The sequence below is a fragment of the Rattus rattus genome, chromosome 4 (assembly GCF_011064425.1).
Source record: "Rattus rattus isolate New Zealand chromosome 4, Rrattus_CSIRO_v1, whole genome shotgun sequence".
Taxonomy (NCBI): domain Eukaryota; kingdom Metazoa; phylum Chordata; class Mammalia; order Rodentia; family Muridae; genus Rattus; species Rattus rattus.
The window spans coordinates 2,865,766-2,993,352 of record NC_046157.1 but is presented as its reverse complement, the minus strand read 5'-3'; the positions used below and the strand labels follow the sequence as shown (position 1 = coordinate 2,993,352).

Here is a 127,587-nt window from a genome sequence, read left to right as displayed (position 1 = left end):
TAGATTATGGTCCTCAAGCTCATTGGAGATCTGCTAAGTATGACACTTAAAATGTCCGATGAAAACGCTTTCCATGATAGACAGAAATGCGCTCCTAATGGGAACCCTAAGTCTCTAAAGAAGAAACTGGAGCACTACTACACCACCTGCTGGACTGTAGTAATGCTAACCACTGGGGAAACTGGCCATGCCGTGCTTGAAGGCAGGGCTGTGCACACACAGTGGACACTGTTGGATTGACTGCCCTGCTCTGCCTTGTCTCAGCGGGTCAGCTTTCCCAGGTTCCTCCTCCACAGGAAAATCTCTCAGACCTTCTGGGTTTGGCAGCCAAAGACTGATGCAGCCCCCGTATAGCAGCAGAAGAGTGAATGTTGTCCTGTGTCACAGCCAAAGACCCATGACCGCAGCCACCAGTGAAGCCACCCAGCCCACTATGGGAGCCTAGGGCAACCATCTAGGTAGCAGGTCTCTGATGTTACTGGGTACTTAGGCTATTTGGATTATACTTCCTGCTATAATGTACCCTTTTCAGATCCGTTTGATAGCTAACAACAGCCAGCAAACTAGCTCTTCCCCAAGGCTTCGGCTGCCTGTTGAGTTCAATTCACAGGTAAAAGTCAGGCCCCAGACCCCCAGGCCTTACCTTTTCTACAGCTCCCAGGCCTCCTGCCAAGAAAGGCAAACACTGTTTACCCGGCTGATAGACTCCACTCTCAAAGAGATAAACCTACAAAACAGGTTTCAAAATTACTGTTTTTGCTCTTTCTTTAGAGGAATTTGATATGTGATGTCTGCTACCAGCAACCAGCCACCGGTATCTCAAGGTAAATGATTAGATAAAAGCAAAAAGGTTTCAAAGTCTATTGATTTTTTTTATAATATAAATTTCAGTACTGATTATAAACAGATAAGTTTCCCTGTCTGTTAGGATTTTGAATCTCGGCCCGTGCCCAGACAGAAAATACTAAGACACCATGGTTCCATGCGGAAGGTTTAATGAGAGAAGAGTAGGAGAGGAAGAATGGCTGGCCATGAGCACCTGAAGGGGGGAATGGGGGCAAGAACAGAGAAGAACAAAGAGGAAGAAGGGGAAGATAGGGTAAGGGGGAGTAAGACAGAAAGAGGGGGGTAAGAGGAGGAGGAGGGGGCAAGCAGCCCCTTTTATAGTGTCAGGCACAGCTGGCTGTTGCCAGGGAACTGTGGGGCGGAGCATACCTGGCTACTGTCGGGTAGCTGTGGGGGTGGAGCTTAAACAGAATACCAACACTGTCAACCAACAACCTAAGATTCCCTGCTTACTGCTAATTCCTGAGGGTGGGATTTCCCCCTCTCCATCCCATCTCCCCTTCCCTCTCTCCTTTGGTTTTGGGAGTCTCCTCTCCCAATTACCAGGATCATAGGTCTGGAAGTTTCAAGTGTACACCAAGACAAAGAGTTTTCCCCCAAGCTCTTCAACTTTACCTTCTGCCTCTAGTCTACAGTTGTCTTAGCAGACTTTCCATTGACTGTAGGTTGCAAACTGCTCCAAACATGTCAGCTCTGGGTGCTTCTGAGGGAATTTGTGACCAGCCTGACACTCTGTGACACAGACTGTCCCAAAGCTGTTGCACTTATACCATGTGGTCCCACAGAACACAGGAAGTGAGCAAAAGAGAAGTCCCCAGCCTGTGCTCCTCTCTTGGGAGTCACGACCGTCACTCTGCCCCTCCTCGTCCAAGGTAGGGATGCCCCAGTTTTAGCAGAGTAGTTATATAAGAGATTACATCAGTGCCCCTGTTTTAGTCAGGGTTTCTATTCCTGCACAAGCATCATGACCAAGAAGCAAGTTGGGGAGGAAAGGGTTTATTCAGCTTACACTTCCGAGTTGCTGTTCATCACCAAAGGAAGTCAGGACTGGAACTCAAGCAGGTCAGGAAGCAGGAGCTGATGCAGAGGCTGTAAGAAAAGCCCTCTGAGCTCACCGAGACACAGAGATGGAGATCGGAGATCGATGCAATAAGCAAGAGGTTTAATGATCCAGTACACTGGGGTGGCCCTGTAATCGGGACAGAGGTGACCCTGAAGAACAAAGGCCCACACCCTTTATACTGTTTCAGGGTATAGGCTTTAGGTTACAGCATGAGTTGGTTATTTCTCATTGGTGGCCGCCTATTGTCCTTTGAATTCATTGGAGGCCCTTGGTGGGGAAATATCTTTGACATGCAGAGGGTGTGGTGAGGGATCCCTGCTAAGGGCAGTTAGCTCATTTCCTGGAACAGAGTGTTATCCTAAATTCCACCCGGTGTCTGCCTAAGGCAGCCTTTGTCCTTAAGTTTGAATCTTACGGCCAAGGAGGGATGTTACTTACTGGCTTGCTTCCTCTGGCTTGCTTAGCTTTCTCTCTTGTAGAACCCAAGACCACCAACCCAGGAACTGCACCACCCACAATGGGCTGGGTCCTCCCCCCTTGATCACTAGTTGAGAAAATGCACAGCTGGGTCTCATGAAGGCATTTCCTCAATGGGACCTCCTTTCTTTGTATGATAACTTCAGCTTGTGTGAAGTTGACACACAAAACCAGCCAGTACAGCCCCTTTATCAGAAACACAAAGGCTGTAATGTTAGGTCTCAGACCAAGCCGGGTGAGGTCCCTGCTAACGTATCGAGACAGACTCTGGCCCCAGTTCCCAGCAGTTACTCACTAGTACCTGTTATCCTGACCAGCAGTCTCTCCAGCCAGAGGACTGTGCTCCCCTTTCCCCAGCTTCTGATTCCTTCATAATCCAGCCATTGTGGCTATGTGGTCTCTTGGTCTCTGAGTTCCAAGTACTGTCTTTGCTCTCTCTCTCTTCTCTTCCTCTCTTTCCTGCCTCTCCTCTAATGGTTGGGCTCGGCCTGTACCTTCCCGATGCCTCTGGATGTTCTTTCCCTCCTGTCTACAATAAACCTTCTCCTCACCCAACCCTGTCACAAGCAAGAAGGTAGATTCGTGGTTAGTATAACAAAAGTTATATTTTATTATGCCAAGGATCATCACACAATGTTCGAAATCTAAATTCCTAATGAAAGGTCAGCATAAACTGCATTTGTCTCCACTGAAGGAACAGGCCTGATTTAAAAAAAAAAAAAACAAAAAAAAAAAAAAAAAAAAAAAAGGAATAGATCATAAGTCCTAGAAACTAGGTCATAAGATGCCAGCTCTAGGAGCAAAATCCAGAACCAGGTCATAAAACCCTCTCCCAAAGAATAGCCTGGGGATAACCACAAAAGTGGGGAAATACCTTACCTCAGAGTGGGCCATCTGCACTACTGGTCAGCCCTATTTCATCTTTCATCGCATGGTTGAACGTTCATGACGTAGGAATGCAGACCACTGATCATCTGTGACCCCCTTAGTACCTACTAGTGAAATTTTAGATTACCTAATCCTTCTAAAGAGTTCCCCCTGTTCCCTATAAGAAGGCCTGCATGCCTTGGTCTGGGTTGCCAACAAACAACTAACAACTGGCTTAAGCCTGTCTTTCCAAGGCTGCTCACCTGTGCAACGTATCTTAGTTGAAGGTCAGGCCCAGTCTCTACCTGAAGTCTCTGATTCCAGAATCAGGATCCTGGGGGAGATCCTCTAGCTTCAGGGAAGGTCAAGGTGGATCTCTCTAGATGTGCAGGCAAAGCATTGCTCTCGTTCTCTGCTTATATTCTGCCCAGCGATTGACATGGCACAATCGAGTTCTAGAGCTACATTTGGTTATCTTTGATGTCCCTGGGCTCTGGTTATCAGGAACAGCCCTGGGTGCTGAGAGTTCCTGACTAAGCTAATTTTACATGTCTAAAAGGCATTTTTTTTCTATGCTCATCACTCACACATACATGAGCAGTCATGTCCTTTTTATTCCAATCACAGGGTGGAGGGTGAGAAAGAGCCGAGAGAGTCAGGAGGAGTCTGTAACAGGTACTTGCTCTACTGAGAGACGGTGGAGGCAAGCATGGGTTTTGGAATGTGAATAAGTGCTACACTTAGCCATTTGTCCTGAATGGACATCTAGCCTGTGCAAGACACTGGGTTTGATTTCTAGCACCACAAAGAGAAAGAAAAAAAAATCCCTCCTTCCCCGTTTTGAGACAGGATCTCCCTGTGTAGTCCTGGCTGTCCTGTGTGGGAGTATGTGTCACAGATCTCCAGGGAACCCAGGAATTGTTTGTCCAATGGGAAGATGTAAAACCTGTTATTCCACCAAGAAAGCTGGGGATTGGGGATGACGAATAAATAGTCTGCTCGTCTGCGTTATGTGCTGTCAGTTGGTCAGGCCACATCCAGCTCCTAAAACCAGAACTGGAAGTGGCTAGTAATCTAAATGACCCTTACAAGCAGGGGCTCCCTCGAGCTCCAACAACCAGGACCAGAGTTGACTAAAAGTCCAAATGACCTCTGTGCTGTCTGTATGACCAAAACCAGGTGAGAGCCTTCCCTAGGCCCTTAAGCTAGAATAGGTAACCTATCTGTAGACTCCATCTTCTTGAAGAATTGACGTGTACCTGGAGCTTCAATGTAATTACACTTCCTTGTACACCAGGGTGACAACGCCCATGCCGCCACAGTACCAGGAACCGGGCATAGGCCCTCAAGATTTAAGAAAAAACACATAATCGGTTCATTTGTGTTATGAGAATGCCAAAGTTTTACTGAGGTTCACTGAATATATACCCCAAGTCCACCGGGTGGAAAATTCCAGGGAGCATAGTGGAAAACCAAGTTTACACCCTCAGGAGAAAAACAGGAACAAAAAACAGGAACCGACTTGACAGTGTTACCGCCCAGGTGTACCGCCCAGGCCAAACAGAAAGGTCAGGATGTTCCTTTGTTAGGAACAGAAGGCTTCCACATGCATCAGCAGGGCTCAGCAGGGGTCAAACATTGATGGGGCCCAGGAGGGTCTGACACCAAGGAATGTATTGTATCAGGAAACTTGTCCCCAAAGTGTACTGTGTTGTAAATATACTGACAGTGAGTCATCAATCATCAGACCCCAAAGTCTGGATCCTGGTTGATGACGTCAGTCTGAACCGAGGTGACATGCTCACCTCCTCATGGTTTGCTTTTCTGCCTGAACACATGCAGAGACCCCATCTCAGTTCTGGAGCTTGCTATGGAGATCAGGCTGGCCTTCAACTCAGAGATTCTCCTGCCTCTGCCTCCAAAGTGCTGGGATTAAAGGAGTGCACCACCACATCAGTTATGCCATTTCTGTAAAAATAACCAGTGCTTTCAAGAACAACTAACTCTTCTGCGGGTTTCAGATCACTGCCGCTATTAAAGACTTGAGGCTGCACCTAGTAGCAGAATAGAACTACTAGCGGAAATGAAACCACAGTGTTAGCATTTCCTCTAGGCTCCACCCAACAGTTACCCGGTAACAGACTTGGCTCTCTATAAAAGACTGTTTGCCATCCCTCCCTCCCTCCCACCTTTCCTCCTTCCCTCCTTCCTTCCCTCTCTTTCTCTCTTCCCTTCCCTTCTCTTCTTTCTTCCCCTGTCCCTTCCTTCCATTCCTCCTTCTCTCTCCCCCTCTTCCTTCTCTTGCCTCCTCCCCCTTTTCCTCTCTCTCCATTTCTCCCTCTCTCCCTTACTCCCTCTCCTTTCCTCCCCCCAATCCCTGTCCTTCCCTTCCTCTTTTTCCCCCTCCCCCTCACCCCTACCCCTCCTCCCTCCTCACTCTATCTACTACTTCCTCTCTCTTCTCATGTGTCCTGGTTGGCCTCTTCCCTTCTTCTTCTCTTTCCCTCTCTTCTCTGTTCCCCTCCCTCCTCTGCCTCTACCCCCTCCCCCAGGTCCCAAATAAACTTCCTTTTATATTAGGCCTGTCACATGGCTTGATTGTTCAGGGGGACGCCTTGGTAGGGCCTGCCAAGGAACCTTCTCACACTGCCATTTTATAAAACACAACTACGGGTAGCTGCATTATTTCCTCTACAAACCCCCTGAGAATTCATTGATTTGAACAATAGCTGCTCAAGTAGCCCTGGTTACAATTCCGCTTTTGCTGGGCCAGGATACCTGGCTCAGAGATAACCAGGGCTCAAGCCCTTGGTACTGGTGCAATACAGCCTGTTCCCCACCCACTTCCCTGACTCTGTCTGTGGCGATCCATCGACCTCTCCTTCTTCTTCAGAAAAGTGTAAGAAGAGACTCCTACTTACGCCAGTGGGTTCTGGTATCCTCTGTTCAGATGTCACCTCTGTCAGGTCTTAACCTGTGGCTCCTTCACCATTTCTCACCCTGACATTTCTCAATTCTGTCAACTTGCCACTTTGGCTACGGGCTGTGTTGGTTCCCATGTGTTCTCTCTCTCTCTCTCTCTCTCTCTCTCTCTCTCTCTCTCTCTCTCTCTCTCTCTCTCCTCTCATGGCCCAGCCTATTCTTCTGATCATGTTCACTCGGGACCCTTACAGATGCTATCTACAATCAACTGTTTCCTTAGCCACACCTAGGAGTGGTCATATCCTCAGTTTCATTTACCCACCATGCTGTCCACTGAATGTTCTGCAGAGTCTTTGCCACATTGCCTGTGGCGTGAATAAATCTTGTGACCTCAAGGAACAATTGTGGAGACTTTTAGGAACACTCTCCTTTCCACTGTGTTGGAAGATGTTTTTGTGTACTGTGTATGTGAATGCTGGTTTCTATACTGGGAGATCTGGATGCAGTCCAGACTTGGTGTTGTCATACTTTGAAGCATTTCCTGACTCAGTAGTTTGTAAAACATTTGTTTTCCATTATCTTCTGATTGATCCATAAAGAGCTGATCAGCCTATGGCTGGGTGGGAAAGGACAAGGCGGGACTTCGTGCCCTGAGGGAGAGACAGAGGGAGTAGCCATAAGGATGTGAATGAAGGAGGAGGCCAGGGAGAGGCCAAGATGGCAGGTAATGGGACAAGTGGCTGGGAAGTGGGCCAGGCTAGCAAAGTTGAGTTAGAATAGATCGGAATCTACCCAAACACAGTGCGAGAGCCTTCGTGTCATTGTTCAGGAGTAAGGGCAGGCATGGAAAAGTCCCATAACCACTGTGACCTCAAGGTAGGCTTCCAGTTTACTGTTGCTTTCTTCCTTCCGGGCTAGGAAACGGGAGACGATCCTAGAGGCTCATGGATTGCTCAAAATTCATGCTTGACATTGGAAAAAACTGCCCTGAAAAATCTCCTAAATATTTGAAACCCTTTCTCCTTTCATTAACTTTCTTCCACACACACAAAACAAATCTGCATTAATTCATAGTTGTTGTTTTAACTTGTTTCTTTTGGTTTCGCAGTGGTAGTAGTTAAACCCAGAGCTTTATGAGTGGTCAGCAAATGCCCCATGATCTAACCATGCTCAAGCCCTCAGTCTGCTTCTTTGTTTCTTTCTTTTCTGCTTGCTTGCTTTGAGACAGGATCTTGCTCTTCAGCTTAGGGTAACCTGGATTACTTTCCTGAAGCTAGCCACCAAGGTCTAGTATCTTATGTGGCCACTTCCTCCTGCTGAGACTGACATCCAAAGTCCAGCCACTAAAAAGTACTGAAGTTCACCAATCAAAGCCTCCTTTGGTTCACCTAATTAACATGTCCAATTAAAATTAGACACCTCATCCTTTCACAGGGTTTCCCCCTTTACCTTTTTAAAGATTTATTTTTATTTTATTTATATCCACACCAGAAGAGGCATCGAATCCCATTACAGATGGTTGTGAGCCACCATGTGGTTGCTGGGAATTGAACTCAGGACCTCTGGAAGAGCAGTCAATGCTCTTAACCACTGAGCCATCTCTCCAGGCCCCCCTTTACCTTTATAAACATCATTTACCTATGGGCCAAGGCTGTCTCCTTTCTATCCAGAGGCAATCCTTTGTCCTCCTTAGAAACAAATATCCCTGCCCTCTTCCACCTTGTTCCCTTCCTCTTCTCCCTAGTCCTCTGTCTCCCATCTTTGTCTCTTATTCCCTGCCCTTTGTCTCTCTGGGGCAAATCGCCTTCACTGTTTGGAAAAACAACAACAACAACAACACGGACCTCCTTGCAGAAACAGAAGGATACAAAGGCAGGAGAGATTTCCAGGTTGCCATAAAATTGTTATTAAAACCATGGTTTGGGTTTTGGGATGGAAGTGAGAGCCAAAGCTTTGTTTTAAGTTTTAATTACTGTGCCCAAGACACCCAAGAAACAAAAGCTCCTCTAACCTGTAAGCCCCTGGTCCAAGGACAAATACTTCCCAAGGTCCTAGAGGCTGTCTTATATACGATAGCAAGGCACGTGTTTCTCCCCTAAACAAACTTGTTTGACCCAACCGCACTGAATATGCTTGATCACAGGTAGACTGGAGGAATGCAGGCAGGAAGTACATCAGGACGTATGCTCACTCATAGGTATGCAGGCAGGAAGTACATCGGGATGTATGCTCACTCATAGGTATGCAGGCAAGAAGTACATCAGGATGTATGCTCACTCATAGGTATGCAGGCAGGAAGTACATCGGGATGTATGCTCTCGAATTATCGGACCTGATAGGAAATAAGGCAGCCTTATGGGGTTGCCTTTTTAAGCCTCTGCAAAATGTGACTTGTTGCCATTCTGCCCAGTATTTAATTAAAGCTTGCTTCAAATGTGGCTCAAGATTGTGATACTGGTCTTATTCTCACCCAACGGATTAACGTATAGCTTAATTGTAAAGTCCTTGCTTAGCGTGTGTTTTAGGCAGGGTTCTTTAGAAAAGTATAAAGAATGAATCTCTATATGTACAGAAAGAGGATTCATTAGAATGATTTACAGGATGCAATTCCGCTAATCCAACAATGGCTGACTGTGAATGGGAGGTCTGAGAAGTCAGTAGTTGCTCAGTCCACAAAGCTGGATGTCTTTGGTCATCAGTAGATGCTAGAATCCTCAAGAAGCAGGCTCTGATGCCAGTGAAGAAATAGACAAGACAAAGGCAAGCAGGCAAAGTGCAAAAAGCTTCTTCTCCTATGTGTTTTTATAGGCTTCCAGCAGAGCGTATGGCCTAGACTACATTTGGATTAAAGCCCTAACTTTCCCCCAGCTCATAAGATCTGGATTAAAGAAAGGCCTATTTTCTTTTCTTTTTTTTTTTTTTTTTCTTTTTTTCGGAGCTGGGGACCAAACCCAGGGCCTTGCGGTTGCTAGGCAAGCGCTCTACCACTGAGCCAAATCCCCAACCCCTAAAAGGCCTATTTTCTTAACTCAAAGATCTAGATTAGAAGTGGATCTTCCGGGCTGGAGAGGTGGCTCAGTGGTTAAGAGTACTGGTTGCTCTTCCAGAGGTCCTGAGTTCAAATCCCAGCAACCACATGGTGGCTCACAACCATCTGTAATGAGATCCGATGCCCTCTTCTGGTGTCTCTGAAGACAGCTACAGTGTACTTATATATAATAAATAAATACATCTAAAAAAAAAAAAAAAAATAAGCAGTGGATCTTCTTGCTTCCAATGAAGTAAAATCTGTCCCAGATGTGCCCTCCATCTTTGGGTTTTAGTTACAGATGTAGCGACGTTCACAACTGCAAATAGTCATCACAGCATGTACAAGGTCCTGGGTTTGAACACCAGGACATGTGTATAAAAGTCATCTTTTAGGGGTTGGGGATTTGGCTCAGTGGTAGAGCGCTTGCCTAGCAACTGCAAGGCCCTGGGTTCGGTCCCCAGCTCCGAAAAAAAAAAAAAGTCATCTTTTACATCCATTGAAGTTGGCTATGTAAAGAAGTGCCATGATATAGTTCTTCACAAATTTTTAATTGTTTATTTAATATGTATGGGGAGTTTGCTTGACTGTACGCCTGTGCACCACCTATGGGCCTGGTGCCCATGGAGGCCAGAAGAGGGCTTTGGTCCTCTGATAATGACATTACCAATGCTTATGAGCTGCCATGTGGGTGGCTGGGAATTGACTCCAGTCCTCTGGAAAAGCAGCAGGTTCTCTTAATCACTGAACTACCTCCAGCCCCAGTGATAAAATTCATGTGCATATGCATCTGTATATATGTGTGTGTGTGTGTGTGTGTGTGTGTGTGTGTGTGTGTATAGAGAGAGGGAGAGGGAGAGGGAAAAGGAGAGAGAGAGAGTTGTATAAAGGTCTGCGTAGGTCTGTGTACTGGGATGCAGCCAGGGGGAATCCTTTGCCTGGCCCGCAGGATCAAAAGGTCTCGGGGCTTGGGTGTGGCCAGAATGATCAAAGTGTTACAGCTCTCCAAGGGGAAGCCAGAGAGCAAGGTGGGCTGCCAGGCCTCTTCCAGGGCAGCGACTGTCCGGACTCAGTGGCAAGTGGCAAGAAGCTGTGAGCAGCTAGGGGCCCCTGAGCAGAAAATGGCTGCAGTCGCTCATATACCCTGGGTTGAGGTTGAGTGAGGAAAGCTTCAGGAGAGAAAACTCTTCCGGGGAGCCGTACAGCTCGATGAGATTGCCACCTCAGATGATCTTTGGCGAAGTAACCTATGCACTTTATTTACTCCTTGTGGCTAGGACCCTATGAACATTTCAGGGTGGGTTGGGATCTAGAGGCAGAGATGGGTCTGAGATGTCGGGGACGCTTCATCTGCATGTGGAAGGACTTCAGGTGTTGTCCCTACTGTGACTGATTGTCACGGTCCTTTTAATGGGTGTCGTGGTCACCAGTTCCAGGACAGGAACCCGGTTGGAAGTAAACACATACTGTTCTCAGATATGCAAATTGCTGGGGTTCCTGAATCTACTTGACCTTACCAGGTCTTTCCGTCTGGTGGCACGGTCCACTGCCCCACAGATGTGCATGTGTTGTTTGTGCACGCATGTATGAACGTGCATTCCTTTATGTGTATACACGCCTGTGGAGGCCGGAGAAGGGTATTGGGTGTCTTCCTCTCTTGCCTTCTTCCTAACTCCACCGAGGCAAGGTCTCTCCATGAACTTGGAGCTAGAATTTGCTAGCGAGGTAGGCATCCCCCAAACCCCAGAAATCCTCATGTGCCCACCCCAAACAGCGCTGGCGTTAGAGGTAGCTATGCAGCCACACCCTCCTTGTTTCATCCAAGCTGGAGCTTACCCTCAGCTCCTCAGGACCGCACAGCAATCTCTCTTAATCAATAAGCCATCTCTCCAGCCCTACTGTATGAGAGAATGTTGTTAGCAACATTACAGTGAAAGTCTTCAGCTCATAATCTTGTTAACTTCTTGGGGAAACGCTTATGCTAAAATATTAGTTTTACAACACAGGATCCAAGTGACACCTATCCATGATTTTCTATCTCAGTGGTTCCCAACCTGTGGGTCTTAGCCCCTTAGGGGCTGCCTGAGATTATCAAAAAACACAGATATTTATATAACGACTCATAACAGTAGTAAAATTAGTTATGAAGTAGCAACAAAAACATGCTTCTGGTTGTGGTCATCACACACGAGGAATGACTTTAAAGGGTCCCAGCATTAGGAAGGTTGAGAACTGCTGTCTTCTCCAGACTCACATAGAAAAAAGGAGTGAAAATTCATTGTCCGGTAAACTACGCATCTCAGAGTTTCGCCAACATAAACCCCACAGTTTTTGGGCTGGAGAGATGACTCCCCCACTGCTGCTTTGCTGAGTATCCTGGTTCAGTTTCCAGCACCCACACAGGGACTCCTAACCATCTGTAATTCCACTTTCAGGGGATCTGATGCCTCTTCTGACCTCCTCAGGGACCAAGCACAAATGTGGCACACATACATAGAACACGCAAAACACTCATGTACCTTTAAACAAACAAATAAACAAACAAACAAGCAAGAACATAGTTCTCACTTCAGGGACAATAAGAGGCGAGATATTCTGGAGCCGTATATAAGCAACCATGGTCCTGACACTCAGACTTAGGGTTCCTGCAAATCCCACATTCCAACGGAGTAAAAATTCCGTGAATTTTTTTTTTTTATAGTAACTGAACAAGAAAATCAGGAATCCAAACATGTTTTTTTCTTTTTGTTTTTTTCATTTATTAATTATTTCATTCGTTTACATCTCAAATGATATCCCACTTCCTGGTTACCCCTCCACAAACCCCTCATCCTACATCCACCTTCTCCTCCCTCCCTTTTGCCTCTATGAGGGTGCTCCCCTCCCACACCCCATCAAAATGCTTCTTAAATATGCCAGTGGGTACATCAGGTAGGCAGATTACATCAGAGATGGAAACTTCTTCTACTAACTTCAGTTATTATCTGATGATACCATTTCTAGTTCTGGAACTTAGCAGTCTGTCACCCATATATTCCAAAGGCTTTACCTAATAGTCGCAGGATACTAAGTCACAAACAGATGTAAGTAATAAGTTACTACTCAAGGAGCCAAGATAGTCCAAGAGAATTTGGCTCCAGATCTGCAGCATTCCAACTCTTTATACTCACTGAAGTTCTAATTAGTCAGTCAGCCTTTGTAGAGTATTCAAGGCATGAACTGCTTCTTTCTAGGAATTTCTGTTCTTAGGCTCTGCCTCAGACTAGCTACTTTGTTTTCGAATGACAAGATACACAACCAAATCAAGGAAGGGCTTATTTTGGTCCACAGCCTAAGGATGTGGTCCATCATGGGAGAAGGCTTGGTGGCAGGAACACAAAGACTTATTACAATTGCACCAGTAGCCAGAAGGTGGAGAGAGGTGAGTGCTGGCACTCAGCTCTGTTTGTCTTTATTCAGTCCAGGACTCCAGCCTAGGGGATGGTGCCACCCACATTCTTCCTGGTTCTTCTCATCTCCATCACACCTTTCTATAGACTCCCTCAAAGACAATCCCAGGGGTTTGTCTCCTGGGTTTTTCTAAATCCTGTCTAACTGACAATTGAAAATTAACCTTAGGGCTGGAGAGGTGGCTTAGCGATTAAGAGCACTGACTGCTCTTCCAGAGGTCCTGAGTTCAATTCCCAGCAACCACATAGTGGCTCACAACCATTTCTAATGGGATCTGATGCCCTCTTCTGGTGTGTCTGAAGACAGCTACAGTGTACTCATATACATAAAATAAACAAATAAATCTTTAAAAAGATTAACTTTAGACAGCAGTTATCAGTATCACTACGCTGAGATCGATGCTCCCCTCGATCAAGGCTCAGGAGCCATTGAGGAAGAGGAGACAGAAAGAGTGTAAGAATGGGAGGATGGGGAAGAGTGCTGTGAAATGCTGTCAGATATGATGTGCCTATTGCACCCATGAACTTAGGGTATCTTGACCACTTGCACACAATCTACATGAATCAAGCCAGCCAATAACCAATGAGAGTTGTTAGGTGCTGACTGTTACTGGAGGAACCATTCTTCCGTGGGGGTGTCCCCACAGGTAGGTTGTGTAGGCATAATGTTATTGTGCACCTTATAAAAACATTCACCTGTCACTCAGAGGCTGATTAGAAGGCGAGACATCCAGTAGAGAGAGGAATTCTGGGAAAATAGTCAGGTGCAGGAGGTTTGCCCCAGACCGGAAGAAGACATACGAAACTGAGGACCAAGTAACCATCCGTATGGCATGAGATAGAATAAAATAAATGGGTAATTAAGATATGAGCTGGTGGGGTTGGGGATTTAGCTCAGTGGTAGAGCGCTTGCCTAGGAAGCTCAAGGCCCTGGGTTCGGGTCCCCAGCTCAAAAAAAAGAAAAAAAAAAAAAAAAAAAAAAAAAAAAAAAAAAAGATATGAGCTGGTTGAGGAACAAACAGAGCCAAAGCCATTGGCCTATGCATTTATTCATATATAGAGTTGTTATTTCTGGGTGGGTGGAAAAACACAGGTTACAAGGTTGCCCATGCTTCAGTGGATGGCACTATGCTGATGCTCATATGATTGGCACTAAGAGTTCGGACTTAGTAGGGTTTTTTTTGTTTTTTTTTAAGGAGCGGACATGTTTGGGGGACATTCAGGTGAATCTTAGGAAAGTTAAGGGAGGAAATGAGGGGCGGATGTGATCATACTTCACTGTACACTTCTATGAAATTCTCAGAATATTTTATAAAACGAGAAAATTTCATATTTGTGTGTATGTATATATGCCTGCATGTATGTCTGTGTACCATGTTCAAGCCTGATGTCCATGGAGGTCAAAAGAAGGTGTCCGATCCTCCAGGACTGGGGTTACTGACTGCCGTAAGCCGCTACATGTGAGTGCTGGGAACGTAACCTGTGTCTTCTGCAGGAGCAAAACGTGCATCTCTCCAGCCCCAGGAGAATAATTAAATTTTTATTTACAAATTTAGGGAACAGTGGTAGTGATGCATATAGACTCCCCATCCCCCTTGTTTTTAAATATTTCGATATAAAGTTTTACCACTTAGCTTGGCTATCCTGGAATTTGCTAAGTAGACCAAGCTACTCAGAGATTACAGGGATCTGCCTGCCTCTGAGTGCCCTGAGCCACCGTGACTGACTTCTTCCTTTCTCTTTTAAGACTAAGTTCCCTGTAGCACAAGCTGGCCACCAACTTGCTACATAGTTGAGGAGGTTCTTGAAATCGTGGTAGCTCCTGTCTCCATCCTGTGTGCCGGAGTTACAGATATACATCGGTGTGCTTAGTGTGCTTAGCTCAGCAGGCTCCTCTCTCCTGTGTAAGTGTATCTCATGTGAAATATCGAAATACGTGTTGGGGTTGGGGATTTAGCTCAGTGGTAGAGCGCTTGCCTAGCAAGCGCAAGGCCCCCGGGGAAAAAAAAGAAAAAAAAAAAAGAAATACGTGTTTAGTCAGGGTGAGGAGGTATAGGCAAGAGTTTCAAGATTTCCCAGGCGGCAGGTGTTTCATCTACCTATTATGGATTAAAAATAGCAGTCTGGGAACTGGAGAGATGGCTCAGCAGTAAGAGCCCTGGCTGCTCTTCGAGAGGTCTTAAGTTCAGTTCCCAGGAATCCTGTGGGCGCTCACAGCCATCTATAAAGGGATCTGATGCCCTCTTCTGGCTTGCAGGTGTACATGCAGACAGAGCACTTAGACATTAAAAAAAAGAAAAATGACTGCTCTTCCAGAAGACCCTGGTTTGATTCCCAGCACCCACACAATGGCCCGCAAACACCTATAACTTTAGTTCTAGAAGACCTAACACTCTTTTCTATCATCTGCAGGTGTACATACAGACTGCATACATGACACATGCAGACTAAATATTCGTACATACAGACAAACACTATTTAAAAAAATATATATCAGGGGGTTGGGGATTTGGCTCAGTGGTAGAGCACTTGCCTAGCAACCGCAAGGCCCTGGGTTCAGTCCCCAGCTCCGAAAAAAAGAAAAAAAATACCAGGATAGTGGAGAGATGGCTCAAAAAGTCAAACACATGCGTTAGTTACTCTTGCAGAGGTCCGGGGTTCATTTCCCAAAGCCCACATGGTGGTTCACAACCACACTGCCCTATATTTAGGGGATCCTGCACCCTCTTTTGACTTCCTTGGGCATCAGGCATTGAGGTCCCATGGCTGGGATAGGAGTTGTAGATGATCGTGAGCATCCTTGTTGGTGCTGGGAATCAAACCTGGGTCCTCCGGAAGGGCGTCTAGTGCTCTTAACCGTTGAGCAATTCCTACAGGTCCACAACAGATATATAAATGAACTTTGTAGCTGTTAAGAGAATTTGCTAAGCAGTCAACTGGTAGACAATAGAAACCAAAAACATACTGTCCCTTCAAAACAAAACATAAAGTCTTGTCTTTTAAGTCAATTCCCTTTTGTAAATGTTTCTAAGAGCAGAGTACTTGTTTTTTTTTCCCAGAACATTGTTCTTTTTTTTTTTTTAAGATTTATTTATTTTACGTATGTGAATACACTGTCTCTGTCTTCAGACACACCAGAAGAAGGCATCAGATCCCATTACAGATGGTTGTGAGCCGTCATGTAGTTGCTGAGAATTGAACTCAGGACCTCTGGAAGAAGTCAGTGCTCTTAACCGCTGAGCCATCTCTCCAGCCCCCAGAACATTGTTCTTAAGAGGGTATAGCACAGGGCCTGCACAGGTCTAAGCCAGATGGGGTTCCTTCAGTGAGAGGGGAAATAGACTGTGCTCTATCCCTAACGAGTGCTGCCAAAGGAAGAAATGTTTTCTGCAACAGAGTCTCACTGGGCACACAAACCACACTTAAGGGCAGGGCCTGTGCCCAGCAGAAGACGGCCACACAAATGAACTCAATGATACTTTGGGAAACCCTTTGTCTCATGCTTTGTTTTTTTAACTTTACAGGTCTTTTGCTCACACGGAATACTTCTACTTTTACCTTCTTTTCCTTGAGCTTTTTTTTTTTTTTTTTTTTTTAAAAGACTTATTTATTTATTATTTTATGTATGTGAATACACTGTCCTCAGACACACCAGAAGAGGGCATTGAGTCCCATTACAGATGGTTGTGAGCCACCATGTGGTTGCTGGGATTTGAACTCAGGACCTCTGGAAGAGCAGTCAGTGCTCTTAACCACTGAGCCATCTCTCCAGCCCCCATCCTTGAGCTTTTTCTTTGGCTAATTTTTTCTGTTTTTTTTTTTTTTTTTTTTGTTCATCCTCTTTGTTTTCAAAAAAAAAAAAAAGAGAAGAGAGAGGGAGGGAGAAAGGTGCAATTGGGTGGGAAGGATCTGGGAGGAGGTGGAGGAGGGGAACCATGATTAGAATATATTGTACTTAAAAATCGATTTCCAGGGCTGGAGAGATGGCTCAGAGGTTAAGAGCACCGGCTGCTCTTCCAGAGGTCCTGAGTTCAAGTCCCAGCAACCACATGGTGGCTCACAACCATCTGTAATGAGATCAGATGCCCTTTTCTGGTGTGTCTGAAGATAGCAACAGTGTACCAGCATAGTCACATACATGAAATAAATAAATAAATCTTTCAAAAATTGATTTTCGATTTTAAAAAGTAAAAAGTAAAAACCTCAAAAAGGTCCTGATGCTTTGAACAGAGGAATAGCTACTGCTTTACCTCAGTGTCTTCACGTCCTCCCGTCCACTGCCTTTAAACTGATGGATCTTATCTCATTAATTTACAAAACTCAGATTTCACGTTCGGGTGCGGGCTTCTAATTCTCTCTTATTCTTGGTCTAAGTCTGTGATCAAGGCAGACAGAACTCACCACACATGTTCAGAAGGTTCAGCAGTGACAATTGAACAGCTTATGTAACTGAGGCAGGATAGGAAGGTGGGGTCTAGTTGGAGCCTTTGCCAGTTGAGAAAGAATCAGTTCCAGCACAATTAGCAAGGACTTGGGGCCCTGCTCTCTCCTGCTGTGAGCCTGCAGTTGTCTAGGACTCTCACCAGAGACTCCCGTCTACAGGGAAAGGCCATGTGCTGAACTTCTTGGCAGACACGACTGCAGGCTTTCTTTTTTTTTTTTTTTTTTTTTTGGTTTTTTTTTTCAGAGTTGGGGACCGAACCCAGGGCCTTGCGCTTCCTAGGCAAGCGCTCTACCACGGAGCTAAATCCCCAACCCCGACTGCAGGCTTTCTTTAGCAGAGCATAATTTCATCCACCTCAGCCTCTGAGCCGCCCTATAATCCCACTTAGCAAAAAGAAAAGAAAAGGAATAACGAAGTTTCCCTTGCAGCCTTTTAAGATGTAACTTCAGAGACATTAAAATGATAAAAGCTGTCTTAGTTTTCCATTTACTTTGAAGGGAAATATCCTGACAAAAGCAATTTAAGGGAGGAGGAGTTTGTTCTGGCTCAAAGTCGGTGTCATTGGCCACGGCGAGGGAGCTACGGTGAAGCAGGGTGAGGCAGTTCCTCCTACTGCATCTGCAGTCAGGAAACAGAGAGCAGTAAATGCGCTCGCTCACTTTCTCCATTTTTCCAGCCCAAGATTTTAGCTCATGGAATTGTGCTGCCCACAGTTCATCTCCTGGGTAAGTCTTGATCCTGTCAAGTTGACAGTCAATGTTCACCCTCACAATGCTCACTGCTGAGGCAATTCATTTTAACTCTTTCTTGAAGAGCCCATACCACACTTGGCTATGTCTTACTTTCTCTTTGAGGTATTGCCCACCCACGCCCTGGAGTGTGGCTTACTTTCCTCTGAGTGCCTCTTTCTCTCCTAATGCTTGTGCTCAGGAGGGTTTTTAGTTCATTTAAAGGGTGGAGGATGACCGTGCTCCTAGGTAAGTAAACAGCACCTTCTACTGAGAAGGGCAGACTGACAAATTACTCATTGCTGGGAACCGAAGAGGGCGTTCAATAAGTGCATCCAGGTGAAGTGAGACTGCAGGGGAATGTGGGAATATTAAAGCCACATTATACAAACCAACAAAAGGGTGTAACTCCCTCCGTTGAACTCCGTAAAGTGGTGGACATGTAGCACCATGACAGCACCCCAGAACTACACAGGGATTCATCCATCTGATAATGAAGGCAGGGCACTCCTGCTTGTTCCTGGAGCTTCTATTCAATCTGGTCCCCCTCTGTTGGTGTAGCTCCTCATGCCTCTGCCCACCTGTTTGATAGTCTAGACTGCCTCTCTCTTGCAACTCTCCATCCGATGCTGTGTTTGTAGCTGATGACGCTCCTCAACCCCGATGTGCCCGAGGCCTGGCTTCTTTGCTTCTTCGCAGAAGTTTCTCAGAGTCTGTTATCTGTTCAGTAGACTCTCACATTTCTATAGCCCACGCCTGAAACATCCTGAACTCTGTTGTAGCCAAACTCATATTCATTCTGTAACCACATACATATGTATGTATGTATGTATGTATGTATGTATGTATGTATGTATGTATATGTATGTGTATATATTTTATTGGGTGCTGTGTGAAATGAGTACATTTTGGCAGTTAAGATTGGAACGAAAGAAGCTGCATTATCTGTGACTAGATTACCAAAGTAGGCAAGCTGCTGCCATTAAAACCACTGTGCCTTGTAAAATTATTATTATTAATTATTATTGTTATTATGTTTTTTTTTTTCAGAGCTGGGGACCGAACCCAGGGCCTTGCACTTCCTAGGCAAGCACTCTACCACTGAGCTAAATCCCCAACCCCGTTATTATGTTTTTTGAAATAGGGTTTTTCTGTGTAACAGTCCTAGCTGCCCTGGAACTCACTTTGTAGACCAAGCTGGTCTCGAACTCACAGAGATCAGGTTGTCTCTGCCTCCCAAGTGCTGAGATTAAAGGTGCACACTACCCAGATTGGTTTCTTTGTTGTTTTGTTTTGTTTTATTGGCAACTTAAGGTGAGAAGTGTTTTATTTTTAACTTTCTAAAGCTTGAAAATAATATAGCCTGGTTTAGATGAGTTTTCAGGCTGAATGCATTTGCACGCAGCTCAGTTTCTGCCTGACAAGGAATTCCCGGTACCCTAGGTGGGTGCCTATGTGCATCCATGAGTGGGAGTGGCAAGCAGACTACACTCTACTGGGAATGACTCTTCTCCCACTCCCTTGGTAAGGGTCTAACAAACGTAGGCATTTTTCCAGTCTTAGACAGCTAGTGTGAATCTGAATGTCACCCAAGAGGCATTCACCATGTACAAGAAGTCGTCCTTGATCTCCTCTCTCTCATACATCTTGGAGATAGGCTCACACATGCTCACCATGTCGTGTCAGGTCACTACGAGGAAGAAGGCTTGATTATTGTGAGCTGTAACTGTTTTCCATTTATCTTCATGAGCTTACCCATGTTGACATGGTTGGGTTGATTTTGTCATGGACCAGCAGCTGCCTGTCACCTTTGTAATGTTCTATGAACCTTGAAACCTCTGTGGGTGCAAGACGCCTTCCCCTCTTTGTGTGAAGCTTCGGCGCTGTGTGAAGGTCTCTGACCACATGGCTTGGGGATCTACGATTTGGATAAAGAACCTGCATTAACTTTGTCCAGCTGTCCTGCCAAATTCTGTCTCCCAAGGGCGGGGATTAAAGTTGTGCACCACTGTGCCTACACCACCATGCTTGGCCGTTTTGAATTTTCTTTTTAAGGTTTATATCATACTCAGTTTTTTAAAAAAGGCTTATTTATTTTATTTATATGAGTACACTGTAGCTGTCTTCAGATATACCAGAAGAGGGCAACAGATCCTCAAGGCCTCTGGAAGAAGTCAATGCTGTGAATGACTGAGCCATCTCTTCAGCCCCCACCCTCAGTTTTTAATTCATATGTATTTAAGACTTTCCCAAAAGTAAAAAAAAAAAAAAAAAAAAAAAAGTGCCTTCTTCTATAAAAATGAACACATGGAGGGTTGGAGATTTAGCTCAGTGGTTAGAGCGCTTGCCTAGCAAGCGCAAGGCCCTGGGTTCGATTCCCAGCTCGAAAAAAAAAAAAAAAAAAAAAAAAAAAAAAAAAAAAATGAACACATGGGATTTTTGTTTATTTATTTACTTATTTACTTATTTTGGGATTCTTTTTTGTGTGTTTTTTTGTTTTTGTTTGTTTGAGACAATGTAAACCAGTCTGCCTTGAACTCAGCAGAAATCTGCCTGCCTCTGTCTTCCAAGTGCTGGGACAAAGAAAGTTTTTCATTGAAGCCTTACATATAATTGGAAAAAACAAAAACTTACAAAATTGGTTAGTTACCTTATAATTGCTACTCTAAACTTAAGTCATATAAACATTGAAAGGTGAACTCAAGACACACAAGCACAGTGACAATTATCCACTTAGGTCAAAATGTCTTGTATTAAGAGGCGAACCACTAAGAAGTAAGGAATATAAACCACAGAGAAAGCATTAACAGAAATTGGCTTTTGCTTTTCTTTTAAATATGGAACTTACTGATTCAATGAGCAGAGATCGTAAGCCTAATGTTGACTGTTGGTGAAATACTAGTTTTATTTTGATGACTATACATATACATATGTACATGTACACTTAACATATTAGATACTAAAATACCAATGTTTTAATACCAAATTCATTTAAAATACCAAAAGATGTGTTATACAATAATCCCAACAACAAACTATGTATAGACTGGGGAGTGAGTGAGCGAGTGAGCGAGCAAATGTGTGTGCGCGCGAGCACGCGTGTGTGTGAGTGTGTGTGTGTGTGTGTGAGCGAGTGTGTGTGTGAGCGAGTGTGTGTGAGCGAGTGTGTGTGAGCGAGTGTGTGTGTGTGTGTGTGTGTGTGTGTGTGTGTGTGTGTGTGTCGCGCATGCGTATACAGACGCGAGACTCCATTTCCCACAATCCTCTCTGTACTTCCGGTGTGGCCCAGTAGCGGGATCGCTAGGCTTCCGCGTTCCGGGCCTGTCGCTGTGGTAGAGGCGGCAGCGGCGGCGGTGGCGGCGGCGGCGGCGGCGGCGGGGTGGCCGGTAGGGACTCGGGCTACAGGAGTAGGGCTCCGGGCATGGACGTTTCGGGGCAGGAGACCGACTGGCGTAGCGCCGCCTTTCGGCAGAAGCTGGTCAGCCAAATGTGAGTGTGGTCAGGGGCAAGAACCGGGTGGTCGGACCTTCCGGGCGGGGAGGGTGAGGCCGAGTTAGACCGGCTGTTGACCCTGGCGAGAACCTGCGGCGTCCGCTAGGGGCCGGATAGGTGCAAGGGTCCTCCCGTGGTCTTCCTGGCCTTTCTTGGCAGACAGGGACTGCTGGCTAGTTTTTCTGGGGTCGAACTCTGCAAACCCAGCAACCCCGGCTAGTGAGTCATCGTCCTGAGCCGCCTCGTCATTTGTGTGCTTGAGTGCAGATTTTTCTCTGCTTCGATTCGCACCGAATATAGAAAGAGAAAGAGGCAGCCAGAGATTTTACCCAGTGTAACGCGTGTCTTCTTTAAAAAAAAAAAAATAAGTAAACAAAACGAAAACCACACCAATGAGTTGGAGGAGGGTGGATAGAAGATAAAATTGGAAGATTGGTATGTGTTTGGGTTATAGGCAATGGGAACAGAGAAGAGTGCTCCCGTTTCTTCCACAAGGTGTGTCAACTTGGCCAAAGGGTAGCAGGAAATAGCTGTGGGAACTTAGGGAGTGAAGGGCCAGGGTGCCCTCTGCCCACGGAGCATTGCTGACTGTTTGTTTCGCTTAGCCGTTTTACTGAGTTTCCTGAAGTGTTTAGAAAATTGCCTGTGGCACAGCCTTTCCCCTGAGGGTTGGTACTATCAGTCGGTAGAGAAACACTACAGTTGTGTCAATGCTCAGTCATCTTTGTGGGTGCTAAAGTGTCGATTAGTTGAGTAGACTGGAGCAGCCTTGTAGAGTAGGTGACAGATTGAGCTCTAGAGAGAAAAGTAGGATGGTGATAGGCCACCGTTCCCAGCAGATGATTGTGAAAGCATCACGAAGGACTGCTGTAGGTGGAGAGTTTTGGATCTTTGAAGCAAAGTAGTCAAGGATACGTCATGGGGATGAGCAGATGCTGGCATGGTTAGTGATGGGCGTTTTGGCCAAACAACTGGTACCTAGAGTTTACATGTGGTCTGCCTTGAGGTTGTGCAGCATTAGTGTTGGGGAGGCCCCTGAGTCCCTGGAGATGAATTAGGGACCCAAGAGAGGCCAAATAAAGGCAATTTGGGAGTTTTTTTTTTTTTTTTTCTTCGGAGGGGTTGGTGGGAGTTCTGTCTTTTTTCACTTAGATTACTGTCTAGGGGTATGGTATCATTTGGTTGTAGAAGACTTAGTTAGCAGAGATCATAAAGACCAGCATTAGATGCTGGAACTTGAAAGAGGAAGACAGATTCCAGAGAAAGGGGAATGAATATGTGGACACATTGGTGACTAACTGGATGGAGGGGGTGGGGGTGGGGTGGAGCAAAGCTGTTTGGAAGGAAGCTGGGCTAAAGCAGAGAAGCCTCAGTAGGGCGGAAGGAGTGGGTATTGTGTCAGTGGTTTGGTACCACTACAGAATAGCCCTCGGACAGTTTTGCAGGCAGTTCAGCAAGCTAGTGTTTTTGTTTCTTAATTTTTTTTTAGGTTTATTTTATTTGTATGAGTGTTTTTGCTTGCCTATATATAAGTGCACCATGTATGTCTGGTGCTCTTAGAGGTCAGAAGAGGGTATAAGATTCCCCGGAACTGTAGCTACAGGGGGCTATGAACTCCCTTGTGAGTGCTGGGAATGAAACCCGGGTCTTCTGCAAGAGCAGCCTGTGAGTGCTTTTAACATCTGAGCCAAGTCTCCAGCCCACAAGGACAGTGTTGATATACTTGAGTTATCTCTAAGTGAAGGGCAAGGATTCTTTGGGAAAGCCCAGTATAGCGGATCTAGAAGAGCAAGTTGTCATCACAGACAGACAGGGAGGGAGGGCTGTAGAAGTATCTGCGGTCTGGAGGAAGACTGAAGTGTACTGGATCCACCATAATACAGCTGCCTCGTGAATACTAAGGTGCCTTGTATCTCTGTAAGGTACTGCTGCTTGTTTTTGCTGTAGTAACAAATCCCATGCATCTAGCATCTTAAAACTACACAGATTTATATTTGATCATTTCTTTGTGTCAGAGGCGCATGTAACATTTGATGAGTGTTAGTTCCAGGGCTGAAACCAAGATGCTAGCAATACACACTTTTCGATGGAACCTTTAGGGACAGAATCTACTTTCAATTCCATTCAAGTTGCTATTCAGATTCTACTTCTCACACTTGTCAGGCTGAGGAGTCCTCTTTCCTAGCCATTTGTCAGGGGCCAGGTTTTGTTCCTGGAGATGGACTGTATCTTGTGCTTTCTTTGTGGCCTATTTTAACATTGGCTGGTTCTTCTGACACTCTCTAAATTCAGCTAGAGAACATTTTGTGCATTTCACAGATCAGTTTGGAATAATGGAACATAATCTTATTGTCTGTATCTTTAATCACATCTATAAAGTCCTTTTTTGGGATATGGTGAAAGATGGTCAGAGGTTCTAGGGACTGGGGTGTGTGTATCTTTGAGGAGGAGGCAACATTTGTCTACTACATTTGGGTGAGCTCTTCAAAGGTTGCTGTCTAAGAGTAAAAGTTATCTTAGTTTGCTTTCTGTTGCTGTGAAAAATACCATGACCAAAAAGCAACTTGGGGAGGAAAGGGTTTATTTTATGTTACACTTTATCACCACCCCAACCCCATCAAGAAAAGCCAAGTCAGGGGTTGGGGATTTAGCTCAGTGGTAGAGCGCTTGCCTAGGAAGCGCCAAGGCCCTGGGTTGGTCCCCAGCTCAAAAAAAAAGAACCAAAAAAAAAAAAAAAAAAAAAAAAAGAAAAGCCAAGTCAGAAACTCAAGTAAGGCCCAAGGGGCTGGAGAGATGATTCAGTCCCTGGATAAGACCACTTGTAGCTCTTACAGAGTCACCAGGGTTCAATTCCAGGCACTTGCAAGGTGACTCACAGCCATCCATGACTCCTTTTCCAAGGGTTCCAAAGCCCTCATCTGACATCAGTGGGTAACAGGCATAAACTGGTGCAGTAAACATACAGGCAAAACCTTTGTGCTTGTAAAAAAGTAAATAAAAATCAGACAGCTGTGATAGTGCATGCTGTTAATCCCAGTACTTGGGAGGCAGAGACAGGCAGATCTCTGAATTTGAGGCCAGCCTGAATGGTCTACAGAGAGAGTTCCTGTACAGCCAGGACCCTGTCTCAAAACAAAACAAATTTATTTTGAGCAGACCCCAGACTGAGGACCTGAAGCAGAGGCTGTGGAGTGTGCTGCACGCTGGCTTGTTCTCCACGGCTTGCTCAGGAGTGCTTTTGGTTACAATCCAGGACCACCTACCCAGTGGTGGCACTGCCTACAGTGTGCTGGGCCTTCCATGTTGATTACTAATCAACAGAATTCAACGCAGGCTTCTCCTTGAGGTTCCATTCTTCCCAGATGACTGTCACCTTTGTCAAGAAGACATTTTAAAACTAACCAAGCTTATTGGGTGTTTTCCCTGCTTTGGTTTGCTTGTTTTCTCTCTAGGGTTTACTTTGCTGGTGACTTGATTTCCTGTGTTGGTAGAGTTTAAGAAGATTTATACTGGGCTAATCCACACATCTTTAGATTTCACATTACTTCCTCCAGTGATGATGCTGTTGTTTAAATTTGGCCATTTTAGGAGGCACTTTAGACCATAGTGACTTGTATTAGATGAGGAATAATGAAAGTCTAGGGCTGAGGAAGTAGCTCCCATGAAAGTCCTATGTAGTCCTCATGAAACCCTGTGTTCAGTTATTGAGGAGTGGGGAGCAGACCAAAACCCTGGGAAGGTTCTGGAACATTTCAGTGGAGAGGAAGCATCTTTCATTGAGGAAAAAGCAAGTTTGGCAATTCTGACTGGAGTTTAGCCTTCTTAGCCTTTCCTAGACTGCACAGATAGAGCAGTGTGCAGCCTGGTACCTCCATCAGGCAGTCCACTGCCCTGTGGTCCAGCTTCTTGGTCTTTCCACTTTAACTTTCATCAAAGCTCTTCCTTTGTTTCTTTGGTCTTACTTGCTGGAGGTTGAGGCCTTGCCTTGCCTGTGCTCAGCATGTGCTCTGCTACTGACCTGTACCTTTAGTCCCTGTTGTCTCTTTAAAACAACTGTCAGTGAGTATTTGGGGTATTGAGAAGACTGTGACCAAAGAATCTCTCCACCGTTGTCATGGGCAGATTTCTTTGTTTAGGTGTCTGCTTTGTTACCACTTGCTTTAGACCCTTCCCTGTCCTTCATCTACAGTGGGTCACCCCACTGTAATTCAGCCCTTTTTAGTTTCTCAGGGAATTCTAGTCCTCTGTAGTAGGAAGAGTATAGGAGGCAGTACTTTCCTGGGGTCACCTGATCAACCTCTCCTATTACAGTGACCATTATGTTGTGAAACTCCGGAATCTACCCCTTCTCATTGACTTTGTGACCTTGGGCTCTGCTTGACCTTTCTAATCTGGTACTGCATCTGTGAAATGGTACTTGTCTAGTTTGTCTCACAAGGATACTGGGAGGGACACTGAAGAGACTTGTGTGCGAGTTTCGTAGGGTCTGGGAACTGGGCAGAAAACTCTTTCCATGGTTGGTGAAGGTGGAATTCCTAAACCCAGGTAGTGGAATGCAGTGGCGTTTAAAGGAACCCAGAGGAGGAGAGTAGGTAGAAAAAGATTGATTGGTTTATACTGACTTTTAATGAAGCACCTGTACTTCTAGAGAACCACAGGAGAAACCATTCTTAGATCCTGCTGAGCAGGGTTTTGTGGAGGCTTCGGTTTTCCTTGAAGGATTTTTGGATTAATATTTGCATGTCTCTGGTTTTCAGGCTCTTGGAAAACAAGTATGCGTCTGTTCTGACTTGTCCAGGCCGAACATGGAGTGGGGTCACACCAAATACATAAGCAGGAAGCAAATGCAAGAGCACAATCAGTCACTTCTCAGCTTTTCTGGGTGTATGTGTAAGCCAGAAATTGATATTGTTCTCAATTTCTCTCTATCATTTTTTGAGACAAGAGTTCCACTAAATTGGTGCTCACTGATTCAGCTGGGTAGGTTGGCAGCAAGCCCCAGGGACCCTGTGTCCACCTTCCCAAGTCTGGAATTGCACACATGTGCACACAGCTTTGTGCCTCTCAGCACTGGATATCAAACTCAGGTCCTCATGCTTTGCAGCAAGGCCTTTACCAACTGAACCATCTCTCTAGCCCCTCCCCTTTCTTTCTTTTTTTTTTTTTCCGGAGCTGGGGACCGAACCCAGGGCCTTGCGCTTACTAGGGCAAGCGCTCTACCACTGAGCTAAATCCCAACCCTCCACTCCCCGTTTTTTTTTTTTTTTTTTCTTTTTTTTTTTCCGGAGCTGGGGACCGAACCCAGGGCCTTGCGCTTCCTAGGCAAGCGCTCTAACCACTGAGCTAAATCCCCAACCCCCCACTCCCCGTTCTTAATTCTCCTGTTATGCTGTTCTTTCTCCTCCCTCTAGCAAGGACTTTAATAAACTGAATATTGTTATTGAGAACATAAAAACAGATAGAATATATGCGAAATAATCATAAACTTTATGTCAAGGGGAAATGTCCCCTTCTGATGAATTCTAGGTCATCTTACTCTTGGGGCTTTTTATCTCTGGTGCTCTTTAATGCAGTGTGTTTCTAAACAGATACAGAAAGGAGTAGCTGCAGCTGGGGAAAGGCAGTCTGTATTTGTGTCCTGGTAAAGTGTCAGAGGGCCAAGCACAGCATGCTATGGGGCCAGGGCAGACAGGCACTTGTGGTAAATTTTGTCTGTCTGTCTGTCTCTCCCCCCAACATAAAAGTCTCACTATTCATGGTAGCTCATGTCTTTAATTCTAGCACTAGGGAGGCAGACCCAGGTGGATCTCTGTGAGTCTGAGGCCTGCCAGGTCTACCCAGTGAGCTTCAGGACAGCCAGAGATACATGGTACTAGAGGTTGGCCATGAACTCATGATCCTCCTGTCTTATCTCCCAAGTACATGCACCTCTTTTTTCCTTTATTTTATTTATTTATTTGTTTGTTTATTTATTTGGTCTTGAGACAGGATAGCACTGAGTAGAAAGGGTTATTTGAACTGGTCTTGTGATGCTAACTAAGGCTGTAGGCATGGGCAGCTAGCATGCTCAGGTGGGTGCACGTATTCCAGTTGTTAGATGAGGGGCAGGCCTAGAAGGAGGTCATAGCTGTTTGTAGTTAGTTCTCTCTATGGTACAAATGGATGCTTATTGGACCATACTATACTGAGGCAAATTACCTTTTAATATTTGGGAGAGCAAGCATGTGTTTGTTTTCATAGAACTGGGTAAAGGGAAGCTCAAAATTAATCCCAGCCAAGTGTAGAAGTTAGAGCTGGTCCTACTTCCCAGCCCCATACTCCCCAAAGTAAGACTCAGACTCAAATTATATTTACAGATAACCTTGGCCATAGAGCTAGGCTCTTCTCTGACTAGAGCATAACTTGAGATAACCCATTTTAATCTACATTCTGCCAGGTGGCTGGTTACCTGTACTGAGGTACTATGAGTCTGTCTTGTCATATCTTCCTGGCAAACCTCCTGTGCCTGCCACTGTCTCAGAATCTTTTCTGCTTGGCATTTGTTCCATCTCCTATTTCCAGCCTAAGCTATAGGCCAGATTTATTGTTGACAGGTGCCACATCCATACAGACAGAAGATATTCTCTCCACAGCCAAGCAAAGTGGAAGCCTTAGAAAAGAGCCTGCTGTTACTAAGCTTCCAATTTATAACTTTAGAAAGTCTCCATAGGCCTTAGAGACTGGAGAGTGGACCTTTTATGGATTGTGGGTAGGGAAGAGGGGAGTAGGGGGAGGTTGAGAGTCTCATGCAGCCCAGGCTGGTCTTGAATTCCAGATCCTGCCTTCTTTGCCTTGCAAATATTGGTATTACAGCCACCACACCTTCTTTCCTGATGATCTTTGACCTCTTATCATAGGCTGAGCCCTACATGACCTTTTTGCAAGTGACCCACCCACCTAGTAGAGCTGACATTCTTTATTAAGTATTGCTACTTGAGGGGAATGAAGGCCGCACATGCTCCACAGTCTGGTAGATGATAGAAAACTTGCTCAGGTCATCTCTCTCTGGTTTGATTTTCTCCTGGTTGAAGGTCTTGCCATTGTACATGTCCACCAGGCTGCTGACCATCTTGGGCAGGATGAGCATGTCCCTCAGAAGGGCCTTCACCACCTCTGGCTTCCCCATGGGTAGTGCCTCCTTTTTGGCCTTTTTCAAGTGCTTAAGTAGTGAGTGCTGATTCTGCTGAAGCCACAGGTGTTGCTTATGTTGTACAGTTGGTCCGGGTCCAGTCGATGGTAGGTGGACTTGAGGAAGGTCCACTTTTTCTGTTCCATTTTAGCCATCTTGGCAACTGCTGGGGAGTGGGGGTCAGGGGAAGGAAAGCTGAGAATCTTATATTCATTTTCTGACCAGATATCTTTCTGCTGTTGCCTGATGGTGACAGAGGCTGTGGCTAGATGAAGATGGGTGTTAGCCATTCTGAGGTTGGGGACTGTGGGTACATTATCTACCTGCTACAATCACTGGCTGGGAAGATACACAAGGGGACATTTTTAAGGAATTCTAGTGAACTTTCCAAACTTCAAGAGGGCAATTAAAAATCACTGAGCCACGCAGTACAGTTCAAAGGCCCCCATGTCCTATTTTTTTTGTATTCTACCTTTTCCCCTCAGCTGTTTTGATGTCCAGGATGTGTTTAGTGGCTGTCCATTGCCTGTAGACTCAACTCTTAAGGGTTCATCCTGCTTCCAGTGCCTGCACTTGCCTGCCCTACTTTTTCCTTGACTGCTATGCACCTAGTTTGTAAAAGACCCATCCTTCCTGTGGCTGAGCTGGGCAGCTCTTCTTCCAGGAGAGCTTTGCTGTTCCTGAAAGTTAGTGAAGAGAAGGCATTTCATACGAGATTGCTTGAAGGCTTGTTTCCCTAGTCTCAACTTTGTAGGGTAGAAACATCATGACTGCTTATGGGATAAGCATCCATTCTCATCTAGCGTGAGTGTTAAGGGTGCACAGGATTCTTGAGCACTGCTTCGGGCCTGTTGAGGTGTTGTGGTTCTGGGGCTTACTGTTGGGTAGTTAGCTTGGGTAAAGATAGAAGTAACACATGAAAATATTGGCCAACCAACTAAATCAGCTTGGGCCACATAAAATGAAAACAGACCATGTTTCTAGAAGACCCTCTGGCAACACTCTATTCTACTAATCTTAAATTGTTCATTCCTCATTCATTTCTTCCAAAGAAATAATCCAAGAGTGTTCATACCCTGGTGAAATGAGGATGCTCACTACTACATCATGGGATGGAGCTCTTTAATTTTTTTATGATTTTTATTTTTAATTTTGTGTGTGTGTGTGTGTGTGTGTGTGTGTGTGTGTGTGTGTGTATGTGTGTGTGTGTAGGAATGCACATAAGTACAGGTGCCCTTGGTGGCCAGAATCTCCTGGAGCTGGAGTTCCAGGTGGTTGTGAGCTGCCTGACGTAGGCTCTGGGAATCAAATTTAAATCCTTTATAAGAGCAATGTTCTCTCTCTTTTTTTTTTTTTTTTCTTTTTTTTTTCGGAGCTGGGGACCGAACCCGGGGCCTTGCACTTACTAGGCAAGCTCTACCACTGAGCTAAATCCCCAACCCCAAAGCAATGTTCTCTTAACCTGTGAGCTGTCTCCAACTTCTAGAGTGAAACCCCCACAGCCCCTGCCCCCACAGGGTTCTTTGTGTAGATCTGTGAATCAGGCTGCCAGTTTATCAGGATGTAGTTTAAAATTAAAAAGAAAGCTCAGTGGTGGTGGCCCACACCTTTAATCCCAGCACTAGGGAGGCAGAGGCAGGCAGATCTCTTGAGTTCAAAGCCAGCCTGGTCTACAGAGTGAGTTCCAGGACAGCAAAACCTACCTGGAAAAATCTTGTCTTAAAAAAAAAAAAATCCTTCCATTGTTGAGTGTGTTCCGTTATTCGTATCGAGAATGTGTGTCAATAATTCCAGTACTTGCTGCAATTACAGGACTTCAAGGTAGCTTGGGCTACACAGCTACTAGGTCCTGTCTTTAATAATCTAGGAGAGTATAAACTCTTATAATGCATTTCATAGATAAGCAAAGAGACTCCTAATCCTAGAGAGCCAAAGGGATTTAAAGGGCTTGCCTCAACTATCAATTAGTTTCTCTTTTTTTCTTTACATTATTTTACTTTTAAAGATACCTCCTATGATGAATATCTCTCTTCTTTAAAACTTATTTATTTATTTACAAAATACCCACCTTAGTAGAATGACCAAGAACCTCTGTACCTCTGGACTCCACCACCTGAGTTTAAGAGTGTCGTGGTAGAAATGGCTCCCAGACTAGGCAAGTGCTACCAACAAAGCTGCACCCCCAATCCCCAGTCTTTTTGTTTCTTTTCCTGAGACCGGGTCTTGCTATGTAGCCCAGGCTACACTTGAACTTAAATACTCCAGTCTGTTGAGTACTGGGATTAAAGGAGTGCACTACCACTGCTCAGCTTTATTTTTATGTTCTGTGTATGATTGTTTTGTCTGTGTGTATGTATGTGCACCATGTGCATGCAATGCCCAGAGAAGCCCAGAGAGGGTACCAAGTTCCCCAGGACTGGAGTACTGTGGTTGTAAGCTGCTGTGTGGGTACTGGGAGCCTATTCCAAGGTGGATGTAGTCACTACTTTCTGGGCTTCTCATGTAGAAAGAGTCAGGGTTGGATTAGGATGTGGTCTGTAGCACATTCTCTTGAGCAGTTTCTTGAGTGGTAGCAGTTTACATCCTCACAGCAGTGTCAGGAAATTGTACTTGTTTGACATTTGCACCTGGCATTTTCAAAGCCTCTACCTTTATAGCAAGCGGTCTTTTTAAATCTGAGATCCTCTCTGGGACAGTGACAGTAGGACTATTCACGGTGGTTTCAGGAGAAATCTATGAAGAACAGAGGGGTTGGATTTGGTGGCCATGTAGACGTGTACATGTGTGAGTGTGGTTGCATACATGAGCATGCAGAGGGAAGAAGGGAGGCACAGTGTTATGGTAAATATTATTTGGGGGTTTCTATCCCACCTTTGATTATTTAGTTCCTAAATAAAAGACACTAAACGTTTATATTTATAATAAGTCTTTAAGCACTGGAGTTGGGCCGATATCACCCCTCTGTGCTGTTCTGTCTCCCTCCCTGTCAATGGCCCTGAGACATCACTTGCCATGTTCCACCTGGGCTGCTCCTACTCCAATAGGCTGGCCCTCGTGACCACGTGCTCACAATCCACCTCCTGAATGGTGGCTTCTTCCTTCTCCCCGTGTCCTCTCTCTTTCTTCTTGTTCCTGCCTGAGACCTCAAGCCTGGGAACTTTGCTCTGCCCCCTCTCTTCTGCCCAGCCCAGGCTGTAAGCATCTTTATTAAGCAATCAGAGATAACTTGGGGGACAAACTGTACATAACTAAAACTGACCTCCTTGTCTTGGAGCACCAGATCTTGGGGTACAGATTTTGAACACATAGCCACACCAAACCAACCCCTACAGCAGAAGTCAGATATCCACCCCTGTAGAGAAAATTTATGCTGTACTGATTCTGAGAGATGGATCCAAGATGATCTGGGTTGTGAGTGTCCGTCAGTTCCAGTACTTTCGAGGAGAAATGTCCCAACAGAAGCCTGGAAAAGCACTCTTCTGAAAGGGGCATAGGATGGGCCTGCTGAAAAAGTAGACCTTGTGGTTTTTAAAAAGCAGGGTGAAAGGTTCAGGTGCTGACATGAGTTGATCCTTGGAACACAAATAAAGGAGAAAGGAAGAATCATATCTATAAAGTTACCTGCTAACCTCCATACTTTCCACATTTTTCTTTGTCTGTCTATCTGTCTCTGTCAGTATCTGTCTCTCTCTCCCTATCTCCCCTCCTCCTCTCCCCACATCTACACATACACAGTAAGATTTTGTTTTTCATTAAAAAAAAAAACAAAAACAACAGACTATTATAACCAAAGAGGGATCACTTAAGATGGTTCTGTTTGGTAAGCAAAACAAATACCTAATTTAGAGACCAGAATGTAAGGAGGGGCCAAGGCTTATTTACCTCTCAGGTACCTACTACATATAGTACCTCAGAGGCTCATCTCTGTCCTTAATGAACTTCCTCTGTTCATTTTCCCAGAAAAGGACTGTGGGACGGGGGTTACAGACATTTGAGTCTTTGGCCTCAAAGAAGGAACTCTGTGGCAGCAACCTCAGCCCTGCCTTTCTCTTGTTTTGGTCACTATAGCCAGAACTCAGGGTGTAGCACTTCATTCCCTACCAGATAACATTATAGGGGATTGAAAACAGGAAAGTGTTTCTGTAATCTCTTTGCCCAGTCGTGTCATTATTGACATAAGAGAACATTTCCCCTAGACCCGTATGCTTGTAATATGACCGAATGTCTGTTTTGTTGGGAGATATGTGCACACATACTTTTTGGAGTCTAGTTCTGAGCTGTAATTTTTTTCTTCCTGCCCGAAGCTGTTTCCTCTGCCTCAGTTGGTTCTGGCTGGACCCTGTGTACCCACAGCTTCCATTCACCAGGGGCACAAACCATGCACAGTCATCCCTTCTGCTTGAGGAAAACATCACTTACTGCTCATTTGGGGAAGAGCTCTTCCATGGATTGTTGAACATTTCTAGAAGTAGAGATAATAGGAAAAAATTTCCTATTTCCTTTGAGAGGTAACAATGTACGGCCAGTGTTCTTTCATATGCATTTTCTATTCTCTTTTGGACTATTGTAACTTACACCTAGGATGCCATGTGTTTTAGCTGTGACTGCTGATCTCTAAAGATAGGCTCCCTGCCCCAGTACCACAAAACCATGTAGGCAGAGTGTTGTGTGATTTTGCTTGGTGACAGTTGAGATGTGCAGGAGCCCCAGGCTGACATCAGATCAGGGATTAAAAGGTCTTTCCAGCTCTTGGTTCTTGTTGTTTGAGGCTGTGTCTGACTACATTTTCTCTGGCTGTCCTGGAATTCACTGTGTAGACCATGAACTTGCAGAGGTATGACTGCCTTTGAGTGTTGAGACTGAAGGCCTAGACCACCACTCCTGTTTTCTTAGGGTTTTTTTAATATATATATATATTTTAAAGATTTATTTATTTTATGAGTTTGAGTACACTGTTGCTGTCTTCAGACACACCAGAAGAGGGCATTGGATCCCATTACAGATGGTTGTGAGCCACCATGTGGTTGCTGGGATTTGAACGCAGGACCTCTGGAAGAACAGTCAGTGCTCTTAACCACTTAGCCATCTCACAGCCCAGTTCTCTTGAGGTTAAATCAACAGGTTGAAAATAGCAGAGGCTCCTGTAATTTGAGGCAGCTCAGAGTTTGAAGACAGACAGACAGATAAACAGACAGGCTCTTCTTCAGATTAACCCTCATTGATTTCAGTCACTGGTATTCCTGGGAGCAGAAGGAGAGTTCAGTTGAGCAGCTGAGAGAAGTGTGAAGAGAAAATGTGCAAGTCTCTGCTCTCTTCAAGTCCAAAATGTCCATTCCTGTGTGTAGACAAATAGTTAAATTCTGAAATACATTATTTTTGTAAGCCTGGGGTTGGAGAGACACCTCAGTTGTTGGGCGTGCTTACTGAAGTTTCAATCCCAGCATCCATACAGCAAGCTGGTATCTTTCAGACACACGTGTAACTCCAACTCTGAAGAGTTGAGTGCTCTTTCTGACCTCCGTGTGTGTACAGATTTACATTTACACACAATGTGCTCATACACACATGGGTGAATGACTCTAAAGTCAGGGAACCCGCTAATGTCTGAAAACTGCATGTTTGCTGATAAAAAGAAGAAACTGTAGTATAGTTTGGTTGATGTGTCTTGGCTACCTGTAAGGTCCAGAGCCCAGGTATTTGCTTTGGTGGCCAAATAATTGATGTCTCACCATTCCCTCCTTCTAAGGTGAAACCACCTAGATACTGAGACAGAGAACTGGCTGCTGTGCCATCAGAAGGTGGACAGGGATGTGGGATGCTGCTGCTCAGAAGACTACATGCGAGCCAGGCCTGTGAGAAGGACAGACAAACCTTTGAATGTGGGGTGAGGTGACACGTTGGAGCTGCAGCTAGAAGGAACCTTTCAGCTCTATTGGCTTTGCCTACCTTCAAGTCCCTACCAACTTCAGCTTTGTGACCGGAAGAATGCTTGGTGTGTTGATAGAAGAGAAGCTTCGTGTCTTTTAGCTGACATAGGAAGGGTTAGAAATGTGACTTAGCAGGGAACAGAGTCCAGAGATAGAACACTTGCCTAGCATGCACAACCCTGGATTCCATCTTGAGTACCACAAAGAAAAATGAATCAGGTTTTCCTCACCATGGCTGATGTTCATTGAGTGACTCATATCATCTTAGAACAGAAAGACATTTTAGCTCATACTCACAATGGGCAAGCAAATTTCCAAGTTTTTGAACTAGCTTTAAACTTTAAGAAGTTTTTTATTTTAAGACTTATTTTAAATTGTGTTTCAGGGTGTTGTATGTGCAGGTGCATGAGGAAGCCAGAAGAGGGAGTCAGATCTGGAGCTGTAGTTGCAGGTGGTGGTGAGCCACCAGACAAAGGTGCTGGGAACTGAACTCTTCTGGAAGAGCAGTACAAAGTCTTAACCTCTGTGCCACCTCTCCATCCCCAGAGGTTTTCTGTTTCTGTGCTACATTATGTGCATTTTCTCTCTTTAAAAATAATTATGTATGTGAGTGCTTTGTCTAAGTCTGTGTACATATACTACATGGCATGTACATATACTACATGGCACTTCTGGCACTTACGGTAGTCAGAAGAGGGCATTAGATCCCTGGAACTGGAGTGACTTGGAGTAACTCGTCTTAGTTAGTCCTTCCATTGCTGTGAAGAGACGCCATGACCAAGACAACTCTTATTAGGACATTTCATTGGGGCTGTCTTACAGGTTCAGAGGTTTAGTTCATTATCATCATGGAGGGAAGCATGGCAGTGTGCAGGCAGGCATGGTGCAGGAGGAGCTGAGGGTTCTACATCTTCATCTGAAGGCTGCTAGCAGAAGACTGTCTTCCAGGCAGCTAGGATGAGAGTTAAAGCCCACACCCACAGTGACACACCTATTCCAACAAGGCCACACCTAATAGTGCCACTCCCTGGACTGAGCACATACAAACCATAGTATTCCACCCTCTGGCCCATAGGCTTGTTCAAACATGAGTCTGTGGGAGCCATACACAAACATAGCATAATGCAAAATACATTTAGTCCAGCTTCAAAAGTCTCCATAGTCTATGGTACTCTCAACAATGTTAAAAGTTCAAAGGCTTTTCTGAGATCCCCAATTCAAGACAGGAAACCAGCTGGACAAATTCCAATTTCTGCATCTTCATGTCTGATGTCAAAGCAGTTTTCAGATCTCCAACTCCCTTTTCATTTTTGTTGATGACTACAACAAACTTCCTCCTAGGATGGCTCCACCTCCTGTTAGCAGCTTTCCTCAGCAGATAGCCCACAGTTCTGGTGTCTCTGAGACAGCTTCAATGTTACAATGTTCCAGTGTCTGGGATCCACCCATGATCTTCTGGGCTCCTCCAAAGGGCTAGTGTCACTTCTCCAGCTCTGCCTTCTGTAGCACTCTAAACTGATCCACTCCACTGCCACTCTGTTCTTGGTCATCATCCCATGGTACTGGCGTCCCTACAATACGCTGGGGTCTTCCATTGCAACTAGGCTTCATCAATAGTCTCTCACAGGCCCTCTTCGTGGAACCAAGCCTCAACTCCTTTGCATGACCCCTTCAGTCCTGGGCCATCAACTGCACCTGAGGCTGCACTTTTACCAGTGGCCTTCCATGACCTCTCATAGTGCCAAATCTCAGCTGTTCTTCATGACCCCTTCATGTCTTCAAAATCAGGACCACCTGGGTAATTCTTACACATTACTAAGTCCAGCTGCAGCATGAGGTACAACTTTGGCTATCTCTGGAATTAAGCTTCTTTGTGCTCTCAGAAAACACTTCCCAGAAGATTTTACCTCAGTGATGCTGGTCTCTTTCTAATCCAGCTAATTTCTTAGCTCTAGCTAACCAGCATCAATTGTTCCGTAATCCCTTCTATTCTGGACTCTAAAGCTAGAGCCACATGGCCGAAGTTGTCAAGTTCTGCTGCTTGCTAGGGCTGGACCATGGCCCCCCTGTTCTATTACATTATCACCATCTCCTTCACTGGAACTTGCTCCTTATGCTGACTTTGAACTCAGAGCTACATATCTGTTTCCTAAACACTGGGATTAAAGGTATGGTCCACCAAGTCTGGATTTAAGTTTTTCTTCACCTAGAACTTGGCTCTGTTCTAGGCTGGCCTTGAACTCAGAGATCTGCTTATCTTTGCCTCCTGGGATTAAAGGTCTGTACTACTGTGCCCGTACTACTTAGCTGGGTGGGATATTGCCCCAAGGTCACTACTCCCTTAATTCAATTTAATATCCTTGAATACAGGATTCAGCTACATTTCACTTCCTGGTGCCCCTTTAATATTCAAACCATATATTTTCTAATTTTCCTTTCTCAACTTGCTATGCTTGTTTAAAATGCTCTTCATTCTATTTAACCAGAGAACAAAGTCTATGATGGGCATTTCTGAGAATTCCTTTTTCAATGCAGTTAACCTTAGCCTTAGGCAGACTCTTCAGACAAGGGCAAAAAGTATTCACGTTCTTCACCAAAGTATCACAAATACAGTCTCTAGGTCACATATTGAAATTCTTCACTGAAACCTCTTGGGCCATATTTGCACAATTGAAATCACTCTCAGCAGCAAAGTCTTTCATATTTCTACTAGGATAGCCCATTAAGCCCCATTTAAAGCATTCCATTGCTTTACAAATCTACATTTTTCCAAACAAAGGCATGGTCAGGTCTGTCACAGCAATATCCCCCTCCTGGCACCAAATTCTGTCTTAGGTTTTACTGCTGTGAACAGACACTATGACCAAGGCAAGTCTTATAAAGGACAACATTTAACTGGGGCTGGCTTACAGATTCAGAGGTTCGGTCCATTATTGAGGCAGGAACATGGCAGCATCCAGGCAGGCATGGTGCAGGCAGAGCTGAGAGTTCTACACCTTCATCAGAAGACTGCTAGCAAAATACTGACTTCCAGGCAGCTAGGATGAAAGTCTTTTTTTTTTTTTTTTTTTTTTAAAGATTTATTCATTTATTATATATAAATACACAGTAGCTGTCTTCAGATACACCAGAAGAGGGCATCGGATCTCTTTACAGATGGTTGTGAGCCACCATGTGGTTGCTGGGAATTGAACTCAGTACCTCTGGAAGAGTAGTCCGGTGCTCTTAACCGCTGAGCCATCTCTCCAGCCCAGGATGAAAGTCTTAAAACCCATGCCCGCAGTGACACACCTACTCCAACAGGGCCACAAGTTTTAATAGTGTCACTCTCTGGGCTGAGCATATACAAACCATAACACTAGGCAAGTCACTTTCAGGTGTCTCCTCTGCCATAGCTCTCTGCTTTATTTCTTGCTTTATTGCAGGGTCTCTCACTGCCTGGAGTTGGGTTACAGATGAGTGCTGTTGCAGCTGTCTGCCTACATGGCACTGGTGTCCAGACTCGGGGTCTTATGCTTGTGCACCCAGCACTTTACCATTGAACCTTCTCCCCAGCCCCTTGAAATTTAAAATGCATATGAATTGCAAAAGTCATTGACCCTTTACTTCTCAAAGGTAGCAATCACCTCTGACTCTTGCTGTGTCTTCTGGCATGCACCTGTGGGGTTTTGTTTTTTTTTAAAACAGGCTTCAGCTTTACTCCTCCCCCTGCCCCCCCCTGCTCCCCCGCTCCCCCCCCTGGCCCCCTCCCCCCTTCCCTGCCTCCTTGCCTTTCGCCTTTCTCCTTTCTCCTCCTTTGCTGTTGGGATAATGTTTATATGCACTGTGTGAAGACTTGTCTCTGTCCTTCCTTGCCTGCCTAAGGCACCTTCCACACCTGTGTTCTTAGCAGCTTGCACGTGCTGCTTCCTTATAAGCTGTGTGAATGATATGCAGACTTTGCTATGCAGCTATACATTCTATTATCTGCTGCTGCTCCCAGTGTGTGGCTGGGTAAATCAGTAACAAATGTTCGTGTTTTATGCCTATACACACAGGACACCGAGCACAGCAGCACACTGCACTTGACAATTGTTTTTGCCTTTGGGCAGTAGGGGGCTGGTTTTCTGGGTACTTGTTGTTAATTTTTCCCGTGCCATTTTCTTTGTATCTCAGCACAGTTAACCTTGGGCTTCATGTTCTCTGTCAGTTTTTTCCTGGGACCTACCTCCTAGAGCCTGTAGGTGTGGTAAGGATAGACATTAGGCTTTTCCAGAGAATACGTGCATGTGGTCTCTGAGATTGTTACACACTGTAAAGAAGGAGGTAGGGGCCATGGACAGATGCTCTGAATGCATGAAGCATCAGAGGTGCCTTTCCTTGTCTCTTCTAGAGATGCTGGTAAAAAAGATGACAAACATGCTGAGTACTTCTCTCTGTTAGCAAGCTGAGTACTTCTCTCTGTTAGCATGCTGAGTACTTCTCTCTGTTAGCATGCTGAGTACTTCTCTCTGTTAGCAAGCTGAGTACTTCTCTCTGTTAGCATGCTGAGTACTTCTCTCTGTTAGCATGCTGAGTATTTAGCAAGCCGACATAATAGCTGCCATCCTAGTACTGCACACCCTTTCTCACTTGTGTTCAAGGACTTTATTACTAGTGGTGTAGGTTTTAAACATTCAGGGTGAGGAGTCTCACATGCAAGCTGTGGGCTTCTATTCTAGGTGGGTGTACATAGGTAGTGATTTGCCAGCAGGCCGCTTACATAATAACTGTGGGCAGAAATTCCTACCACTTGGCAAGTGGAGGCAGGAGGATCAGAAATTCAAGGTCATTCTTAGCTACATAGTTGAAAGCCAGCGTGGGCCTTATGAAACCTGTCTTGAAATACAAACAGCAACAAGAACAAGGCCAAGAAACCCACTCAAAAGGAGAGGCCAGCCTGGGCTACAGAGCAAGATCCATGACAGTCAGAATTACATAGAAAGACCCTGTCTGAAAAAAAACACCACTAGCATCAAAATAAAACAAAAACAAGAACAAAAGCACACACACACACACACACACACACACACACACACACACACACACACAAGAACCTTAAAAAATGGGGGTTGGGGAGTCTCCTGGTTTTTTGAGCTCAGAATGGTGATTTCTGACCACAAGGGAGAAAGCCATCTTTCTATGTTAGGCATCTGTAGGAGACCAGAGGAGCAGGTACTCTTTCCTTTCATCAGTGTGAAAGAAGGTAGGCCAAGAAAAGAGTCTGGCATTGCCTTGGATGGAGGAAGTAATGAAGAAAGCTGGGGTCAGAGTCCTAATTGAGAGCTGTGAGGGGCCCTTTGGTGATAACTAGGGCTCTAAGAACAGGGCATGGAAAAGAGGATCAGGGAACAGTTGGAGGAAAGACTAGTCTGTTTATTAGTGCAGCCACGGGAGGGTCCTTTGCTAGAGTGGTAGAGTGGTCTACTGTTGAGCATACTCCAGATGAATCAGAGTCTGATGGGGACAGCTTTTCCTGAAGGAGCTGCAGGAACTCACTGGTACCTCATCTGGGCAGACTAATATTTCTGTGTGGTGGAAGTATTAGGATTCCATCTCACCGCACAGTTAAGTAGCTCTGGCTGACCTAAAATTCAGAGATCTACCCACCATTACCCCCACAGAATGCTAGGATTAAAGTAATAGTTCTCACCCTCCCTAATGATGTCTGACTCTTTAATACAGTACCTCATGTTGTAGTGACACCTCCACCACCATAAAATTATTTTTGTTGCTACTTCATAACTAATTTTGCTACTGTTGTGAATTTTAATGTAAATATCTGATATGTGACCCCTGTGAAAGGGTCAGTTCAACCCCAGAAAGGGGTTGAGACCTACAAGTTGAGAAATGCTGGATTAAAGGCTTGTGTTACCAATAGTCCCAGCAGGGTGGGTGGGTGTCTCTCTTTCTTTCTTTCTTTCTTTCTTTCTTTCTTTCTTTCTTTCTTTCTTTCTTTCTTTCTTTCTTTCTTTCTAAAAAGATTTATTTATTTATTTATTGTATGTGAGTACACTGTAGCTGTCTTCAGACACACTAGAAGAGGGCATCGGATCCCTTACAGATGGTTGTGAGCCACCATGTGGTTGTTGGGAATTGAACTCAGAACCTCTAGAAGAGCAGTCAGTGTATATTCTTAACCACTGAGCCATCTCTCTGGTTCTCCAACCCCAGGGTAGGGTTTTTTAATGTTTCAGATATACCATATTCCAAGGGCAGCTGTGGAAGTCAGGGCACCTTCCAACCCTTCTTGGGAAGGAAGTTCTATGCTAAAATGATTAGTCAGTCCCAGTAGGTTCCATTCTAAACCAGACACCAAGGCAACTGTGGTCAGGAGAACTGGGTGGTACAAGAAAGGGGGCTAGTGCCTCGCCCCAAGGGAGACAGAAGTGGCTATATGTGTCAGAGTGCTTGATAAGCATTCTGGGGGTAGTCAAAAGGGACAAGATAGCAGCTAGGTCTATTCCAGTGTGGACTAGAACCAGTCACAGCCTCTGTGGTCTAAGGGAGGACCTGAAATTAACAAAGAGTCTGAATTGGGGGCCACACCCAAGACCAGAAGCGGTAAGGTGCTTGTTAGGGACAAAGTGCAAGGTGCAGGAAGGCCAGGTGCCTGCCTGCTTTCCATTCTACTGGCTAGCTTTGCTGTATGGAGAGTGATCTTCTGACTAGAAATAAGAGTAAAAATATTTTCAGTCATTTGCAGGACTGAAAACAGCAATCAAGGCATCTGGATTTATTAAATATGAAGAGACTTGTCTGTGCAGACACTGCAAATGGGATATGAGATTAGTAGAATATCGTATTGCCCTGCACAGCTCACAGCAGACCTGGCTTCTTCCAGTTGAGGTTGTGTCCAGTCCCTATGGTGTGGTTTGTTGTTTTCGTGGTGTGCCCCACCCCCAGTATATTTAAACTTGTCAGAATAGGATTATTTTTGGCCTCTAGCTATGTTGATGCCCTTCAAACTCTGGGTCACTAAGTCAATGTCCACACCATCTGTATCATGTAATACTACTCTCTTGGGAGGGTAGAACTCACCCTTTGGCAATGTCCTCTGGCATCTGGTAATACAGAAGTAATGAAATTGGTGCTATAAGAATTTAGCTGAGAAGCCAGCAGTGATTCTCACCTTTAATCCCACTACTCAGGAAGCAGAGACTGGCAAAGCTCTGGGTTTGAGGCCAGCCTAGTCTACAGAGCAAGTTCCAGTACAGCTAGGATTACTCAGAGAGACCCTATCTTTGGGGGTGGGGTGGAGTGGGGGGGTCAAAAAACAAAACAGAAAGAAAGGAAAGGAAAGAATTTGCTGAGGAACACTGCCTCCAATGTTATTGGAAGCTCAGGAATACACGACAAGACTTGTTTGGAACTGTAGGAGTGAAAATTCAAGTGCAGGGTTGCTGAGAAAGTTTCTGCTAATGTTTGTTCTCTGAAATTGAGCTCCAGTTAGGTTCTATTCCCATAACAAAAGGAGACAACCCTGATTTACAACTGGCCCTTAGACCATCCGCTTATCAAAGAACAGGCTTTTAAAGGACTGCTCATAGAATAGTCAAGGGTCTCAAGCACTATAAGGCTTGATCCATTTTTAAGCCCCTGTGCTCTTTTCAGGAGAAGCATAATTTTGCTGGGTTTTCTGCCTTAATTCTCACCCTAGGTAACAACCATGACAGGAACAACACTGATGTACTTAAGAAAGGATTCAGGCAGCACCTGTAGTGTAAATACCCATCTGCCCTAGTGGTCAGGCCATAGCTTCCCCTCTTCGTTAAGTTGTTGAGATGTAAGCTGGAACCTGAGGGAGATTTAAGGAGGACTGCGTAGGTGGAATACATAAGCCTAAGGCTGATATAAGCAGGTAGTGTTCTGTTCCCTTTTGTGCTGAATCCTTTGTGTGACTAGCCAGAACTAGTCATGTGCTATTACTAAAAATCCATTCCTTTTCCTTTATTATCCTTTAAGTACTCAGGGTGATTTCTCATGGGAAGGCATATTAACCCCATATCACTGGTACACTTGGCTTACTGCTCACCAAGCACATTTCTTTGTCCAGGTCTCTGATTGTGGTTTGTTTTCCTACGGTCTCAAAGCTGTCACAGTATGCTATATCCTGGATCTGTGTGTTACCTGCATAAAGCTACCTGGTGTTCTCTTGAGTTGAGGCTGTGTTGTGTCAACTGGTAGTAGTGAAGGTCCTTGCCAGCAGTTTGGGAGGACTCTCTTAGGAGTCTGGCTCAGCCTTCAGTGATGACACAGAGCCCATCTGTGCAACTATATCCCTGTCAGATGCCTGTGCTTGCTCCCTCTTTCTGTGTCCACGTGAATGTTGGGAATATGCTACTTATCAACAGTGTTTGATTGACTTGCTGACCTCCCTTGGGGCTGGATATTGGTAGGCTGTTCTGCATCTCTAAATTCTTACTATAGTTCTGTGGTTGTTTACTTCTTGGTCACTTTTATATACCTACCAGAGGTCAGGAAGAGGAACAGGTAGGTCTTTTGAGATAAACGGGAGGCACGATTCTGAACACAGGTTTGTTTCATCTCAGTGACTTTCATCGCCTACTGGGTGATGCTTCCATTTCCAGTGAGAAGCCCCGCAGCCTCAGCACTCTCACACTGGATCTCGAGCGCCTGCTCCTGCTGTGTCTGTTCCTTCCTATGCTTCCTGTGGGCTGGGCTGGGCTTGGTACTGTTCTACTCCATTATTCTCATGTCTCTTGTGGCTCCAGGGATCTTTTCTCATATTTGTGCCATACCTGTATGCACCTTGCCAGAGCCAGAGCCACAGCCAGAGCCAGAACTTCAGAAAGTAGGTAGAAGAGGCCAGAACTTCAGACATGCTGTTAGTAAAGGATCCAGCAGTGTGATGTTTTATATGTAGTTTAATATATTAATTATTGTGGGGTAGAGAGAGTATGAGTATGCTGTGGCATGCATGTTGGGGCCAGAGGGCAACTTTATGGTAGCAGTTCTTCCACCTTTACATGGTCCAGGGATCAACCTCAGGTTGCCAGGCTTGTGTAGCAAGTGCTAACTGCTGCACATCTCACTCTGCGCACGATGTGTTTGCTGTCTCTCACTGATATTTCTACATGGGGTTTTCTGTGATTTCATAGGTGCAGTGCTGTAGTCCACACATGCTTTTTAGTAAGTAGACTGAGTCGGTTTGTGTTTTGGGGGTCAGAATGCTTTTGAGTACCAACTGGACTGACTTTTATCCCACTGAGTTGAAACCCAGAGTCCCCAACTTGCTGATTAGTTTGCCAACAAACCCAGTGTTACAGGAAAATAAGCTGTGACCAACAGTAGCTACTATCTCAGGCCCCATAGCCCAAAGTAATATGCTTCTTATTAGCAGATACGTGCCTGTTCTTTCCTTTTAGAAAATATTTATTTTCTTATTTTCTTTTATGCGTATGAGTGTTTTTCCTGTATGAATGCATGAATACCGAGTACAGTGCCCTCAGAGGCAGAAGATGATATTACATTTCCTGGAACTGGAGTTACAGGTGATTGTAAACCACTATGTGGGTACAGGGAATCAAACTCAAGTCCTGAGAGAGCAGCAAAGTGCTCTTAACCACTGAATCATCTCTCCAGCCCCCACATCTGTTCTTTCTGTGTTGTGTGTACAGGTAGAGGGAGGCAGTATGTGCTCTCAGACCTCTGTTTGGCCCATATGCATAGGTCTTCCCCCAGAGTATGAAAGAGAATGTTTGTTAGGGTGGTCCTGTTTATGTCTGTATATAAATGTGTTTTGATGCTGTGTTACTGTTTTTACAGTGGTGCACTATCTCCTGTCGTTCTTGTATCTCCTGTCGTTCTTGTATCCCCTGTCGTTCTTGTATCTCCTGTTGTTCTTAGTAGTTAGACGTTGGAGCTGGGCTCCTTGATCCTCTTAGGAAGATGTGACAGATAAAAGGTTTCCCCATTTTTTTTTTCCAGAGCTGAGGACCGAACCCAGGGCCTTGCGCTTGCTAGGCAAGCACTCTACCACTGAGCTAAATCCCCAACCCTTTTTTTTTTTTTTTTTTTTTAAGATTTATTTATTTAATGGAAGATGTCTTCAGACACACCAGAAGAGGGCATCAGATCTCATTAAGATGGTTTGAGCCCCATGTGGTTTGGGATTTGAACTCAGGACCTCTAGCAGTCTGCTCTTAACCACTGAGCCATTCCAGCCCAGGCATTTTTATGAAAAATTATAGCTGTCATTGGCTAGTCTGTCTCCTGCCACATATTCCTGGCTTAAGACAATCATTTGCAAAGCTTGCATTTTGATAAATAGAAAAATGAAATATGTTTTGCAAAGGCATTTAATATAATCAAGCTTAATTACAAAAAGGTAAGGCAACTATTCATAGGGTTGGAGATTATTTCTTGACTGAGAGAGTGATCATTTCAATTTTACAATGATTGCAAAAATGTTTAAAAATGCATTGAAGTTTATTTGGCAAATATTTATTCATTGTTATAGTAACCAAATTAATTATTAAGCAACACCTTTATTCCAAGATCCTAAAAATTAAATGACAAACAGGAACTTAGTAATTAATCAAATGCTGAACCCGCCTTTTGTTTTATTTTGTTTGTTACTGAAAGTCAGGAGGACATTATGCAGGAATAGAGATGAGATTGCATTTCTTCAGGTCGGTTTCTCATATTTTCCTTATAATCTCAATATCATGTATTAGTGGAATAATATTTCTTAGTGCACAATGTCTTAAACTAGGAATTTGTTTAATAAACTTGCTTTTGAGCTTGCTTGTGTAAAAAAATAAATAAATAAATAAATAAATAAATAAATAAAAGAAGATGTGACAGATATACACAGACTCTTGCCCTGTGGGAATGGGATGTGACTTGTTTGGACTGTTCATTTTACAGGTGAGAAATGCAGAACTGCAGTCTCACAGTACTCAGATATAGAATTGGGTAGGGGCTCAAGGCACTCACAGGCCTAAACATAGAGGCTGGCTAGCCATCCACTGACCTATAGACAGTGCTGATTGTAAGCAATCTCTTGGGACAGTCCCCTGTACTTCATGCCCAGGGGCTTCTCTTTTCTTTATGGTAATAACCTTTTCTTTTCAACCTGCTTATGGCCCTGCCCTTTTTCTCAGATGTTTAGGTCTGGCCATTGCTATGCTGAGTGCCTCTCCCCGATTCCTCACCACTTCAGCCAGGCTGATTCCCCAGGGACAGGACCTGTCTACCAGGGTAGACTTGCTAGTGTTTGTAAACATCTCTTCTTTTGTATTTCAGTGAGGATGCCATGAGGAAAGCTGGTGTGGCCCACAGTAAATCTAGCAAGGATATGGAGAGTCATGTGTTCCTGAAGGCCAAGACCCGGGTAAGACCTTGCTGGCCAGAGGGCCAGCAGAGCAGTTCCAGGAGGAGTGTGCTGCTGATACTGAACCCTTCTACTGGAATCTCAGAGAAGGGAGTGCTTGCTTGCTGCTCTCGGGTACATCTGGCTTCGCCACAGCACTCTGGAACCTCCCATGTATCCATGGAAAAGTCAAGACTCTTAGGTGGGCACTGTGGCTACAGGCCCTGCCTCTAACCCCGGCCTCATTACTGACCATGCCATAGGAATGTAGTTGGCCCTGTGATTCCCACAGGGAACTCCTTGGATCCCATTGCTTCTATAAAAGAGATGCTGGCTTTGTGCTACACATCCCTGAGGCAGGAGTCTAGAGTCATCCTTGGTTTCTCTGTTCAGGGAGGCGGCCAATGCTGGGGAAGTTGAGGCTGGAACTTTCCGGGTAGAATTGGAAGAAGAATTTCCAGGCTGGTGCAGCACCATGGCCTTTATATAACCTTCCAGTGTGTTAGTTCTCAGGAGTGGAGATTAGAAATGAGACAAAAGGCTGTGAAAGATGGCTTAGCAATTACAAGACCATACTATTCTCAAAGAGGACTCAAGTTCAGTTCCCAGTACCCATGTAGGACGGTTCACAGCAGCCTAAGACTCCATAGACACCTACACTCACGTGCAGCGCATCACTCCACTCCTGCCCGCACCCCTACCCTACCTCTACACAATTTTAATTTAAAGCTGGATGCATGCTTTTAATCTTAGCACATAGGAGGCAGAAGCAAGTGGACTTGAGGCCAGCCTGATCTACATATCAAACGTTAGGCTAGCCAGGGCTACAAGTGAGACCATCTCCAAATAAATAAAATAAGTAATCTTTTTTAAATAAAAGAAGTGATAAAAGTGGAAGAAATGAAGTGAAATTGAAGTGGAGATGGACAGTGTGTTTGTACAAGTATATGGAAGCACAGATTTCAGGAGTTGAGGGCTGCTCTGTGCATGGATAAAATGCATTAGTTTTTCTTTTCCAAGCTTTGTTGAGATTGAATTAAGGTGTATCAAATTCACTCACTGGAGGTGTATAATTCAGTCATGCAGTGTAGTGTTAGAGAATTTACACAAGTTTGTAGGCATTAGCAGTCACACTTGGTTTCCCAGGCCACCAGCTACTGCTTGTCTACTTCCCCATTCGAGCTTGCCTTATCAGCATAGTCAGCATGATGTGGTTTGTGCAACGTCTTTCACATAGCACAGTCTTGTCAGGGTTCATACATGAACTATGCTGTAGTGCGTACCTGATTCCTTTTTCTTCTTTTCAAGGCAAGATTTCATGGTATAGACTAGGCTGGCCTCAACAGAGACCACCTGCTTCTGTATTAAAGGCATGTGCCTTCTTTGTTGAGTTATAGTCCATCCTGAATGGCCGTATCATCTTCTGTACATTGGTGAATCGGTTAGTCTTCATTTGAGTGGTTTTTATTTTGCGTCTATCAATGAGTAATGACTTATTTAAAGTACTCATATACTAGGGGGTTTTGTTGTTGTTGTTGTTGTTGTTGTTGAGACAGGATTTCTTTGTTTAGCCCAGGCTGTCCTGGAACTCATTCTGTAGGTCAGGCTGGCCTTTAACTCAGAGATCTGCCTGCCTCTGCCTGCCTCTACCTCCCGAGTGCTGGGATTAAAGGCGTGTGCTACCACACCACCTGCTTTCATCTACTAGTTTTTGTTTGTTTGTTTGTTTGTTTGTTTTCCAGAACTGGGGACCGAACCCAGGGCCTTGCGCTTGCGAGGCAAGTGCTCTACCACTGAGCTAAATCCCCAACCCCTGTTTGTTTGTTTTTAAGATCTATTTCATTGGGAAAACAAAAAACTCCGTACATACTTGAGGTTCGAGTTTCTAAACTGTTTTCTGGAGTAGCTGTGTTAAGAACACCAAGGAGCCGATTCTGATGCTGTCACACTAGGGTCTCTTTTATTCAAGTGCGGGCTTACTTGATGCCAACTCTGATGCAGCAGGACCAGCAGGTGAAGCCCTGGGCCCTCACCGTGACAAAGTTGTGTAGGAAGTGGGGAGCAAGCATAGGGTGTCCAGCCTGGCAAACATCTAACTGAAGGACTACTGTAAGCCAGTAGTGCTCTGGAGCAAGGCCATGAATAATCACAAACGTCTGAAAGTGCATCTGAAACAAGCAGACTAATTTTGATTGACTGTTGCCAGGGAATAGCTAGGGAGTGACTCTGGGGTATGGGCCAAGGACAAGCTATGGGGTCCATCCTGGTACCTGGTGCAGCTTAGGTTCAGCTGCAGGCCAAGTTCTTACGAGACCAGTCCCAAGATGGAGTAGGTTTGTCCTCTAAGCTGCATGGAGTCTACCAGTAGCATAAGGCTCTGTTGCCCCCAACATTTGCCATTGTCTTTGCTATGTGTGTGAGAAGTGGTCGCCAGTACTTCTGATTGCTGTTTGTCTGTGTAGTGATGATGTCACATGTCTGTAGTGCTTTTGAGCAGTTTGTAAACATTCTGTGGTAAAATGTCCATTTTTATCCTTAGGTCATTTTTTAATTAAGTTATTGATCTTTTTAGTAATTTTTATATATTTGGATATCTAGATCATATAATTTGCAAATATCTGGGAGATGGAATATTTTTATTGTTTAGGTCTCTGTGTGTGTGTGTGTGTGTGTGTGTGTGTGTGTGTGTGTGTGTGTGTGTGTGTGTGTGTGTGTGTGTGTGTGTGTGTGTGTGTGTGTGTGTGTTTGATGTCACTGCTGTTACCAGGAACTCTATCACTGAGGTATATCCCCAGCCCTATTATGACTTTCCTTTTGTTTTTGGTTTTGTTTTTTTTTTTTTTGGTTTTTTTTTTCGGAGCTGGGGACCGAACCCAAGGCCTTGCGCTTCCTAGGCAAGCGCTCTACCACTGAGCTAAATCCCCAACCCCTCCTTTTGTTTTTTGAGATATGGTTTCTCCATGTAACCCTCATTGTCTTGGAACTTGCTAGGTAGAGCAGGCTGGCCTCATTTTACAGAAATCTGTTTGCTTGTCTCCTGAGTGCTAGGATTAAGGTCGTAGGCTACAGTTAAAGGAATTTTGGTAGAGACTTAATTGAATGAAGTTGGATGTAATAGTGCACACCTTTAATCTTAGTACTTGGGAGGCAGAGGCTGGTGGTTTTCTGTGAGTTTGAAGCCAGTTTGGTCTACATAGTGAGTTCCAGGACGGCTGGTGCTGTAAGTGCTTGGGACTATGGGGTTCCGGGTAGGGACTGATAGGCAGGACCAGATGACATCAACAACAAAAACCTTACTTGAATCATTTATTTCCAAAATGTAAGTTTTGTTGATTCAGCTTGCTTATCAGTCTAAAGCTTTGTGTCTTAAAGGAATAACCCTTTGGTTCTCCTGAGTCTGTGAGTCTGAAGTTGGGTTGGCACTTCTCCTTGTCTTACTTCTGATTTCTTGTGGCTGCTTTAGGGGTTGGGCTGGGCTGGGCTCAGAGGTCCATTGAAGGCTTCGCTCATGACTGTATGCTCCTCTAACCTACGTAGCTTTCACGGGGTCACTAGTGACATAACGGAGACTCCATTACATCGCTGTGTTTGTGTTTCTGAGGGAAGAGGTGGAAGCTTCTGGTCTTCAGAAGTCCTAGAACATTCTCTGGATACCAGCAGTTTAAGGCCAGTGCGGAGGTTCAGAGAAAAGATGCCTCTGCCTTTTGGTGTGATCAGTATCCTGTTTGGACCAGGGAGTACAGTGACTCTTGCATGGCCACCACAGAGACTGGCCATCTCAGAGAGCTTTCCAGTGGCTGATGAATAGGCCATAGATACCAAAGCAGGAACTAGAGCTCAGCCTCTCACCAGTGCAGTTCACTCCGCCTTGTCTGTGAGTCACAGCCTATTGACTGTTGGAAGTAGTGCCTTGATGATACATCTTTTCAAGCTGTCTCTACCTCCCTGACTCCACAAGGAGGCTCTGACTGACTGGAAGAGAGCAGTTTGTAAGAGCAGTGGTTACCAGCCTGTATTTTTTTGTCTTGATTTTTTTTTTTTTTTTTGAGACAGGTACTCACCATGAAACTTTTGACTAGCCTGAAACTCACAGAAATCACCTGCCTCTACCTTCCAAGTGCTGGGATTGAGGACATGTGCCCCATGCCTGGAAGTCTCTGTAGTTTTCTAGACAGGATGTTTGAGCACTGACATCTGAGTGCCCTCTTTTTATCTGCTCTTCCCCATGGAGGTCGATGCCTATTATGGTAGTGAGAACCTTTCTAGTTATGGAAGAAGGGAATGGTCTTGCCTTGAAATCCTGACAAGCATGCAGGTCCAGAAGCACCCACACCTGAAGGAAGCCAGGATTTCATTAGTCACTCTGGCTGTTCAGTGTAGACTCAGGAGAGCCATGAATGTTCTTGTCTGGAAGTGTGTACCAAACTTTTGCTCAGTGGTAGGCACAGGCCTCCACTGTGTGGGCTTGTGTGTAAAGTTCTCCTCAGGCTTCATGATTCATTTACAGAATCTAAAGTGATGTGCATGATAAATCCATATCATCAGTACTTAAAATATTCGAGCCCACCTGACTCCTCACTCAGCCCTAGAGTACTCAGTGGTAGATTAGTCACTTATTGTGATGCTGTGATAAAATGCCTTACAGGAAGCAACTTGTGGAGGAAAGGGTTTATTTCACCTTACAGTTGAAGGTACAGTCCAGCATAACCAGAACGTCATGGCGGCCTAAGGCACGTTGCAGCTCAGTCAGGAACCAGCAGTGCTGGCTCAGCTACCTAGCTGCTTTTAATGCAGTCCAGGACACCAGCCCAAGGAAAAGTGCTGCCTGCCTACAGTACAGCCGGGAGGGCCTTTCTGCTTCCCTTAACCTGGTCTAGATGAGCACTCAGAGACATGTGCACAGAGGTGCCTCTCGGGTGAGTCCTGCTTTTATCAATAGTAACCATCCTACATAGTTACAGGGCAACTCAGATTCTAACTCCCTACCCAGGCTAGTGGACAGTGGGGATGTTTGGGTGTCAGGGCTGACAATCTTGGCCATCTCTCTTACTATCTTCCATCTACCGAAGCACAAAATATTCAGGTCCACTCTCTTTGATGTCCTTAATACCCGTGTGTTGGACTGCTCTCGGTCTAAAGGAGGTTAAGAGAGAAAGGACAGTTGAGGTCTGGGGTGATGGGCCATGTTAGTAATGGCAGCTTCATACACTCCGACCTGCCTTGCATTCACTGAATGAGAAGGCATCAGGTGTGCGTAGCAGGAATGTAGCATGCAGTCTGGAGAACAAGACTGGAAAGAACAAGCAAAAAGCCTGAGGTCCAGCTTCCTGTGCCATTTGAACGTATCTTTCCCTTTCCACTTATTTGCCCAGAGTTGAGACACTGGAAATGCTCTGTGAAAGAATTGAGAAAAACAGGCCTAGGTTAGGTGTGAACCACATGAAAAGATTTGTGGGGGGGGGTTGCTGTCTGGTTTTATTTGTTTGTTTGTGACAAGTCTCTATATAGCTGGAACTAGAACTCACCGTGTAGACCAGGCTGGCCCTACCTCTATCTCCTAAGCACTGGGATTAAAGTCATATACCATCAGACCAGGTTTTGTGGGGTTTTTTTGTTTTTTTTATTTTTTTTATTTTATTTTGAGGCAGAGTCTCATATTAGGCTAGTCTCAAAATAATTCAGAAATAAGTTCTTATATTTAGCATTATTTTATTGACATGAATGTCAAAAGAATTTCATGCAGAAGAGTGGCCCTTTTAGCAAATCGTGCTGTGACAACTGGATTGCCATATATATATATATATATATATATATATATATATATATATATATATATATGATACTGGTTTAGACCTTAGCTTCATTTGGTGTACAGAAATCAGCTCTTCGTGGCCATTGAGATGGGTTAGTGGGTAAGGACATTTGCTGCCAGGCCTAATGACCTGAGTTTACTCTCAGGAACTCGAATGGACCTAGAAAGAACATATAAGGGACCCTACCACATGCCAGAATGAAACTGGTTAACTTCTGATGCAGGGACTGCTGTCTAGCTAAATCTAGTTTACTCCTTCCAATTTCCTATTTCCCTTTACACTGGATTTAACAGTTGTTTCATTAGGAATGTTTTTATTCTATCTGTATATTTATTTTACTAAAATATATTAGATCAGATCATTCCATAACTTATACTACTTGCAGAAATTATGACTTGGATAAACAATCTTTAAAGATAATAAAATATCTATCATTTTTAAAAGAGGTTCAGTCATTCTTGGCTATGTAATAACCAGAAGCTGTTATCTAACTCAAAACCACAAGGATTTATGCCTACATTTCCTTCAGAGAACAAGGTCATAAATTCAGACTCACCCACCTACCCACCCCCTTGAGACAGGATTTCCCTGTGTAGTCCTGGCAGTTCTAGAACTAGCTCCATAGACCAGACTGGCCTTGAACTCAGAGATCCAAAAAGAAATTTATTCAAAAAACAGCATTTATGGAAAGCTCCATATTTCTCTTCAACTACCTGGAAAAAGTGAGACTCCCTTAATTTAAATTCTATAAATCAAAATAATCTTTCATTTAAAAAATTTAAAAATAATAGAAAAGCACTAGTCATAAGTAGAACACATTTTCAATCCTAGCATCAGGAGGCAAAGTCAGGCAGCTTCTGAATGGCCTGCCTGGTCTACAGAGTGAAATCCAGAACAGCCAGCCAGGGCTCCATAGACTGTCTCATAACAAAAAATTGTAGTGAGTTTCAGGGAAATCAGGGCTACATAGGATAGAAGGGGTGTCTCCCTCCCTCCCTCCCTCCCTCCCTCTCTCTCAGAAAAAAAAAAGGGGGGGCAGAAAGAGGGGCTTGAGAGCAGCCGAGGATCTGAGTTCAGTTCCCCCCTCCCATACTGGGTGGCTCACGACCGCCTACAACTCCAGTTCCAGGTGATGTCATATTCTCATCTGGCTCCCATGAGCATCTGTCTGTGTACACATAAACCCAGAGAGACACATAATGTAAGATGAGGGTTTTGAGAAGGAGCTCAGTGATTAAGAGCACACAGTGCTCCTGCAGAAGATCTGAGTTCAGTTCCCAGCATCCACATCAGGCAGTTCCAACCACCTGTTAACTCTAGCCCCAGAAAGACAGTGCCCTCTTCTGTCTTCGTCTGGCACTGCACTCGTGCACCACCCTCCACATGTACACATTTTAAAAATAAAATCAGATATTATGCGTTCTTTTGGGACTTAGTAATAATAAGAGGCAAGGTGAGAGTAATTTAAAACAGTCTATTTGATGTGCTCCCCCATATTGTGGATTGAACCTAGGGTCAGCCAGAGGGACTGGTGACAATATATACTGGAATCCAGTTGCTCCTGCTGCCCAGCGATCCTTAGCTGGTGTGACAACTCTAAGGGGAAGACATTTCCTTAAGGAATGGCGTCACACCCTTTGGACAGTCGCTTTTGTCAGCCCCCTTCCCAGACACGTGGTCAGGCCCTGCATCCCAACCTTTACCTTCTGAACCTCTGTGCTTACTTCTGAGTGCTGGGTCCCAGGTTTACGTGACCACACTTAGTTTGTGCAGTGCTGGTTATTAAAGCCAAGGCTCTGTGCATTAGGCATGTGCTGTACTATAATCAGGCTACATCCCTAGCCGTAGACAACAGCTTTATAGCTGCAATTCCAAAAGCACAAGCAACAGAAGAAAACAGGCAATTCTGACTACGAGTGGTCAAAGGCAGCTGCCAAGCCTGATCAACTTTAGTTGTATCCCTGCCACCCACATGGCAGGAGAGAACCAGTTCCTGCAAGTTGTTTTCTGACCTCTACTTGCATGTATGTACCATGTCCACTCTACATATAAAGTTAATCAAAATACAAACTTTCTGTGGATTATAGGACACATTAAAAGAATAAAAGAACAACTCCTGGCATAGCAGAAAATATGAATAATATTTGATAAGGGTTGACTCTCTAGTTTATATAAACAACCCTAAAAATAGGCAAAGGATTTGAGTAGTTATTCTCACACTAAGGTATAAAATGGCCAATGTGCACATGAAGAGCTATTCACCACCACTTATGTCTAAGGCTAGTGAGATGGCTCAGTGGGTAAACGCTGGTAAAAGCAGTGCAAGAGAACCAACTTGTAAGAGTTGTCCTTGACCCTCACACATGTGCAGTGACACAAGGTGTCCACACACATGTCATAGATACACACATGCACACATAATAGATAAAGTAAATTAGAAAAATAAACACTGTGAGAGGTAGACATAATGACATACTCTTAGAATTCTAGCACTCGGGAGACTGAGTCGGGAGGAGTGCCACAAGTTCAAGGCCAGTCAAGGATTCTGAGATAGTGAAACCCTGCCTCAAACAAACAAAACTCCAAACCATAGTTTGATACCAGTTCATACCTATTATGATGGCTGTGATTTTTTAGAATATTTATTTATTATACATAAATACACTGTAGCTGTCTTTAGACACACCAGAAGAGGGCATCAGATCTCATCACAGATGGTCGTGAGCCACCGTGTGGTTGCTGGGAATTGAACTCAGGACCTCTGGAAGAACAGTCAGTGCTCTTAACCACTGAGCCATCTCTCCAGCCTGATTTTTTTTTTTTTTTAAAGAAAATGTATGGGGTTGGGGATTTAGCTCAGTGGTAGAGCGCTGCCTAGGAAGCACAAGGCCCTGGGTTGGGTCCCCAGGTCCAAAAAAAGAACCAAAAAAAAAAAAAAAAAAAAAAAAAAAAAAAAAAAAAAAGAAAATGTATAGCTGGAAGTGATATATCTGTACTCTCTGTTACTTGGGACCTGTTGCAGGATGACTTTAGAAAAGCAAGGTAATGTTATAAGACCCCTGTTAGAAAATACAAAAGACAGGAAGCAGTGTTAACAAAATATAGGGAAAACAGAGCTCTCGTCCATTGCTGTAAAGTGCTGCAGCTGTTATGAAAAACACCATAGTGACTTCTCAAAGGATGATGACCCACTCTATGTATGTACTCTTAGGTATTACTTAGCATAAATGAAACATGTCCATTAGAAACTTGTACTGATGTGTCTAAAGTGGAGGGGCTGGAGAGGTGGTCTTAGTGTTCAAGAGCATTGTCTGTTCCTCCAGAGGACCAGGGCTCATTCCCACATCCTCTAGTGGATCGTAACACTGGTAACTCCAATTCCAGGGCATGTAATGCCCACTTCTAGTCACCTTAGTCACTGCATGCACTTGGTGCATAGACAGACGTGCAGGCAAGATACCCATACAGAAACTAAAGTAGTAACCTCTTAAAGCCCAAAGTAGGGACAACTCAAATGCCTGTCAGCTGATGGGTTGATAAACAGAATATGTCCACATCTAGCAATATTGTCTGACCATTTAAAGTATGAAATGTTCATGCTAACACAAAGTGAGTCTTTTTTTTTTTTTTTTTTCCGGAGCTGAGGACCAAACCCAGGGCCTTGCGCTTGCTAGGCAAGCGCTCTACCACTGAGCTAAATCCCTAACCCCCACAAAGTGAGCCTTAATAACTTGATAAACAGTCTGTATGTGAAGTAGAACAGGCACAAAGAACTGAATTTTGAGCCTTTTGAAGTCTGCATTTGAGTGGTGGCACCACACACATTTAATCCCAGCACTTAGGAGACAGAGGCAGGTGGATCTCTGAGTCCAAGACCAGCCTGGACTACAAAGTGAGTCTAGGACAGCCAGGGCTCCACAGAGAGACCCTGTCTCAAACAAAACAAAACAAAACAAAACAAAATAAAAGCCAACAACTGCATTTTGTGTGTACTTTGATAAGATCTGTAACAGGCAGATGGATGGTGAATTAATGGCTTCCTGTGTCCGGTTAATAAATGACTGACCACAGATCCAGAGGCTCTGCCCTGGGGGCTGACCTTCATTTGTCTTGTCTGTGGTTGACTAGTTTAGCTTTGTTCCTGCCTGCATTTCTTTCCTTCTTTTCCTAACAGGGCCTCCCTTAGTCCCCTCCGGTCTTGAACTCACCCTTCTACCCTGCTTTTTCATCTTGTGACCCAAACCATGAAACAGCACGTTTTTGAAGTAATGAGTAAAGCTCCATAGTTTCCCTTTGGTGGCTCTGTTGAGATTGACCTACGGAGTTGTTTGAACGTGTCTTTCATCTTAGACCATGTATGTTTTAGAGTATGAGTGCCTAGCCTTCTCCTGTCATTGACACACAGCTTCCACCAGTGACCAAATGTGATCCGTGTTAAACTTAAGATGCTCTTGCAGCTTCGCTTGTGTCCCTGTTCTCTCCACAGAGAACTGGTGCAGTTTGGGGTTTTGCTTATGCTTTTTCTTCTTTCATAGAAAAGGACCACTTAAAAGATTGTTTTCCCTCTGTAGTATTCTGTCAACAACTTGATTTTTGGTTCTGTTGAGTTTTGAGTGTTTCTTTTGGTTTCATCTTTTCAGGTGTTTGAACTTGGCTTTCTGAGTGCAAACCAATAGCATAACATGTTAGAAAAAGCCCCTCTCCTGCCTGGTTCCTGATATTTGATACTTTCCTGTGCTTTGGTCTAACTTGGCGTATGTTTTGTGCAGATTTTTATAACTGTATTCAGATTCCTTGGGTCTTATACTCACAGTAGCATGTGATGCAGGGTAGTGGATGATACTGGTGTTTCCCTTCTGGTTTCTTATGGGAGCTTGTTCTAGACAACTGCCCTTTGTTCTTTCTACAGGACTAATGGGTATTTTTGAAAGTCTGTGAGACTGACACTATACCTGGGCCTGGTACTTTGTACCTTTTGGGTGTGTATACTCTGGTTCTGGTGTTGTTGTTTATAGTCTCATAATATCCAGCTTTGGGTATAGCCTCAACACATCTAATTTTGATGTTGAGCAGTAGAGGAGTAGAGATAACTCCACCTCTTTTCTTGGTGTTCCTGGAAGTTTTGAGGACTTTGGAGATGAAGGAACAGAGGCTGGGAATGCTCACACCTATGAGAAGGCCAGCCAGGCTACCAATGCCTACAGCCAAGACACATAAGGTAGCCAAGCCTTGGGGTCAAGGGCTCAGTGACAGTAGCTGAGGTCTCCTCTAGAAAATCTCCATGGCAACTCGCCCATACACAGCCCCAACGTGTTCCTAGATGCCCAGTCCTTGGGAGATGCATGAAATGTATTCTGCATGTGAGAAAGCTCTGTAACTAATTGTTCTCTGTGCTACATCCGTCTCTCCTGGTCTATTGAGCTGAATTGGACCTTAATGGCTATCATACTGTAGGCCAGGAGTGTGGTGCTAGCCATCTCAACATGGTGTGTCAACCCACCTGACTCTAGGAATTAGGTTTTTTTATTGTTTTATCCCAACCTATGTGTGGATAAGACTTTGGGGACTTGCTTCTATGTTCCGTCTATTGTGTCCTACGTCTAAGTAAACATAGGTCATTCCTTTTAGAACTTATTCCTTCCAGTCAAGTCTTTCATGGTGGCAGGTAAAACAAAGAAACAAACAAAAACAAAAAGCTCTGCCTGCTGAACTATTTTCAAGATAATAGGAGGAGATAGTACAGGCCTTTAACAAGAAGCTCTTGCCTGGCTCTAGGGTTCTCTTCCACTGGACCTTGGCAATTTCATTTCCATTCCTGATTCTTCAGCTCCAAACACCCCTTGTTCCTCATTCACCACAAGATCATACTTTGGATAGTAAGCCTCAGCAGACCTCTGATTGTGGGGATTTCGTCCACCATTGTCTTTTCAGTCAGAAATTGATGAGGCATTGGAAATGTACCCAGAACCTCTTGTTGACAGAACCTCTTCCATGTTCCTCTCTTTCAGCTGTGCCTTCTTTCCCACTCTGACCCTAGCCCTTTGTGACAGATTTTTCCTGGTTTCCCCCTCTTACTCTGTGCTGATTCCTTTAGCTGGGAAATAATGATAAGTGGAGTCTGTTCAAGGTAGATAACAGTTGTGGACAGTCCTAAGGTCTGCACACTCGCGTAGTCCATCTTCTTCTGTCTTCCCTTTGTCGTCTCTTCAGTCCCAAGAAGATTTGGAGAATAGTCATACAAATAGTAGAGACAGGGCATTTCAGTAGGGGGAAAGATAGATGACAAGAGCTGTAAACCAAGCATCTCTTTGTTGGCCTCTGGGTAGACTCACGGTAGTGATTTCCCTACAATACTGGAGTGGGTATCCTTAGATGGACAGAAGATAGGCAGCAGAAGCAAGTCCCACTGGGCACTTTCTGAAATGGGACAGCACAGAGAGAAGGCTTGTTCAGGTAGTGGTCTTCATCTGTCACATTTGAGACAACTAACATCTGTGCAACTAACAGAAGAGCATTCCTAGTCATCCTGGAAGTTTTAGAGAGCATTGGAGAAGAAGGAAGGACCATACCTCTCTTTTGGAACACTCATGCAGATTGGTGTGTGCATATCTGTCTCATCAGCAGGGGAAAGGCTACCACAATGCTGGCATAGAAAGCAAAAGCACTAACTTACCAATAGTGCACACTCGTGACCTTGGGCAAGGCTTCAGACACTGCACACTGACTGCCTTGTAATAAGGGGGTGCTGCCTGTGTCCTGTACTACTCACTGCCTGATCCTACCTGCCCTTGGGGGTGGGGGTGAGGTGGCGTGGAATCAACTACACAAACTCTGACATTGACCTGGGAACAGGTAAGAAACACCAAAGGGAGCTCATCTGAACGCTGTTACAAGGTCCTTTAAAACCCTCCACCCATGCCCCATTGGTCCCACGGAAGCATCTCTTCTAAACAGCAGTCCCCATTGGCTGGCATTGTCTGTATCAGCAATCTTCAGTCTCACAGGCAGTCTTCAAGTAGGTCCTCCTGCAGGAGATGCCTTTGCAGCTGCATGTACCTACAAGAGGGGACTTTCTTAGCTGAAGTGCTCTTCATATTAGGGTGGAAGCTCTCTACCCTCTTCTTTTTTTTTTTTTTTCGGAGCTGGGGACCGAACCCAGGGCCTTGCGCTCTCTACCCCCTTCTTAATTTGTGCCTCTGAGGGGGGAAGTCACCGACAGCTCCCCTACAAGAGATGGATTCCAGAGGAAGCCAATGGGCATGAGTGGCTATGGTCATCTCAGGCAGTTTCAGAGTCCAAGGCTTGAAGGATGAAACTCAGCTGGGTGGCTGGGCTATCAAGGGGTAGAAAGGGAAAGTCACTTGTCTTTCTTTCTCCATTTGGGATTAAAGTACTTCTGTTTTTACTTTTAGGATGAGTATCTTTCCCTTGTGGCCCGACTCATTATCCATTTCCGAGATATTCGTAAGTATGAATTCCTATTTGGGGATAATTGTGGCTGCCTGTTTTGTGGCAGTGTAGTAGGAGCTCTCAAGGTGGCCTCAGCACCTGAGTTGGAACAGTGCATGTTTCTCTTGCTGCCTCAGGATTCCCCACCTTCCTAGGCCTTAAATGTGGCTCTCAAAGTGATTTAAGTTTGCTATTGTTCTCACTTGTCCATTCAGTCTCCTTCGTTAAGATTTAGCATTTGCCCCTGGGTAGTTCTTAAGTAAGCAGTTTACCTTGTAAAAGGGGTTTATTCCCTAAAAGTTGATTTTATTAATCCTAGGAGGCCTGAACTATGTGTTTCTATTAAACGGGGCATTTTTAAGTCGGTTCTGGAGTCCCTGCTCCCTCTCTTTGCTGGGCTGAGGGTCCCTTCCCTCATGGCTCCTCTGATCCTAGTAGGTACTGTTGTGGTGCTGTTGGCTGGCAAGGACTTCCCTGGCTTTTCAGATGTGAGTTACCATAGCCTCCTGGGGCAGGATGCTTGGCACACTTACATTAGGCAGAGGTGTGCCAGGTGCTTCTGGATGGCCACAGACAGTTTGATGAACACTGAGCTCCAGTCGGCAGTGCTCCTCCCTGCTGTATAAGCACTGTCCTAATTCCCGCATGGTTTGGTTGTAGATTGTAGCTGCAGTCACTGCTTCAGTGTTAGGCCACTAAGAGCAAGGGAGGACATTGTGAATTCCAAGGCTCCGTGATAATTACTCCACATGGCCTTTACAGAAAGGATTGTTTTATTATTTACTAAATGATGTGCGTGTCTGTGTGGGGTGCACATGTGAGTGCAGGCGCCCATGGAGCCCAGAGTCATCAGGTCCCCTGGAACTGGAGCTGTTAGTGAGGCTCTGGGGAGCAAACTGCGGTCTGCTGGTCGCTGAGTGCATTCTTAGTCAAGTGTGATGGCTCAGACTTTAATCCCAGCACCCAGGAGGCAGAGGCAAAGGCAGAGGCAGAAGGATTTCTGTGAGTTTGAGGCCAGCCAGAAATACACAGTGAGTTCCTATCTCAAAATAGAGAAAAAAACCCTGTCGTTCTTCTTCCCCCCAACCCCCTCCACCCCCACCACAAAAAAAAAAAAAAAAAAAAAAAAATAGAAGTAAAAGGAATTAACAAGTCATGTTCTTTTTTTTTTTTTTTTTTTTCAGAGCTGGGGACCGAACCCAGGGCCTTGCGCTTGCTAGGCAAGTGCTCTACCGCTGAGCTAAATCCCTAACCCGCAAGTCATGTTCTTAAACACTGTCATAGTCAGTGTCTACTGCTCTGATAAACACATGACCAAAAAGTAACTTGTGGAGGAGAGCATTACTCTGTCTTACAGTTTCAGGTACAATCATCACTGAGAACATCAGGACAGGAATGAAAGCAGAAGCCATAGATGAGTCCTGCTTACTGGCTAACTCATGATTGGCTCAGCCTGCTGTCTGCTGTCTTAAAGCACCCAGGACCACCAATCCAGTGGTGGCACTGTGCACAGTGAGCTGGGCCCTTCCACATCAATCATCAATCAAGAAAATGGCATCACTGGTTTGCCCACAAGCCAGTCTGGTGGGGGCATTTCCTCAATTGAGGTTCCTTCTCCCAAAACAAAACAAAATGGCTACAGCTTGTGTGTCAAATTGACATAAAACTAGCCAGCCCAACCATTGAACTGTCTCCTCAGCCTAATTCCACACTAAGTTTTTACCAGAATGGCCAGCAAGGTAGACTCCACAAGAACTTAGAACATGTAGGGGAGAGAAAGACTTAAGAGTCGGTCTATAGAGCAGTTAGTTGGAGCTCCTGGCATGGATTTCCGTGCCCAGCTCTTTAGGATGGTGACCTGAGATACACACAGCCCTCAGGGCTCAAGTGGGAGGCACCACCAGTCATTGGATGCTCCTTCTGGGAGACAAGGTCCTCAGCCTTGAACAACCTCAGATAGCACCTTGTAGATTCCCTCACCTAGAATGAGATAATGTCACAGTAGAGTGAGCTGAAAGTGAAGATGCGTGAGTTCTCAGAGCTGGGCTTTCAGCCCCAGCATGGATTCCTGCCACTCCTGTTTGTGATTCAGGTTCTGAGTCTTGGAAGAAAGGAACAGCTCAGCAGTCTCAGCGTGTGCTAGCCTTGGACATAGTTCACTGAGATGGACCCCAAGTTTCTTTGCCCACTCTGCTCCCAGACTCCTTTTGTATGCAGTAGTGCTGGGCAGAGGTCTCTCTTTTGTCATTACTAGGGTACCAGTGGCTCCTTGGGATTGAGGCTAGAGGAGGCTAGCCTCCTGGAGGCTCTGTCGACCTTGTTTTTATGTAAGGTCAGTTTAGCTTTAGCAAATGGCCTCTGCTCAGAACCTGCAGACCTGACCTACTCAGGAGAAATGAGTGTACATGCAAAACTGTTTACATTTGGGTTTTCTGTTTGTGTTTCTCTGTAGATAACAAGAAATCCCAAGCCTCTGTCAGTGGTAAGTCTTCCTTCTGAGACTATTATCTCCACCCTCCAGTATAGTGTGGCAGAAATGAGATAGTGTGTGCATAGGTCGGCCACTTGTGGGACAGGAGCATTCAAAAGATCTCAGGTGAGGTGGCACTGGTTGGCCGTGCCCCAGCTTCTACTCTACCCTTTGGTTTCTTGCAGACTGAAGACAACCCAGTGCTTTTCCATCTTGTTTTATTTAGAAGGCTTCGACATATGACCTAGGAGAACCACTGTAGCACAGTATAATAGCCCATATAATAAGTCATAGACAGCAGCTGTGGCGACTCGCTTTCTCTCTCTCTCTCTTTTCGGGGAGGGTGTGTGTGTGCTTCAGATAGGTTCTCTTTATGTAGCTCTGGCTGCCATGGAGCTCTACGTTGTCAGGCTGGTCTCAAATCAGTAGAGATCTGTCTCCTGTGCCTCCCAGGTGCTGGGGCAAAAGATTTGTACCACCATAGCCAACTGTGTTCACTTTCTTTTTGTTGTTTTGATTTCTCTGTGTAGTCCTGGAACTCATCCTGTAGTCCAGGTTAGCCTTGAACTCAAGATCTACCGGCCTCTGTCTCCTGAGTGCTGGGATTACCCACCGTTTTCACTTTCTTAAGTTACAAGAAACTTTCTTGAGTTCAGAAATCTATTTTAATTTCAAGGTTTATTATATAAGGGACATTATGTCCACTGAATTGTACCCTGGGCTTTGTCTTCTGGGCTGCCATCATGAGGTTTGCCGATCCACTTTGGCCAGCTGATCTTTAGTCTGTCAGAAAGGATGTGAGGTTCTTCGAGAGAGTGCTTGCCTATATATCATGTACAGAGTAATATATATGTGTGTGTGTGTGTGTGTGTGTGTGTGTGTGTGTGTGTGTGTGTGTACTTATATATGGTTCTGCGAGAGAGTGCTTGCCTATATATACACCTGTACATGATATATAGGCAAGCACTCTCTCGGTATATATATATACATCAGGTACAGAGCTCTGTCTGCAGAACCACCACCACCACTATCACCCAAAAAAAAAAAAAAAAAAAAAAGGGTGCATTAGCATTAGACTATGTAGCTACAGACCTGGAGCTATAAGTGCCTAAGCCTCTATAGTTCCCCAGCCCAGGACTGGTCAAATGCATATGGCCTGGAGAACGCTGGCCTCTGCAGTGTTGAAGCATAGGCTCATTGGGCACCACCCAGATTCTATGGCCAGATGACCAGCCAGGTAGTACCTGTTTATAGGTAATTGCTGTGAGTTTAGACTACTGTGATGATGGCATCTGGCTCCTTGTCCTTAACTCAACTACTGCAGTCGTGAGGCCTAGTGGGCATGGCTTTGCCCCTTAGCACTCTGTGGAGCCTTCCCATACTCCTTTACCTGCTCTGATATTCTGCTCCTGGCCTCAGATCTGTGTTGGAGTGGTGTGTAGGCTTAGATTTTCAAAACCTACTTTAATAAGGGTTCTTAAACGGTTCAGCCTTCCTTCTAGCCCACTGACAAAAGGTAGGGGAGAAAGATGATTTATAGGTCAAGGGGGATGTAGCCCTGTCCCTGGTATTGTCTCTGGGGCAATATCAATCCTCATTGTCAGGATATCAGCAGTCCAGTCCAAAATATCAAACCAATCAGTAGTGGTAGTCCAGTCTAATCAGCAAACACTTAACACAAATCAGTAGCAATGACTCAATTGATAAGAAACCACAAGGCTCAGCCACGTTGGCAGGAGCCCATGGAAGTGGCAAGAAGCAGCTGGAAGAAGCTCTCTATTAAGTCACGACAAGCCAAGGTCAGTGAAGAACAGCAAAGGTGAACCAATCCAAGAAGGGGGTCATTGTCTGTTGGGTTCTACTTATAAACGTCATGCGTTCTCTCAAGTGTCTGCCTCAGCAAAACATCCTCTCATAAGAGAGTTTCCAGAAAAGCATCACATGATACAACTGAGTCTCTAAAGAAACCAGAAATTTCCACTTCAGTGCTGTTTTATAGAGACTCAGCTGCAAAAATGCTGTGTGGAGCCTACTTGTGCTCTCCCTAGGGATTGTCTGCCTTTGCCCTCTGCTTCTCTAATCTAGCCATTTGTTCCTGCCTTCTGGGAAGAAGGGCCTCATGCATTGGTGTCTCTGGAAGTCTGCTGCGGGCTCACTCCATAGGTGATCTGGACAGAGAAGAAAAGTCTGGTTGCTGGTTGAGCTTGAGGGTCAGCCCATCTTCATTGTAGGCACATCATGTAGCTGTGCACATCACAGGGCTCCATTGTAATCCACACTAGGACACTGACACAGGCTGGACTAAAACATTGAGTGTGCTCTCTGGTTCTGAGGCTTGTATTCCAGCAGTTCCAAGACTTAGCCCCAGACATTTGGGAGATTTCAGGCCTCTGGCTCCTACTTGTTTGGGAATTTGAATGAATCGAGCACATAAGAGGGAGGGGGTCTTATATGTCCAGGGAACCATTTGTCCTGAGTTCCTTTCCTCAAGACACTGTTCCCTTGTGTTCCTACAGACCCCATGAATGCACTGCAGAGCCTTACTGGTGGACCCACCCCAGGAGCAGCTGGGATTGGAATGCCTCCTCGGGGCCCAGGACAGTCCCTGGGTGGGATGGGTGGCCTTGGTGCGATGGGACAACCACTGCCCCTCTCCGGGCAGCCACCCCCTGGAACCTCTGGAATGGCCCCTCATGGCATGGCTGTGGTATCTACAGCAACTCCACAGAGTGAGTACTACACTCCTTGGCAGGTGACACTGCATGCTATTCTTGTGCTCTCTGTGTTAATGGGAAAAGTGTCCAGGAGCCCTGGGTTGCTCTGTCAGATGCAGGGGAGTGCTCCAAGCCTTCTCTGAGTTTAGAGGAGTAGTGATGACCTGCCTACTAGCTGAGGCAGTGATGCTGGGAATTTGTAGGTTTTTCTTTGGTTGGGGTTGTTTTGTTTTTGTTTTTTAGAGACAGGATTTCTCCTAAAACTGTAGATCAGGCTGGTCTCGGACTCAGAGGTCAGCCTCCTTCTGCCTCCCAAGTGCTGGATTAAAGGCATGTGTCACCACCACTAGCAAGGTGTGTTTTACCAGTAAAATAGGAACTATTAAGGTTTGTGAACACAAACAAGTGATGTGTTTGCACTCTATGCCCCTGTGCTGTGCCTTGAGGTTGTGGTATCTGCAACTTCTTTTACCCCATGGTCAGTCTTGGCTGTGAATTGCAGTCAGTCATTCCTTTTTTGGGCTCTTTCTTGAAGGAGGTGCTTTGCCCTCCTCACATGTAGCCGAACTTTTGGCTACTTTGTTGGTTCTTTTTTTCTCCACCCTTTCCTACCCCTCTTTTTGTAGGAGAAAGAGAGGAGGATAGAGGTGAGAGAAAGAAGAAAGAGATCCCAGAATAAAGTCAGGGGTAAGAAAGGGGCCAACTTAGCCGACTTCCTGCTGAAGCACTACTTAGACTACTTCCTTGCACTCCTGGGGGCAAGCTTGATCTTCACCATCAGGATGTCTAATTTCTTCTCGTTGTGCGAATGACTTGACAAACAGCAACCAACAGCAGCCACCCACCCACCAGCTCTAGTATTTGTGTATCCTCTGAAAAGTCCCCTGGATTCCAAATATTATACGCTTGAAAAAACTGTCAGCTGCTGGTAAAATCACACCTCTGCTAGAGCACAAGGCAGACCATAGTCATCTGCTGTGGACAGTCTGAAGCAGCCCACATCCCACACCTGAGATTAAAATGAAAACATATTCCCATAATATTTCTGTGGTTTTTAAAGAGACCAAAACCCTAGTTACACTTACACCTCCCTGTCTTACCTGCCCTGATTTCTACATGCAGCTCTCCTGAGTGAACTTAGGTTACAGTCAGCTACATGGGTGGGTGGGTGGGTTTGTGACTGGTCTGTAACTTGCCATGTAAAATCAGGTTGGCCTTAAACTTGCTCTTGCTGCAGCCTCTGTCTCCCAAGTGCTGCTGAGATTATAAGCTTGTGCTATATTCCTGGCTATTTTACAGTAACAGATTACTTTGGAATGTTGTGGTTGGAGTGCTCATGTGATTTGTCTTGTAATCCACTCCTAAGAATTTGTCTTAAATACATTCCATTCCAGACATTCAGTGGAGAGGCTCCATTGTCCTGACAATATCCTCCCTCCAGTCTGACCTTGGCCCACATCCTGTTTTCAGCTTCCAGGGCCTAATCCGTTGGGTGGCTCTAGTCCACTTCTACATCCTGGAGTACTCTCTGACAGCTACTTTCCCTTTCTGCCCTTGACCCTTCCTAGAGTCACCTGACATAGGTGCCAGTCACCCCCTGTTCTGTCTTCCTTATGCTTTCTGTAGCACTTCCCTGTATTTAGCCTCCAAGTTCAGGTTTTAACCAGTGTCACCGAGAGGTCAGACCTGGGTCAGAGATTGTGCCAGAGATAGAGGCTGCTGCCCAGCTTGGTGTCAGAAAACCCCTAAAGCCATCAGGGTGCTGGGTTCAGTCCCCAGCACTGTGAGTGGGGAGGTCAATTAGGAAAATAAATTAAATTATTGGTAAGACAAACTTACTACTGAGCCCAGTGGCCTGGGTTTAATCCCCAGAATGTGCATTTTGGAGAGAAGTGTCTTCTGTAAGTTGACCTCTGACCTTTACGTGTGTGCCATCGTATGTGTGTGTCCCCCAGTTACATAGATGTCCAAAGTTTAAAAGTACATCACCAATTATATGTAATAAGTTGAAAATTGTTCATAAAACAATAGAAATAATCTATATATTTCAAAGCAATAGGAAAAAACAGAGTAAGAAACAAAGCAACAAACAGTCAAACAACGTATAAAGGTCAGTGCAGTTATCCAGATAGACCCTTGAAACTCAGAGACACAGAGACTGAAAGGATGGCGCTCAGGTAAAAGCAGGTACTGCTTTTGCAGAGACACAGTTATGTGGACTGGCTCACAACTGCCGATAACTCCAGTTCCAGGGGTCTAATGCCTCTGACTTGTGCAAACACTTGGATCCATATATACAATTAAAGATAAATCTTTAGAACAAAACAGAAAAGCAGAAGCTTAGCAAAATGAGAGAAAAGGGCTTGGGATGAAGCTCAGTGGTAAGCTCGTCTATCTAGTGTGTCCTGCATTTTCAGCTTATAGAGGAGGGCAGAGGACAAAGGTAAAGCTGAGTTGAAAATACAAGTAATCATAATGAAATGAACGTAGCTTGCTCTCTTTTTAAATATTTGGTGTGTGTGTGTGTGTGTGTGTGTGTGTGTGTGTGTGTGTATGTGTACATGTGCATGCATGTGTGCGTACACGTGTGTATATATATGTTCTTAGAGACCAAAAGAGGGCACTGGATTCCCTGGAAATGGAGTTATAGACTGTTGTGAGCTGGCCACTGCAGGTCCTGGGACTGAGCCTGAGTCCTCTGGAAGAGCAGCCAAGCTCTTTTAACTGCTGAGCCATCTCTCTATCCCCAAGTTTTTCTATAAAAAATGAAAATAGATTTACAAATTATTTCTATTATTTTATGAATAATTTTCAACTTATTACATATGATCATTAATATACTTTTAAACTTTGTACATTTATTTGGGGGACACACATGCAAAGGTCAGAGGTCAACTTACAGAAGACGCTTCTCTCCAAAATGGCACGTTCTGGGGATTAAACTCAGGTCACTGGGCTAAGAAGTACGTTCTATTACATTTTAAGAGACATGCCTGTTGTGTAAGAACCAGAAAAGTATGAAAATAGATGGTAAAGATATATTAGACAATTACCTAAGTCCCATTGGTAATGGCTAGTTAATTAGACAAAAATTGGTTCATTGGGAAATATGTTAGTTTCCTTACATACTTGACTGTTTTGCCTGCATGTGTATTTATGTACCGTATGTGTGTCACCTACCTACTGCCTATGAAAAGCAGAGGAGGGCATCAGGCCTCCTTCAGCCGGAGTCATTGACAGTTGTGAGCTGCCACAACTGAACTGTGTCTTTTACACAAGCAACACATGTTCTTAACTACTGAGCCACATGTTAGAGCAGATTTCAGTGATGGAATGAATAACTTAATTAAAGCATAGGATGGAATAAATGTTTATGAATATAACCATGAAATAAGCCTCAGTAATTTTAGAATATTGTGGTCCACATGTTTTCTGAGTATCAGAGTTAGAAGTCTGAAACAAACAAACAAGCAAACAAAAAAAAGATAAATTTAAAAGTTTTTATACCAATAGTGAAAACTATCCTCAACAATAAAAGAACTTCTGGGGGAATCACCATCTCTGACCTCAAGCAGTATTACAGAGCAATAGTTTGTATGGTATTGGCATACAGACAGGCAGATCAGTGGAACAGAATTGAAGACCCAGAAATGAACCCACACACCTATGGTCATTTGATCTTTGACAAAGGAGCTAAAACCATCCAGGGGATAAAAGATAGCATTTTCAATAAATGGTGCTGGTTAAACTGGAGGTCAGCATGTAGAGGAATGCAAATTGATCCATGCTTATCACCCTGTACAAAACTCAAGTCCAAGTGGATCAAGGACCTCCACATAAAGCCAGATACACTCAGACTAATAGAAGAAAAAGTAGGGAAGATTCTTAAACACATGGGCACTGGGGAAAATTTCCTGAACAGAACACCAATGGCTTATGTTCTAAGATCAAGAATCAGCAAATGAGACCTCATAAAGCTGCAAAGCTTCTGTAAGGCAAAAGACATTAGGACAAAATGGCAACCAACAGATTGGGAAAGATCTTTACCAATCCTACATCTGATAGAGGGCTAATATCCAATATATACAAAGACTTCAAGAAGTTAGACTCCAGAGAGTTAAATAACCCTATTAAAAAATAGTGTACAGAGCTAAACAAAGAATTCTCAGCTGAGGAATACTGAATGGCTGAGAAGCACCTAAAGAAATGTTCAACATCCTTAATCATCAGGGAAATGCAAATCAAAACAACCCTGAGAGTCCACCTCACACCAGTGAGAATGGCTAAGATAAAAAACTCGGGTGACAATAGATGCTGGCGAGGATGTGGAGAAAGAGGAACACTCCTCCATTCCAGCTGGTACAACCACTCTGGAAATCAGTCTGGAGGTTCCTCAGAAAATTGGACATAGTACTACCTGAGGACCCAGCTATACCACTCCTGGGCATGTACCCAAAAGATGCTCCAATATATAACAAGGATACATGCTCCACTATGTTCATAGCAGCCTTATTTATAATAGCCAGCAGCTGGAAAGAACTCAGATGCCCTTCAACAGAGGAATGGATACAGAAAATGTGGTACATTTACATAATGGAGTACTACTCAGCTATCAAAAACAATGACTTCATGAAATTCATAGGCAAGTGGATGGAACTAGAAAATATCCTGAGTGAGGTGACTCAGTCACAAAATACACACATACACACACACACATACACACACAGAGTATGCACTCACTGATAAGTGGATAATCGCCCAAAAACTTGGATTACCCAAGGTACAATCCACAGACCACATGAAGCTGAGGAAGAAGGACAACCAAAGTGTGAATGGTTCTGTTCTTCTTAGACGGGGAAACAAAAATATTCATAGGATAAGAGATGGAGACAAAGTTTGGAGCAGAGACTGAAGGAATGGCCATTCAGAGCCTGCCCCATTTGGGAACCCATATACATACATCCACCAAACCCAGACAGTATTGCTGATGCCAAGAAGTGACTGCTGACAGAAGCCTGACTAGCTGTCTCCTGAGAGGCTCTGCCAGAGCATGACAAATACAGAGGCAGATGCTCACAGCCAACCATTGAACTGAGAATGGGGTCCCTATGGAGGAGTTAGAAAAAGGATTGAAGGAGCTGAAGGTTTGCAACCCCATAAGAACAATACCAACCAACCAGAGCCCCCAGGGACTAAACCACGATCTAAAGACTGCACATGGACAGACCTATGGCTCCAGCTGTATATGTAGCTGAGGATGGCTTTGTTGGGCACCAAAGGGAGGAGAAGCCCTTGGTCCTGCCAAGGCTGGATCCCCCAGTGTAGGGGAATGTCAGGGCAGGGAGGCAGGAAGGGGTAGTTGGTTGGGTGGGGGAACCTATTAACATTGAAATGTAAATAAAAAAAATATCCAATAAAAAAAAAGCAGAAAAAAAGTTTTCAAACCTACCAACAGTGGCTAAAAGAAATTGTGACAGCAGTGTTAGAGATGGAGAAACAGAGGCATTCATGTATTTCAGAGGAAAATGTAAATAAACTAGTTCTTTGAAATGGAAGCATGTTGGAGCTGGAGGGATGGCTTAGTGATTAAGCACACTGTTGCGGAGGACTCCGGTATGGTTCCCAGCACACATATGGTGATTCATAACTATGTGTAGCACCAGGCCCAGGGGATCCAACACCCTCCTCTGTCTGTGACACACACTTCTGTCTGTCTGTGCACACTTGAGGTTTGCATACATGCAAGGAAAACACCCATAGACATAAAACAAAAAATTAGCAGACCATTAAAAGTTAGGGACTAGAAGTCTAGCTCAGCTTAAGGGCTCTTCCTATTCTTCCAGAGGACCTGAGGTTAGTTATTAGGCAGCCACATTGGTGGCTCATAATCACTCGCAACTATAAATTCAGGGAATCTAGTGCTCTTCTCTGGCATCGGTGGGCACCTATGCATATGTGGTACACGAATACAGATAACACAGGCTCACACATGTATAAAAATGACATCTGTAGCTCAGCTGCTACATTTTTGGGGGACATTTATCACAGAAGAATGAACTTTTACATTAAAACCGTGTGAGCCTTCATAGTTTTATTTATAATGGCCCAGGTCTGCTGTCTCCTCAGATCTTGCACCATGTAAATAGTCATGCTAGGGGGGACCCACACTGTGAGAAACCACTTGGCAAACGGAAGGAAGGAACTGCCACTGCCACTGCCCCTGAAAAGTCGTGGGTGGGTGGATACCAGTCACCAAGAGTTCGTTCTGTCCTCTTTTAAAAATTATGTTTTTGCTGGGCAGTTGTGGTTGCACAACTTTATTCTCAATGCTTGAGAGGCAGATGGATATCCATGAGTGTGAGGCCAGCCTAGTCTACAGATCAAGTTCCAGGGTATCCAGGGCTATAGGCTATAGTGAAACTCTGTGTCTCAAAAAAATGTTTTATGTATACATACATATATACATACATACATATGCATGTTTATAATGTGGTTCTTTTGTGACAGGATTTCGTTGTGTGTGTGTGTGTGTGCGCGTGTGTATGCATGCCTGTGTATGATTTTTTTTTGTGTGTGTGTCAACCAAGGTGTTAGCTGCAAGGCCCTCTTTGGGCTGCCCCACAGGTGGGAAAGGCAGATCCTAGCTTAGGGGGAGGCCTCTCAGGTGGACTCTTGAGTCTACAGCACTGTTTTTAAATTATATTTATTTACTTATTTATTTATTTATTTATTTATTTATTTATTTATTTATTTATGGGGGGGTAGTATACATGCCACAGGGTGTGTGAGGAAGTCAGAATGAAACTTCTGGGAGCCGATACTCCTTCCAGCTTCTAGGAGCTGATACTTCTGAGACCTTAGGTGAGGTGCTGAGGGGAGATCAAGGGATCCTTGTGTTGGAACTATTGAGTGTCTTACAATGATGGCGACTGAACTCATCCAGATCTGGTTGTGATCTTGTCATTTTAAACAGTGTTACCACTGGGCTAAAGTGTACAAAATATTACTGCTTTTTTTCTCCATTAGCTTTATTGAAATACAGTCCTTAATTTGCTCATTCAAAACTCACCTCACTATTAGTGGCTTTTTGTATGTCCTCAAGTTTACAGCTGTCATCCTAATCCACTAGAACATTGTCATCACAGTAACTCAAGCATGGAAGTAGCCCAAATGTTTATCAGCTCATGAGTGAATAGACCAACTATGGCAGTACAATAGAATGCTATTTAGCAATCAAAATAATGCTAATGAAGCTGTACCTTCCATAGTCTATGTACTTCGTAGGTGCTATCCAAGCAAAAGGGGTGCACACATGCTCTCTGATGCCATTGTGTGCAGTGCTCAGACAGAGACCTTTAGATAACAGTATATTACTGCTTTCCAGAGGCTGGACACCTTTGGTCTATTTAAAAGATTCACTTGGCCTTTTTCTGTTTGATTGTTAAAGAATGATTCATGATGGTAAGATCCATAATCAACACAAATGCCACTTCCTACTTGACCTGCCTCCCTCTAGTATTGTGTTCAGCCTCCAGAGTAGCTTTGTCAGTAGGCAGTGACTGTTGCTGCCTCCCTTGTCATGTTGCTCTGGGACACCTGCAGGGTGGCACAGCCTAAGTCTGGATGCCCTCTTCAGCTCAGCTGCAGCTCCAGCAAGTGGCATTGCAGCAGCAGCAACAGCAACAACAGCAGCAGTTCCAGCAACAGCAGGCAGCATTGCAGCAGCAGCAACAGCAGCAGCAGCAACAGCAGCAGCAACAGCAGTTCCAGGCACAACAGAATGCCATGCAGCAGCAGTTCCAAGCAGTAGTGCAGCAGCAGCAACTACAGCAGCAGCAGCAGCAGCAGCACCTGATTAAGTTGCATCACCAAAGCCAGCAACAACAGGTATCAAGTTCTCTTGTCACTATACTTAGTTAGTTCTGTAGTCCTTGAGCCTGGGAACAAGTGTCAGCCAAGGCTAGCCCTCCTCCTTGGGTTGCCCCACAGGTGGGAAAGGTAGATCCCAGCTTAGCAGGAAGGGCTCTCAGGTGGACTCTTGATTCTGTAGCAGACTCTCTGTGTAGCAGGGTCCATAAACAGTACATTTAAGCTAACACAATAAAGAAGGGAGGCAAACACTTGATGACTCTGGATGCTTGAGCTGGGCTCTTGGAACATTCTTCTGAGGACACAGATAACTTACTTTTGTTTTTATTTGGAGTCAGAATCAAAATCGTTAGTAGGGCAGTGGTATGCCACACTAGAAGTGCTGCTAGTCTGAAGTTGTTTGATCCTCTGTGTTTGGCAAACAGAAACTAGACATGCTCCCATCCATTTTTCTAGCAAGTGTTGATTGAGGAAAAAAGGCCCAAGGAAACTTCCTCCATCTTTTGGCCTCCCCTGGCTCTGGAATCTCCTTTTCCCATGCTAACTGTTGATCCTTAGCTTTGCATGTGCTCTTTATAGCCCATCGTCATGAGGGACATAGCTCTGAGCACTGCCGAGCTCTGCAGGAGACAGAGCCTTTCTGTAGAGGCACAGGTGTCTGCAGTTGCCTGAACTCCAGGCCTACCTGCCTGCTGTGGTCTGTGCTATTCTTGATCGCCTTTCCCCAGACCCTCTCTGAACCTGTTTTACTTGGCTCATCCTAGGTGGGAACCAGCCTTTAGTGCCAGGGCAGAAGAACAAATTTGGTTTGTTCTCAGTGTCTGGAAAACAGCTATTGTTGGTCTAGAGGGCTCTGAGTCCTGAATTTGCCATGTTTCCCTAAGGTGTGCGAGGCCATCTATCTAGGCCAGTCTCCTTGGAAGTGGTTCATATTTCACTTCCCAGGCTTCATGGGTCAAGGCCAGCACCCCAGGGGGGAAATGGTGACTTATTATTTTGTCTTTAGATGCAACAGCAGCAGCAACTGCAGAGGATGGCACAGTTGCAGCTGCAGCAACAGCAACAACAGCAGCAACAGCAGCAGGCTTTGCAGGCCCAGCCACCAATGCAACAGCCACCTATGCAGCAGCCACAGCCTCCTCCTTCTCAGGCCCTACCCCAGCAGCTGTCACAGATGCATCATCCACAGCATCACCAGCCACCACCTCAGGCTCAGCAGTCCCCCGTTGCTCAGAACCAACCACCACAACTCCAACCACAGTCACAGAACCAGCCTTTGGTGTCACAAGCACAAGCCCTTTCTGGACCAATGCTCTATGCTGCCCAACAGCCACTGAAGTTTGTGAGTACCCAAAGCCTATGGCATAGCAGAGGCATCTCGTAAGGTGTTGTGTGTGGTGAGCAGTTTCTTATGCCCTTTGGATGTAGGTGGCGTGTCCTTTATGCACTGGCTTCAGGCGTCTGTCTTACGCTGGTCTTATGTACCCCATAGCACAAGTAGGTGAGGGAGAGTGTGTCCTAGAGGAATGTCACGTCTTCTAGACGTACATGACTTGATTTCAGCAGCACCTGCCGCATGTCTGCTACACAATTAGATTAAGAGGTAATCTCCTGTGCAGGAGGATAAGCTGTGTCCAGCTATTCTGTGGGTTGCTTTTTCTGTTGGTACCAGGGGATGACCCTGGGAACGTCATGCAAACTAAACATGTGGTCTACTATGATCTCCAGTCCCAGCCCCTTTAGCCTCATCATTACTATAATATCTGAAACAGGTATTCATATAAAACTTAATTATTTCCTGCCTCATTGTATGGCTTGATTAAAGTAAGTGTCGAAATATTTATAGAGAATGGAATGTTGCCACCAAACCTAATTACAATGAAAAGAAATGATGTGAGCATCTTCTCTGCTCCCTTGGTTTTCGTGGCCTTTTCTACCTGTGACACGTTAAGAGACATGGGTACAGGGACTCCATCTGAGGGTCGGCTGGAAGGGTTGTGAGTTGCAGGTACAGTCACTCACCTATTAGACAGCACCAGCCTTTGGGACCAGAGACACTGTGTACTCCTTGGCAGAGTGCCAACTGGGACTGGGCTTGGTGGCTTGGAGATCCATAAGGAGAAGCTCCCATGTGGGTCTCCTCTGTCTTCCGTCTGCTAGCCTGCTTCCATGGCCAGCCTGCTTTCCTTCACAGGAAGAGTGTGGGCCCTCAGGGACACTTAGAGACAGCGGCAGGCCGTGTGCTCAGCGTTGGAAGTTGTTGCTCAGCTTGTGATTGCAGTTGGGTGGTCTGCATGGGAAGGTTGTCTTGTTTCTTGCCAGAACTGAGGGAGGTGGGACTTGGTTTTGCCAATCCACAAATAGACTGTGTGGGATGTTTCTTATGACCCTGTGTGATCAGACACAGCTCATGGTGTCATTACTGTCCCATCCCCCACCCCAAGAGGAGCTTCTTGTTTAAAAAAAAAATTTTTTTTTGGTTGGGGGAGGAGGGTTCTGTGTGTGCCATAATTCGAGTGCAGAGTTCAGAGGACAACTTTTTCAAGACACAATTCTCCTTGCCACGTGGGTCTTAGGGCTCAACTCAGGACCTCAGACTTGGTGGCAGGCACCTTTAGCCACTCAGTCATCTCAGCAGTCTAAGCTCCATTCTGAAAGCTCCCACATAGGTAGCGAGTGCCCTGCTCTCTGTGCAGAAGGTTCCAAGTTGCTTTTTCCTTCCTCCTTCAAGGTCCGTCCTCCGATGGTGGTCCAGCAGCCGCAGGTGCAGCCCCAGGTGCAGCAGGTGCAGCCCCAGGTGCAGCCCCAGGCAGCAGTGCAGACAGCACAGTCTGCCCAGATGGTAGCTCCCGGCGTTCAGGTGAGGGCCTTGGGAGCCCAGGGTGTCCTTAGTCACTAACAGGTACATGCTGGCCCGTGCATAGAGCTCTGTGATGAGAGTTCTGGTTGGATTAGAGGTTAAGTTCATAAAGCATAGGAATCTTCAGTCGCTTGTACAGTGTACACACACACACACACACACACACACACACACACACACACACACACACGCATATACCCTGAGGCCCTCAGGGTAGTTGTCTCAGCTTGTTTATTGCTAGAACCTATTCATTGTCATGTGTGTGTCGTTTCTATTTTGCCTTGGGTATCCTCATCTTTTCTACTTTATAGCACTTGGAGGAGATGCTTTAGAGAAGAAAGCTCCAAAGTGTCGTCCTACTTCAGCTTACTGGAACCTCTGAGCACAGACGGCTGAGCTGTAGGGCAGCTCTTTAGAAAGTGACAGGGACAGTAAGCTATCTTTTATGCTCTGGCATGTGTCACGGCAGGAGCAGGAAGAGAGCATCCTGTGCTTGCTACCTTAGGTAGGACCTTGGGTACTGTGCAAGGAAAGCATTTACATACAACATCCCTATCACTGATTCATAGTGATTCATAGTTCAAAGCCGTTCTCTGCATATCAGATGTCAGTGGGATGACAGCACGCAGGAGACCTGGGCCAGCTTTTCTTGATGTCTGAGGAATTAGACATATAGGGTCCCTGTGATTTGTGTCAAAGATATGCTTTGTCTTTGTGCTGACACAACTCTTCCCATCAAGTGGGCACACTGCAAGTCCCAATTTGGGGCTTAGCTAGGAGCTATGCAAGGCTCTTGCTGGATCCTCTCCAGAGAAAATGACTACACTGTGTACCCTAAGAAGACCTGCACTGGCTGGTTCATGAGCCCAGAGAGTTGAGTGTCCAGATGCGTGGCAGTGTGGGTTAGGTGCTTTAGGATGTGTCAGGCATCCCGACGGTGCTAGCTAGATCTGGGGTGAGGAAAGACGTGTTTAATTGGCCTCTTTTGTCACTGCACCAGATGATCGGGGTCCATAGTTCCTGTGCTACCTATATGCTGAGATGTGACCTCGTGTACCATGAATTTCCTGTGTGTGACTTGGGGAAGCAAACACTTCATAGGATTAGTCTATTTCCCATCATCACTGTATGTCTCAGGCTTCTGGTGGCTCCTTCTCTTTGTATGTGTAGAGGAGCTGTGGCTAGAATCAGCACAGTAGTGACGGATGGAAGTCATTTTCTTGTTGCTTTATGACCCTCCCTCCACTGGCCTGGGGCTCAGAAGAGAGAAACCTGCATCACTGGCTCAGTCCAGTCAGAAAGGGAGTTTGTTCCCCCTCATCCCTCTCAGCATTGCATAGCAAGTAGCCGTGAAAAGACAGCTGTCTTTCTTGTTGGATAAGTGTGTATCCTGTTGCTAGCTTTTATTGGTGTCTTCTCAGCCACCAGAAGCAGGATGTGGCCATGTGTTCTTAGTTCTTCACAGTGAGCCCCTGTGGCAAGTGCCCAGCTTCCCGTAGTTCCTTGCCCTTCTCTGCTCCTGTGGGAGTGTGGCCAGCTGTCAGCACAGTCACCTCGAGCACACAGCTTGGCTGTCCAGCGTCTCCCACTGGAGATCGATGGCAGCTGCAGTAAAGGCAGGCACAGGTCCTTCCTCAAGAGGTGGAACAATGAGAAATTGTCTTACCTGGGAGGTAACAGAGTGGTTGGTGTTTTGGTTCGTTTCCTCATGGAGTTGGGTTTTGAGTACTGTGCCATCAGTGTTTTTCAGAAGTGTCCCCGCTTGCCTCCAGTGCCTTTTTCACGTGTGTGCGTGCCTGCGTATGTCTGTCTTCCTTCCTCCTTTTCTTTTCTTTTTTTTTTTTTGGTTCTTTTTTTCGGAGCTGGGGACCGAACCCAGGGCCTTGCGCTTCCTAGGCAAACGCTCTACCACTGAGCTAAATCCCCAACCCTCCTCCCTTTCTTTTTATCTTGTTTTTTGAGACAGGGTTTTTCTGTGTAGCCCTGGCTGTCCTTGAACTCTCTGCAGACCTTGCTGGCTTCAAATTCAGAATCCTCTGCCTCCACCTCCCAAGCACTGTGACCAAAGGCGTAAGTTGTATTACAGTACGCCTGGTTCACGCTCTAATGCACTGTGCTTCTCAGTCCAGACCTGACGCCTTGGGGGTCAGGCCGACCACTGCTACTATCTTTCTTTTTCTTTTTGAGATTAATATAATTACATTACTCCCTTGCCTTTCTTCCCACCCTCCTTCAAATTCATGACCTTTTTTCGCTGTTTGTGTGTGTGTGTGTATAAATTCATATATTTCTAAGTATCTCTTCTGTCTGTATAGTGTTACTTGTTTGTATGAATGAATGAATGTTTGTTTGTTTGTTTGTTTGTTTGTTTGTTTCAGGGGCTGATTGTTTAGCATTAAATAGTTGGTGTGCTCTTCCCTGGGGAAGACTTACCTTTCCTTCTCCCAGCTTTCTTCAGTCATCTATATGCAGGGTTCAGGTCTCATAGGCTTTACCCTGTCCACTTTGACATGTCCATTGGTGTCAGCTTGGTCAGTTTACATTCGAGTGGTCATGTTGGTGAGTCTTGGTGGTATAGCTTCTGACAATCTCACAGCAAACTCCTTGGCTCTCCGGCTGGCTTTTACAGTCTTTGTGCCCCTATCTTTGGTAGTGTTCCTTTAACCTCAGATTAAGGAGAGTTTTGTAGATGTGTCCATTGGGACTGGGCTTCATAGCCCAGCATATTGATTGGTTGGAGTTTTCTGAAACACTCTCCATCTGTTACAGAGATTTTTTTTTTTTTTTTTTTTTTTTGGATACAGGAGCAAGGACTAAACTTCACTTGCACTGAGTGGTGGGCTAGATTTCCAGTACCAGGCATGATTTCCCTCTTGTTAAGTGGGTCTTAAGTCCAATTAGAAAAGCGTTGGTGGGGGCTGGGGATTTAGTTCAGTGGTAGAGCGCTTACCTAGGAAGCGCAAGGCCCTGGGTTCGGTCCCCAGCTCCAAAAAAAGAACCAAAAAAAAAAAAAAAAAAAAAAAGCGTTGGTTGCTGTGGGGGTATGTGTGTTAACTCTGATGGTTATCCAGCCATGCTGGTCCTTGATAAGGTTCACAGGCATCATAGCTAGGCAGGGCTGTTGTTTACCTTTCTCTCTCCTTTGGTTACATGGTACCTTCTGATACCATGAAAACAAGTCCTGAACAGTGGGAACATTCAGGTCAGTTCTGGTTTAGGGATGTGAACTGCATGGTTTCTTCAGCAATAGGGGCTTATTTCCACCTCTGGTAGGGGTGGGTAACCAAGGGTGAAAGCAATAGGCTGTAATGTTTGAGGGTCTCTTGAACAGCCCTGGCCAACAACTTGAAAGAGGGCTCCTTATGTCTGCTGTTGGGGTTTTGTTATGTAGTCTTTGGGTCTAGAGAGAGCACTACTAGCTCAGGTGAGAAAAGCTCATTAAAACTGTGTGTTATTTAATATATGTATTGGTGGAATTAACTTGTAGGGTTTGTTATTTTGTATCTTTTTTCAGTAAATAGTTAATATGATTCTTTGAAGCTTTTTGGACATGCTTATTGTTATTTACTCCTCTCCCCTCCTTTCCCATCCCCCCACTAGATGGTGTGTATCCTGCTATCCCTCTTCCTACCTTCCTCTGTCTTACACTGTGCCATGGTTTTGTGGGGTGGTTGGCTGGTCTCACTGCATTGCTCTGGCAGTACTGGGCACAGGAGTGCGACTGGGCAGCTTGAGCATGCCAGCCCTCCTGAAGGGAAGGGTCCTAGAATCCAGGCTTCTTTGAAATCTAGGTTTCCTCAGTGGTCAGGAAAAGAGCTGTAGTAGTCTGATCTGTGAACCTTAACAAAGCTTTGATAACTGCAGAAAATAAATAGACAGATGTAAGAGAAGCACCCAGAGCAGGAAGCAGTGTGGTATCATTTCTGGTTTTCTCACATCGCTGAAGTTGTATTGCACATTGACTTATTTGAACTTGGTCTCATGTAGACCTAGCAGACTTTTAGCTTCCTTTATAGCTGAGGCTGACCTTGAACTTCTCATCCTCCTTACTCCACCTGAGTGTTTGGATGACAACCATGCACCACCACACTCAGTGTATGCAGTAGTAATGGAGCAAACCTAGGGCTTCCTGCATTCTAGGCAAGCACTCTATCATCTGTATCCCTAGCGCCTGTCAATTTTATATATAATGTTTTCCACATTAATTGTGTTAGTGGCTTTCTGTTAAAATAAGAAAGGTCCTGAGGTAATGGGTGCATAGAGGAAAGGTTTATTTTGGCTCACAGGTGTGGAGGTTTCAACCAACTGCTGCTTGACTCCATTGCTATTGGGCCCAAAGAGGGGCAGCTCATAATGACAGGGAGCATGTAGGAGAGCACAGCTGCCACTTCAGGCAACTAGAACATAAAGAGAGGAAGAGACCCACATCCTATACTAGCTAATTTTCCTGTTGCTGTAATAAAATACTCTGACAAAAGAAATGTGAGAAGGAGTTTTTCTGGCTTATAGTTCAAGGTCCAGTCTGTAATGTCGAGGAGTCAAGGTTGCAGAAGCTTGAAGCAGCTGGGCACATTGCATCTACAGTCAAGAAGCAGGGAGCAACTGAGCATGCTGGTGCACACTTTAATCCCAGCACTCCTGGAAGCAGAGGCAGGAAGATTTCTGTGAGTTCAAGGCCAGCCTGGTCTATATAGCAAATTGCAGACCTACTAAGGCTACATAATGAAACCTAGTTACAAAACAAAAGCAGAGAGCAGTGGATGCTCACATCTAGATTATGTTCCCTTGTTTATGTAGCCCATGGAGTCCTGTTACTAACCTCAGTTAAGCTACTTAAGGTAATCCCTCATGGGTATGCTGGACGCTTGTCTTTTGGGTGATTAGAAGACCGTCCAGTTGACAATACTATTACTAATACATATACTGGTCTCAAGTCGAGGCCTTAGCCTTTACTAAAGTTTTGACCACCTTCCAATGGTACTAACCTGTGGAATGAGCTCTAAGAGTATTGTTTGCAGTGTTGAGAATGTTTAAACTTTGAGCCTGGTAATAAGCAAGTGCTCTACCACTCAGCCTTAGCCCACAGCCAAGATTCTAAAGACTTAGGATTCCAGAGTACCTTCTGCAAGCAGAAACTCCTGGGCAGCCTTATTTTGAGTGACTACAATACTTGCTGCTGTCCTCACGTATTGCCTTGGTTTTGGATCTTGAAATAATCTTGTAAGTGTGTGAATACATTCAAAACGATTTTTTTGTAGTTTCCCAGGAGTGAGTCACAGCGTGGCTTTGAAGGTCTTTGCACAGTGGCAGCCAGTTACCTAACTAATCAGGAGCTCAAAGACTTAGATTAGAATTTCCTACCTTGTGCCCATGTGTTCTGTCAGTATGCAGAAACCACATGTTGCAACTTTGTGCATATGAAATACAACACACCACAGAGTAGGCCACCAGGCCGCTCTGTAAGAGTTGCTGGCTTGGGTACACGAAGTGGGCAGTCCTTCTGCTTCATTCCTGGAGTTACCCTGAGGAGAAGTACTCTGGTAGAGCCTATACCAGTGCTAGGGTAACAGGTGTGGGGACTTGTGTGGTAATGGTGGCAGGGCTCCTCACCTGGGCTCAGTGTTCTGGAAGGGTCAGCCAGCCCCAAGATGTTTGTTTGATGTGGCTCTCTTATCTCATTATACTCTTTCTGAGAGAGATGAAATCACCTTCAGTGGAATTTTCTGGGGTCCAAAAACCCCAGAGGTATGTCTTTATTTTCGTTTGCATTGATCTTTTAACTTTCTGTTCTAGTAATATAAAAACTAAGCTGTAATTTACAGGTGACAAAGGTTTGTCAACCAAGTCAGACATTTGTCATGTACGTACATTCAGTATAGCTGACTTAGAAGTGCTCTTTGACCAAATCTAGACCCAGAGGGCCTGTGTTCCTGTGAGCCCTCCTGGACAGTGGCCATAGTTGCAGGTACCAGTGTATAGAGAGGTAGAGAAGAGTCATCTTTGACAGGAAGTTGCACTTGGTAGCTGCTCATCTGATCCTGTAAACATTTTCAGTGGTTTTCTCTGGGATTTCTGCCCGGGCTGGGGGGAGAAGAGCTTTCCTTGTCAGAAACTCTTCATAAAGAAAACCAACCAGGGCCTGCAGACACTGCGGTGTCTGAGAGCACTGACTGCACCAGGAGTGGTGGTGCATGACTTTAATTCCAGTGCCCTGCGGGCAGTCAGTTGGATCTTTGTGAGTTTGAAGCCATCCTGGTCTATAGAGTGAGTTCCAGGACAGCCAAGACTGTTACACAGAGAAAAGAAAGAAAGAAAGAAAAAAGCAAAAAGAAAGAAAGAAAGAAAGAAAGAAAAGAAAGAAAGAAAGAAAGAAAGAGAGAGAAAGGAAGGAAGGAAGGAAGGAAGGAAGGAAAGAAAGAGAAAAAGGAAAGGAAAGAAAAGAAAAGAAAAGAGGACTGACTATTTTAAGGACCTGTGTTGTTGTGGCCATGTGTACAGCCATGTGTAACTCTCTCTTCCGTCCTCCGGGGACACTACATGTTCATAGTGCACAGACATACATACATGAGGTGAAAACACTCATGCACAAGAAGTAAACATAAGTCTTTAAAAATAAAGTAAATAGGGTTGGGGATTTAGCTCAGTGGTAGATCGCCTGCCTAGCAAGCGCAAGGCCCCTGGGTTGGTCCCCAGCTCAAAAAAAAAAAAAAAAAAGTAGGCAGGAGACTGCCCAAGCAAAAATAAAGTAGATAGGGCTGGAGAGATGGCTCAGCAGTTAGGAGCACTGGCTGCTCCTCCAGAGAATGTGGGTTCCGTTCCCACCACCCACACGGTGGCTCACAACCATCTGTCTGTTTCATGGGATTCAACATCCTCTTCTGACCTCTGCAGCTACTAGGCATGTATATGGCACATATACATACATGTAGGCAAAACTCAAAACGTAAAATAAAGGAATCTTTAAAAAATAAAATAAATTTAAAAACTAGTTAGAGGGGCCATTCCTTCCTTATGGCTTTGCTTGTTCCTGGAGACAAGTTGGCATGGCAGCCATTGGTTGTGAATGGACTTCTGTAAGTGACCCCCAGTTTTATCAAGAACCCTGGAGTAAATTATCCTTTATCCCCTCTCCCAGAGTAGACAGGGGGCCCTCAAGCATCAGCCCTCTTTGTGTCTGCCAGTCACCTGTTAGGGGATAGGCTGTTTGAGGCAGCACCCCTGGTTTGACAGCTACCATCAGAACCGAGAGGTTTGTTTGGCTGGCTGCAGAGATGGCGAGAGTTGCCCCTTTCTTGGCTCTTCAGATGCTCTCATTGGAGTCTTGTATGGTGCTGCTACGTGCACCTGCTCTGTTTGACCATGAGCCCTACGTGTGACACCATGGTCCTCATAGGCCTACATCCCGTGGGAGGTGTTCTCTCTAGCACACTTCACTGCAATAAGGACCTGTGCTGATAGCCTATCATAGCCTCCACGATCTCATTGACTTTGATTTTGAGCTGGGGTCTCACCATGTTCCCCCGCTTATCTCTTAACTTGGGCGCTGAAGTGACCTTCTCTTCTCTGTTAACCAGGTTGTGTTTTATTTTGGTGCATTAGTTCTGTACAAGGCCATGTCATTTTGTTCCCGTTTGTCACATTCTGAGTGCATGTAGCCCTTGCTTTCCAGGAGTCAGATTGTGCTCCATCCATCACCTCAGAACATAGAGAGGTGAGCCAGCTTCAAAGCCATGACAGTGAGAGCCTGCCCTTGGCTGTCGGTGTGAATCAAGAAACAAAAGTTAACCAAGGGAAAGGTCTCTGTTGGTTTTGAAGCTTCTGACTCTGCAAGTGTTTTCATGTCCCTGTGGAGAGTCCTTCCTCATTAGCTAGGAAGTTCCTTGGGAAAACCCCAGCCTTTCCTGCCACCCATCCGCATTCCTTCATACTTCAGAAGCAGCACCTCAAAAGGCCAGATAGGCCAGTGTGCCTTGGGCTTTGGGTGCACTCTTAAGAGAAGTGTGCTTGTTAGCAGGCTACTGCTTCAGTGACACTCACTTTGTCTTTGTAAGCCTGGCTGAATCGTCCTCATTTCAAGTTTGTCCCAAGAACTTGGTCTCCTCAGACTGCTGCCTGAGCAGTCTGGCTCTGACAGGACACAGTGCAGGGTCTGCTCTGCCTGCAGTTCAGAGGTGTGTCCAGGACAGCCACCACAGGATGTTGGCTAGTAGAATAGAAAGGGCTGGCTTACTTTCTTGGTGTCTCTAGACTTCTGGTGCTTCCCTGAGTCTAGAGGTACAGAATGCTTGAACACATCCTCGAGCACCCACTCCCCCTGCACATCTGGGTCATTTGATGGGGCCTCACCTTTGTGGATTACTCCATGAGGCTGCAAACACCCTCACCTGCCATGCACTGCAGTTCTTGTTGCAATTACCTTGTCTGTTGTCCCTCTATCCTCAAAGATGATTGCTGAAGCCTTGGCCCAAGGCGGGATGCACGTAAGAGCCCGGTTCCCGCCCACCTCCACCATGTCTGCTGGCCCGTCAAGCTCCATCTCTTTGGGCGGACAGCCCACGGCACAGGTATTTACAGATCGGGCTTCATATAGGGCTTGGCCCAAAAGCTTGGGGTTCCTCTGAGCACCCCCATGAAACATACCTTTCATTGTCAGTGCCTTTCTTCAGGGTGGCTTTCAAGGCAATAGAGAAATGTTAACTTTATTTGAGGCCAAGCCTTGCTGGTGTTTTCTTCTTTTCTCTCTCTTTCTCTCTTCCTTTCTCTCTCTCTCTCTCTCTCTCTCTCTCTTTTCTTTTTTTTTTTTTTTTTTTTTTTTTTTTTTGGTTTTGGTTTTTTGAGACAGAGTTTTTCTGTGGAGCCCTAGGTGTCCTAGATCTCACTCTTTAGACCAGACCAATCTTGATCTGCCTTCTGAGTGCTGGGACTAAAGGTGTGTGCCACCATGGCCAACTCTTGCTGATATATCTTGAGGGGCTTTTCCTCTAGTTTAAAATTGTCGTACTTCTTTTATTTTCATGGTAAAATAAAACAGAAGACATGGGCTGGCTGTGATTACCTAGTATGCACAAGGCCCTGGGTTTGATCACCAGTTTACGTGTGTAAAATTGAATCTGGAAGTCATTCTAGAACTCCTGAAGAGAGTTTGAAGCCAACCTGGACTACCTGAGATACGATCTCAGAAGAAAATAAACTGCAGCTTTCTAGGGCTCTGCTGTCCACTGCTGTAGTGAGCACACTCTGTCCACTGCTGTAGTGAGCACACTCTGTCCACTGCTGTAGTGAGCACACTCTGTCCACTGCTGTAGTGAGCACACTCTGTCCACTGCTGTAGTGAGCACACTCTGTCCACTGCTGTAGTGAGCACACTCTGCAGCGTCCAGTTGCTCAGGGACTGCCCAGGATCACAGGTTACATTGGCCTGTCCAGATGAGCTTCCTGGGAGACAGCCATCACCACACAGAAACTGAGTGACTGCTCTGTACATTTCATGACCTCGTGGGAATATGCTTCAAGTTACCATCGCCCACACCTGTGCATTCATTTGCTTGACAGCATTCCATGTGCCAGGCGATGTTTGAAGATGATGTTACCATAGGGCTCTCTTGAGGCTTTATTGTAAAAAAAAAAAAAAAAAAAATCCGATAGCTGAAAGACATTTAAAATTCCTTTTCCTACACAGGAAAGTGCATCTATGATTCTTGGAGATGGAGTCCCTGACTTTGCCTGAGGACCCACAAGCAGGAACTATCTATCCTCTGCATAGTCAGACACAAGACACTTGTATAGCTGTCTTCAAAGGAGGGTCCTCTAGCTCAGTACACATTGGATTTACAGGGTTGGGTGGAATTGTGGGGATAAACCACTTAACAGCATGGAATATTGTTTTTTGTAGACACTAAAGGTCCCCACATTTTGAGGGTGTGAGGTCTGTCGGATCGGATCTTGAGCTGGGTTCTTCATGTGTAGACTCTTGTGGCGGGTCATAACTCCAACATTTAGCTAAGTTTACAAATGGAAAGGAGCTAGAAGGGAGTGTGCTGAGGATCTGAAGTCGACCATAGGACTCTCTTAGAAACCCTCGGCCCTGCTTTTGTCACTGATCTGACAACCTCCTTCTTTCTGCTGACCGACAGATCTGTCCATGCATCTTTGACTAGGTTCTGTATCTTGCCTCCATGGCCTGTTGTGGAGTAGTTCATGCATTTTCCACTGAGTAGGTCTTCTGAGCTATAATACTTCCTAAACCCCAGACGGCAAAGAAATTAAAGGAGAGGAAAGAAAGAGGAGAAAAAGATAAATGCTAAAATAAAAGGTACGTGGAAGATTTTGGTCACCCTCCAGGAATGTTGTGGCTTGGTTGATGGAGTGGTCACTGGTACATGCCAGCTTGAGTCCTTCAGATTGACTCATCGTCCCCTGGTAAGTGATGGCAGGTAGGGCATGTGTCCCTGATGCTTTGAGGACTGTGGCAGCAGGGAGATAGACAGGCCTGGGCTGCACTAGGCTCGGATTTTTTTTATTTTATTTTTTGTCTGGTTGGTTTTTGGGTTTTGTTTTTGTGTTTGTTTTTTTGAGACAGGGTTTCTCTGTGTAGCCCTAGTGTCCTGGAACTTACTTTGTAAGCCATGCTAGCTTTGAGATCTCCCCCTGCCTCTGCTGCCTGAGTGCTGGGATTAAAGGTGTGGACCACCATGCCTGACTGGATTTTTTTTTTTTTTTTTTTTTTTTGGGTCTGGTTTCTGTTTTGTTTGTTTATGCACATTCACGTTTGCTTGTCTACTCAGAGGACAAAGGCCCTGAGAATACTTAAGGGAGAGATGTTGGTGGAGGCCCTAGAGGCCTCCCTTTGACCATACAGCATAGCTGTCAGATCTCAACCCTTCCTATGAAAACAAGAACTCCCCACTTTCAAAAGGGCCAGGACAGCACTCTCCATATTGTCCGTCTGTGATACATGGTGAATGAATGTAAGCAGGCAAGACCATGACAAGTGTTCTTGATTCTCTGAAGCAGGACTCCACCCATGGTTCATGCTCAGTTCTGGGTCAGGAACAAGAGCGATGCAAATCCTAGATGCATGCGTGTAAATGGTGAGAGAAGAGCAGAATCCACAGTGCTAGCCTGTCTGAGTCCCCATTTTCTTGAGCTCTCTACCCAGAGTCTTGCTTCTGTCCGAGCCATGCGTCTAGTTCCCACTGTCACCCTTATTGACACTGACATTACTGAGGCACTGCTGATTACATTGCCTTTGCTGTCCCTGTGAGCCGCTAGCTCTGTGACCTTGACAAACGAGTTCACTGTTTTCACCAGTGTTCCTGCCTGTAACATGCAAGGTGTGATGGTTTATATATGCTTGGCCAAAGGAGTGGCGCTATTAGAAGGTGAGGGTGAGGCCCTGTTGGAGTAAGTGTGTCACTGTGGGTGCGGGCTTTAAGACCTTCACAGTAGCTGCCTAGAAATCAGTACTCTTCTAGCAGCCTTCAGATGAAGATGTAGAACTCCTCCTGCACCATGCCTGCCTGGATGCTGCCTCTGAACCTGTAAGCCAGCCCCAGTTAAATGTTGTCCTTATAAGAGTTGCCATGGTCATGGTGTCTGTTCACAGCAGTAAAACCCATCATAGTGGGGTATTCCTGTGACAACCTGACCATGTTTTGGGGAGGACTGTGGAAGGACTTTGGAACTTGGGGCTACAAGAGCCTCTGGGTGTTAAGAGCTCTGTGGGAAAAAAGAAAAAAAAAAAAGAGCTCTGTGGGATGCTCTACAGGAGCTTGGACGACAATGTTGACAACAGTGCAGAAGATGGAGGCCTGGCTTGTGAAACTTCAGAGGGAAGATTAAAGACTCTTATTAGGACCGTTGCTATTTTGATTGTGAAGATTCCGTGGTTCTGGTTAGCTGGGGCTGAAGAATCAGCTGTGATTAACAAGATCCCAGAACCACTAAAGCAAAACCTTTGTACTACTGGGGCTATTGATGCTGTCAGCTGGAGCTAAGAAATTAGCGGTGATTAAGAAGAGAACAGCATCATTGAGGTGAAATCTCCTGGGAAGTGTTTCTGAGAGCACAGAGAAGCTGTGTTCCAGAAGCAGCCACAGTTGTACCTCGTGTTGGCAGCCGGGCTTGGTGATGTGTAAGAGTCACCCAGGTGGTACTGGTTTTGAAGGCATGAAGGGGTCATGAAGAGCAGCTGAGGCACGGCACTGTGAGAGCCATGGAAGGCCATTGGTGAAGGTGCAGCCTCCGTTGTAGTTGATGGCCCAGGACTGAAGGGGTCATGCAAAGGAGTTGAGGCTTGGTTCCACGAAGAGAGCCTGTGAGAGGCTATTGGTAAAGCCTGGTTGCAGCAGAAGACAGCAGCGTTTTAGAGATGCCAGTACCATGAGATGACCACCAAGAGCAGCAGCAGCAGCAGTGGAGAACAGGCAGCTGGAGCCTAGAAGACAAGGTGTGTGCTACAGAGGGCAGAGCTGGAGGAGTGACCCAAGCCCTTGGAAAATCCCAGAAAATCCCAAGTGGATTCCAGACATTGGATGGTTAGAGTTTGATTTTGATTTTGATTGTGACTGTGCCCTGGTATTTTTCCCTCTTGAAGGAAGAAAGTATTTTAGTGGAGCCCACAGTTAAAGAGACTTTGAATCGAAAAAAGAGTGAGTTTAAAAGAGATCGGATATTTTAAAGGAATTGAAATTTTAATATGTAAGCATTTTAAAGACCGTGGACTTCCCGGAGCTGGGGACCAACCCAGGGCCTTGCGCTTGAGCGCTCTACCGCTGAGCTAAATCCCCAGCCCTGACTGTGGGACTTTTAGAGCTATTCAGATCTTGGGGATGAATAAGAAAGTAAGGGTTGAGGCTTAATAGTGATGTGTTTGTGTGTCAGGTTGACAAGGGGTCAATTGTACTGGCTGGTTTTGTGTATCAACTTGACACAAGCTGGAGTTATCACAGAGAAAAGAGCCTCCCTTGAGGAAATACCTCCATGAGACCCAGCTGTAAGGTTTTTTTCCTCAATTAGCGATCCCTGCAGGGAGGACCCAGCCCATTGTGGGTGGTGCCATCCCTGGGCTGGTAGTCCTGGGTTCTATAAGAAAGCAAGCCAGTAAGTAACATCCCTCCATGGCCTCTGCATTAGCTCCTGCTTCCTGACCTGTGAGTTCTAGTCCTGACTAATTTGGTGATGAATAGCAATGTGGAAGTGCAAGCTGAATAAACCCTTTCCTCCCCGATTTGCTTCTTGGTCATGTTTGCGCAGGAATAGAAACCCTGACTAAGACACACGGGAGTCTATCAGCAGCTCTTCCCCTGAAGTGAACCACTCTGGCATTTGATAGTAGCTGTGATGTGCCCATGCCTGGGCCGTAGGATGTGACCTGAGAGAGCCCAGCCTCCCTGTAAGAGTTCCTTCCCCAACAGAAAAAGCCCCAGGAGCCAGCAACTCCCCTCTGGTTCTTCCTCAACCCTTGCTCTTGCTAGGTCACTATGTAGAGATAGTCTTTGAGCTGCTGCTTTATACCAGAGGTATCTGTGGTGACTAGGACTTGAGCAACCTGGCACTGACTCCTAGAAGGTTCTTCTAGGACCTGGCGATCCTGATCATAGAGGTGAAAGGTGCCTTGCCTTGGTTTGTTCTGACTGTTCTAAATCTTTCCACTGCCCCAATCCTATAGGGCATGCCAGCTGACCTGTCCTGGGGTAGCCAAAGAATCCAGGCAGACTCACATACTGGGTCTTCCTATGGAAGTCCCAGACCTAGTGAAGTGCTGGTGAGGTTTGCTGGGGCACATGCTGTTTAAGATGGGTCTGGATGGACCTGTGTATAAATAGACTGTGTGCAGTCTAGACTCCAGAGGCCTTGAAGAAGTTTCTAGACTACGTTAGGGGAGGACAGTCATGACACTGAAGTCCAGACTTCCTGATAAGGGAGAGATCCTCTTGTCCCCAACAGCAGGACGCTGTGCCTCGGTCCTGTGATGGTCCCTATACTGCAGGCTTTTCTGTCTCTCACGTCCCAACCGAGTATTGCCCTTAGACCAGTGTAGCATTTCTTGGACAGCTGCTTTGACTCTACTATGTCCTCAGCAAGGGCAGACAGTATCAAAGCCTATGTCCTGTGCCCAAGTATGGGTGTTAAAGTGGGACATGAATGGTGAGACTTCTTGTACTTTATGGACCCGTTCAGCCCTGTGGCCCTCTGGGTACCTAATGTAGTAGACGTGAGACTTAAACTATAGCCAAGGGACAGCTTCTGTAACCAGTATCAGGTACAAGTAGGCAGTTGGCACAGAGAAAGAGAGTAGGGGTTCCAAGGCCTCTTAGGAACATATAAAGGGCAAGAACCCACTGTAAGGAAGGCCTGGCCAATAGGACGGGGCTAGACCCAACCTTTGTCAGTACCATCTGTAGTCTGCACGGAACTGTATGGTCCTGGGACTTTGAGACACAGGTTGATTCCAAGCAGGTTTTATATTGTGCATGACATGTGACTGCCCTGGTATCCTTGGATTCATAGTGCATCCCAGCACCAAAAGTGGGTGTGGATAGGAGAGGCCTGCACGTGTATTCATCCATCCCCATCCTGAGCTCCTTCAGTCAGGGTGAGTCTGCTAAGAAGAGAGGCTGGCGTGGCCACCCCACAGCCAGAGCCTGAACCCATTCTCCTCCCCACAGGCAGTTATGACACTGTCCGATCCACCTTTTTAGTTAAAATATTTTATTTTAATTATGTGTATATATGTGCGTTGTAGAGTGGGGGGGATATACACTTGAGGGCAGTGCCTACAGAAACCAGAAGGTGGCATTGGGTCCTCTGGAGCTGGAATTATCAGTGGTCGTGAGCTGCTCCAGGTGGGGTCTATGAGCTTAGTCCGTGTTTCTGAATGGCCAAGCAGACCACTGTGCAGGCCACATGTCTTCCGTGGCCTGGCTAGTGTGGGGGTAAGCAGGTGAGGAGTGCCGGTGTCATTTTCCTTGTTGGATCTGTGCCTGTTCCCAATTTGAGATGCTAAGAACCTACTCGGGGATGGCGTGGGAAGATGTTGGAGGTGTGTCCCCACATGGCACCAGCACTGTACCCTGGGAGAGGCACCTGATTGGCCTGCTCTGCAGAACTGGCTGGCCGCTGAGCCATGAAAGGCAGGCTCTTCACAGGGCTGCTTGGTCCACAGTGATTGACTAGGGTGGAGACTTGGGGACCTTTGGAGTTTGTGTGGCCTCTAGGGTGCCCCAGGATGGCAGGAGGCCAACAGATGGCTGTCTTCTCCATCCAGGTCTGCAGTCTTTCCTTCTTTGTTGGAAGGCGGGAGTATACAGGCCCTGCCCCTGCCTGGTTCTATGGTATCAGTCCTCGGAGTTCTTACAGGAAGTCAGTGCTGCCCTTGCTAGCAGTGGTGCAGTCAGCCCTGTTCCTGCTGTCTGAAGTGCACTGACAGCACAGAAGAGGGCAACCACTGGCTCTGTAGACAGCACCAGGCTCCACTCTGAGCCCAGGGACCTTTGATATAAGTCACTCACCTCTTCAAGTAAGCTCTGGCAGACTGGACAGGGCTGCTGTGGAGTCAGTGCAGGACGGCTCACCGATATGCCTACCTCACTCAGTTAAGATCAGATGAGGCAGCAGCATCTGCACATGCCACGGCCACTTTGTCCTTGGAGCCGTCATCCTGGGGCTAGAGTCATACCGGGAGACTCATGAAGGAGCTTGTCTTCCGGGCTAGCAGGGGAGGTCTTTACTGACTCTCAGAGAAGAGCTTCCTAGGTTAGGCAGAATATGACAGAACATAGGGCTCCAAGGCTCTCTCCTTACGCACCAGTGATTGAGGAGCAGACCACCACCATGTCTGTACCAGCCCAGAAACTGAAATCCTTGTGGGCCCCCACCAAACAGCCAGGCTGCCCACTTGCTCCCTCTTCCAGCCCCTTGGATAATGTGTTGTGTTTACCCAGAAGTAAGGCTTATGCCCAGGTAGAGAGATAAGATGGGAGGTCAGAGCAGTGGGGATATGTGCAGGGCATGTGTAGCATGGAGCTGGCTAAGTCTCTCTACTTCCAGGTCAGCCAAAGCAGCCTCACCATGCTGTCCTCACCGTCACCGGGCCAGCAGGTGCAGACCCCACAGTCGATGCCCCCTCCCCCACAGCCATCCCCACAACCTGGCTCACAGCCCAACTCTAATGTCAGGTAAGCAGATGGGATGCACACTTTCCCGGCCTCCCTCACCCCGTTTAGCCTCAGGACTAGCATTGTGTTCTAGGCTCAGACCTGCTTTTATTCGCTTGGCTGCAGCTCCGGCCCTGCCCCATCCCCCAGCAGCTTCCTGCCTAGCCCCTCACCACAGCCTTCTCAGAGCCCAGTGACAGCACGCACCCCACAGAACTTCAGCGTCCCTTCCCCCGGACCTTTAAACACCCCTGGTAAGTTGGGCCTGGGCTGGGTGAGCAGCTCTACACGTGCCTAAATTCCCTCCCCCTCCCAAGGACTCAGATTGTGTGAAGGCTCCTGGAACCTTCAGACCTCTTCCGACACCTGCCCCACAGGTTGTAGCCATCCATCTTAACCACCCCCCCCCCCCGTCCCCTGTAGTGAACCCCAGCTCTGTCATGAGCCCCGCTGGCTCCAGTCAGGCTGAGGAGCAGCAGTACCTGGACAAGCTGAAGCAACTGTCCAAGTACATCGAGCCCTTGCGCCGTATGATCAACAAGATCGACAAGAACGAAGGTAGGCTGGCCAAGTGCAGGGCGGGTAGGATGCCAGGGCCTGGTCTTAGTGTCCCCTTTCTCTCCCAGACAGGAAAAAGGACTTAAGTAAGATGAAGAGCCTGCTGGACATCCTCACTGACCCCTCTAAGCGGTGAGCACTGGCCCAGGGCCTTGGGCAGGGCTGTGCTGTGCCACAGCCACAGCATACAGAGGGTCCCCAAGACTTGGTGACAGTGCGGAGCTAAGAAAAGTTCTAGCAACTCTCTGTGACCATGTCTGAGGCTCAAGTGACTTTACAAGTAAGGTGTGGACAAAAATGTCAACCCTACTTGTACCTTTCCAGCACCTATCTTTCAACCCTGGTCAAGGATTTGTGGTCCTCACACTTTCACCTGTGGCTGTAATAGCTTGTCTCATGGGTCACAATGCTAGGTGCTGACTTGTAGAGTCCCTTCCCTTCAGCTAGACATGACAGGTTAGCCGAGTGCCCTGGACCCTTCCTGGCTGCCCGTTGACCTTTGGCAGACAGCTTTGTTTCTCCCACCCCCACCCTGGGCTCTAGGCCCAGCTGTAGCTGTGTGCACTAGTTATATAGATGAACCCAAATGGGGCCCATGAGACGCTCATGCACGTGGGCTGCCAGGCTTCTAACTCCTGCCCACCATAGGGTGCTGCTAACACCAGTGTTCAGGGCTGTACGTGGAGGTGTCTCCCTACTGCCAAGTGTCACAGCTCAGCACACCTTCAGCTCTGCTTTCCTTCAGGAAAGTTCTCTCAGAGGCCTAGTGGTTGCTGCCGAATGGGGCCTGCTACGGCTACTCAGCCCTCCAGGCCCTCTCAGGTTAGATCCTTAGAGGCACAGGGCCAAGATGCGGCAAGAGCTGATCCTGGAGAGAATGAGGCCTGCTGCGTCCTGTTCTGGAAGAAGGTGGTGGGCTGGCTGGGATTCTTGTGCTGGTTTCCAGTGGCTGGGGCCCAAGAAGCTACCAGGATGGTGGTCGGGACAAGAGTCACCTACCGCATTCCTCCAGTGGAGTGTCAGCTCGTGTGTCTTCCCTTAGGTGTCCCCTGAAGACCCTGCAAAAGTGTGAGATTGCCCTGGAGAAGCTCAAGAATGACATGGCAGTGGTGAGTGGAGACCACGGACCCACCCTGCTGGAAGGAGGCTTTATGGTCAGGGGTCAGTACTGCTAAAGCAGGACCTGGCTGAGGATTGTGGAGAGAAGTCACTACGCGCAGCCCCATCCCCTGCATCCACAGTTGCAGTCAGGCCCCAGCATGTGGACGGGAGCTCCAGGATGGGCGTGAGGCTGCGAGTGAGCGAGTGGGGCTGGGAGTCCATTTGGGACTGGCTGCCACTGTGTGCACTGCACTGTCAGGGCAGAGGCTCTCGGCAAAGCCTCAGGAGCAGGGGTGTTGAGGACCCCGAGGTTCAGAAGACTCCTCAGAGCCCATACCACTGACCCGTTCTATTTTGTCTCTAGCCCACACCCCCACCACCCCCAGTTCTTCCAACCAAACAGCAGGACCTGTGCCAACCACTCCTAGATGCAGTCCTGGCCAACATCCGTTCACCTGTCTTCAACCATTCCCTGTATCGCACATTCGTGCCAGCCATGATGGCCATCCATGGTCCGCCTATCGTGTATGTACACTTAGGTTAAGCCTAGCAATGAGCAGCAGCCCAGAGGCTGTGTGACATCTGCATAATCACTTAGGTCATTTCTCCCAGGTCCCCAGTGGTGTGCTCCCGGAAGCGCAGGTTTGAGGAGGATGAGCGGCAGAGCATACCCAATGTGCTGCAAGGTGAGGTGGCAAGGCTGGATCCCAAGTTCCTGGTGAACTTGGACCCCTCTCACTGCAGCAACAACGGTACTGTCCACCTGATCTGCAAGCTGGGTGAGTGGCCAGGGGTGGGGGTGGGGGCCAGTCACCAGGACCTGCACACTCACAGCTTGTCCTGTGCTCACTTTTCATTCTCGGGCTGTCCCTCCCCCAACTCCCCGACCCTACACATTTCTCTATCTTTCCACACAAAAGTAGCCGTGGTCCTGGGGCAACCATTGGCAGTGTTCCTGCCTTTGGAAGCCTGAGGACATAAGGCCTCTAGGTCTGTAGCAGGCTTCATTGGGACCCTGTAGAGTGCAGAGAGCCTTTTCAGGAGCAGGGGTGAGGTGGGCAGGGTGTGTTGTGTTGCCAGGCTGTCAGCCAGGTCACATGAGCAATTTTGTGTCACAGATGACAAGGACCTCCCTAGTGTGCCACCACTGGAGCTCAGTGTACCTGCTGACTACCCTGCCCAGAGCCCGATGTGGGTCGACCGTCAGTGGCAATATGGTAGGTGAGCCTGAGAGAGCCGTCCAGGGACCCAATGGACAGAACAGGCTGGACACATAGAAGGGCCACTGTGTCCTCTGCCCTTTGCCTACAACAGCTCCAGGGCCCCTCCGCGTGGGGGAGGGCAGTCAAGTTCATGACAGTTCTTTGAAGCTCTGCAAAGTGTCCCAGGACCACCAGCAGGAGCTCATGTAGGTCTGTCTGTGTGATGGAGCCTCTTGGGTGGGAACAGTGCCTGAGTTCTCTTGGCACATGGCAGGGCCCATCTGTGGCTCCAGATCCCTTAAAATCCTAGCTCTTAACTGAAAGTTTGATTGGAAGATTCCACCACCAGGGGGTGCAGGAGACTTAAGCAGTGGGCTCCCTTCCCAGAAGAGCTCCAAGGGCCAGCCCAGGTGGCTGCTGTCTTGCTGAGCTCAGCACTCACAGCTGCTGCTGTGTTGCAGATGCCAACCCCTTCCTGCAGTCAGTGCACCGGTGCATGACCTCCAGGCTGCTGCAACTCCCCGACAAGCACTCAGTCACAGCCCTGCTCAACACCTGGGCCCAGAGCATCCACCAGGCCTGCCTCTCAGCTGCCTAGCAAACTTGAACTTCAGGACGGCCAGCAGCCCTTCTGGCTGAGGGTCTCACACCACCTACTAAACGTCACTAGGTGTTGGCTTCTTAGAGGGCCGGGGCTAGGTTACCTTTCCTGCTTTTACCTTCTGCCTTGGGGACCTGCCCGCTCTCCCCATCTTGTGCAGTATTGACCAGGCAGCTGTGGAGCTGGCTGCGTGAGGCTGGGGGCGTCCCCACAAGGTTTTCCATTGTTGTTTTCCCCCAGAGGTCAGTCCCCACACTTCTACAGCCTTTCTGGGCTTCCATGTCCACTCAGCAGCATGAGAACTCAGGGTCCCATCAAAGCATCTCTGTGTTACAACCCATTGTGCTCATATCTGGAAAATGTGGAGGACACAGGAAACCCTCACCATACATACGGTTCTCCAGTCACACTGGGGTTCAGGCTGTGCCGCCTAAGGCATGCGGACACGGTGCAGGACTCGGTCTGAATTCAGGGCACAGATTTCAGTCTGGAAGAAAGGCCAGTAAGGAATCAGCAGGTTCTCTGCCGCCGGAACTTCCACTCTGTGGGCCTCCTCCCAGTCATGGGAGGAGAGCAGCCAGCTGGGGCAGAGGCTGCCCCTGACGTTCCTGCACCAGTCCTGGGCCACGAGCTGTCAGTGCTGAGTGACACAGGCGACCAGCCAGAAACCGTCACTGGGACCCACCAGCCTCAGCCTCATGCTCTTACTCTGTACCGCCACCAAGAGTGTGGGTTTCCTTCAGAACGCACCAGATGGCACTTGCCACACCGAGCAGCAATGGGTAGCACTCTGGTGGAAAGAAATTCCCCCTTTTATATGTGCACTACTCTGTCATATGATTCTTATAATAAATTTATTATTCCTGTGTTTGTCAGGAGTTGACTGCATCTACCTTTTCTCCAGTCTGAGCCCCTGTCCGTCTTAGGACATCTTGGACTTCACCCCCTTTCTGACATAATCATGATTCACGCCCAGGCCCTGGTCTGATTCTTGTGAGGGAGTGGACAGTGGTGTTGTGAGGTCTGTGCTGCTGGGAGGAGTAAGGCACAAGCTGACCACTTCTGGGTGACAGCTGCTGGCCCAGGATAGAGTGCACATCTGTAGAGGACAGGTCTCTCCAGTTGTCATCCTGTGAGGCCTCAAGCAGCCCAGCCCAGCATGACTGTTGTCAGTGGCACTGGGAACCAGGCAACACTGTCTTGTTCCCAGTCATGTACATGTGCCCAGTAGAAGGCAGCCCTGACTCGGGCCAGCCAGCCCCAGAATACCACTTAGGATTGCTGACTGGCGGACAGCACCCCGAGGATCTACCAGCCTTGGCTGCCTAGATAGGCACCTCCAGAATAGCAGGGATACTTGGTGTAGGCGACAGCTATGTCTGTGAAGAAGGAAGCTTAGCACTTGGAGAAACAATTTTTATTTTCAGTCTACAGGGAGAGGACTTAACATTCTATTATGGCCTTTGCATAAATGCAGGGATAGTAAAATAGAGAAAATACAGTCTCCTCATTTCTGAGAGCACGTGGTTTTATCTGTCATGGGTTCTGTCTGTCTTGGAATTGCGTGTGGCTGCAAAATAGGGTTGGTGTGACCCATTCTCGAGAGGGGATGGCCGGGCTCCAGGGCGCCGGCTCAGCAGCACAGAGCGGTGCAGGCGTCGGCTCTGCACCACTTGCAGCCGTTTCTGCCGCTCAGCAAAGCTGGTCTTCAGGCTCTGTTTCAACGCAGGCAGAATGCCGCGCTCTGCAGCAGGCATTGGGCTCAGAATTAGGCTAGGGTGGAGGACAAGATAGTGTCTGCCGGCTGCCTCAAGGCTGCACCAGTGGCTGGGCTGGGAGCAGGGCCTGCCTGGCTTTTCCTCGGGACACCCTCTCCCCCTGTCCCTTGTGGCACCCAGCTGTGGGGGGACCCACTCCCTGTGCTTGTGACTCACCACTTCTTACTAAGGCTCTTGGCGGTGACCTTGGGGAACTGCATGGAGTCCTGGTCCCTGAGAAAGGAAGTTAGCTGTGAGGCCCACACCCGCTCTGGGCTAGGGCAGGGCGCCGGGTACAAGGCACTCACTTTGGAGAGCCCAGCCCAGCCTCCTCAGCTGCAGCTTTGGGCCTTTGGTTCCCTTCCAGGAGTGACTTGAGGTGCTGTAGCTGAAAGGCAGGGAGAGGCGTGGTGGGTACAGTGTGCTGTGCCACTGGCGTTCAGGGTCATGTGCCTGCCCAGGGCCTCACCTCCTGGGCCTGCAGGAGGTTGGCGTTCCACAGCTGACGGATGACCACCTCACACTGCTGCACTGTGGTAGGCTTGCGCAGGTGCGGGGGCAGGCTCATTAAGGGGGCCGTCCCCGTCCCTTGCCGGCCATGGCTGCCCCCCACCAACGTGGCCCCTGAATTAGAGGCCTCTGCATCCTCGTCTCTGAAACATTACATCGGCCCAGAGGTGACCTGTGGGAGTGGTCTAGCCACCCGCCCACCCACCACCTCCCCGGGGCAGCACCCATGCCTGCCAGTGTGGAAGAAGCCTGTTTCTATTGCCCGCTAGCCAGGGTGCTGTGGAGCCAGCTGCGACTTAGGGCTGCTTCTTCGCCCCCTATGTTGAAGAAGCAGGCAGCTACCTGCCTGACAGCCCCATCCAGCTTGTTTCTCGCCCAGAGTAGTTCCTGGAATTGGGACTGCAGAGTCAGAGCCTGTCTTGGTTGTACTCCTGAGTAAACGGCTTCTAACCCATGCCACCCAAAGACAGCGTGGTCAGACATAGGCCAGCCCAGGAATCCAACTCTGTTCTGGGTTTTTGTTTTCGCTTTTTAAAGACAGTGTGGTGGTCCGCACACAGGAGGCCAGCCAGGAGTGCATCCTCAGACCATGGTCGCCCTCAGCCCTCCTCCAAGCAAGCAGAGGGGACCAAGTCACTTTGTCTCTTGGTCTCTTCTCTAAGCAAACAGTAATTTAGGGGTTTCCACTGGTCCCCTGTAGGTGAGGTTAGCCAGGGGTCTCTGCAGGACCCCCAGGAGAGAGCAAAGTAGTACCCAGCATAGAGACAGCAGCCTGGCAGCTCCCTGCTTCCTGAACCCCATTTTCATCATAATGGAGTCAGGTCCATCAAGATGGAAACAAGGTAGCCTGCTGGTCCCAGGGTGGAAACCTATCAAGGGTGAGCTTGGGGCCCTTGGGGTGCAGGCCTGGTCCTCAGGTGCAAGCAGGCCTTACTTGGCCTGTCCCTGAGCCCCAGGGGCTCTGTCCAGCTTGCTGCTTTGGGACAGGGCAGCACTGCTGAGTGACTGCTCTTCCAGGTCTGTCTTTTGGAGGGCGTCAGACTTCAGCTCTTGTTTCTTGAAGGAGTTGGGCTGGGGCCTGGTCTTGCCTTGAGAGTTGGCTGCAGGGCACACCAACAGGGCTATCGTTAAAGGCCTTGGGAGCCACAGACCCATTCTCTAGGATCAACCAATGTACCCAAGAAGCCCTGGCCCTGCGTCAGTTCCTCTGCTGTGCTCAACACTTTCGGGAGGGATGCAGAGGATAAGGTGTAAAGAGTGCAGCCTATGATGGATGGCACCTGCCGCCTGTGCCAGAAAAGCCACAGTGGGACTGCTGCCTTCCATTTGGGGTGGAACAAACTAGAGGGGACTGGCACCTGGCCTGCATGCATTTATTTTCCAAGGCCTACTGGTCAGCTGGGGCTGCTGCTAGTGAAGTTGCATAGCCTACCATAGGAGGCCAATGGGAGAGGAGGTTCTGTTTATTTTGTCCCTGAGATTTCATGGGTAGGTTGTTGGGGCCTTCGGTGGAGCACATAGCCTCCTCTGGGAGAAAATAGGGAGAAGACTTGGAAGGTACTTGAGTTCCTTTGTTAACGGCTCAGCTACTCACTCACTACCCTACCTGGGTGGGCCTGCTACATCATCTGGCTGTGCTACTCTGACAGCCAGGCCTTGTCTTGCTTGTAGAGCATCCCCTCAAGGACTCCTGGGCCCAGTCTCCTTCTTGGTTGTTTCTGTACATAGGATATCAGGACCACCCCCTTTGCGAAAGAGGGTTTTAAACTCTAGGCAACACCTCCCGCTGACTGCCCAGCCTGGACCCTGGCTCACCGGATGTTGTGGAATTGGAGGTGGACTTGCCAGAGTGAAGGCTCCATGTGGAGGTGCTGCCTGTGGGGAAGAGGCAGCGTTCAGCCTGAAAACCTGCTTCTGCCTGCTGCCTGGCCCTCTGTGCTCAAGCAGGGCTGTGTTCCACACAGGGAGTGTGCTGAGAAACACCTCCCTCGAGTGAGGGATCCGTGGTACAGGGCTGGGGAACCTGAAGCAGGTACCACAGCAGCCATCAACCTACCAGGGAATGGGGGCCCAGGCCACTCCTGTTTCAGGAGTTCTGCTCAGCAGATGGAGGGTATGCCGCCTTCTCACTCTCCCTACTGCACAGACCATGCCTTTGGTGCAGAGAGCCTGCCAGCCAGCTATGGCTGGGGAAAGTGCCACCTGTCCAAGTGCCCAGCACTGGTCCCTTCTGGGTTAGCATGCAGGGCTCTGTGCTGCCAGATAGACATAAGTGGTAACTCCCTGCAAGCACCTGAGTCCTACCTTTTTTCTGAGGCTTCTCATTCATGATTAGCTTGTAGTGGAGATCTGAAAGCAAGCAAATACTCCTTATCACATTTCAAATCTACAGTCACTCAGAGCACAAGTGTGGCCTGCTCTTCCCATGGGTCCCACCAGCTTTTTCCACCAAGCCTTTACCTCGGGCCTCTCAGACCAGAAATGCCTCTAGCTGATCCCTGTCATCCCCAACACCTGCAAGGTGCCCATCCACCAGGCCAGGCAGGGGCAGGGCTGCAGGGCTGCTGAAGTGAGACGGGATGGCTAGCCTTCCAGGAGCCCCTGGCAATGGTAAGTGGGGTGTGACATGGGGCTGGTCAGTTGGACATGGGGTGAGCCTCAAGCAAACAGAGTCCTAATGTAATAAAATACCCAGTGAGAGAATCATTGGGAGTCCTGAAAAAGACAGCACCAGAGGGAGAAACTGACACAGGCATGGAATGGGAGGAAGCAGAGGAACCCTAGCTGAGATGTAGACAGTCTTCTGAAGAGCTCAGTTATGTCACAGGGGTGGCCTGAAGTTCTGAGTAGGCCAAGCCTTGGGGGTGGGGAGCATAATGGGTGCCCTGGCTTTACGGGATCCACGTGGAGCAGCATCCTGGCAGTCCCTGCCTAAAATCTGGATGTGCTTAGTTGGTGACCATTTACTGGAATTTGCTGTGCTGTATAACTTCGGCAACAGTTTTAAATAACGAGCTGGACCACACCCTGTCCTGCACAGTGCACAAGAGGGTCAGCGTCCATCTGGGCTGGTGGGCACAGGAGGACTGAGCCTGTTGGCAGGCCCTACCGAAGAGAAGTCTCCCGCGTCCTTCCCCGCACCCGGAGACTGTTCAGAGTTGATGGCCGTGACCTTCAGGCTGTAAATGCTGGGTCAGCGCCCAGTGGCTCACCCTTGTTCTCCCGTTTCAAGTGCTCGATTTCCTCGTGGAGTTTGACCAGCGTCTCCGAGTGCTGCTGCTGTAGGAACTGCAGGCTCTTTTCCAGGTCCAGGATCCGCTTCTGTGCCTCGCTGAGCCCGAGGGGAGGCGGCTGTGTCCCCGCGTGCTGCGGGCCGGCGGGAGGGCGCGGGCGTAGGCGGGCCGCACCCCGGGAGCCTGGGGCCGCGGAGCTGAGGGGCCGCGCCCCGGCCGCCAGCCCGGCCCCGCTCATGAAGGCGTTGCCGCCGCTCAGTACTGGCTGCTGGAGCCTGGCACCCGGTCGCCATGGGAACGGGCGCGCCGGAGAGGACGGGGTGGGCGCGACGCGGGGCGGGGCCTGTCGCGGCGTTCGGCGGAACCTGTCGGGACCTTAGGTCTTGTTACAGTGCTCTGTGTGCCGTACGTGCGTACCCATGCGTGTGCGTGTGAAGACCAGCGCTCGACGTCGGGCCTCCCCACCTCATAGCTTTTGAGAAGAGGTCTTGTGGCTAGCTGGGCTGGCCCATGAGCCCCAGGATCTTCCCATTTCCCCGCCTCCTAGAGCGAGGATCCCGGGTGTGCGCCTTCCCTCCCCACTTCTCATATGGGTGCTAGGGACCCGAATTTGGGTCCTCCTGTTTGGGCAGAAAACACTGTACCATCTGAGCCATCACCTTAGTCCCCTTTTACTTTTGAACCAGGTTCAAAGTGAAACTAGTTTGTAATATTCACTGTGTAAGTCGGGATTATAGATGTAAACCAAAGCACTGGCTTTTAAAGTTGGTCTTAGTTTTTCGTTTTAATAGTTCATTTTTTTGGATACATAGTAATAGTTTCAAAAAATCTTCCAACACTCACAGAATCTTTGTGGGTATAGAAAGGGGTGGGGGAGCTCTCTTAACTGCTGACTCATCTCTTACCCACTTGAAAACCAGGCCATTTACTTAATTTATGACATGGCAGATTTATGTATGTATGTATGTATGTATGTATGTATGTATGTATGTATGAATGACAGTTTAGCTATATAGGCCTGGATTGCTTCAAACTCAAGAGATCTGCTTCTGCTTCTTTTGAATCCTGAGATTAATGGAATGCACCGCCATGCCTGGTTTGGAAATTAATCGTCTAAGAGAAGGCTATGCAAGTAAGTTACCTCCCAATGAGCATCCTACTTTTTGTTGTGATAAACATCATGACCAAAAGCAAAATGGATCAGAGGGTTTATTTTAGCTTACAGGTCTATCATGGACAGAAGCCAAGAAGGAACTCAAGGCAAGAGCTGGAAGCAGATACCAAAGATAGAATACTGCTTGGGGCTTCCTCCCCAGCTCCCCCTTTTTATTTTTTTAAATATGGAACACTTCACGAATCTGCGTGTCATCCTTGCGCAGGGGCCATGCTAATCTTCTCTGTATCGTTCCAATTTTAGTGTATGTGCTGCCAAAGCAAGCACCCCGGCTCCCTTCTAGCTTCCTTTCTCAAACACCCAGACCTACCTGCCTAGGGATGGTACTGCCCGCAGTGGACTAGGCTTGTCTATATCAAGAAAAGGTCCCTTTCCCAGATGGTTCAAGTTGACAACTGGAAGCTAACTGTGACAGCAGGTGAGACTTGCTTCAAAGCCTAACCTAGTTCCATTCCTCAAACCCACATGAGAGGAGATAGCAGTCTCCTTCAACTTCTGCTCTGACCTACATACATACACCATGGCACATATGCACGTACTGTAGTCCCCCATCCCCCATTAAATCAATCTAAAAAAAAAACCCTAAACTGCAGGGGGACTTGGAGGGGTAGATATGACCTGTGTGTGTGTGTGTGTGTGTGTGTGTGTGTGTGTGTGTAAAACTATAAGAGTAAAAAATAAATAAAAAATTAAAAAGATTCATCTCATACATATCGATAGGCACAACTCTTTGATCCCAACACCTGGGAAGCATAAGCCAGGCCAGCCTGGCTACACAGAGAAATTATCTCTGCCCCACACACAAAAGAGAAATATTGATAGGGTTATTGATAAGGGCTAGTCATTCAGGGACACTCAAATGGCAACTGTCCTTCCCACCATAAGGGGGTTGTACTCCCAGGAAGATGCTGGCCTGGAGCTGGCTAGCATAGATCAGATCCATCTGCCCATGACTTTTAAGTTTCTGGAGGCTGAGGAGATGACTCAGCAGTTGCTTAAGAACAGTACAGCAGAGTTTGGTCTCCAGCACCCGCCGACACCCTCTTCTGGCCTCCTTCCGCAATGCATACATGTTGATGAGCAGACACACACAAGTAACACTCACTCACATAAAATAAAAATGACACTAAGAAAAGAGAAAGTTTCTGGAAGCTAATGAATTATTTGTTCTCTGGTGTTGTGCAGGGAAGTCAGTTCTCAGAGCACCATAGGGCCTGCCCCCCACCTCAGGGTTAGTCTTCCATGGCCTTGTTTCTGAAGTTGAATCCAACATGCCCTGGGGAGGAAACAGGACTTTCAGGAAGAAAGAACAGCATCACAGGGTAAGGAGGTGCTCTGTCCAGGAGCTTGCTGAGCGGTTCCCAAGTACCAGAGATTCAGCCCAGACGATCTCTGAAGCAAGAATGGTTTATTTGGACTTGGTCAGCTGTGTTCAGGGCTGACTTTTGGTTATGGGTCCCATGATGAAGTTACATCAAAATACAAAGCCCAGTGATAAGCTTGAAGAAAAAAAGGTTTTTTTTTCTGTAAAAAACCCAAAACAAAGGGCGGGTTACAAGCAGCATGGTGATGGCGCTGCAGCGCCACCTGCAGGGTGAATTCCAGGCCTTTGGTGTCTTAGCTTTGATGTGAAGGTGGTTTTTTCGTAGTGTTGTTACAAACTTGATGTTCTCTTAAATTCCTTGGTTTTACAGGCAGAACCAAATGCTGCTGAGTTGTGTCCACAGAGGCTGGCAGGACCCAGCTCCACCCCCAAGCTCAGTCTCTTAAGAACTTTGCTTCTCCTCTGGAGTAGATACTGAGCTGCTGCCCTGGTATTGCATGCCCCGTAGAAAAAATATCACAACCCATCCTGCCCACCTCAGAGAGACCCACACAGGAGCAGCTCCCAGAGCCTAGAACTAGAGCCTGCTGTGGGCACACTAGCTCCTGAACTCTGTACGGCAGAATCGTGAAATGGTCACAAAGCCCTTGAATTCTAGCTCAGATGCTTGTGGACCCTTGGACTAAGGGTGAGGACCCATGGCGAGCACTGATTGTCTTACAGAACAGCTCATGAACCTGCTAACACTTCCCTCCGTATCAGGCCTGCCTGGATCACTCTCCCTTCCAACTCTACATTCTTTTGAATAACTCCACCACTGCAGGGAAACTACTCCCAAAGACTCTGAAGATGACCTATCCCTCTCTTCCTGGCTTCTAAGAAGCCTGCCACAATCTGCTCAGGAGAGAATGGCCAGCAGCTCAGAGCTGGTGCAGCTTCCCCCGCTCAGTGAGCAGTGTCATAGCTATGGCATAGAGGATGTACCCTAGGACCAGGAGCAAGGAGCAGGGCAGGGGCCCGATGCAGAACAGAGAAGCCACAAAGAAGGCCATCAGGAGCAGAAGCAGTGTCCGGTAACTGCCCAGGAAACGGAGGCTGAGTCTGGGGCCCCGTGCAGGGGTGGTGACCTGCCTCCGCCCCACAGGGCTCAGCAGGTGTCTGTTGCTCAAGGCAGGCTCAGTGAGGTGGTAGCGACAGAAGCTGCCAAGGAAGTCATTCCGGGAGCACAGAGCTGCCATCTGTCCTGCACACTGGAGAACAAACAAGGGCTCAGCAGTTGGGGACACAGAGCACCCTCCCTTCCAGGGCACCTCGGGGGCCAATTGATTCTCACAGGCTCACTGCCACCCATGTCTCGCAGGATCAAGCAGGGCTGTGAAGGGGAAGATGCTGCCCAGGGCAGGAGTGCTCGGGAAGCTATGTCTAGGGCCTCCCAGCTGTCCCACTTACTCTGCGGTTGATGGCAGAAGACAGCCGGAAGAGTGCACGGACCAGACTAGTGATTTCATAGCTCCGGATGGGCTGCAGCTCTAAGTCCCCCTGGTACTCAATCTCGAACCTTCGCAGACCATTGATGATCTAGAAGCCAAAAGCAGTGGGAATAATTCCAAAAATATATCCTTGTAAATGACTTGGGCAAGAACAGATCATGTGCCCATCATCATATGCCCCTTGTGACAGAGATCGTTTACCTGGTATCGGCCCAAGGGTGTGAGGATGAGTCCTTCTTCCCCCACAATACAATCTGGGAGCTGCTGCTTCCCATTCTCGTCCCGAGCATTCCCCAGGGCGAGCGTGAGCTGGGCTAGCTGGGCTTCGCTGAGCTGGAGAGAAAGGCTTCTGCTTTCAACTCGAAAGGGAAGGGAGGGCGAGCTCTTCGGCCCACTGCCTGACCCTCACAGAGGGACCTGCGCAGGACATACCCGGAATATCTGGCGCAGGTACTCCAGGGCCTTCTCTAGGTACTCGTCTGTCTTGCGGATGCTGTCCTGACCCATTTCATCCGGGTCATTGGCTGGGTACCAGCTATTTGTGTCTGTGGGGCCAAAGCCCAGCCATGACAGGAAGGAGCGGCCAGTTGGGCTCTCCACACACTGGTCAGAGATGGACTTGGCAGTCTGCTTGGCCTGTGTGATGAGCTGAGCAAGGCGCAAGACCTGCAAGAAAGGCACAGGCTCAAGCGCCCACCAGAGGTGCTGTCACTGCCACTGGGCAGGGTAGCCCTGAGGAATCAGATCTAGGAGTGTCCCCGAGGGAAAAGGAACATCTTATGATTAATTGGGTGGACAATCTTCATATGAGAAAAGAAAACTAGCCATTATACTTAGAGCATCCATCAGTCCCCAGCCTTCCTCCCTTCCTTGGTTCTGCTGGTCCTCACAGCTTCCGGGACCCCACAGCGGGTGGGCTTTTGGCTGCTCACCAGGGTTCGGACTTCAGGACCAAACATTGGAGTGTATTTGCAGTCTTGGCCCTCCAGGCTGTAGACATGGCTCTTCACCTTGAACGAGGCATCTGTCACAACAGGGGGCCATGGTGACAGGAAGCTGCTGGTGGCTGTGAAGAGCCGATGTTGGCGGTGGGGAATGATGAGCTCTGGCTCCAGGAACAGCTGCTCACCTAGAAGGCCAGAGCAAGAGCAAGCTCTGTCTGGCACCTGCTTTCAGGGTTCTGGAAAATCTTCTTGGGCTTCTGAAGAGCCTTGGCAATGTTGTGTTTCCAGGCTCCAGGTTAGAGAGAAAGGCTTCTGCTTTCAATGTCAAACGGAAGGGAGGGAGAGCTCTTCACCCCCACTGACTGAGACCCTCATAGAGGAGGGACCTGTACAGGACATAGCCGGAATATCTGACACAGGTTCTCCAGGGCCTCCTACCTGTGTACTGCCTTAGCTGGTACCTGTGTACTGTGTCGGGGGCTGGGTAGCTCAAGGGCCCGGCTCACATGCTTAGGAGCCTCAGCAACAGTAGCCAAAAGCAACAGTAGCCAACAGCAGACGTTGTGCTAGCAGAGTGGCAATAGCCACTGCCCGCCGCTGCCCACCAGTCAACAGGGGAAAACAGCAGTTCTGAGAGCCACAGCTTAGAGCACACATGCTCATGTCTTTGAACTCAGTATAGTCATTGCCTGACTGCCAGCACTAGGAAGGGGACATTAACCAAACTCTCGATGTACAAAGTCTCCAAGCCACAAAGAACATCCTTGAGGCGTGCAACGTACCTGGGTTCCTCCATGTGCCACTTGTCAGCAGTTAAGGCTCACTCAGGGGAGCTTGCCTAGGACTGAAGACTCACCTTTCTGGATCATCTCAGTCAGGTTGGGCTGGGCAAAGACCTTAGCCACCCGGAAGACCATGAGTGCATTCTTGGGGCTGACGAGGTCTGTGCGTGAGGGCACGGTTCAGGAAGCTCACAAACAGCTTGGTGTACATTAGCAGATTTTCCTGGATGAAGGGTGCCCTGGAGACAGCAAGATGGGGCCAGCTGGAGTAAGACCATGGTGTAGACCTCTTGTTAGAGCAAGAGACACTCTGGTCCTTACTATCTACACCCCACCCTTCCTGATGCTCCCAGCTTCTGATGCCATACAAGGGAGTCACAGACATTAGGCAGGGAAACACCTCAGTCCTCTGGTATGTATGAGCAAGCCTTAAACATATGACCTTTCTCAAGAGGGCAATGGCCACCTCATGAAGGTCTGCTAGAACAGGATGGGGCAGGCAAGTCTAGGACCCCAAGAAGGAAAGGCTATAGTGACCCCAGTACCACAGAAGTATAAGATAATGGGAACACGGCAATTACTCTATGCTGGTAAATATGGAGGCTCTGGGGTGACCATGGCGCCAGCCTAGGCCAAACAAAGAGATGGGGTTCCAGGGTCACTGTGTACTCAAGACCTGAAGCACAGCATGCCTAGCTTAGCACCTTTCCCTCAGGCAGCTTCTGCTCCAGAGGGCAATGGCATCCCTGGAGCAGGCGGGCTTGGGACACTCACCACCTCTCCGACACACACCGTGGCTGGGAATCACTGCCCTGAGCCTGTTTCTCAGGGGCATACCGCCATGGCTGCAGGTAGCTCAGCCACATCTCCAAGACCTGTGAGGAACATACGTGCCCTGAAGGTCCGTGCTTGTGGGCTGGTGCACTTGACTTTCAGGTCACCTACTGGTGATCTGGACCTGCTAAAAAGATCTGTGCCCTGGTTGAAGGGCTGGTGCAATGCTGGGCTCTGGACTTTCTCTCTGATTCCAGTGTAGATGCCAGTGAGTGAACAAGGACTCCTGCATCCTCCCAAGAAGATCCTATAGGAGCTTAAGTACCTCATGCCAGACCCTTAGGAGCTGAGTATGGCCAACAGAACAAGACAAGCCAAGGCTTCATCTCTAAGGTCTGTTCTGTTAGCCCACCCCATAGGCTGCCAACATCATGCCAGACAGCACAATAGTGAGGGAGAGGACAAGGGCAGGTGTTTGTGCTTACGGCTCTGAAGGATGCATCCAGAGGCCAGTGGCCAAAACAATGCTGCAGGAAGACATAGAGCTTCTGCTGGACAAACCGAGGTACTGCAGCTCTGTGGGGATAGAGTCCGGAGCTGTCACTGGCCCAGAAGTGTGTCCCTGCTCGCGGGGACTAGCCTTGGCTAGTGAGTCTGTCCTGTTGGTTGGGAACACTGAACACGCTCGCTTGAGCTAAGATCTGTTTCTAGCCTGAGTTGCCTTTGAAGTCAGTGTGCCAGCCCCCTCCTGACTAGGTAAGGCATAAGATGGAACTGCGAGGCTATAACCTCTGTTCAGCTGGCTCGTCTCCCAGCACAGGGAGCATCTAGAGCAGTGGCTCCCAACTTGTGGGTCAAGGCAACAAAATAATGTTATGGTTGGTGGCCATCACTTGAGGAACTATATTAAAGGGTCACACAGGATTAAGAAGGGTGAGACCCACTGATCGAAGAGGGAAGGTTTTCAAAGCACAAGCAGCCAAAAACCAAACTGGTCAACAAGGATCAGTCATAGTAGTCATAAGGGAAGTGGAGGCCCAGAAGCCCCACCCACCCTACGCCTACCGTTTGAATTCCTCCAGGGGACTGGTGGCATGGGAGTGTGCTGATGGTGAAGCCTGATCTGGCTTCAGGCTGTTGGCAAAGGCATGCAGGTGCTTCAGCAGCAGGCGCACGACCAGCACATGCTCTTCAGTAGGCATGAAGGACTCCTAGGAAGGAGGTAGGGTGTCAAGGCCAGATGAGGTCTAGAGTATCTTCTGTTCAGATCTAGTGGTTTTGGAGCCCCACAGGAGACAAGCAATAGGTCGGGCTTGTCGCCTCATGCTGCCAGATCTGAACTGACACCAGCTCACATGTGGAAACATGTGGCCTTGTGCCTACCCTGGGTGGGCTCGTGAGAGCAGACACATGGCAATATCTGGCCATGCACCAGCAGACACTGCAGCCTATGCTGGGCCTCAGGGTTCTGCCTCCTGCTGAGCCAGAGGGTGAGAACAGAGTAGGCTCCTAGCCCACCTAAACTCTGGATCCAAGGTTGTCTGCCTGTTTCCCACCATGTGCAAAAAAGCGCACCAGGACTCACCTTGCTCAAGCAGGAGTGTTTTTCTCCCCAGTTCCTTCTCCAGCCACAATCCCAGCCCCTCCCAGCTGCCTGTCCTGGTCACAGCCAGATGAGGACTCCACCCTGGAGGAAGCAGGTGTTACTTCCACCACTACCAATACATCTAAAGTCCCCAGGACAAGAATCTTCTCAGGCTTGTGAGGTAAATTTTATGAACACAAGGTTCCAAATCAAAAGGAACCCTTTTGGGCTCTCTGGTTGTTGAGCACGTGTTTAGGTGGTGCTTGGAATTTCTTGTGGGTCAGGGATCAGTGATGCCACCCAGAAGCAGGAGTAAGTCCAGTCAGGCACATCCCCATCCCCTGCATCTGTTGGGCCCTGATGACTTGTAGGGCTAAGGCTGGTAAAGGGCCTGGCCCTGTGACACACGAGTCCACAAGGCTATGCCTACAAAGGCCTCCCTGTCCTAACACTTGTGCACGGTGGCACATTCTTGCAATGAAGCACTTGGGAGGCAGAGCGAGACAGGGGCATGCCATAAGTTCTAGGCCATCACAGTCTACATAGCAGGTCAGTCAAGGCTATATAATAAAACTGTCTCAAAAAGACAAAAAGGGGGAGAAAAGGCCCTACTACGGTCCAGGTGGCACCAGACTGGCTAAACCTAAGGAGGGTCTGTCTTCTTCTGCTTATTGGAACTTTAAAGTCTTCCTGAAGGGAATTTTCAACGCTTCTAAGAACAGACGAAACGCAGTAATAAAAGCTACCCCTTGTGAACATGAATGCCTCCCTTAGGAGGGATCAATCTCATCACATGGTCAGTAGGTTACTGGGTCATCTCCTGAGTGAGTGCCATAAGGCCAGTCTGGCCTGTGGGGACTGACCCAGGCCGTGAGTAGGTTTGCAAGGTCTGGGGCATCGAGCTACATGCCCCAGCCCTGAGCTTTTTGAGAAAGCTGCACTATGCGGTTCAGACTGGCCTCAAATGGCAATCTGCTCTCAGCCTCCTCACAAGTGCAGATCTACTGTGGTCTCCTACCATGATGTCAGCCAGCAGTAAAGCCATCATCAGATGCAACACACCACCCCCCACTCTAGACCAGCACTGAGGAAAAAAAAAAGCAAAAAACCTTTTGTTTTTATAAGTGACTAGTCTGTGACACTTAATAGAAAATGAATTAGACCAATACTAAAGACCACCAGGTCAGGCTAGCCCACTCGTACTCTCCTCTCTGCATACAGCATCTCTCCTGAGCAGTGCCATCGCTCGGTCCTCAGTTTAGGAAGCAAATGGCACCTTCACAGGAGCCCACTACCACAGCAGCGAGCACTGCTTCATCTTACCCAGGTTTTATGGAGGTTCAAGATGGCCAGCCCCTGCCCACACTTCTTGGTCAGATAAATACCCTATCGATTTCCTCCCCTCTCCTCGAGCATTGAGTGGGGGCACTCATGTGCTATTGGTATCCCTAGTGCCATTTACACTTTGTTATGACATGAGAATGTGCTCCCGAAACCTACAGCATTTCCCACCATGCCCAGCCTTCCAGGCCACCTTCACAGCTCTCCTATTCTGGGGTCTTCCCAGGAAGCTGTGTCATTGCTGAGCCCTCCCAAAGGATCTCCTTACTAGCTGCTGCTTCTGAGTGGGAGCCCCACTGTGAGCGTCATTTACATCCCGTGCCAGCAACACTTAGTGGGCAAGCACTGTTTTCTCATCTTTGTTCAAATTCAGTGTCAACTGTCATATGTTCTTCCCCAGGGTAAATCAGACACAGCCCTGTTTGGAGCACATCTCCCCATTCCTCACTCCATTCCCCCAAATACCTGAGGTCTGAACAACACTCTACTGACCTCAACTCTGTTCACACACTGGTCATTTCTGCTTAAGCAGGCAACAATCTCCACGAGGTCACCACTTGCTCTCATTGCCTCTGAAGGAGTCTGAGTGGCTGGGCTCACCAGGAGGACTGAGCCCGAAGGCTCTGAGGGAGTCTGTATCTGTGATACGGCTGCACCCTTCAGGCTGGGTGACAACTCTGAACAGGGCAGCAGCCATGTCATACATTAGTCCTCTGAACAGTAGAGGTAAGTAAGACCACTGCAAGGCTCCTCTGTAAGACTGGAGAAGCTGAGTCAACTCTGCAGGCTAGGGGTTTAGGAAGATTCCATAATCTATGGCCTGCCAGGCTGTGTGCCTTAGCACAGACACACGGTCACACACCAAAGTCAGGCTAGCCTGAAGGACAAGTCAATATGAAAGCCCAAGCAGGCCTGCCTCTAACACATGGGCTTCATTTTGCTCAGAACTTGCCTCTGGGAAGTTTCCTTTTTTCTGGGAGACCCTTACTCTGGCCCTGTATCAACACACACTCTGTGCCCACCTCGGGGCAGGGGAAGGGAAGGAAAGGCCAGTACTTGATAGGCGTGGAGGGCCTGGAGGCTGGGTTGGGCAGGGCTGTGGAGGGCGCTGGACACATTGAGTCGGTAGTGTAGAACCTCCAACTGAGAGACAACAAACAGAGAAAGGCCAAGAGGCAGATAGGAGGACATCCAGGTGGGGGAGGGAAGGGATAAGACAGGGAAGGGGAAGGGGGGGGAGAGACAAAACAGGAGGAGCCCAGGAGAAAGAACAAAGGAGAAAAAACAAAAAACAAGAACAAAAGGTCATCAGTGGCAATACCCAACAAACTCTGCCCAGCAGCCCTGGGTCCCACAGTAAAGCCCCAGCTGAGACCGAGGACCCAAGACCAGCTCTACAGCTGCTCAGCCCTCACAAGACCACCAGGAGGTCCTAGGCTACTGGGCCCTCGGCCACTCTGAAGTCTGCCTAGTCACGTTTCTCCAGAAGTCTAACACTGTCCCTAAGATGATGGTATGTATTTATATATTTGACAACGTCACACATAATGGCCTAAAGCTCGGGATCTTATTGTCACTGCAACATGCTGTTGCCACCAAGGCCTAAGAAGTCTGAGGCTCAGAAAAGAACAAAAACAAAAACAAAACAAAAAAATCCCAAGCAAAGCACAGAACTCTGCAGGAAGAGTTCTCCACATGGACTTGACCAACCTAATTTACAATACTTTAGGAAGGCGTCTATCCTGATCGTGTCATGAGGATTGTGTGGATGAGGTGTCAGAGTAATCTTGAAGTATTTTGTTTATTTTGTCTTGAGACAGGGTCTCACATGGCAGTCTATATGGGCCTGGAACTTAAAATTCTTCTGCCTCAGCCTCTGTAGTGCTGGGATTATAGGCCATGCAGGGGAAACCTTAAAGCAGGAAAGGTAAGTTATGTGCAAGAGCATCTTACACAAGGGCATTAATGATGCAAACCAAATATCTGGGAATCGTGGGGAGCAGACCCTGAGGCCATCCTCCCTCAGGTACTGAGTGAGGAGTACTGAGGGACTTCAGTGTGCTGATATCACAAGAATTTTATCAAATTCGTGGGAAATACAGCTCAGTGAGAGAGATGCCTATCATGTGTGAGGCTCTAGGTTGTTCCAGGAAAAAGGGAAGAGGGAATATACTGACCAAATCAGGGGGTAAATATATGAAAGAATCAACTCTCATACATCTAAAACCATAAGTACCCTTCCTTTAGTGGCTCTCAGCCCTAAGGAGATGGGCCAGGCAAAGGGTTGGTCTACCAGGCTGTTCTGTCCCTACACTGGAAACCGCTAAAGGTGCTTACTAGTTCCAACTGGGAAGACAGCCTTTTCTACTTCCTATCTGTCAGCACACAGGGCTCCCAAGGAAAGGAAATCTCAACCTGCAATCACATCCTCCTAGAGGCAAGGGCAGCCCAGGGCAGCAGAGCTAACGGCCAAGCCAGGAAGCCTCCAGCCCCACTCGAGCGCCCTCTGCCCTACCTCCCTGCAGTACCACTCACTGCCTGCTAGGTTCCTTCATCAAAGCACAGTGCAATGCCAGCACACAAAGGCCATGCCCTGCCAGCATGCCCACCAGCTGCAGCAGGAGAGGAAGGACAATGCCAGCGCACAAAGGCCATGCCCTGCCAGCATGCCCACCAGCTACAGCAGGAGAGGAAGGACAGTCTTGCCTCACACTGATTCTCCAGTGAGGGGAGCTCAGGCCCTTCCACACAGGTTCCTTTGTGCCAGACCCCAGGCTCAGCTGCAGTGCTGAGAGGAGCCAGGCTCCCTTCATCAGACACACAGGGCAGGTCTCAGCCTCCAGCAGGCTACACCTAGCACTGCTCCCAGTCCTGGCAGTGAACAGGCACTCTGCACATAGTCTGATCAGAGTGGAATCAATCTCAGGTGTCAAATATTCTGCCTGTGGCAGTAAGGGCTTGGTGGGTACTGGAAAGGCCATCTGGAAGGCACGTTGCAGACTCCAGTAACAGGAGCTGTGGAAGAGGGCAGCTTCTGCAGCCATCTTTCCTGGTTTCCAGCCACTGGAAAGCCTTGGGCCTATGTTCTGTGTCAGTAGAAGCAGAAAAGTACAGAGTATGGCCAGGGAGCACCAACCTTCCAAGCACATCTCAGCCGCCCAAGGTCTGGCCAAGAGGAAGCAATTGTGGGGACAAATACCTCACTCCCAATACAAAGACAGTCACTGACCCTTCCTCTCCACAGGAGACAGAAGGAGAGCATCCTGAAGGGCATCTGCTTCACTCTTGAAAGCAAGTGTAGCTGCCACTCACTGGAAAGACAGCAGGCACAACAAGGAAGACACTGCAGCAAAGCAAGCTTGCTTCAGCAAGGACAAGCCACATGGACAAGGCTGAGCCAGCTTGGGATCTGGGAACCCGGGGAAGCCCAGTCCCAGCCTTCCACGTGCCAGCCCAGAACATGAGTAACTCTGGCTGGCAGCTGGAAGGGTGTCACAGGCTCTGTGTAATGTACGGGGCCCAGAAGTCTTCAGCCTTTCCCTGCCCTCCCTCTCCAGTGTGACACCAGGACTGGAGAGGTTTGGGGAGCTCTGCAGTAGGAGGAGGGAATCTCCATCTTCAACACTGCATTAGATTGGAGTCACAGTGGCTACAGGGACTCTGTGGTAGCAGAACCCAGGCGCACTTCTGAGTCACAAGACTCAATGTGAACACCATCATCCACACACTCCATTTTAAAGCAAGTGCTCTCAAGCCCACCTAGCAGTGACAAGATTAGTCACACACAGAATAAGGAGAGGCAGGCAGCATCTGTTGACGCTGCCTGTGTATGGCTCTGTGACTCTTAATGCCCACCAGGCCATTCACTAACTTAACAGAACACCTAAGGAACACCACCACCAGGAGATTCGAGAGACCCTTCCACCTCCACATCTCTGCAAATGAGTGTGCTACCCAGGAAGAAAGGCTGAAGAGGAGAGGAGGAGGAAGCAGGCTAGGCCCCATGCAGGAGGGTCCCAGAGCCCACACACCACAAATGCCACAATTTGGAGCAGCAAGCGGGCCAAAGAGGTACAAAGGCAGCACAACATGCAGGGCCTGCTCAGGGCCACCTGAGAGCATCAGAGCACTGCTGGTGACAGTGGGGACATTGGACATGAGTCCCAAAAGGAGCCGCAGCTTGCCTTGCTTGTCCCAGAAGACAAAAGAGTGTCAGACCTGAGCCATTCCCCAGGGTGGGATAGGGCTGTGTAGCTGCAGAGAGGACCTCAGAAAGGACAGGATCACCTCTTCTATACATTATCTGAGTGAAGGCCAACAGTGAGTTTCTGCTTCCCCCATTCAATCTGAGACAAATGACTCATGCTGAGGACAAGATATAGTATAGCAGGCTAGCCAGGCCTCAAGACAGAAGGGACAGTGAGCACAGAGACATACCTTGGCATGAGGGGACTGCATTTTCTGGTACATCTCCAGGGAGTAATGATGAAGCCACATTTCCACAAAAACCTGTAAAAGGACAGTAACTGATCAAACTGTTGCCAGGGACTGCACCATGTAATGGTGAGGAAGTCTTTCCAACAAATGGTGCTGGAAACAGGCTGCACACATGCAGAAGAAAGCTCTAAAATACCTGATCTTACACAAGAATTACTGTAAAACGGAATGGTGACAAGAGCTGAAACACAAAACTCATAAGGAAACACAAAAGTCATAAGGAAACAGGGCAAAGCTTTGAAACTAACAATTGATGACGTGGGGTGGGGGACTCTTTAAATGGTGTACTTCCTGGTAGGTCAACTGAAGCCCATAGGATAGCCCGATACTCATGAGTACATGGGCAATATAGACTGGGCTCTGGGTTACAAAAGGAAGAAAAAGAAGGAAGGGAGGGAGGGAGGAAAGGGCAAGCACAGCAAACGAGGAGATGTAGGGAGCAGGGAGTGGATCTGGGAGGAATAGTATGGATGAATATGATCCAAAGACATTAATTACATGCATGTATGGAATTCCTGATGAACTAATTAAAACGTATGTTTAATGCAGTTTGGAGGGCTCAAAAGTCAAGAGCACCTGCTACTCTTGCAGTGGTTGAGTTCCCAGCACTGCACAGTGGCTTATAACCATCTGTAATGCTATTCAAAGGAATCTGATGCCCTCAGTACCTGACCTCTGCAGGTAACTGCAAGCATGTGATGCACATAAACCCACACAGGCACACACATACATAACAATGGAATGTACTTAATGCTACTTGAAAATTGGTTAAGATGCACGTAGGGGGGCTGGGGATTTAGCTCAGTGGTAAACCCCTTGCCTAGCAAGCGCAAGGCCCTGGGTTCGACCCCCAGCTCAAAAAAAAAAAAAAAAAAAGATGCACGTAGGATCCCGAGGTACATGAATCTGGAGTTCTAAGCCAACCTGGACTACACAGAAAAGGTGTCTCAAAAAACTAAAAGGAAAAAAGTTAAGATGATAAAATTCATGTCACACATACTTGTCTATAATTGTTTTTTTTCTTTTTTTTTTTTTGGTTCTTTTTTTCGGAGCTGGGGACCGAACCCAGGGCCTTGCGCTTCCTAGGCAAGCGCTCTACCACTGAGCTAAATCCCCAACCCCTGTTTTTTTTTTTAAACTTATTTTTTTTTAAGGTTTATTTATTTATTTCTTGTATGAGTGCTCTCTCTGCACGTACACCTGCATGCCACAAGAGGGCATCAGATCCCATTACAGATGGTTGTGAGCCACCATGTGGTTGCTGGGATTTGAACTCAGGACCTCTGGAAGAGCAGTCAGTGCTCTTAACCACTGAGCCATCTCTCCAGCCCCTTATTTTTTTTATTTTCTATGCATTGGTGTTTTGCCTCTATAAGATTATCAGATCACTTAGACTTGGCTGTGATCCACCACATGGGTGCTGGGAAGTGAACCTGGGTTCTTTGGAAAAACAGCCAGTGGTTTTAACCTCTGAGCCATCTCTCCAGCCCCCTAAAATTTTTTTCATTTAAAAAAAAAAAAAGATCTGAGTAGCAGGTTTCTAAAAGCAGTGCATCCCACACTCCTGTTGTTACTATAGGATAATCTCTTGCCCTGTATAAAGACTGGCTTTGCACTATTCAAATGCTGGTTTTTGTAGCAGCAGAGAGATAAGTAAGCATCACCTGGCTCAGTGTATTGTAAACATCTCCATCACCTTCTGATTGGTTTAATAAAGAGCTGAATGGCCTACGGCAAAATAAGAGAGGATAATCGGAACTTCTTGGCAGAGACAGGAACCCTGGGAAAGAGTCGGAGGTGGAAAGCTCATCACCAGACAGGAGTACTGAGTACCAGTACTGAGGAGAGGTGATGAGTCACACGGCAGAACATGGCTCATCAGGTCTACTTACATCAACCAGTTGAGAGTCTGCCACGCCAAAGACAAGCTTCCATAATTATTAGAAAGTCTCCTTGTCCTTGCTTGGGCTGCTGGTGGTTTACAGTCTGGCAATAGAGTCCAGCGGGGGACGAATTCCATCCTACCCAGTTTTTTCTATCCAGAGCAACACTGGCTACCACAACCAGCCTCAGAACCCAGCACTTGTACCCGCTGATTCTCTGCAGACACCAGGACATAAACAAGAGCAGGGCCACTCCATGAGTCCCCAAGGGACACTGTCCTACCACTTGTATCTCCTGCTCAATGCTGACCAAAGTGCAGGTTCTGAGGGCCACACCATGCAGCATCAAATAAAACCTCTGCAGCCGGCCCTAACATCAAGCAGATGGTAACCACTGGAAACCAATGCTAGCAACCCAGGAAGAGGGTCAGAGGGAGACAAGGTAGGGCACATGGACACATGCACGGAAGACTGGTGAATAAATAGATCCTGAGAGAACAACACTGTGGACAAGGGAAGCTGAGACAGACAGAAAATACTGTTTATGGCATTTAGCTTACAAGAATACATTGGTTCCTCCTCACTTGTTTTCTAAATGCCACAGCAAGAAAACGCCATTTAGACCCTGCCGCTGGGCTGACGAGGTACCTTTGGGACTCTGCCTCTCAGAACGGAAGGTAGCTAAGCAGTCTGTTTTGAAACAGAAGCAGGGACTGGGCTTTCTTACCTGGAGTAGAGTTTCTGACCGCCAGATCTCATGGGATGCAGGGTCTGCATTCACAGATGTCTGATGAGAGATGTGCCGCTTCAAGAGGCTAGTGTGGAGGCCATAGGAGGCAAAGGGCATGGCTGGTGTCCTGACAGGATATATAGACAATAGTGAATCAGGTTCCTCTGCTGACACCGAAATCAATGAGACCAACAGTCAATGCAACACACTGAATCACAGAGACACAACGTCTGTGCTGAGCACTTGATATCCTTGTTATAGACTGTCCACTTAGCAACTGTGAGGAACACAGTGAGGTCAAATGCCCCATTAATAACTGTAATGAGAACAGAAGACACTAACATAAACGATATTCTCCCCACTAAGCCCTCAGGTCGATAAAGCACAGATCTGAATTTACATTAGGAAAACCTGGTCATTGATGACTAAGCACCTATCACCACCAGTGCAGCCCAGGACAGCAGCTGACAGGAAGTAGGAGGAGCTTGGAGTTACTACTGTGGTGACTGATCCTCCTACTTCTTCAGCTGGGATGGGCCTAGGCATGAGATAGCCAAGGAAAGAGGGCGTGTGTCCACTCTGCCAAACACGCCTAGGGCCTCTGCCAGTCACATATAGGGAGAATAAGGACCAAAGGACTACAGCGATGACCTCTGTCCTTGTTAGGAGTCCTCAACTTGACATGAACTAGGTACCTAGGAAGACAAACCTCAAGTGAAAAAAGGCCCTCAATCGAACTGCCTCTACCGCGAGTCTGCCATGCGTTCTCTTGCTCAGTAGTTGACACAGGAGAGTCCAGGCAATGGGGGAGGGGCCACCCCTGTGCAGATGGTGACATTAGGAAGCATGGCTTGTGCTTTAGCTCTTGCCTTGAGCTTCCTCAGTGCTGGAGATGAACTAAAGCATTTCTCCCCACACTGCTTTGCTCACAATCTTTATCACAGCAGTAGAAACCTAAGACTACTGCACACAGCGAGCAGCTAGCAGACATGGGTGGGGTAGCTGGTGAACATAAACAGGCTCTAAGATTTGATGACGGCCTGGTAGCACGCTATCATCCCATAGTGGGCAGATGCACTGTGCTCCCATCAAGACGTGATGGCTTCTCAGGAACATGCTGGGATACCAGAGGGTCACTCCAACACTCCGGAGGTGGAAGCAAGAGGATCATGAATTTCAAGTTTGCCTAAGGTACACAGTGTGAGTGACAGGACAAAACAAAATACTGGGTTGGGGATTTAGCTCAGTGGTAGAGCGCTTGCCTAGCAAACACAAGGCCCTGGGTTCGGTCCCCAGCTCCGAAAAAAAGAAAAAGAAAAAAAAAAGAAAAAAAAGAAAAGCTAAAACAAGCCAACACTAGGTCTGTGCAAGTCAGTTAGCACCTGAATTCTGCCTTGGAGTGGGTAGGAATTTACTGGCCCTCCTCCCCAACTACAGCACTACCGGAATATCAAGGTTAGGTCATCACCTATGAGCTATGACCGCCTCGGGAGCCTCACTTCCCAGGTCTCTCTCCATATTTTGAGGGCATCTCCCCACAGTGACTTTTAGATGAAGGCATGGCCTGGTATGCACATACTAGTAGACATGGGCTGGACCAAAACCTTGCACCAGTGCCTGCCTACAGCAGGTAGCAGACCAGTGAGGTCAGGGAGGGAGCAGGAGCTTCAACAACTCCTGTTGGGGCAGAAGAGTTCCTAAGGAAAATGGACCAAGAGGTTCTGGGCTAAAGGTTCACCAAAAGCTAGAGACCTGAGCCGCACTCAAGCTACAGGGGTAGCACACCTCCAACTGTGCAATACAGCAAAGGCTTATCTTGTGAGGCCTGGCACAAGTGGCTTTTCAGCCCAGGCTCTCCCACTGATTCCACAACCGTCCCGTCCCGTCCCGTCCCGTCCCTCCCCTCCACTCAACTCATTGCTTTGTAGGACTCAATCCCATCTGCCGTGAACGCCACTGGCCATGTCAATGAGGCCAGAGACAAGTTTTACCCACTCCTGTCTTTGCCAGGGCAAGAGAAGTTGAGAATTGAACCCCAGAAAGGTTGGGGAACTTTAAACATGGATGTCAATAATTGACCCTGGATTGCCAATTAACTGGGCAATGCTTGGGTAGTGCCTTTATAGAGGTCACTCCCCATAGCAGCACTGGGTCTTCATAGTCAAAGGCAGCCTTACCTGGGAGCTGGTGAGGGGCTGGAGCCCCCTGGACTGGAGCAGAGTGGTGGAGGCACGCTGCCTTCAGTGGGTAGGAACCACGATAGGTACCTGTCCACCAGGATGAAATAGGCGCAGTCCGAAGTACGGAGATGGAAAGACATAGGCATTGGCTAGAAAACAAAGATTGTTGTTAGTGCTCCAGTAAGTGGCCATCATGGGCCCTGGCCCTTCCCTGTGGGATCTGCACAACAAGCCAAACTCAAGGGTTATCCCTTCTGTACCTTTTGAGAGATGAGGCTCAAAGCAAAGTAGAACATATAGTATTCGAATGGATCTGGTCGGAGTGTCAAGGGGCAAATGCAGAGGTAGTGGGTGGGTCACCTTCCACAGGATGCTGGCCACACAACCTCCCACACCTTGGACCATCAAAGGATACTGAGGGCCAGGTTCAGGCCCAGGCCTCCAGTCGGGGGAAACTGGACCTTATTGTGGTACAGAGGACTGTCAGGGAGGACATTCTCTTGAATGGATGCCTTCACAGGGCCCTGCAAAGAGAGGGAGTCGGCAGCATGGTAACTAACCTCCAGCTGTTCTAGCACTCTGGGGGAGGCAGACACCAGCACGCAGACCCTGCTTTATGGAAACAGTGTCCATTCCCTGCAGAGACTGGCTTAGAGTTTTTCCTCTAGTCATAAAGCTTCATACACACAAAGATAAGAACTGGGTGCTGTTGAGTCCATCTCCTCCTGAGCACCACACCTCAACTTGCTCTACAGGTCTGAAGCCTCAGGAAAGCAAATCACTTCAGTCACTCGGGCTTCCTGTTACTCAGACCAGAGTAAGTCTCCACCCACAATTCCAACGAGCCTTTAAAAATGGTACCCACTGCCCACCCACTCACAGCACAGCTTCTCATCTGGGCCTCTGCCCCTAGTGCTACTCACCACCAGGGCTCACTTACAGGAAGACAGGAGACAGGGAAGTCAAAGTTATAGTCTTCAGCTTGAAGCTTATACACCAACTTCATCATTGGGCCACTGAACATAAAATTTAAAAGGGGGAGGAGTGTGTCAACACGAGGAAGTATTCAGCCCTTTACAAATAGTAAACCTACATACCTTGGGTCTAGAAATTCCATTGCTATGCTATACTCCACAGGGTTCACACGTCCCTGTAGGCATCGGAGATTCCAGCCAACAAGGACACCATCCAGGCTGCCAAAGATGCTCTCCACCAGCCATGGGAAGATGGCATGCAATTCCTGAAAGAGTGCACAGTGAGGCAGCTGGGACGCTCCCTGAGGACCAGTGCCATCCCTGACTGTGCTCCAGTTTCACCACACACTGCCCACTGGAGGTCACTCTGACACAGACCCACAGAAGCTCTGTTCCAATGACAAAGAATAACTGAATTCTCACACCAGCACACAACACACCAACCTTACATTTGTGCTATGTCATTCACCCTTTGGCTAAAATATTTTTTAAGAAATATTTATTATTTCAAAAAATTATGTGTATATGCATGAGTGTGTGTACATGAGTGCAGGTATCTGTGGAGGTGAGAGGTCTGTCAGCTCTCTTGGAGCTGGAGTTACAGTTAGACATGGCTGTGAGCTGCCTGACAAGGGTGCTGAAAACTAAACATGGGGTTCTCTGAAAGAGCAGCAAGTACTCTCAAGCACCAAGCCAACTCTTCAGTCTCCCTCGCTCCCTCTACCAATGTTTTTGTTTTGTTTTGTTTTGCTTTTTTTAAGACAGAGTCTTCGGGTTGGGGATTTGGCTCAGTGGTAGAGCGCTGGCCTAGGAAGTACAAGGTCCTGGGTTAGGTCCCCAGCCCCAGAAAAAAAAAAAAAAAAAAAAAAAAAAAAAAAAAAAGACAGAGTCTTCCTATATAATAGGATGGCCTTCAACTCACAGAAATCCTCCTGCCTTAGCCTCCCAATTACTGTTAATGTGCACCCTCGTACTCAGCTAAGTATAACATTTTTATGGCTGGGGATGTAATCCAGTGACAGAGCACTTGCACACCATGCACAAAGCCCAGCAAGGTCCCCATAGCACAAAACACCCCAAACAATAACAAACTTACAATGGGGTAGAGAAATAGCTTCGTCAGTGAGTCACAAAAACCTGGGTTTGATCAGAAACTCAGCACCCATACAAAAATAAAGGTGTTATAATCCCAGTGCTAAGAAGGCAGAGACGAGGGGCTGGAGAGATGGCTCAGTGGTTAAGAGCACTGACTGCTCTTCCAGAGGTCCTGAGTTCAAATCCCAGCAACCACATGGTGGCTCACAATCATCTGTAATGAGATCTGATGCCCTCTTCTGGTGTGTCCGAAGACAGCTGCTGTGTACTTATTATATATAATAAATAAATCTTTAAAAAAAAAAAAAGGCAGAGATAGGAGAATCCCTGGGGTTTGCTGGCCATCCAGTTTGGCCTAAACAGCAAGGCCCAGGTCCCAGTGAGACCTCAAAAAGGTAGAGAGCTGCTGAGCAACAAACCCTGAGGTTGACCTTCCTGGCATATACATGTGTGTGCATGCACATGTATACCTTCACACACATATATACAAACATACATGTACCTTGACACACACCAACACCACTCCCCAGAACCCTTCTGATCTTAACAGACATCTACTAAAAAAGAGAGCTATCTTTTAAAATCAAATCACGGAAACATAACAGCATATTAATTCACTGTCCAGACTGACTTCTTGGGTTCAACAATTTTAAATGTATATTAAATACACATTCTCAAAGTATTTATATCAGAGGTTCTCGATCTCAGACCATGTCTATTTGGGGCCGGAAACTTTGTTGTTGCTGTTTTCAGACCAGGTCTCGCACACCCCTGTGTGCTTGCTATGTGTCCTGGCCTTCCTGCCTCCAAGTGCTGGGACTCCAGTACGCACTACTATACCAGGCTTATGGTTGGATACCTTTGTGTTGCAAGAAGCCATCTTGTGTATTGTAGGATGCTTCTAGCATTCCTGGCTTCTACCTACCAGAGGTAAGAATTACAGGTGATATGGAAAGGGAGCTGCAGGCAAAGTTGTACCTTGGCTGGAAAATCCTCAATGACTTTCACCAAATCTTGGCAACGCTGTGCAAAGGGCTTATTTATAGAGTCAGCTTTCAGGCTAGCCTAGGAGACAATGTGGAAGAGTCGTGAAGAGACTTGCTATGAAGCTGCAAACAGTCTGTGTCTAATCAAAACAGACACACAAAGCAACAGAAATACAAAATGTGGTGCATGGTTCCAGCATTTCATGCAAATGCCTGAGGCCCACAGGAAGCTTCTAGAAGAAATAAGCTACAATTCTATCACTTTTAGACCAGAAATTCTCAGGTGCTCTCCTTTAAGAATACCGTCACCTCAAAGTGCTGCATTATAAAAAGGAAACTGACTCCCACTGACCCACGAACAAAGATCAGCAATAGGATGAATCCCGCGGTCAGCACAGGATCCTTGTTGGATGGGGAAACCTCATTCAGTCTTCAAGTGCTAAGTTCATACCCAGAGGTGCAAACTTCCCACCTCCTTAACAACCCACAACTGCACCACTGTGGTCACAAGTGAGAACAGCCAAAAAAAGCACAGTATATAATACCTCTTTTCTCTTAACCAGTGCATAACATAGCAACTTACTGGAATCAACACCTTAAAAAATAATGCAGTCTGGAGAGGATTTGGAGGGAAGAAAGAGAAGTGGGAAGTGATATAATTATATTATGAACTCCAAAAATCAAAAGAAATAATTTTTTTAAAATCACACACACACACACACAAAAAGGTAGTCTAAAACTACTCAGGGCCTCAAGCAACTCAATATTCATCAAGATAATGAGTAAGCCAGTAAGAGACTCAGAAAAGAAACCAAGGAGCTCTACCAACGTTCCTGTGGGCACAGTACGGACTCCATGGAGAAGTGGCCTCTAGGCAAACAGACTGAGATCAGGAGATGCTAGTCATTCAACAAGAAGGCTTGGACCAAGGGTATCTAATGCCCTGATCACCTCCAAACAAGTAGGGACTGCAAGAGCCCTGTCTCAGAAAGGCAAGCCAGCTGGCTGCAGAGGGGTTCACTAAGAAATAAATATTCTGGGGCTGGGGATTTAGCTCAGTGGTAGGCTTGCCTAGGAGGCGCAAGGCCCTGGGTTCGGTCCCCAGCTCAAAAAAAAGAACAAAAAAAAAAAAAAAAAAAAAAGGCCAGGTAAGGTGGCTCACAATCTTAATCCCAGCTCTTAGGGAGCAGAGGCAGGCAGATCTAAGTTTAAGGCCAGCCTGGTCTACAGAGTGAGTTCCAGTACAGCCATGGCTACACAGAGAAACAAAAACAAAAATCTCCTAGCATCTGCAAGGAAGAATCTCTATCTGCTCTCCCAGCTTCACATTCTAATACTTAATTAACATAAAGCTCTAACAGAGAGAAGCATCCCTCCATGGTTCACATTTCACATATACACGGAGCTTAAGCATCAGGACCACTTGGTAAACATTCTTCTCTCTTTGGAAACTAAGGAAAATCACAGTTGCATCAATTACTGCTTTGCTTTAAATTATTGTTTTGTTTTTGTTTTCAGATGGAGTTTCACTGTGTAGGTCTGACTGACTTGGAATTCACTATGTAGACCCTTCTGTCCCAGAACTCACGGAGATTCACCTGCCTCTGCCTCCCAAGTGCTGGGATTAAAGGTGTGTGCCACCATGGCTGTCTAGGCTGTGAATTCTTAACGATCCTCCTGTCTCGGCCTCCCCAGTACTGGCTGAAATCAACTACCTTGGAAATAAAAAAAAAAAAAAATCACAGTTCAGACACTGAGTGCACTCAATATCCTGCACTCACAGATGGCATAGTAAGCATTCTAATGCTGATTCTGGTATTGTCTCCTATAAAAACAAAACAAAAACCAAAACCCAGTATCGAGTTCTCAAGTCCACTGACTATGGTGGCACCTGCACACAGTAATCCCAGCACCTAGGGAGCTAAGGCAGGAGGGACTTGAGTTTAAGAGGCCTGCACAGCCAGGTATGGTGGTACACACCTTCAGTCCCAGCACTCAGGAGGCAGAGACAGTCGGATCTCTATGAGTTCAAGGCCAGTCTGGTCTCAAGAGTGAGATCCAGGACAGCCAGGCTACATCTTATCTCAAAAAAACAAAAGAAATAGGGGGCAGGCTGCTTGTCTCCTAAAAATGAGTCCTTCAAAACAGACGAAAAAGTTCTAAGTCCCTCAGCTATAGAACTATCATCAACACTTCCAAAGGCAGCTGATACTTACCAGGAGGAAACTAGGCTGTTGTAGGTGAGGGAACGCCATAGCAGCCTCCCAGGGCAAGCAAGAAATGGCTGCCTTAGGGAACCACTGTAGAAAAACAAAGAGAAAAATCTCACTATCTTCTATACCACAGAATTATACAGTTTCACGATGCCCAGGAGAACACTTGAACTCTGTACAAATCACAGCACATAGTCCTTTGATTCCTAAAATGCAAACTCACACAGACCATAGTAGTCGCTTCGGAGTGAACTCTGTTGTGGTGACTCCTTGGTAACGCTCATGCCGCACTTGTTAGATGCCAGGTGGACGCGAAGAGCCTCTCATTCACTTCCTTATCTAATTACCAGTAACGCTCCTCTAAGTGCCTTCCTACAAAGACTTTAACAGAACCAACTACATCACAGCGTCAGTGGACTTTAAGACACAGAGTAGAGCTCAGCTAGAATTCAAGACCTCAGAGAAATTGGATTCTGACAGCAACCTGAATAAGCTTGGAAGCAGATTCTTCCCTAGACCCTGCGGATTAGAGCAAGTCCTGATCTGGACCTTCTAATACCCTAGATAATTTAGTGTGCCTAGACTAGTCTAGTCGCTATGTAACTATGAGAAAGCAAATAAGAAGGGTGCTATGTAAGGCACAACTAAAAAATACATCTTCACAGTAAGCCCACGAGACTGATGTAAATAAGGAAACAGGGATAAGAAACAGCAAAAGGTTTTTCAACACCTACCTAACAATCAGCAGAGCCAAGATTCTAGCAAACGCCTTACAAATCTCTCATCTGTAAGAGACGGGTAAAGCAAGTAACGTGTGCTTTCTTCCAACGAATGAGGAGCAAGTTCTATGAAGGAAGCACTTGGACTTGCCACCAAAAATTAGACATAGGACTGCAGCTTCCTACCTCCCAGTCCATGGTGAAACACAAAATAAGAGTTGGAAAGAGCAGAGAGGAAACCTGCTTCGTGCTACTGAACTAGTGAGTCTTTCTGTCTCAGCTCTGCTCACTACAGGAGAAAAGGTGCTCAGCTGGCAATGGCAGTCTGTGAGAAGAGAAGCTGGACAGTAGGAGATTAAGGAAGCTGTGGTTTTGAAAAGAGACCACCAATCTTTGCCATTTGGCAAGAGAAACACTTCTCAGGGTTTTTTGCTTTTTCTTTCCAGTTCTTAATTCAGTCTCAGTGTTAAGGAAAACTTAAAATGTTTCAGTCCTGACATACATTGCAATCTACCCTAAAATAATCAGGGCAGCATAAAATTGCAGACTACTTGCTAAGGGCAGAGCTCTACAGGAGACTCTCCTCCCCTCTCTCCTCGCAAGAAGAAGGCAGCTCAAAGATCAGAGATGTCTAACGAAGGTCTTAAGAGGGCAACGACTCCCATACAGTTGCTTTTAGACCCTGGCATCCACTCCCTATCAGTGTGCATGCAGTGCTGAAGGCGTTCGCTTCAGCCGACCCCTTAAAGCCCACTTCTTCAAGAGTTGCTTACGACTGTTTCTGAGGTTTCTAATGACTAGAGTCAACGCGATCCAGCCAAGCTTATCGCGCTACTGTCAAGACCTCCTTCGACTGCACTCTGAGAAGCTGTGGCTTGCGCTCATTTGTTGAACACAACTATTCTACAATGCCAAAGTTTCGAGACCACCCTATTACATTACAGGGGAGGAAACTGAGGCTTGGAAAGGTCGGAAGGTAGAACCTGAACCCACAACGAGTTCTACAACCAACATCGCTAGCTGAGCCCAAGGTTCAATTTTCCCTCCAAGTTCCCCCTCCCTCAACTCCCGCATCGAGCGTTCATCAAACTCCTACCCGGACTGTCTGTGAAGACCACGCAGGAAGGCGGCAGAAAGCCATGACCCTGGAGGGAGGCGTGAGGGTGCAGCTGGGCCCTGGGCTCCCGGCCCGGCCCGGCCCGCTCAGGCCGAGCTGCCGGGAGGCCCGAGTCCCATAGCACGAGGAAGAACGGAGCCAGCCTCGGCGGGGGCCCAAGCAAACCGCACGGTGCTGGGCTGCCTCGTGCGCTGCTCCCGCCACTCACCTGCTTTGCTGATAGCAGAAATCTCGAGCTTCTCAGAAACGGGAGCTGCCATTCGGCTACTTGGCGCCTAATGTCGTCATCAAACTGCGCCGGGAGCCACGCCCCCTTACCTTGGCGGGAATCCGAGAGGATCAAAGGTCTGAAATGCAGAGGAACAACATGAATACTTTTCAAGAAAAATAGATAAAGGCAAGACTTTTCGACACAGTACTTCAGTGACACAGAAGTAGCCTGGGGAGTTAAAAATGGGGCTACAGGAAATGAAAAGGTTTCTACAAAGAGCTGGTTGCCGTGGTGACACACGCCTTTAATCCCTGCATTCAGAAGGCCGAGGCAGGCGGATCTCTTGAGTTCAAAGCCAGCCTGGTCTAGCGAGTTTCACGATAGCCAGGATTACACAGAGAAACCCGTCTTGAAAAAACAAACAACCAAACAATCAATAAATGAAACTTTTTTGAAAGAATTCTCCCCGGTTAAGAACCAACAAATATACAAGCACACAAATAAAAAGCCCCAATAAACTAGGAGGTGATGGCAGTGCACACCTTTAATCCCAGCACCGGGAAGGCAGAGGCAGGCGGATCTCTGTTATTCTGAGGTCAGCCTGGTCTTCAGAGTGAGTTCCAGGACAGCCAAGGCAACACAGAGAAGCCCTGTCTCAAAAAACAAAACAAAACAAAAATCCTCATACTTCATAAGCTAATTAAAAATTTTAAAAGCCGTTTGTTAGAGTGCTTAAAGAGTGCTTCAAGTACGAAACCTGCACAAAATAGATAAGTACATGCAGTCATGAATACCCATCATGCAACAGGATTTACCAAGCACCCAGCATATGCCAGGCACTGTTCTGGGTGCTGCTACCTAAACCATCGGTCTATCAGAGATCTGATCGGCAGACAGCAGACAGCTTTCCGCCACACCATGCCCATGGTTAACGCACTGCCCTGTGCACATTAGGCACCCAGAAGAAGTCAAGCAATTATATAAAACCTCTCAGGATGCTTGCCCCTGGGTGCTGGAACTGCTGCAGATTGAGCTGCAGGTCCCGGCAAGGAAACGGGTGGCAGGTAGCTGGCGCTGTGAAGGCCCCTCACCCAGTAGGCTGATGCAAATTCTGTCGGGTGGAAGGGAATTTGAAGGAGGGAAACTTGGAGAGGAGGTAGAGGGAAGTGGAGGAGGTGCACTAGGCCCAACACTCACCTTTTTCCAGGCTGCTCGCCTGGCAGCTGGTGGTGAGGCTGGACTCAGAGCTTTCACAGGACTGGAGGAGGCAACACTGCAGAAGCTGGGCATGAATGGAAAAAAGTGCTGGGCACCAAGGAGATGGAGCTGTGTGAGTTTGGACAGGCTGCGAGTCCGGACTTCTAGATCATATTTCCTGCAGACATGTCTGGTTTGCGACCCCTCCAAACCTCATCTACTACTCTGAAAAAGCCACACACACACACACCACCACCATACATGCCTCTGCCCTTGTTCGTTCTCTCTCTCTCTCTCTCTCTCTCTCTCT

The 127,587-nt window shown here is 47.0% G+C and overlaps 3 protein-coding genes and 1 non-coding gene across 6 annotated transcripts; 1 reads left to right on the top strand and 3 right to left on the bottom strand.

The window, feature by feature from the left end:
• The first annotated feature begins 21,111 nt into the window (after positions 1-21,111).
• On the top strand, positions 21,112-95,439 carry Med15 (mediator complex subunit 15). Of its 3 annotated transcripts, none has more exons than XM_032899877.1 (18): positions 21,112-21,313; positions 45,701-45,788; positions 58,993-59,044; positions 61,482-61,511; positions 64,016-64,228; positions 71,850-72,100; positions 73,089-73,424; positions 74,814-74,942; positions 83,387-83,506; positions 90,993-91,120; positions 91,226-91,353; positions 91,523-91,657; positions 91,726-91,789; positions 92,700-92,766; positions 93,123-93,283; positions 93,371-93,537; positions 93,877-93,975; positions 94,422-95,439. In XM_032899877.1, exons 1-18 carry the CDS (start codon positions 21,246-21,248, stop codon positions 94,556-94,558), a joined length of 2,373 nt encoding a protein of 790 aa, XP_032755768.1. In that variant the 5' UTR covers positions 21,112-21,245; the 3' UTR covers positions 94,559-95,439. The 3 variants fall into 3 exon arrangements, with proteins under 3 accessions (XP_032755768.1, XP_032755770.1, XP_032755769.1); XM_032899879.1 differs by having other exon boundaries at positions 93,877-93,979; XM_032899878.1 differs by lacking the exon at positions 83,387-83,506 and having other exon boundaries at positions 94,422-94,981.
• Positions 95,440-95,965: 526 nt separating this feature from the next.
• On the bottom strand, positions 95,966-100,299 carry Ccdc74b (coiled-coil domain containing 74B). Its single transcript, XM_032899880.1, has 8 exons — positions 100,041-100,299; positions 99,133-99,177; positions 98,644-98,703; positions 97,763-97,928; positions 96,788-96,971; positions 96,627-96,706; positions 96,496-96,552; positions 95,966-96,334 (listed from the first exon to the last, which is right to left on the bottom strand). The coding sequence occupies exons 1-8, from the start codon at positions 100,297-100,299 to the stop codon at positions 96,091-96,093; spliced, it is 1,095 nt and encodes a 364-aa protein (XP_032755771.1). The 3' UTR covers positions 95,966-96,090.
• A 1,096-nt stretch (positions 100,300-101,395) lies between these two features.
• Positions 101,396-101,502, bottom strand: LOC116899741. The gene has a single exon (XR_004387757.1). It is a non-coding gene; the product is annotated as a U6 spliceosomal RNA (small nuclear RNA).
• Positions 101,503-102,626: 1,124 nt separating this feature from the next.
• Smpd4 (sphingomyelin phosphodiesterase 4) lies at positions 102,627-126,157 on the bottom strand. Its single transcript, XM_032899875.1, is given in 22 exon segments — positions 102,627-103,809; positions 104,009-104,137; positions 104,251-104,382; positions 104,482-104,715; positions 104,982-105,178; positions 105,850-105,943; positions 105,945-106,014; positions 106,550-106,650; positions 107,035-107,125; positions 107,615-107,760; positions 110,532-110,618; positions 113,913-113,984; positions 116,583-116,712; positions 118,763-118,914; positions 119,026-119,078; positions 119,181-119,289; positions 119,706-119,781; positions 119,863-120,005; positions 121,813-121,899; positions 124,037-124,120; positions 126,078-126,137; positions 126,140-126,157. Coding segments are annotated over 22 exon segments (2,595 nt in total). The 3' UTR covers positions 102,627-103,479.
• Between the last annotated feature and the right edge of the window lie 1,430 nt (positions 126,158-127,587).

Excerpts from the sequence above, each read along its gene's own strand:
- Med15 (XM_032899879.1), top strand. The coding sequence starts at position 21,246 with ATGGACGTTTCGGGGCAGGAGACCGACTGGCGTAGCGCCGCCTTTCGG. Across the intron at positions 45,789-58,992 it reads TCCTGAAGGCCAAGACCCGG|GATGAGTATCTTTCCCTTGT; the intron begins GTAAGACCTTGC and ends TTTTACTTTTAG. Across the intron at positions 61,512-64,015 it reads ATCCCAAGCCTCTGTCAGTG|ACCCCATGAATGCACTGCAG; the intron begins GTAAGTCTTCCT and ends GTGTTCCTACAG.
- Ccdc74b (XM_032899880.1), bottom strand. The coding sequence starts at position 100,299 with ATGAGCGGGGCCGGGCTGGCGGCCGGGGCGCGGCCCCTCAGCTCCGCG. Across the intron at positions 98,704-99,132 it reads TGAGAAGCCTCAGAAAAAAG|GCAGCACCTCCACATGGAGC; the intron begins GTAGGACTCAGG and ends TCTTCCCCACAG. Across the intron at positions 96,707-96,787 it reads ACCTCCTGCAGGCCCAGGAG|CTACAGCACCTCAAGTCACT; the intron begins GTGAGGCCCTGG and ends CCTGCCTTTCAG.